The 144179-nt window shown below is 41.2% G+C and overlaps 2 protein-coding genes and 1 pseudogene across 7 annotated transcripts; 1 reads left to right on the plus strand and 2 right to left on the minus strand.

Moving 5' to 3' along the window:
- Positions 1–5703: 5703 nt before the first annotated feature.
- On the minus strand, positions 5704–6056 carry LOC101606964 (annotated as a pseudogene).
- Positions 6057–10962: 4906 nt separating this feature from the next.
- On the plus strand, positions 10963–79107 carry Edem3 (ER degradation enhancing alpha-mannosidase like protein 3). 6 transcript variants are annotated; one of them, XM_045141586.1, is made up of 21 exons: positions 10963–11144; positions 16246–16291; positions 37985–38085; positions 38817–38856; positions 40911–41023; positions 42300–42453; positions 45342–45476; positions 47404–47509; positions 50395–50492; positions 52910–53035; positions 53221–53304; positions 55391–55474; positions 55962–56086; positions 58202–58367; positions 58983–59137; positions 59973–60129; positions 62175–62366; positions 63787–63952; positions 67511–67696; positions 68985–69032; positions 75286–79107. In XM_045141586.1, the coding sequence occupies exons 1-21, from the start codon at positions 10978–10980 to the stop codon at positions 75693–75695; spliced, it is 2859 nt and encodes a 952-aa protein (XP_044997521.1). In that variant the 5' UTR covers positions 10963–10977; the 3' UTR covers positions 75696–79107. The 6 variants fall into 6 exon arrangements, with proteins under 6 accessions (XP_044997521.1, XP_044997522.1, XP_004658770.2 ...); XM_045141587.1 differs by having other exon boundaries at positions 68985–68999; XM_004658713.2 differs by having other exon boundaries at positions 59976–60129.
- Positions 75183–80646, minus strand: Dhrsx (dehydrogenase/reductase X-linked). Its single transcript, XM_045141590.1, has one exon. It carries the CDS (start codon positions 80614–80616, stop codon positions 79621–79623), a length of 996 nt encoding a protein of 331 aa, XP_044997525.1. The 5' UTR covers positions 80617–80646; the 3' UTR covers positions 75183–79620.
- Between the last annotated feature and the right edge of the window lie 63533 nt (positions 80647–144179).

A 144179-nucleotide genomic window follows, 5' to 3' on the forward strand; every position in this document is an offset into this window, starting at 1 on the left:
TCTAATAGTGTTTGTTTGACGAATTTGGGAGCCCCCATGTTAGGTGCATATATGTTTAGGATTGTAATGTCCTCCTGTTGGAGTGTGCCCTTAATCAATATAAAGTGACCTTCCTTATCTTTCTTGACTAACGTCGGACTAAAGTCTACCCTGTCTGATATTAGGATAGCAACCCCTGCTTGTTTTCTAGGCCCATTTGCTTGAAACACCGTCTTCCAACCTTTCACCCTAAGATAATGTCTATCCTTTGTAGAAAGGTGAGTTTCTTGGAGACAACAAATTGTAGGATCCTGCTTGTTAACCCAGTCTGCAAATCTATGTCTTTTCGTTGGGGCATTGAGACCATTGATATTAAGAGATATTATTGAAAGGTGTGTATTTATGTTTGCCATTTGTGTGTGTGTGTGTGTGTTACTTGTTCTACCTGTGCTCTCTTCTGTTAACTGGTATTTGAGTATAGCTGGTTTTTTCTAGGTTCCTTATATGTGTGCTTTTCCTTTTGTTCAGCATGGAGGATTCTATCAAGTATTTTCTGTAGAGCTGGTTTTGTCTTCAAATACTCCTTTAACCTGCTTTTGTCATGGAATGTCTTTATTTCTCCATCTATTTGAATGGATAACTTTGCAGGATAAAGTAACCTTGGTTGACAGTTGTTATCTTTCAGAACTTGGAATATATCACTCCAAGCCCTTCTGGCTTTAAAAGTTTGTGTTGAATAATCTGCTGTAATCCTGATGGGCTTGCTTTTGTAGGTAACTTGATTTTTCTCTCTAACTACTTTCAATATTTTTTCTTTGGTTTGTGTGTTTGGAAGTTTGAGTATAATGTGGCGAGGAGAGGTTCTTTCTGGGTTTTGTCTGGCTGGGGTTCTAAAGGCTTCCTGTATCTGTATTGGCACCTGTTTCCCAATTTGGGGGAAATTTTCCTCTATGATTTTGTTGAAGATGCCTACTATGCCTCTGGATGGAGTTCTTCTCCTTCTACTATGCCCTGAATTCTTATATTGGATCTTTTCATAGTGTTCCGAATATCTTGAAATTCCCACTCATACTTTTCTATAAGTTTGTCTTTCTCTTTGTTGGACTGCATTAGGTCTGCCACCTGATCTTCTAGCTTAGATATTCTGTCCTCTCCCTCATCCATCCTACTGGTGAGATTTTCTACAGAGTTTTTTATTTCATTAACTGTGTTCTTCATTGCTAGTAATTCTGACTGGTTTTTCTTTATTATTTCTATTTCCCTATTTATGTCTTGTATTGCCTTCTTTATTTCATTATATTGGTGTCCTGCCTCTTCTTTAATTCCTTTGATTTCCTCTTTGATTTCCTCTTTGATTTCTTCTTTGATTGTTTTCATGTGTTCTTTGACCTCTTTGAACATATTTATAATTATTCTTTTGAACTCTTTCTCAGGCATTTCCTCTAACTCTTTCCCACTGGAGGACATTTCTGATGCATTAATACTTTTAGGTGGATTTATATCATCTTGCTTTTTAGTGTTTCTTGTGTTATAATGTATATATTTTTGCATCTTGGATTAAGTTAATGCTTGGATTTTCTAGCTAGCTGTGTATTCTTAGCTGTATCAATTGTTTTGATGTAATATATTTTCAGGGTAGGACCTTAAGGTATTAGGTGTGGCTCTTAAGACTCTCAGAGTATCTACAAAGATGATCTTAGGGGTTGAGTTTCCCTGCTATAGGAGTATTCAAGCAGGCTGAGTGGAATAAAATACTGGTAGATTCTAAAATTTAACTAAACACTGTACACATTCAATCAAAAACAGCCCCAAGTATGTATGCAAGAGTAGTTATTATAATGACCAGATCCTCTATCAACAAAGAGGTTTAGATTTCTGGTCTGTTGAGGTATCCAAGTCAGCTTGTGACCAAGTGAGACCCTTCCCTGGTGCAATCCCAGTTACCTTGGGTGATTGTGGTCTCAGTTAAGTTGCTGCCTGGGTCGTCGGGCTGCTGTTCTGATTTCTGGAGCTGGGCACTTGCTTTTCCTACGGGGCAAACTGAGCCGCTGCTGCTGCCTCTGCTGCTGTTGTAGCTGCCACCACCGGAGCCACCACCGCTGCTGAAGCTGCCGCTGCCGTGTCCACCGCCGCTGCTCACCCCGAAGCCGCTGCTGCGGGATCTGCCGCCGCTGCCGCTCCTGGGTCCGCTGCTGCTGGGGCCGCTGGTACCGGTGCTGGAGCCGCTGAAGTTGCTGCCGAACTCTGCTCCTGCTTGGGTCCTGCTGTCAGTACAAGTTGGGGTGGCCGGTCCCGGGCCGCTGTTGTGTTCGCTGGATCTGGGTTCAGGCGGTGGGGGAGGGGTGGGAGCCGCGGCTGCTCTGGTTGTATCGCTGTTCCACGTGTGCTTCTACCTCGCGGTCTGCTCTTCCCTCCGTTGCTCGCTGCCGCTCTCCCCTCACGTTTCCCGAGTTGCGGAGAGCGCGGGGTGAGGGGAAAATCCCGCACCTGGCTTGTCCTGCGGCTCGAGCCGAGAGTCCAGCAGCTTTCTGCCGCGCCGCGGCTGCGGCGGTTGGCCGAGCCGCCCCGGAGCCGCTGTTTCTGCCTGTGCAGGCTCTGGATGCTCTATAACTCTTCTACTTCTCCGCTGCCGCCTCAATTTCCTATACACCTCACTTTTTAGTAAAAGTGTATATTTTGCTGATTTTTTTTGGTCTTTTTCCCCCCTAAGCTGCTTTGGCGTGGTACCTACGCCGCCATCTTAACCGGAAGTCCCCTTTTACTTATTTTAAAATATTTTTATTTGTATGTAAGCAGAGATAGATAGATAGATAGATAGATAGATAGATAGATAGATAGATAGATAGACAGACAGACAGGCAGGCAGACAGACAGATTGAGAGCACAGGTATGCCAGGGCCTCTTGCCATTGCATCTGAACTCCAATGCTTGTGGCGCTTCATGCATCCACTTTATGTGGGGACTGGGGAATTGAACCCAGGTTGTCAGGTTTTGTAAGCAAGCACCTTTAACCTCTGAGCCATCTCCCTAGCCCAAGCACCTTTATTCAAAGGAGAAGAAAGTATCTTACATCTGTATGAACCTTTACAAGGTCCTCATGGAGACATTCAGTGGTTTTCTGAGTCAAGTGCAGGTCCAGAGGGGTTATAGTTTTGGAAAGGGAGACTAAAGTGGCAGCATGAAGTCAGCAGAAAAAGGAAGTAGACAAGATTCATGGTGGAAATTAGAAGTGGGGCTGCTGGCAGCTGCCCCCCACCCTTTATTCCTGCCCTCAACCATGGCAACTTTGCCTTTCTATGTCATAATAATGATAAATATAAAACTAGTCTTTATGAGCACTTTGGAAATTTTCTAAATATTTTGCCTACATTTAGTTCATTTTCTTCACAAAGGTTCTAGAAGAAAGGTATGACTAACAATCATTTAAATATGATGTAGGCTATGAATAGGCCTCATCTTACAAATGAGGAAGCTAAGACACAATTTTTTTTAAGTATAGGTCAACATTTATAGCAGTTCAATGATTTTAAAATACACTATAATAGGCCTAACAGCAAAACTGTCTTCCAAAAGTCAGAATGATTGTTACCTAATATCCTCTCTCTTGCAAAATAAACAGACATGTTCCAATGCTGCTGGTTTTGGTAGATGGTGTGTCAGAATTTTTAGTAAATGGAATTGGGATGGAGTAGAGAAAATGGAATGACTAAAATTAAAAAAAAAGGCTTCATACCAAAAAAATGTGAAAGATAATATAGATAATTTCTCATTCTAAAACTTTTATTCATCAAGAAGGTCTTGGAGCTGGAGAGATGGCTCAGAGTTAAGGCTTCTGCCTGCAAGGCCTAATGATGCAGGTATGATGCTCCAGTACCCATGTGAGCCAGAGGAAATAAGAGGCACATGCGTCTGGAGTTTGTTTGCAGTGGCAGGAAGCCCTGGAGCACCTATATTCATTCTTCATTCTCTCGGTTGGTCTCTTTCACTCTCTGATGAATGATGAATAAAAGTTAAACAAAAGTTTAGAAAACACCTGAGACTATGGGAAATTAAAGGTGTGTGCCACCTTGCCTGGCCTCTTAAAAAATTAAAAGAAAAAGGAGGTCTTAATATTGGATTTCTCAGATTTGTTATTAAACAGCAAGTTAATACAGTCTTAGTTATGAAATCTGTAACTCAACAGACCTGACAAACAAAACTAAAATCTCTTACTTTGAAAAAAAAATTATGTATTTGTTTTCAAGATAGGATCTTACTCTAGCCTGGGCTGACATGGCACTCACTCGCTGGTCCCAGGCTGGCCTCTAACTCAAGTCAATCCTTCTACCTCTGCCTCAAGTACTGGGATTTAAGGCATGTGTCACCATGCCCAGCTCTAATTTCTTATTTTTAAGAGGAAGTATTTAATATTGCACTTTTGACTGAACTGGTCTTGATAATATTATTAGTCTTTATTAGCTGTGAGTTCACAGACATTTCACCCTATAAAGCCCAAATCATTTCCTGTAAAAAAAAATTCCTCTTCACATGTAGAAAAATTCCAATGACTCAGGAAGCCATGGAGAAAATACAATATTTATCTATGTGTCCACTACCCTGATTTAACAAGTGTTTAATGACATTATCACCTAGGCTTCAGATCTTTTATGAAAATTATACTTAAAAATGAAGTATTCTTATTTCACTTCCACATCATCTCCTTTATCTTCAGCTCTAGATGATCATTTTTATTTCTCTTTTCTTCCCTTCCCTTTCTCTTTATTTCTTTCTTCTTCTCTTCTCTCTCTCTCTCTTTCTTTTTTTCGTTCTTTCTTTCTTTTGAGGTTTGGTCTTGCTCTAACTCAGGATGACCTGGAATTCACTATGTAGTCTCAGGCTGTCCTCAAACTCTCAACAGTCCTCCCATCTCTGCCTCCAGAGCACTGGGATCAATGGCATGTGCCACCACACCTGGTTAGATGATCATTTTTCTAAAGAAATTATGTACCCTTTCCATTCCATATTTTTATACTTTTACCATATATTTGTTTATATTGCTATATTTTTAAAATTACACAAATTATCCCCATTTTATCATTTTGTAATTTCTATCTTTTACTCAACAAAATATGAAATCTAGGTATGCTGACTTTTCTAAACTGCTTCTAAAAACATACTATTTGCTCTTGACGGATGTTTTAAGTTGCTTGTAATCAATACAGCATAAATACCTATTATGTGCATAAATACATATATGTAGATATTGTATTTCTATGTTGTTTCCATTAGACTTTGTGAACCCAGTAAGGTGGATTCACAACTAAACACAAACTAAACACAAAAAAGGCAGAAAAAATAAAAAAGCTATTTTCAATCTGGATCTTTCGTGTCTTACTATCTACTTCTGCTAAACTTTTGTTTCTTTGTTAATCATTTACATGTGAGTTAAATGCTTACACTATAGATCACTAAGAAACATAGAGACCTGAATTTTATTTTAAACAGAAATAATTCTTCCATGTAGGAGGATGGATGTCATGTTTGCATATATAGAACGTCTGTTTAGAATTCCAGTGGTGGATCACCTCAGGAAAATAAAATGAGGAAGAGGTATTGTGGATTGGCATGTAAATGCTGATTTCTGCAGAAGCAATGATAGAGCTTAAAAGCATCTTGCCTATCTTCTGTCCATGTCTTGCTTACTCACACTGTGATAGCACAGCAAGTTCTATAAGTCTGTGGAACCTAATTTTCTTCAGAGAAGAAACCTGAAGCAAAGTCTACCTTTGAGTGTTTATCTCTTGATGTTCCTGGTTTCAAAACTGTATCATGTAGTTGATCAAGAGTCAAATTCTTCCTTGTTTCACTGTCTTCGAGCAAGGGAATACAGCCATAACTGTTATCTCGGCTGGACTTGACAAGAAGTAACTGATTGTAACTTGTTAATGAGAGTTTGTTGAAGTAAGTTGCTCACGTATTCTCTGCTCATAATTCTCAGTCTTTTGCTGTAGCTCTTTTACTGCAGAATCTTTATCCATGCCTGCCTGTTGGAAGGCTTCATATGCTTTATTAAGCTGCTCACTGATATTTGTATCCATTCCTCTTTGTCCTGTAGCATCACTATAAAGGATGGACTAAGTGTCAGGTAGTTCAGGGTTTCTGGCACACTCTCTCACCACAGGTCGCCGGCTCCCAGCTGAATGACTGCAACCAGCACACAAATTATTAATAATTACCTGAAGTGAACATGGCTCATAGATATTAGAGCTGGCTCAGAGCCGGTTATCTGGGCTCTGTGGTACCTGCCTGGGATGCTTAACATCTGTGACCACACTGAACAATGCATACAACTATGATGGTGGTGAACATGAAGATTTAAGAGGCCCAGAAAAAGAGTCATGAAGACTGGGGTTTACTTCTGACACAGGAAGTAAATGGAAAATGGCTACTAAGTGAGAGGCCCAGCATAAGAAAGTTTAACTTCGCAACACAGCACTTGGGTCTCTTGCTTGAGAGCTGGTGTTGGTGTTGATGAGATAAATGAGATAATAACTTGAAGCTAAAGTGTTTTTAAGATCTCAAATTATGACAGAATACATTGGCTGGATTCTTCATTCTCTTTCTTGGAATTTGGATAAGTCATTCAGCCAGCCAGGCAGGGATTCAGTTCACAATACTTACTGTGCTTTTTTTTTTTTTTTCATGAAATACTCCTTCAAAGACCTTAAGGTCTTTAGTTGTCAATATAGAATAATTATTGTCTTGATTTTGTGGTTGCAGGAATGGGTTCACATGCAGAAAAATGTTCTGTAAACTCTATACTCTCAATTAAAGGGAAAAGCCATTTGAAGAATTACAAAATCGCCACTCCCAAATTCCATGCTAGAGTTTTAGGAGTAATTAGATCTGTAGTATTAAAGAAGTCATTTAGGGGCAACTGTTATTGCGTGGCCAGTCTTCTGCAGCTGGTATCAGTCTCCTAGGACTCTTTCTGAGCCATAATACTAAAGTGAAACTTCTCCCTTAGGTTTGTGAATCCATATGCTTCTACTCACAGCTGCTATTCTTAACTTTTGACACATGCATGCAGGAAAGTGAACATACATATTTACTTAAAGATACAAGGCTATGCAAACAAACTGCTAACTGGTTAAAGTGCACCACTTTATAAATGCTCTTCTTTCTTATTATTTAAAATGGATTTTACATGTCTAAAATTGTTTCACATTCTTCAAAAATCCTTATTCTCCTTAAATGTATTCCACTAGCCCTGTACATCCAGCTCTCTCAATACCATATCCTTTAATTTTTTAAATTTTTAATTAATTTATTTATTAGAGAGAGAGAATGGGCATGCCAGGGCCTCAAGCCACTGCACACCAACTCCAGATGCATGTGCCACCATGGGCATCTGGCTTATATGGGTACTAGGGAATTGAACCTGGGTCCTTAGACTTTGCAGGCAAGCACCTTAACTGCCAAGCCATCTCTCAAGCCCTGTATCCTTTTTCAAATCACCAATGTACAGGTTTTAAAAATAATGACTGTACATTTTTCCTGGAGTGTATAAACTGCCAATTAGATAATAATTTCTATTTCCATTAAGGGGCTGAAGTGGGTTCTATCAGTAAATGTACTTTGAGCTGGGTGTGGTGGCATATGCCTTTAATCCCAGCACTTGGGAGGCAGAGGTAGGAGGATCACCTTGAGCTCAAGGTCATGCTGAGACTACATAGCATTCAGGTGAGTCTGTACTAGAGTGAGACCCTACCTCTAAAAACAAAACAAAAAGAAGAAAGGAAGGAAGGAAGGAAGGAAGGGAGGAAGGAAGGAAGGGAGGGAGGAAGGAAGGAAGGAAGGGAGGGAGGAAGGAAGGAAGGGAGGAAGGAAAAAAGAAAAAGGACAAAAGGGAAAAAAGAAAATGTGCTTGGTGAAGGTTTTCTTCTGTTATGAATATGGGCTCCACCTTAGATATGGTAAATTCCAATATTTTTAAGACCACACCCGCTTTCCTACTTATGATTTTTCAGAGGTCAGTGAAAAAAAAAATGGCTCAGCTATTGGCTAGAAATTAAATTCCAGAACAAGGAGAGGAAGATGCTAATTATTCAGCAAGTCAACAAAGAATACACTCTGGCTTTTCATTATACCATTTCCAGATGCACTGTTCCCTTGAAAACAAGAATGCAGGAAATGCTCAACATACTTCTTCTGCAGTATGCTGTTTGTTAATGATAGGTAAGAGTCAATGTGGCTGTTATATAAAGGCTTGGTACACCAGGAAGGTAATGAAAACTGGGTTATTGTCAATAATCCACACTAAATAACTGCCTTGAGTTAAACATAACCGAGTCACTGACAATTTTTCTATTTTCCTTGTTCTTAGCTTTCAAATTCTGGATGACTGGTGTTAGTTGACCTTTCACTTGTCATATTTGTTATGCCTCAGCCAAGACCAACTCACAAGTGTTTGTTTATTAAGCTAACTTCATCATTAAGGTTGCCAAAAAGGATCTAGGGTGGCAGCAGCGTGGGATGGCAGGTTTGTAACAGGGATAAGCTCACTGTTCAGACATAACTTCATGTGTTTTCATAGTGTCTGTGTAAGCACAAAAAAGGATCACAGTAATTCCGTTTTGAAAATAAGGAAACTGAAGGAATAAGAAAACAAGTATCCACAGCATTTATTGAGCACCTATGAGTGGCACAGTGCGTTCAGTTTTAGAATAAACATAGAAACAAGCTGGTCAATACCCTTCAAGTGTTCATGTGACAAAATGGAAAAGCGCAATCATAATGAAACAGAATACAGTTTTAGGATGGTTTTGTGGGTGTGGAATGTGAGGCAAGCTTTAATGGGATGTAGGCGTTGGTCAGACAAGATGGCTTGGTAGCAGAGGTACATGAACAAAGACAGAAAGAATACAAGGTGAGAATTTACTTATTACATGGGAATTGGGAGAAGGGAATGACATAAAGCATAGGGAAAGTGTTCTGAGGGTTTGCAGGTGTCCTTAAATGCCAACACTGTCGCACCATAGAAGGAGTATCAGACCATTGCAGTGGTTCAGGAAAGAAGCCATGCAGGCTGGAACTGCGCAACCCTGGGAGTGGAAGAAAGGTAATGACCTGAAGGCTAGCAGAGATAGAATCTATGTATCCAGCAAATGGACACCAGTTATAAAGGTTGGACATGTTTTTGATACATTCATTTTTTTTTACATATGAGCTTCCATTGAACCAGACATGGAATATTTGGTGGAAATGTAGTTCTAAGAATCAGGACAGAAAGTGATCTAGAAATCAACAACAGAGATAGGGTGGTTAAGTCAATACAACCAATCGACAAAGAATGAAGTATAAAGAGAAAAAGGCAAAAAGAAAGCCTTAAGGACACGAATGCATTTTGAGAAAGAGCAGAGAGGGGAAGTGAAGGAAAAAGGCTATTGATGTTGGTAAAGTGACCTAAGTGGTAAAGTGATCGAAGTTCAGAAGTTTCCAGAGTGGGATAGTGCTGAGTTGATAAGAGAGCAATTTTCTGTGGTCACAGAGGTGACATCCAAGTTCCTCATCTCTGCATCTATTTGCTGAATTATCACAAAAGTAGCGACGTTTTTGAGCAAGAAGGACCTACTTTGTCATCTTACCAATGTTAGCTTGGGAACTCATTGCAGTTCCAATTTTCAGTAAACTTGAAAAAATATTTTTGCCACCCATACTATTTTCCTTTCACTGAACTTTCAAGATTTTTCTTTAAATATTTTATTTATTTGAAAGAGAGAAAGGAAGCAGATAGATAAATAGATAGAAAAAATGGGCACCCCAGGGCCTCTAGCCACTGCAAAAGAACTCCAGACGCCATGTACCACCTTGTGCATCTGGCTTACGTGGGTCCTGGGGAATGCAACCGGGGTCCTTAGGGTTGTCAGGCAAACACCTTAACCGCTACGTCACCTCTCCAACCCTTAAGATTGTTATTAAATATCTCCAATGCTTTACATACCATCCATCATCTCTGTGGTGTGCTAAGTGGCTATTGCTAGGACTTCCGAATTGGTCCCAGTAGTGTGACAAGGGTTTTTTAACCTAACGTCTCTAAGCCTAGGTGTCCTCGTGAGCTTTCAAGGATGGTGACACTCTCTTATAAGAGTTGAGAAGCGCTTACAAGCTGACGAAAAGGAAACCCTCAGCACAATGCCACCCAAGGTTCGATTCATTTTGCTGTTTTTGTGTTTTGTCATTTCTCTAAGGGCAGAAGACGATTCCCTAAAGTATTCAGCATCCACGTGGGGACAAGCGCGCCTTATCTCGTCAACTCCTCAGGGAAAGATCTGCAAGAAGAGTGGTAAACAGCTGATTGGCCCCGCGGGACTCGGAAAGCCCGTGGAGAAGGGAGGGCTGGCTGCAGGTCACTGCGAAAGCCGAACGTCGCCGACCTGCGTGGCCCAAACAGAACCTCAAGTCCCAGCGGGCGGCGCGCCACCCAGGGCAGAAATGTTAGCAAGGAGACTGCGCAGTGGGGCTGTCGACGAGCCGGAGGAAGCGGTGCACGCTGGGACTTGTAGTCCCCCAGGTGGCCACCCCCGGGGGTTGGGAGGCGGGTTCGAAGGGGTGGGCTCCCTCCGCAGTCCCGCCTTTTGTCCACGTCTCCCTTCTGCCCGCAAATGCCGCGTCGTGTTGCCGGAGCCACCCCTTCACCGACGCCGTCCCCATTGGTGCCGACGCTCAGCCTCTCGGGCTCTACCCGGAAGTAGCGTTGGGGAGGCGGTTTCCTAGACTACGACACCGGAAAGCCGGGGGAGGCGCTCTGGGCGGCGGAGGGAGGGCGGTGGCAGCGCTGGCGCCGGGGACCCGGTGCTCGGTGGCTTGGGCAAACAGTTTGGCGCCGGGCGTCCGCCCGCCTCGCCCCACATCCGGCCCTCGACACGGCTCGCAGCCTCGTCGCCTCGGCCGTCGTCCCGCAATGTGTGCCACCGGCCGGGTGTAGCAGCGGCTGCGCGTGCGCGGGACCGCGGGGCCATGAGCGAAGCCGGCGAAGGCGGCGGCCGGGTCGCTGGGTCCCCACTCCCCCGGCGAGCTCCATGGAGCCTGGTGGCCGCGACAGCCACGCTCTGCCTGGTGTCGGCCACGTCCGTGTGGACGGCGGGGGCCGCGCCCATGAGTAGGGAGGAGAAGCAGAAGCTCGGGTAAGGGTGCGTGGCAGCCTGCGGTGGCGGTCTGAGCACGCGGGCGAGGTGCCTGTCATCGCGGACCTGCGGGGGACGCGGGCGACGCTCCCCGCGACGTGACCTCCGCGGCCGCAGACGTGTCACCGCGGATGCCGGCTCCCGGCTCCCGGCTCCCGGGCTGGGCTCGTCCATCCGCCCTGCCCGCCCGGCGGGGTGACAGCGCGCGAGTCCCGGGGACGCTTCGCGCGGAGGGTGGGGTTCGCGCTTCCGAGCCTGCAGCGGGGGGGAAAGGTTGCGGATTTCGTGTCAGTTAATGAGATGGGGGTTACACCTGTTAGGGAAAAGAGGCGTTCATTCGGAACTTAAAACTTTACAATTATGTAGTCATGTCCCCCCCCCTCGCCCCCGGCAGTGCATTTCAGAATGGAGCAGGCCCCTGATTAAGAGTACCTTCTTAGAGTCGTTTTGTCAGACTTCAAGCATGAAGCTATCAGTTAAATTTACCTTGATTGAGTCATACTGATATGTGCAAGGTGGCCCAAATAAGTTAAGGAAGCCGTGAATCAATTAAAAAAAAAATGACAAACACAGGAACAGCCAAGTCGAAGGGGAAGTGTCCGAGAAGGTCAGTAAGTTAGGCTCATCAGTGTGAGGATGGCTGTTAAAACAATGAGGTTGGTGAGGTTTTGCCCATCAAGATTAGCAACCACAAAACATCAGAGTGCAAAACTAGCTGAAGTGCGAGGGGGCGGGGGCACTTGATGGAATGTAAATTAGTGTAACTTACTGACATGCTCCTAAAATATAAATTGTCTACTGTTTTTGACATCGGTGCTGTTTCTGTCCTACAGAAACAACACTTCGAGATAAGTGTACAAGGATGTGCATTTGGAAGGAACAGAGAGCTGTTCTTCCGCGGGAGATTGATCGAACATGACATATCCGTATTATGTTCCTACTTTAGGAGAGAGTTGTGCAGTTAGATGGCTATGCAGGATATATTCCCAAGACAAAAAAAAAAAGAAAGTTGTAGAATGTTATATTAATACCACTGTAACATTTTTTAACGGAAATATAATATCTGAAAAAAGTTTGTCTCACAGTGTTAGGATGAAGAGGAGGTGGAACCATCAGGTTGACTATACTTTTTTTTAGGTAGGGGCTCTATCCCAGACTGATCTGGAACTCACTGTGTTTGTTTGTTTTAAATATTTTATTTTTGAGAGAGACAGAAGCAGAGAGGGGGCGAGGGGAGAATGAGAATGGGCACACCAGGGCCTCTAGCCACTGCAAACGAACTCCATATGCATGTGCCACCTTGGGCATCTGGCTTATATGGGTACTGGGGAATCGAACCTATGTCCTTAGGCTTCACAGGCAAGCGCCTTAACTGCTAAGTCATCTCTCCAGCCCTAAACAAAAGCAATGTTATTTTTTTTTAATTTAAATCTCTGCAAGAATCTTGTACTAATTTTTAAATAAAAGTAACCCAGTTTGGTGGGCGGGGAGACTAACAACTGAAAATATCAGTGAACTCTAGAACACATTTGACATTTTCTCTTTGTGAATTTAATACAACACTTAATGACTTTTATTGAATATTTACTCTGTTGGCACTTTGTCTTATTTATCTCTAATTCTTTCTATTTCACTATGAGGAGGAAGGAATCTCCATTTTTACAAAACAGAGATTCAAGGTGCGCTTGTTCCGAGCTTGTAACAGAGGAGCAGGTGTTCAAGCCCATGCTCTGCACTTTCTTAAGACTTGGAAAAGAAGTATTAGGTCTGTTACAGAGAAGTATTTTATTGGACTTTCTTTTTCTTAAAAAATTATGTGAAGACAGGTGATTGAGTAAATCATTTTAACCAGATTTAATTTTAACTGGCAAACTTGGAGATTATTTGCAAAAGTGAGATTGCAATAATTTAGGCTGCTTAGTTAGATTGCCCTACTCCAGAGTCAGGGGAGAGGGAGAGAGTCTCAAGCTATAAACCACAAATCCACGATGTCATGACTGCAGAATTTTCAGGAACCTAAACTCTGATTCATTAGGCTTACCTTTAAAATGATTTTTAAGAATTTAAATAATGGTTTACGAAAAACCCCTTCCCTATATTCCCAAATCAAGTGGATAGTAAGAATTGGAATTATAATGAACTGGAAGCAGTTGCTCAGTCACTTGCAGTCCTTTACTGATTATGTAGTCTTCTTTTTCATGAGACACATGACTTGTTTTTAGGGCAGGAGATTTGGTTATTTCTTTTTGTTAGAATCCAGTTACTGTAGATGTTCGGAGGCAATGTCACTTTAGAAGAAGCTGACTTATAGCAATTTAAATTTAATTTGAAGACAATTTTAAATGGGTGGGCTGATTTCCAATACAATTTTATACAGTTATTGAATAGATATAAAGCCTTATGGAAACTTTTAATCTGTTTAATATAGTAATTTTACCTTTCTGTTTTTAAATATGAGTGTCAGGGGCTGGAGAGATAGCTTAGTTGGTAAAGTAATTACTTTAAAAGCATGGAGACCTGATGATGATCCCCAGTACCCACCAGGCATGGTGGTGTATGTCTGTAATCCCAGTGCTGGGGAAATGAAGACATTGGGGAATTGTGACTTCAGGCTAGTGGGAGAGACCCTGTCTATTAAAACGTGATCAGAGTTCCTGAGGATGACCACTGAGGTTGTCCTCTGGTCTTCACATGCTTACACGTGCACATGCACAGACACAAAGATGCACCCCCATATATATGCAAAATAGAAATGTGGCTGTCTGAATTTATTTGTATAAATGTAAGAGCATCTGGATATTAAATATGTCTGTGCTGTAAAGTTTGCTGATTATGTGTTGTAGAAATGCAAGGAGTAGAATGGTGTATCTTTTTTTGCTAAACATTTTTTATGAAAGAGAGAAAGAATTGGTGCTCTAGGGCCTCCAGCCACTGCAGTTGAACTCCAGATGCATGTGTCATATTGTGTGCATGTGCAGCCTTGCACCCTTGCGTCACCTGGTGCATCTTGCTTATGTGGGACCTGGGGAGACGAACATGGGTCCTTAGGCTTTGTAGGCAACTGCTTTAAACGCTTTTAATATAATCATGATTACTCATTATTTTGAAAACCTTGTGCTTGTAAAGGTGAGTTAGCAAGTTAAAGCACCTGCCTGTGATACACTTCTGGGCACTAGCATTACTGGTTTCTGGAATTTTTCCTTCATGATATTAATTGTAGTCCATTTCTGGGACAAAAAGGAAGACTTTCCATATTTTGTTAATTGTATCAATGCTGAAAAGGGTCATTTAAAACACCTTGGTGCATTTTGTATTTTCAGTATATGCTGCTACTTTGAGAGAGCTTTATCATCTGCAATTGAATGTCTAGACTAGAGGGGTTCTTTAAGGTGTTGCTCTGTTTCTGAGATCTCTTGATCTGTATTTGAAAGAATTAATATCTTAGTTGGGAATGTGTCTCAGTGGTAGGGTGCCGGCCTAGCTTGGAGCATGGAGCTAGCATGGAGCTGTGAATTGGATCCCCAACATTAACTGGGCATGGGAGTCCACACCTGTAATCCCAGCACTCGGGAAGTAGAGGCAGGAGGATAGGAGTTCAAGGTCATTCTCAGCTAATTACCCGAGAACCTGTCCCAGAAAAAGAAAAAGTATTTTAGCAAAGTGATCTGAGATCTTGTTGGTAGTGGTTAGTTGCTTTAGTTAATGAATTATTTACAAAAAGTTGGCAGAACTTAATTTATTAAGATGACAAGTTTGAGTGTAATTGATTTTGCTGGTCATTACAGTGAGAGTCTGGAAATTAGGTCTCTTCTGTCTGCTAGCGTTATTATTAGTAGCATTTCATATTCCATTGTGAAAATTCTAAAAATGACAACCATAATATAAAAGGAAGTAAAATAAAAAGTTAACTAGTCATTTTCTTTAACACTTCAATTCTTGGCTTTAGTAATTGGAACTTTGAGAAGATAAAAGTTAGTTGGTTTTTTCCTTCTCTAATTATTGAGACATTTGTTCTTCTCTTGTTCTAACATTGTCTTCTGTAGTTTTCCTATAGCATTCAAGCCCCGATCATGAAATATTTCATTGGAGACTCATCCTTAGTCTCTACCCTGCTGGACTTGGTTTAGTAAATCCCGAAGTCTTCATTTTAAAGGTTTAGAGAAACAAATTAAAAACTCACAAATTAGTCTCAGTCTCTCCCTCTCTTTCCCTCCCTCTGTCTTTCCCCTTCTTCCTCTTCCTTCTCTCTTTGCCTCTGCTCAGGGAGATCTTAGCCTTGTGATAATCTGCCTCCTGAGTGTTAGGAAAATATTCTAGTTGACCTTTAGAGTTCATATTTTTGATGTGGATATGCTTTTTGAGAGATTTTTGAGGGGGCAGAATGCATCATAAAATATATCCTTTGACAAATCTTATACATCAATACTTATTAAGCTAGGCATTAGTTTTATTCAGCTTATTGGGAAGGGTAGAGTCTTTATAAATAGTATTTCATATTAGTATATACGTCTTTTTTTTTAGTGGAATATATAGCCTGAACACTAAATGGAAACAATAATACTCAGCTTTAAGGCACATAGGTTGAATAATGTTAGTAGTGTGATCTTGTTCTCCAGCACCTGCTAAGACAGGTTGAATAATGATGTTGATGGTGTTCCTCAGCATCAGTCTGCCTTTTCTGCCTCATGACATTCAGTAGTTTTCTCCAGAAAAACATTGGGATTTAATGTACATTATAGTAATATTAAAAGTTTGAGCCGGGTGTGGTGGCACGCCTTTAATCCCAGCACTTGGGAGGCAGACGTAGGAGGATCGCCATGAGTTCGAGGCCACTCCGAGACTACATAGTGAATTCCAGGTTAGGCTGGACCAGAATGAGACCCTGCCTCAAAAAACCAAAAAAAAAAAAAAAAAAAAAAAAAAAAAAAAAGTTTGGTATACCTTTTTATGATGGGGTAATGAAAATTTGTGTAGTACTCTGTTTATATCCTAAAATTTCCTTTTATTATTTTAGTGGTGTATCTTTATCAAGAGAATTAACTTTTCAAAGAATAATAAATAGGAGACATTTAACCTTTCGTTTTTTATTTTTCAAAAATAGCAATCAAGTCCTGGAAATGTTTGATCATGCATATGGTAACTATATGGTAAGTACATTGCATACTTATAAATTTATATAAGCTGAATGTGTATGTGGTTAACTTAACACTTTAAAAAAGATATTTTATGTATTTATTTGAGAGAGGTGGAGGTCAGGAGAGGGAGGGAGAGAATGGGCACACCAGGGGCCTCTAGCCATTGCAAACAAACTCAAGACACATGTGCCACCTTGTGCATATGAATTTATTTAGGGAATGGAACCTGCATCCTTTGGCTTTGCAGGCAGGTACCTTAACTGCTAAGCCATTGTTCTAGCCCTGCACTTTTTGTTCTTGTTGTTTTCCAAGGTAGGGTCTCATTCTAGCCTAGGCTGACCTGGTACACTGTAGTCCCAGGCTGGCCTCGAACTCATAGTGATCCTCCTACTTTTGCCTACCAAGTGTTGGGATTAAAGGTGTGTGTCACTATGCCCAGCCCAAGTTATACTTTTGAAACCTGAAATTCCTAGCATGTTTTAAGGAAAGTTTTTAAAAAGCAGGGCAAATGTAAGCTAATAGAGTATTCCTGTGAGTATTCTTACAGAATCAGTTTATCGAACAGGTAAGAATAAATTGACAATAGATTACTTGGGCGTGATAAATAGGATTCATTGAATACTTTATAACTACATATTATGCACATAAAAATGAAAAAGATGCATGGTTGACTTTAAGAGGAATTCTCTTAAGAAGAGCTATTTGCAGTTATTACTTTCTCTGTAAAGCACAGCATTTTTTCAAAGACAGACTGTAACCTAGTCACACCTTTCCAGATTACATCCTTGTGGACTCTGAAGTAAATATATTTTGCTTTCTACCTTGCTGATCCAGATTGGGTTGAAATGTTTCAGAGCTTGTCTAAGATAAGACCACATAGTAGCTTTCACTTGACAGAATGAACAGTTCTGCAAGTCTGTTGCATAGCAAGTAGGTAAAATCTCCAAGTTCAGAGTCAAAGGAAGTTTTGCATATAAATTTGTATAATTTTGAAAAGAGTTGAATCACATTATCCTGAGATTTCTTCTCATAGCCTTGTTTTTACATTTTAAGAATAGCAGCAGATTTTCTTTGATGATTATATTCTATAAAATTTATTTAGTAAAAGTTTGGCAGAGAACTAACTTTAATCTTAACCTACATAGTCAATTAATTCTGTGAATCCATTTCACTTACATTGGCCAAATACTTCATATATAAATATAATTTTCTGTGAATATACGTGTGTGTGTGTATGTGATATTTTTTTGTATTTTTAAGCACATTTTATACTTTTTATTTCTTGTTCCCTTTTATGTTATATATTTGGTAAGGACATATTTTGGCTTTTCAATAAATGTAGGATTTGATGGTTGGTGATGTTTTGGATATAAAGGTTTTGAAAACAACCTCTGCTGTACTCTTAATATTTCTGTAAATCATCTCTCTCTGGTTAATTCTGTTTTGGGAAATCCTAATTTAATGAATCTAGATTAATGGTCTAGAGATAGTTGGACTCATGCATGACACTCAAAATACAACCAATTCACTCACCATTGAGTAAAACAGTACACAACTAGTTCAATTTACTGTATCTTGCTGTGAACAGGAGAGGGAGGGACATGCATGCATACAGAGAGAGAGAGAAGATGGAAGTAGCAGGGCCCCCTGCTGTTGCAAATGAACTGCAGAGCTGTGTGCCACTTTATGCATCTGGCTTTATATGGGTACTGAGAAATTGAACCTGGGTTGTCAGGCTTTGCAATCAAGCACTTTAAACTGCCGGGCCTTCTCTCCAGCTTTAAATGTTTTTGGAAGAAGTAAATTGTAGTGAAAATGGAATTAGATTTTGTTGTTGTTTTGAGGTAGGGTCTTGCTCTAGTATGTGCATATGCACATGTTGTGTGTGCATGTGTGTGGAGGACAGAGGAGAACATCAGGTGTCCTGTATCACTCACCCGCTTTATTTCCTTGGGACAGAGTCTCTTCCTGAACCTAGCTAGAGCTCACCATTTTTGAGTTCGACTGGCAACCACCAAATCCCAGCGATCCTTTTGTCTCCACCTCACTCAACACTGGGGTTACAGGTTGTTTGGCCATGCTCAACTTTTCATGTGGGCTTTGGGGATTAGACTAAGGTCCTCATACTTCTGGTCTTACCCACTGAGCCATCTCCTAAGCTTCAGATGGTTGGCATTTAGTGCTTGTCTTCCTTTCCCAAGACTTGTTTCTAAAAGTTAGTCTACAGCAAGAACAGTTGTTGGTTCCCAGGGAAACGTCATATTTTCCAAAGGTAGGCTGTATAATTTAATTATGAGCAAGGAATCTGGACTTGGAGCAGGGTACCTTGTAGTGACTCTGCCACCCACCAGCTGGGTTACAATGGGAGTTACCAAATAGCCTTTAATCTGTTTGGTCATCACTGTAAAACGGAGACAGTGGTTTGCTGCTTCACAGGGTTGTCTGTAACTAGCAGTCTGGAAGTAGGAAACGTGTGTGAGTGAGCCACTTCACTTCTGCATTGTATGTGTTCTCTGTCGGAAGTTTAATTTCTCCCCTAAATAAAGCGTGGTGCTGCACACCTCTAATCCTAGCACTCAGAAGCAGAGGCAGAAGGATTGCTCCAAATGCCTTGTCTATGTAGCAAATTGCAGGTCTGCCAAAACGACAGAGCAAGACCCTATCTCGAAAACAAACAACCAAACAAACAAAACCAAAAACAAAAAAACTCAAAAAGCAAGCTAGCAAACTATTTTCCTTGTAAAACTCATTTCAACTGGAGTCAGAACTCGCTCCCAGGTTGAGCAGAGAGCTTTTAAAGCACACACATTCTTCCTTCTACTGGGCATTTGTCCTTTGAGCTGAGGTATTTATTTTATTTATTTATTTATTTATTTACTAATGAAATAAAAGATTCCCATTGTTATTTCTTAACTTGCCAGTTCTAGGTAGATTAGCACATCTCTATAATTCCTGGAGTTAAATTTAAAAACTCTTGATTTTTATCAGTTAACAGGCATAACATTTTAACAACTGTTGGACATGTCTCTAGCCCCTCACACTGCACTTACTCATTGTAATTGCACAGATTTCTCTCTTTTCCAAATCATTCTGGGATTCTAGTAACATGTTTTGAATATGTCTACTGAATTGAGATCGCAAATTAGTAAGATATCAAAACGATAGGCATTTAGGCACCCAAATGCAGAACTTTTTGGCATTTAAGCTCCATGATTTTTGTCTCCCAGTTTATTTTTTTAAACAATTTTTTAAAATTTATTAGAGACAGAGGGATGGGGGGGAAAGAGATAATAAATATATGGGTATACTAGGGCTATACTATCCACTGCAGACAGACAAACTCCAGACGCATGTGCCACCTTGTGCATCTGGCTTATGTGGGACCTGTAGAATTGAACCTGGGTCCTTGGGCTTTGCAGGCAAGCTCCTTAACCACTAAGCCATCTCTCCAGCCCCCAGTTTGTTCTTTTTCCATGACTACTCTAGACAGTTTAATTTCATTGTCATTAGCAAAAAGTTTATTTATGTAGAGCTCCAAGCATTACACAGGCTTGGAAGAGTTGATAAGTACAATTCCCTTAACTAGTAGAAGTCCTCTAAGACTGCAATCTCTTTTTAAGTTTAACTTCTTCAAAGAAATATAAACTAGTCCTTTTTTGTTGTTTGAGACAAGGTCTCAATACCCAGGGTGGTCTTCAGTGTGCCCTATAGTCCAGATTGGCCTCTTAACTTGTAACTCTGCCTCAGCCTCCTAAGTGCTGGGGTTATAGTCATGTACCACCATGCTCATTAGTCCTTTTTTTTTTTTTTTTTTTTTGGGAATGTCTTATTTCTTTTTCTTTTTTTTTTTTTTAAATTTTTATTAACATTTTCCATGATTATAAAATATATCCCATGGTAATTCCCTCCCTCCCCACCCCCACACTTTCCCGTTTGAAATTCCATTCTCAATCATATTACCTCCCCATTACAATCATTGTAATTACATATATACAATATCAACCTATTAAGTATCCTCCTCCCTTCCTTTCTCCACCCTTTATGTCTCCTTTTCAACTTACTGGCCTCTGCTACTAAGTATTTTCATTCTCACACAGAAGCCCAGTCATCTGTAGCTAGGATCCCCATATGAGGGAGAACATGTGGCGCTTGGCTTTCTGGGCCTGGGTTACCTCACTTAGTATAATACTTTCCAGGTCCATCCATTTTTCTGCAAATTTCATAACCTCATTTTTCTTTACCGCTGAGTAGAACTCCATTGTATAAATGTACCACATCTTCATTATCCACTCATCTGTTGAGGGACATCTAGGCTGGTTCCATTTCCCAGCTATTATAAATTGAGCAGCAATAAACATGGTTGAGCATGTACTTCTAAGGAAATGAGATGAGTCCTTTGGATATATGCCTAGGAGTGCTATAGCTGGGTCATATGGTATCTCTAGCTGCTTTAGGAACCTCCACACTGTTTTCCACAATGGCTGGACCAGATTGCATTCCCACCAGCAGTGCAGAAGGGTTCCTTTTTTTCCACATCCCCGCCAACATTTATGATCATTTGTTTTCATGATGGTGGCCAATCTGACAGGAGTGAGATGGAATCTCAATGTAGTTTTAATCTGCATTTCCCTGATGACTAGTGACGTAGAACATTTTTTTAGGTGCTTATATGCCATTCGTATTTCTTCCTTTGAGAACTCTCTATTTAGCTCCTTAGCCCATTTTTTGATTGGCCTGTTTGATTCCTTATTAGTTAACTTTTTGAGTTCTTTGTATATCCTAGATATTAATCCTCTATCAGATATATAGCTGGCGAAGATTTTTTCCCATTCTGTAGGTTGCCTCTTTGCTTTTTTCACTGTGTCCTTTGCGGTGCAAAATCTTTGTAATTTCATTAGGTCCCAGTGGTTAATCTGTGGTTTTATTGCCTGAGCAATTGGGGTTGTATTCAGAAAGTCTTTGCCAAGACCAATATGTTGAAGGGTTTCCCCTACTTTTTCCTCTAGCAGTTTCAAAGTTTCCGGTCTGATGTTAAGGTCTTTAATCCATTTGGACTTAATTCTTGTGCATGGTGAGAGAGAAGAATCTATTTTCATCCTTCTGCAGATATTTATCCAGTTTTCAAAACACCATTTGCTGAAGAGGCTGTCTCTTCTCCAATGAGTATTTTTGGCATTTTTATCGAATATCAGGTGGCTATAGCTACTTGGGCTTACATCTGGGTCCTCTATTCTGTTCCACTGATCTACATGTCTGTTTTTGTGCCAATACCATGCTGTTTTTGTTACTATGGCTCTGTAGTATAGGTTAAAATCAGGTATGGTGATACCACCAGCCTCTTTTTTGTTGCTCAGTATTATTTTAGATATTCGAGGTTTTTTATGATTCCAAATGAATTTTTGGATTGTTTTTTCTATTTCCATGAAGAAAGCCTTTGGAATTTTGATAGGGATTGCATTAAATGTGTAGATTGCTTTAGGTAAGATTGCCATTTTCACGATATTGATTCTTCCAAGCCAGGAACAAGGGATGTTTCTCCACTTTCTAGTGTCTTCTGCAATTTCTCGCTTGAGTGTCTTAAAGTTCTCATTGTATAGATTCTTTACTTCCTTAGTTAGGTTTATTCCAAGGTATTTTATTTTTTTTGATGCAATTGTGAATGGGAGTGATTCTCTGATTTCTTCCTCTGTGTGTTTGTTGTTAGCATATACGAAGGCTACTGATTTCTGTGTATTTATTTTGTATCCTGCTACATTGCTGTAGGTTTTGATCAGCTCTAACAGCTTGCTAGTAGAGTCTTTAGGGTCCTTTATGTATAGAATCATGTCATCTGCAAATAATGATAACTTGATTTCTTCCTTTCCAATTTGTATCCCTTTTATGTGTGTCTCTTGCCTTATTGCTATGGCTAAGACTTCCAAAACTATATTAAATAGAAGTGGAGACAGTGGACACCCTTGTCTTGTTCCTGATTTTAGTGGAAAAGCTTCCAGTTTTTCCCCATTTAGTAATATGTTGGCTGTAGGCTTGTCATAAATAGCCTTTATTATATTGAGATATGTTCCTTCTATTCCCAGTCTCTGTAGGACTTTTATCATGAAGGGATGTTGGATTTTGTCAAATGCTTTCTCTGCATCTAATGAGATGATCATGTGATTTTTGTCCTTCAACCCATTTATGTAATGTATTACATTTATAGATTTGCGTATGTTGAACCATCCCTGCATCTCTGGCTTAAAGCCTACTTGGTCAGGGTGAATGATCTTTTTGATATACTCTTGTATTCTGTTTGCCAATATTTTGTTGAGAATTTTTGCTTCTATGTTCATGAGGGAGATTGGTCTTTTTTTGTTCTATCTTTGCCTGGTTTTGGTATCAGGGTGATGCTGGCCTCATAGAAGGAGTTTGGTAGGATTCCTTCTTTTTCTATTTCCTGGAAAAGCTTAAGAAGCAATGGTGTTAGCTCTTTAAAAGTCTGGTAAAATTCAGCAGTGAATTCATCCGGGCCTGGGCTTTTTTTAGTTGGGAGATTATTGATAACTGCTCGGATCTCCATGTTTGTTATAGGTCTATTTAAGTGATTAATCTCATTTTGATTTAATTTAGGTAGGTCATATAGATCAAGGAAATCATCCATTTCTTTCAGATTTTCATACTTTGTAGAGTATATGCTTTTATAGTATGTCCCTATAATTTTTTGAATTTCTCTGGAATCTGTTGTGATGTTACCTTGTTCATCTCTGATTTTATTAATTTGTGTCTCTTCTCTCTTTCTTTTGGTCAGATTTGCTAAGGGTTTATCAATCTTGTTTATCCTTTCAAAGAACCAACTCTTTGTTTCATTAATTCTTTGGATTGTTCTTTTTGTTTCTATTTCATTAATTTCTGCCCTAATCTTTATTATTTCTTCCCGTCTACTACTTTTTGGTTTGCCTTGTTCTTCTTTTTCCAAGGCTTTAAGGTGAAGCATTAGGTCGTTTACTTGCGACCTTTCTAATTTCTTAATATAGGCACTTAAGGCTATAAATTTACCTCTTAGAACTGCCTGCATTGTGTCCCAGAGATTTTGGTATGTTGTGTTCTCATTATCATTTGACTCTATAAATTTTTTGATTTCCTTTTTGATTTCTTCATTGACCCACTCATCATTTAGTGTTGTATTGTTTAGTTTCCATGATTTTGTGTATGCTCTATAGCCTTTCTTGCTACTGATTTGTAGTTTAATTCCATTGTGGTCAGATAGAATGCAAGGAATTATTTCAATTTTCCTGAATTTGTTAAGATTTGCTTTGTGTCCTAATATATGGTCTATTTTAGAGAATGTTCCATGTGCTGCTGAAAAGAATGTATATTCTGCAGCCTTTGGATGAAATGTCCTGTATATATCTGTTAGGTCCATTCCTTCTATGACCTCATTTAGTCCAGATGCCTCTCTGTTTATTCTTTCCCTGGATGACCTGTCAATTGATGAGAGTGGGGTGTTAAAGTCACCCACCACCACCGTGTTTGGTGTTATCTGTGACCTTAGTTCTAATAGTGTTTGTTTGACGAATTTGGGAGCCCCCATGTTAGGTGCATATATGTTTAGGATTGTAATGTCCTCCTGTTGTAGTGTGCCCTTAATCAATATAAAGTGACCTTCCTTATCTTTTTTGACTAACTTCGGACTAAAGTCCACCCTGTCTGATATTAGGATAGCAACCCCTGCTTGTTTTCTAGGCCCATTTGCTTGAAACACCGTCTTCCAACCTTTCACCCTAAGATAATGTCTGTCCTTTGTAGAAAGGTGAGTTTCTTGAAGACAACAAATTGTAGGATCCTGCTTTTTAACCCAGTCTGCAAATCTATGTCTTTTTTGGGGCATTGAGACCGTTGATATTAAGAGATATTATTGAAAGGTGTGTATTTATGTTTGCCATTTGTGTGTGTGTGTGTGTGTGTTACTTGTTCTACCTGTGCTCTCTTCTGTTAACTGGTATTTGAGTATGGCTGGTTTTTTCTAGGTTCCTTATATGTGTGCTTTTCCTTTTGTTCAGCATGGAGGATTCTATCAAGTATTTTCTGTAGAGCTGGTTTTGTCTTCAGATATTCCTTTAACCTGCTTTTGTCATGGAATGTCTTTATTTCTCCATCTATTTGGATGGATAACTTTGCAGGATAAAGTAACCTTGGTTGACAGTTGTTATCTTTCAGAACTTGGAATATATCACTCCAGGCCCTTCTGGCTTTAAAAGTTTGTGTTGAGTAATCTGCTGTAATCCTGATGGGCTTGCTTTTGTAGGTAACTTGATTTTTCTCTCTAACTGCTTTCAATACTTTTTCTTTGGTTTGTGTGTTTGGAAGTTTGAGTATAATGTGGCGAGGAGAGTTTCTTTCTGGGTTTTGTCTGGCTGGGGTTCTAAAGGCTTCCTGTATCTGTATTGGCACCTCTTTCCCAATTTGGGGGAAATTTTCCTTTATGATTTTGTTGAAGATGCCTACTATGCCTCTGGAGTGGAATTCTTCTCCTTCTACTATGCTCTGAATTCTTATATTGGATCTTTTCATAGTGTCCCGAATATCTTGAAATTCCCACTCATACTTTTCTATAAGTTTGTCTTTCTCTTTGTTGGACTGCATTAGGTCTGCCACCTGATCTTCTAGCTTAGATATTCTGTCCTCTCCCACATCCATCCTACTGGTGAGATTTTCTACAGAGTTTTTTATTTCATTAACTGTGTTCTTCATTGCTAGTAATTCTGACTGGTTTTTCTTTATTATTTCTATTTCTCTATTTATGTCTTGTATTGCCTTCTTTATTTCATTAAATTGGTGTCCTGCCTCTTTGATTCCTTTGATTTCCTCTTTGATTTCCTCTTTGATTTCTTTTTTGTTTGTTTTCATGTGTTCTTTGACCTCTTTGAACATATTTATAATTATTCTTTTGAACTCTTTCTCAGGCATTTCCTCTAACTCTTTCTCACTGGAGGACATTTCTGATGCATTAATACTTTTAAGTGGATTTATATCGTCTTGCTTTTTAGTGTTTCTTGTGTTATAATGTATATATTTTTGCATCTTGGATTAAGTTAATGCTTGGATTTTCTAGCTAGCTGTGTATTCTTAGCTGTATCAATTGATTTGATGTAATATATTTTCAGGGTAGGACCTTAAGGTATTAGGTGTGGCTCTTAAGACTCTCAGAGTATCTACCAAGATGTTCTTAGGGGTTGAGTTTCCCTGCTGTAGGAGTATTCAAGCAGGCTGAGTGGAATAATATACTGGTAGATTCTAAAATTTAACTAAACACTGTACCCATTCCATCAAAAACAGCCCCGAGTATGTATGCAAGAGTAGTTATTATAATGACCAGATCCTCTATCAACAAAGAGGTTTAGATTTCTGGTCTGTTGAGGTATCCAAGTCAGCTTGTGACCAAGTGAGACCCTTCCCTGGTGCAATCCCAGTTACCTTGGGTGATTGTGGTCTCAGTCAAGTTGCTGCCTGGGTCGTCGGGCTGCTGTTCTGATTTCTGGAGCTGGGCACTTGCTTTTCCTATGGGGCAAACTGAGCCGCTGCTGCCGCCTCTGCAGCTGTTGTAGCTTGCACCCCCGGAGCCCCCACCGCTGCTGAAGCTGCCGTTGCCGTGTCCACCGCTGCTGCTCACCCCGAAGCCGCTGCTGCGGGATCTGCCGCCGCTGCTGCTCCTGGGTCCACTGCTGCTGGGGCCACTGGTACCGGTGCTGGAGCCGCTGAAGCTGCTGCCGAATTCTGCTCCTGCTTGGGTCCTGCCGTCAGCCCAAGTTGGCGTGGCCGGGTCCCGGGCCGCTGCTGTGTTCGCTGGAGCTGGGTTCAGGCGGCGGGTGAGGGGAGGGAGCCGCGGCTGCTCTGGTTGTATCGCTTCTCCACGTGTGCTTTTACCTCGCGGTCTGCTCCTCCCTCCGTTGCTCGCTGCCGCTCTCCCCTCACGTTTCCCCAGTTGCGGAGAGCGCGGTGTGAGGGGAAAATCCCGCACCTGGCTTGTCCTGCGGCTCGAGCCGAGAGTCCGGCGGTTTTCTGCTGCTCCGCAGTTGCGGCGGGTAGCCGAGCCGCCCCGGAGCCGCTGTTCCCGCTTGTGCAGGCTCTGGATGCTCTATAACTCTTCCACTTCTCCGCTGCCGCCTCAACTTCCTATACACCTCACTTTTTAGTAAAAGTGTGTGTTTTGCTGAGTTTTTTTTTTGGTCTTTCCCCCCCCTAGGCTGCTTTGGCGTGGTACCTACGCTGCCATCTTAACCGGAAGTCAGTCCTTTTTTTTTTAAAGCCATAGAAACTATTTAAAAATACTATTTCCTTAGAATATCCAGAATCATGTGCATCTAAAAAATATTTTTTATATTATTTGAGAGAGAGAGAAAGAATGGGCATGTCAGGGTCTGCAGCCACTACAAATGAACACCAGATGCATGTGCCACTCGGTGCATTTGGTTTATATGGGTACTGGGGAATTGAACCAGGGTTCTTCAGCCTTGCAGGCAAGCACCTTAACTGCTAAGCCATCTCTCTCTCTAGCCTCCATGTGCATTTTCTTAGTAATGTTTCCTTTTCCTCCTTTAAATTCTTCCCTTATTTGGCCGCATGTGTATGATACACAGCTGACCAGTTTTGTCATGTGAAGTATACCATTATGTGGCAGTAAGAGTTTACTCACATTGTACCTCTGGAGAAGCTCATCCCCCACATCTGAAAGTGTATTTGATTTTTCTTTCTAATCATTCATTCATTTATCAAAAAGAGTAATCTACAGACAGCATTTTAGAATTGGTTCTAACGAGTAGATTTAAATCGTAGGTCATGTGGTAAGTTATAACTGCCAAACTTTTCTAAAGTGGTTGTAAGAGTGTGATCCCCACCACCTGTGTCTGAGTTTCAGTTTCCACACATGCTCTGAAACACTTGGTATTTTCAAATCTTTAATTTTAGCCATGCTAGTGGGTGTGTAGTGGAATCTCATTCTGACTTTAATTTGATTTTTCCTGATGACTAATGATGTTGAAAGTCTGCATCTGTTCAAGTCTGTTTTTCATTTTAAAGTCACTTTTCTTGTTACTAAGAGTTGTAAAAATCAGTATATAGTCTAGATATATGTACTTTAGCATGTTTTGTAGACATATTCTTCCAGTCTTTGACTTTCAGTTTTCAATAGTGACTTTTGAGGCACAAATGTTTTAAATTGTGATCAAGTCCAATTTATCACTTTTTATAATTCATGTTTTTGTATCTTGCACAAAATATTTGCTAGTCTTAGCTTACAAAGCTTTCTTTCTTCTTCTTGAGGCCTTGAAGTCATAGCTTGTTCCCTTAAATTTATGATTCATTTTGACTTAATCCTTGAATATATGATGAAAAAATTGATATTAATTTTACCCCCTATAAATGCCCAGTTATTCTAGCCACACTTGTTGAAATGAATGTCCTTTCCCTAGTCAGTTACTTTGGCAGTTGACCATATATAGAGGTGCGTCTCTTTCTAGGCTTGAGTGATCCTTACATCAGTATCGCGTTGTCCTGGTATTGTCACTTTGTGCATTCTCAACTCAAGCGGTGTTAATCTGTCACTTCAAAAACATTTCTTTTCACAAATTTTTGGGGTATTTTAGATCTTTTGTATTACCATGTAAATTTTTAAAATCACATCAATAATTTGTTTCAAAAGTCTACTGAGTTTTCATTTAGAATTGTACTGCACCTATAGATTCATTTGGAGTGAATTAACTTTTTATATTGAGCCTCCAATTTATGAATATTGTGTGTCTGCCCATTTATTTAGGCTGTACTTAATGTTGTGGCAAAGTTTTGTAGTTTTTAGTATGTTGTTCATTTTTTTGTTAAATTTCTCTGTATATTTTCCATTTTTACAGGTGTGCAAATTATAATTTTTCTCCTTTTAATTTATACTTATCCATTGATGTTAAAATAACCTTTTGTCTAATGACTCTGTGTCCTGTATCCTTGCTAAAATCATTTCTCTTTCTAGCATCCTTTTTATTTTAGATTCATTAGGGGTTTCCATATTGGCTATCATGTCCTCTGCATCCAAAGTGACTTTCACTTCTTCCTTTGAAACTCATGTGTCCTCCTCTTGCCTGATGGTAGGGCCTACTGTTACTGATGGTGAGGTTGGTATTTCGTAGATATGCTTGTCAGTCTGCATTCCTGCTTTGCTGAGGACTTTTGTCATGAAGGTGTATTGAATTTTACCACTTGTTTTTTTTTAATGTATTTCTTTTTTTTATTTTTATTTTTATTTACTTATTTGAGAGCGACAAACAGGGAAAGAGGCAGATAGAGAATGGGCGCGCCAGGGCATCCAGCCACTGCAAACGAACTCCAGATGTGTGCGCCCCCTTGTGCATCTGGCTAACTTGGGTCCTGGGGAATTGAGCCTCGAGCTGGGGTCCTTAGGCTTCACAGGCAAGTGCTTAACTGCTAACCCATCTCTCCAGCCCTTTAATGTATTTCTTAATCTTTGTAATTAAAAATCTTTTAGAGCAAGACTTTGTTAAATATCCCCTAATATCATCATCATTTTATCATTTCACATGACATTATTTTTCAGCTTCATTTATTTTGACCAAAAAACAAATTGAGTAAGAGATAGTGAAAATTTTGAAAACTTTTGTTCTCAGCAAATGTTGAAGACAAACTTAAAATACACTAACACTTTACTCTGTAGGGATTAATTTATAATCATGTGAGACAACTTATTTTTGGTACTTGGTTCTCAGTGCTGAGAAACCGTTTATAGAATATGGTTCTTTGTTTTGTTTTGTTTTTATTTTTATTTATCTATTTGAGAGTGACAGAGAAAGAGGCAGAGAGAGAGAGTGAGAGAGAGAGAGTGGGGGGGAGAATGGGCGCACCAGGGCCTCCACGCACTCAAACAAACTCCAGACGCGTGTGCCCCCTTGTGCATCTGGCTAACGTGGATCCTGGGGAATTGAGCCTCGAACCAGGGTCCTTAGGCTTCACAGGCAAGCACTTAACCACTAAGCCATTTCTCCAGCCCAAGAATATGGTTCTTAAAAGAATAATGTGGCTTCAGTGGAAGGTATAAGAGTGTAACCACTTACTAGTTTATATAAGTGGACTCAATATGTAAAACTAGATAATGTGAGTATAAGTAATGAATAACAGAGAGTAGGAAAATGGGGTATGGGAGAATAGACAGCTGGTGAATTGTACAGGTGAAGCTGGCAGCCAGTATTCTCATTAAATACCACTTAGTCTGTTTTGTGAAGGAATGTCTTAATAGTGAGGAAATGGAATAAAACATGAAAATGACAGATTGTTTTGAATTGTTAAAATTAACTTGAAAATTAAGTGTATTTTATATTTTTAATAATACAATTAATGATTTAAAAATTATTCTTAGTAGAATAACTTTTATTCCCTTTACCTAGTGGCAGAGTCAGTTGTACTAAAGAGTGCAGTTTTGCTTCTGTTTGAACTTGACAGTTTTAGAGCCAAGCTGGTTACTTCTGAGCTCCAGTATATTCAGTCTGTTGTGTAGATTTACTGTTGTCTTAGGCACAGGCTTTACTTCATGTATGTTATTCTTAGTAGAATAACTTTTATTCCTTTACCTAGTGGGCTTTTTTTTATCACCTGACTTTTCATTTTGAGTGTAACTATGAGATGTGCTGTGACTCTCAGTTGTAGAGTGCTTGTTTCCTTGTTCAGGCAACACATTGTGAAGCGATACTCTGAACTTCAAACAGCCCACAGGCTTTATGCCTGGCTGGGCTGTTTTCTTTGCCACGTATGCACTGCTCTGACCTTATGCAAACCTTCTGTAGTTTGCTTTGTGGTTAACCCAAAGAGAGACTGTGGTTTTATTTTTATCCTTAATCTTGAAACAAAGCACTTAAAGTACTTTTTACACCTGCTCAAAGCCACTTTGATTGTTCGGCATAGTAATTGCTATTAAAACTCATAATTATCTATATAAGCTCAGGATTTGAATTTTCATATCTAATTTGGAGTTTGAATTCATATTTAATTTCAGATAAAAGTAGTGAGTGTCTGTTTCACAAAATAGTAGGATGCGGTTTCTAAGCAGTGGTTTAAAGTAGTAAGGAACTTTTTATAGCCAAATTAACATTTTTAAATTAAAATTTTACATTATTTATTTATGTCTAAGCAAGGAGAGAAATTGTGAGATTGGATGTGCCAGGGCCTCTAGCTGCTGCAAACTCCAGATGTATGCACTAATTTGTGCATCTGGCTTTATGTGGGCACTGGGGAATTGAACCTGGGTTATTAGGGCTTCTCAGGCAAACCCCTTAATTGCTGAGCCATCTCTCTAGCCCCTAAGTTAACATTTGAGTGATCTTTTTACAAAGCACCTTCCAAAGAACATTGGTAGCTCTGAACATTTTTTTTTAATTTTTGTTTATTTTTATTTATTTATTTGAGAGCGACAGAGATTGAGAGAGAGAGAGAGAGAGAGAATGGGCGCGCCAGGGCTTCCAGCCACTGCAAACGAACTCCAGATGCGTGCGCCCCCTTGTGCATCTGGCTAACGTGGGACCTGGGGAACCGAGCCTCGAACCGGGGTCCTTAGGCTTCACAGGCAAGCGCTTAACTGCTAAGCCATCTCTCCAGCCAAGCTCTGAACATTTTTACTTTTATTGATATCTACATTTTTATGTGTCAATAAGAAAACATAAAAAACAATGTTTACTCTGGAAAATTAGTTCTATTGAGATTAAAAATGTAGTAATTATGAATTTGTTGAGTGAAGATGCATATGAAAGTAATTAGAAATTATGCTGAAATGTATAAATTAAAGTGATAAAGTATAGTAGCAAATTTTAAGTTTGTATATGTGAGAAGGAATAGGCAGTTAGGGTGATTGGGCCCCTGAAAGTTTAAAAAAAAAAAAACAGCAAGAAAGGCTGCACTTGCTAGAAATCAAAGATGATCTGAGTTCTTCTCTCTTGCCCTAGGTCCCTAGACCATTTTTCCACAAACAACCTGGACTCCTCCTGGGAAGGAGGTCTTTTGTAGGATTTAAACATTGTGGTTGGTCAGGTTCAGCTCCCTGAACTTAATGTCAGAGATTAAACTTTTCCTGAGACAGCTTTTAGCCCTAACCAACCAGCTGTCCTGGTTCACCTGAGCCCGAAGACAAGGCCCACCACTGTAAGGTTATAAATACCTTTGCAAGGGGAGGACCCACTCTCTGAGCTGCCTGACTGCTTGGGAACTTCCATCTGTGGGTGAGATTTCCCTCGGCTAGACCTGGGAAGTGGGCATGTGTTGCAGTCTGGGTTCGCATTGCTGGTAGAAATCACCCAACCAAGAGTAGCTTCTGGGAAAAAGATATTTATTTTGGCTTACAGGCTCGAGGGGAAGCTCCACGATGGCAGGGGAAAATGATGGCATGAGCAGAGGGTGGACATCACCCCCTGGCCAACATAAGGTGGACCACAGCAACAGGAGGATGTGCCAAACACTGGCAAGGGGAAACTGGCTTTAATACCCATAAGCCAGCCCCCAATAATACACTCCCTCCAGGAGGCATTAATTCCCAAATCTCCATCAGCTGGGAACCTAGCATTCGGAACACCTAAGTTTATGGGGGACACCTGAATCAAACCACCACAGCATGCCAGGCTAGGCCAGCTGTGGGGAGAGCCCTCCAGCCCTTACTCTCCACATATGCTGGTAATCTCCTCCAGCTCCCCACATGACAGGAGCTCCTTAAACTTTTTTCTCTCTTCTTTCCACAGTTTTCCCAGGCCTCCTTCCATGTGGGATCTTTAGCCACATAAGTGCCTTTCCTTGGCTCTGTACTTCCCTCAGTAAATATAATACTTTAATAATTACCTTTCTCATTCTTTTTATTCAATTTTTTGATTAAAATTAGAAATAAACCTAGGGTTTGGGGGTTCAAGGACTTTGCTGAACCCTGAGCACCTCATTACAGATTCTATTTGTGTCAGCATACTTGTCACCCAGCATCTCCTCAGTGACCAGTCACAACGGTGCATCTCTGTTCCTTTTACTCGTATGGTCGAACCCTCAATGCTGCTTTCTTTTTTCCTTTCCTTTTCTGTTGACAATGTGTTTAGTAGTCTTCTGCTTACACACTGTGAGTGTGGAGTCTAGATCATTGCGTTGAATGAGGCAATAGAACGTTATCTAGAGGTAATGAAGACAGAGCTAGTTTTGGAAACTTTCTTGTAATAGTACCCAGAGAGTGTAAAAAGGTGGCCAACGTGCCTTCAAGCTTAGGAAGGAAAGAATGTTTCCCTGAAGCTTTTAGATTGTTAGGTCAAGTATGAAAAAGGGAAGAGGCAAGCTAACCCAGACACCATGCAAACATAATACCTGCAGTGCTTTCCAAAAGAAGTAAGAAATTACCTGAGAAAATCCGGCAGCAGGGAGAAGAGTCAGTACAAAAACTCAGGCATGGGAAACTGAGGAAGTAGCATATGAACTTAGGAAAGTAGAAGAAAGAAAGGAACTGGCCGTTTCTTGTACAGCGTTCTTATACCAGCACCTCTGGGACTTGTGCTTCCAGCCTTTCAAAAGCCATTACAGTTCTCTGACGGGGGCTGGAGCGATGGCTTAGCGGTTAAGGCACTTTCCTTCAAAGCCAAAGGACTCAGTTTCAAGTGTCCAGGACCCACGTAAACGAGATGCACAAGGTGGCACATGTGTCAGGAGTTCATTTTCAGTGGCTGGAGGCCCTCCCTGGCGTTCCCATTATTTCTTTCTATCTGCCTCTCTCTCAAATAAATAAATATAAAACAATTCCTTGATGGGTATAAATACAGAGAAAGATAGCAAAACTAGCAGTTAATATAGTATAACTCAAAATAGTAAAATATTGAATAATGTGTTTTTTCTTTAAAAGTCTTTTGTTGCTGCTGTTTTCCAAGGTAGGGCCTCACTCTCTAGCCCAGGCTGAACTGGAATTCACTGTGTAGTCTCAGGCTGGATTTGAACTCACAGCAATCCTCCTACCTCTGCCTCCTGAGTGCTGGGATTAAAGGTGTGGGCCACCATACCCCACCTGAAAATATTTTGAACAGTGCTGCTTTCCTTGCTTGCAAACTTTGCATATCACTCAGGTTATGGAGTGTTTCCTGTGCTTGGTAAATTGTCATTTTCCTTTTTAAGTTTGGATTAGTATCAAAGGTTTTATATTGTGCTCTTTTCGTGTCATGAACTCTGTCTAGAATTTTCTTCTCAGGGTCATTTCCTCTGTGATGTCGTCCTCCTTTATGGCATAACCACTTCCTTAAGTTGTATCAGTAATTTTGCCCTCACCGTCTGCAAGCCTACATTAGAGTGATGGCAGTATTAACATCCCAGTTCAAATTTCACTTGAAACACTTGTAGTTTTCTCCCCCCCCCTTTTTGTCTCCTTTCCTCCTATAACCTTTCATCTTTGTTGTCTGATTCCCTGATTATCCATTTTGTGACCATTCAGGTAGGGTGATGATCACTGGTGACAAGCAAGGCAGCATAGCTTGTTTCTGTGTGTGGCCTTCTGAAGAACATGTGCATAAACACTCATAGCAGTCATTCAGGGAAGTACTGTGATTGATTGATCTCCATCATGACAAGTATGGTGTTTCTGTAGTGATTTGTGCACTGAAAACCTAGCATCAAAGCTGCTGCTTATGAATAACTTATGATTATATGCCCTAGTGACTGATACTTGAACCATGTTATTGAGTGTTTATTTAAATGAGCTATAGTTTTGAAACTTGTGCATAGTGAAACCATTCTCAAGATTATAAAAATGAACGTTAAAAATCTTAAATTGTGGGCTGAAGAGATGGTCTAGTGGTTAAGCTCTTTCCTGTGAAGTCTAAGGACCCAGGTTTGATTCCCCCCAGTACCCACATAAGCCAGATGCAAGAGGTGGCACATGAGTCCGGAGTTCATTTGCAGTGGCTGAAGGCCCTCGCACACCCATTCTCTCACTCTCTTTCTTTGCCTCTTACTCTCTCAAATAAGTAGATAAATAAATAAAATATTTTTAAAAATCTTAGATTGTGCACAGAAAAATAGGAGTAAGTTAATCCTGCTACAATACTTGTAGGGAGGAAGGCACAGAAGGTCTTTCTTTTGTTTTTGTTGTTGTTGTTGTTCTTGTAGTAAATCTTAATTAAGATTGAAATGTAGTTTAAGGCTGGATGCTTCTCATAATCATGTTTTGTTGATCTTGGAGGAATCCATCAAGAACTTTCCCTTGCTGAAGCAAATTTAATGTTCAACAAGTTTTTCTTCTAGTTCTCTTTTTGTCTTAAGATTCAAGCTGGAATGTGGGAAGATTATAGAGCAGTTTTACAGAAGCAACTCTACAATTTAAAGAGCCCAGTCTTGGTCATGTTTTCAGGGCCAACAGCCTCGACCCCCATACCCTTTGACTGTTACCACAGCCCCCACCAAGCCTGCACTGGGCCCATATCCGTGTTGTGGTCTGCGCAGTTTTTCTATACTCCACACCACAAACATGAAAATATGCTAATTCTGAAGCTCAGCTGTGTGTTAAAATTATTTGTAGAAAATTGATTCAGGGGCTGAAGGGATGGCTTAGCAGTTAAGGCATTTGCCTGCAAAGCCAAAGGACCCAAGTTCAATTCCCCAGGACCCACATTAGCCAGATGCACAAGGGGTGCACACCTCTTCATTTGCAGTGGCTGGAGGCCTTGGTGTGCCCATTCTCTCTCTCCCCCTTTCTCTGTCAAATAAATAAATAAATAAAAATTGATTCAAGGGTACTGGGAAAATGGCTCCGTCAGTAAAGTGCTTGCTTGCATGAGAACTTGAGTTTGGTTCTCTAGCACCCGTGTAAAAACTGGGCGTGGTGATGTGCACCTCAGTTCCCGGGAGGTAGAGAAGGGAAGATTCCAAGAGCTTGCTGGGTAGCCGAATAAGTAAAATCCAGGTTCAGTGAAATTCCCTGTTTCAAAAGAAGGGTGGAGAGCTGATAAGTTAGAAACTTGATGTCAGCCTCTAGCTTGCACAGACAGACAGACAGAAAGACAGACACACACACACACACACACACACACACACACACACACACACACGGAAAATTTTCAGCATTTCATTGTATTTACAGAGTATGCAAAGGTTTTTCCTGTACTTTGTTATTACTGAGGATGAAAATGAACTGTCCTGGTCATTGTTTAAAAAACAAAAACAAAATCCAAGTCTTCCAAATGATGAAATACCTATCTATGAATGTGAAACCTGTGAGAAGAAACTGAATTCATCAACGAAGTGCCTTCACCACTGCACCATGTCTTCAGCTTGAACAAGATTTGAATTCATATAGCAACAGTGTACTGTGTCTGTAGATGGGAAGAGTCACTGTAAAGTTAGCAGTTCTTCTCAAATTAGGTTTTTCCAATTAAAACTTAAGCAATGTTTGGGGGAACTTTTAAAGTTGTCTAAAGTAAATGTGAGAAAGCATGTTACAAAGATATAATAACTGAGGTAATGACTTTGAAGTAGGGCAAGTACACATGTGTGGAATAGAGACTACAGAACTGTGTTTTTATGGACAATTTTGAGCAAAGAAAGCCATGATTTCAAGCAATTGGAGAAGAACAGGTTCTTTACACAGTCACCCTCTTTGAGGGTATAATTATACCCCTATTTCACATTAGAAACAAAAATAAATTCCAGATAGAGTAAATACCTAGTTGTAAAATAAATAAAATGATAAGAGCAGTGTTTTCTGAGGTCTGACAGTCTTGTCCAGCAGGTTTGAGATCCAAAAACCAGCAAGGAGAGATGGGTGAACTTAGCCACATCCTTCATGCATTTAGTGAAAGCACTGCAAACAGAAACTCAAAGCCAGGCAAAGGATAAAAATATCATTTCATAATGATGTCTGATGCATTTCTTTGGGCTATACAACTAACCATTAGAAAAATGGACAAAAGGCATAAACATGCATTCTTCAAAAGTATGAAGATGCCTATCCTTGCTAATACTGGAAGTTGAGATACTATTTTCTTAAATTCAGGGATTGGCAAAATGTAAAAGCACTGACCGTGTTGTATGTGCAAGTGGAATAAATTGTAATGAATCCCCTCAGTTGGGTTGTAGTTATCAAAAATTCGTTGTTTGTCATCTTGACCCAGGATGTCTATTTTTAAGTTATCTGCATGATAGCATATGCGTGAAAAGTATATGTGAACAGGGGTATTTACTGGAGCAATGTTACATGATGAAAAAGTTAAGACCTGTATGTTCCTCAATGCAGGAATAAGCAATATGTGTAACCCTACTGCAGAGCCCTGCGTCAAGTTGTTGGGTGACTTTGAACTCTGGATTTATCATTTATTAGCTATATGGCCTAGGCTTAATTGGTGTCTCTGGGCCCCAATTTTCTCGTCTGTGAAATGAAGATAATTGAATCTCCTCTGAAGAGGGGTTGAAGAATATATAGAATAGTGTTGAGAAGACAATAAATATTAGTATTGTCTTTACTATTGCTAATGGCACTTTGCTATTATTAGAAAAAAAGTATTTTTAAACATTCTAACATGGGGGGGAAATCTGTGTGATGAGTAAAACAATATTCTGAAACTGTGTGCATATGGCATAAGTGCCTGGTTATAAATGGAATTTCAACATTAGGGCTGGGGTAGGAGGTCAGAGGTCAGTGGCAAAATGCTTGCCTAACTTGCCTGAGGCCTTGGGTTTATACACAAAAATATATATACGTATGAGAAATTGGGCCGTCTTTACCATTATCCATCACCAGGAGGAAGGGTTCTGCTAAAGAAGGCTCACTAAACTGACCTGGCTTTTGTTCAGGTCTTAGCACTAAGCTGGGCATGATGATACATGCCTGTAATCCCAGCACTCAGGAGGCTCAAGCAGGAGGGTTGTGGGTTCCAGGCTGGCTTGGGCTGTGTAGTTGAGTTCCATACCAGCTTGTATTATGTAACAAGATTCTGTCTGAAAAACATTTTAAATTATATATGTGCATGCATTTGAATGTATGTGGATAAATCTGGAAGGATAAATGTTAGTCTTAATAATAACTTCTGGAGAGTGAGATAAGAGGTGCAAATAGATCAGTTTTTAAAAGAAATAATCATGTTATTTGACTTTGTAAAGCATGTATTATATTCTTAATTAAAATTTTTAATTTTCTTTATTTGAGAGAGAGAAAGAGGCAGAGAGGGAAAGGGAGAGGAAGGGAGAGAGAGGGAGGAAGAGAATGGATGCACTAGGATCTTCAGCCACTGTAAACAAACTCCAGACGCATATACCACCTTGTGCATCTGGCTTACGTGAGTCCTGGGGAATCAAACCTAGGTCCTTAGGCTTCATAGGCAAATGCCTTAACCACTAAGCCATCTCTCTGGCCCAAATTTTAAAATTTTCTTGAAATTTAATAAAATTTCGAGATTGTATAAATAGTTCACTTTTTCCCTGGCCTTTTTTCTCCCTAAACTGTGAGAGGTTGTATTTTTGTTTTGTTTTTGTTTTTTTGAGGTAGGGTCTCACTCTAGCCCAGGCTGACTTGGAATTCACTATATAGTGTCAGGGTGGCCTTGAACTCATGGTGATCCTCCTACCTCTGCCTCCTGAGTGCTAGGATTAGGGTGTGCCACCATGCCTGGCAAGCGGTTGCATTTCTAACGCTACATATTTTCTCTTATTTTCCTTCGTGACTTACTAAGGTTTTCCTTGCAGGAACATGCTTACCCAGCTGATGAGCTCATGCCTTTAACCTGCAGAGGTCGTGTCAGAGGCCAGGAGCCAAGTCGGGGAGACGTTGATGACGCCTTGGGAAAGTAAGTATAAGTGTTTCAGAGTGCCCACATCTTAAATGCCTAGAGGCAGTTTGCAATCATATTGCTCAGAATTGACCAAATTTTAAAGACTACTTTAAGTACTACATTAAGGTCCTTTATTCCTTTTTATCATTTTTTAAAAATAATTAATCTTTAGATCCACAAAAAGTTAGCTTGTTAAGCTGGCTGTAACTTTTAACATGAAATTTAGGTATTACTTATTTGCATGTATGTTTATGGGCACAGCAGGGCCTCTTCCTGCTGTAAACAAACACCAGATGTTTGCATCACTTTTTTTGCTTCTGGCTGGTGTGAATGGCTTGGAAATTGAACCCAGGGTGGCAGGCTTTACAAGCATGTGCCTTTAACTCTTGAGCCATCTTCTCAGCCCCTAAACATACTTTTTTTGAAAGTGTATATAAAATCACTAACACAGTCTAAGGTGTTGCTGCACATACATGTTTATATGTGAATATGTTTATTTGTGGTGCCTGGCATTGAACCCATGGTGTTGTGCTTTATATTTTATATTCATTTTAAAGAGAGCTAATGAATTGCACATCATCAGGCTTTTTAGGCTTTTTCATTGCTATGTAGGTCACAGTGTTCTGTAAACACAGGATACTAAGTAGAAGCACCAGTCAGTGGGATGTAGATCATTCTCCTTATATATTTATGGGTGGAATACTTCAAGTTCTCATGTTTTATATTTTATTATACTTATTTCTTAGGTTTTCCCTGACACTGATCGATTCTTTGGACACTCTTGTGGTATGTTGTACTTTTCTTGGAATTATTTTATAAATTTCCTAATATCCACACTCAAATATTATAATTGTAATCAACAACAAAGCTGTGGAATAGAAGTCTCAAGAATACAAGATGTTCAGATCTTTGCTTCTGAAAAACCTTTGAACATTTTTAGTTTGATGGTATTGAATGAATGTAAGTAGAGTTATGTAGAGTAATGGAGATATTCAATTTATGGAGATGCCACTTTATGTAATGACATCTTAGGAAGGCGTTCCCCTTGCCTTGGAGAAGCAAAGATTTGAGCATCCCTACATTTGAAGGAATGTTATTGTGAACATTTTGTGAAGTGTTTCAATGCAAGAACTGGTATTTATTTTGGGGGGCCATGATCTCATATAGCCCAGGCTGGCCTTGAACTCCTTCCTTGTGTAGCCGAGGATGACCTTGAACTCCCTAATCCTCCTCCCTGTATCTCCTGATTGCTGCGATTATGGGTATGCTCACCACACCTGATTTGTGCTGTGCTAGAGCTCAAACCTAGGACTTCTTGCATATAAGGCAAGCACTCTGCCAACTGAGGTACCTCCCAGGCAAAACAAGAAACAAGTATTAGTAGTTCTAATCAACTTTACCTTTAAATCATGATTATTTTTTCATACCTAAGTTAGGATTTTTAAAGTATCTATTCTCTCATTCAAACATTTTAAGTATTTAATATTTAATTGTTCAGTGATATATATCTGAATACATGTGTGATATATCCATATGTTATGACCTAGAGCTACATGAAGTGTGTTTTACTGGCATCTGGTTTCCAAGTTAGAACAAAACAACCAACCATCCTACTCAACAAGCACAATCTTAAAAGTTGCTTCCTCACTGAAGAAAGTACTCTAACTGACTGGCCTGTCACTTTCACACCACGGATGTTCCATTCCCAAAGAGGGGAGTAATATGGTTAAGAACAGGTCCAGATTTGAGTTCTTTCTATTTGTGTGATTCAAGTCAACGTATTTTCATTTCTGAGCATGTTTATTCATCTTCAAAGGAACAAATACCTATTCTGTGGATTCTTTTCTTAAATGAGACCATGTACATGTTCTTTTAGCAGTGTCTGACTTAAGTGCTTCATAGCAGGGTTTAATATCATTACTATTGTTACCATACAGGTCCAGAATTATTTTTAAAATGTTTACTTATGTTTGTGTGTGTGTGCATGTGTGTGTATACATGCCAAGGCCTCTTGGTACAACAAACGCCAGACTTGCACCATTTTTGAGTCTGGCTTATATGGGTGGTTTGGGAATTGAACTCCAGACCAGCAGATTTTGCAAGCAAGTGCCTTTAACCACTGAGCAATCTTCCCAGTTCTTAAAGTCCAAAATCTTAATTACCTCAGTGGGTTCTCACAGTGAGCTTCATGAAAAGAGGTCTTGGTTATTTGAAGGATACTTTTGATTTTTCTAAATTAAGGCCACATGATTATGTTATTAAGAGAAGCTTATCTTTGACTTCTTAATTTTTGTGCTTGGCAATACTTTATAGTACTTTTTAAAACCTGATCTGATAGAATATGAGAATCTCATCTGAATTGCTTGGAGCTAGAAGTATTAATTTTGTGTTTTTTAATGTTTTGGAATATTGTCATAAAATTTACAGGTTGAGCAATCTTCATCCAGAAAGATGGGATCTGAAATACTTAAAAAGTTTGTAACATTTTGAATGGTGTCAGCACATCCAACATTTAAAACAATTGGATTTTGAAGCAATTTGGATTTCAGATTTTTGGTTGAGGAATGCTTAACCTGTATTAAGAAACCATATGTATTCTAAAGTCCTAATGAATAATAAATACTTGAGGGTGTCTAAAAAGGGCATGTATAAGGGTAGTACATCATTAGTGACTTAATTTTTAAAAATTTTAGACATTATCATATTTTTGTAGTTCACTTATGGGAAACATTTTGTGTTACTTTTGAGTGTTAAAGTTTGCAAAATTACTTTTAGAAGCTCAATTTGAGAATATTTTTCCTTTGCTTTGTAGACTTCATTTTGTGATTTTCTTCTCCTAGGTATTAAATAAAACTAAAGAATTTGAAGATGCAGTGAGAAAAGTTTTAAGAGATGTTAATTTAGATAATGATGTAGTTGTGTCAGTCTTTGAAACAAACATCAGAGTTCTTGGGTAAGTATGTAAGACAATAAAATTATAATGTCAGTAACAGAAGTTTGGGGCTGTTTATTTCTTGAAGGTTGTGAGGCTGGAGAGATGGTTTAGCAGTTAAGGTGCTTGTCTTCAAAGCCTAAGTACACAGGTTCCATTCCCTAGTACCCATGTAAACCAGATGCACAAGGTGGCACATGCGTCTGGAGTTCATTTGTAATGGCTAGAGGCCCTGACATACCCATTCTCTCTCTCTCATAGGTAAATAAGAATAAAATATTTTTTAAAAACTTGAAACAAAAAGAAGTTTGTTATACTTAAGAGATAAAATTTGGGGTTTTATGAAGCATAGAGGCTGTGGTGAGAACCTTGCATTATATATCACTCAGCCTATGGAAAATAGTTGTTGACGCAAAGGTCATTCCTGTGTAAAAGGAATTACAGGTTGAACATTTGTTATATGACTTAGATACATGTTTTTACTTGTCCACATAGTTTGTAAGATGAAACTGAATTTATAGGATTGCTTCTCAATTTCAAGGACTTTTGGGATGTTTGAAATATGAAATTATAAGATTTGTTAATACATTTCAATATTAGGACATTTCATGTTTAAAGATAACATTTGTATATTAGAACTTATTTTGTCAAAGTTGAGTCTATCTTTAATTAAATATAAGAAGTAGTTACGTAGCTTTACAGAGTTTATTGAAATCTATTACATCTAACAGAAAAGGTGTGTGTCTTTTAATGTTATACTAAGCTGATGACTTCATGGTAATATAATTTTTTTTGTTCATTTTAATTTATTTATTTGAGAGCGACAGATAAACAGGCAGATAGAGAATGGGTGTGCCAGGGCCTCTAGCCACTGCAGACGAACTCAAGACATGTGTGCCCCTTTTGTATCTGGCTAACATGGGTCCTGGGGAATCGAGCCTTGAACTGGGGTCTTTAGGCTTCCCAAGCAAGCACTTAACCGCTAAGCCATCTCTCCAGCCCGGTAATATAATTTTTTAACATCACCTTATCATCTTTGTTAAGCATGATGTCTAAAATGTTCTTTGTTTTAAGAAAATTTAAGATGCACCAAGCTCTTTATGACAACATAGAGAAACTGATGTGTTGGTTATGTAATTAGTGTACCATACAGTGAGTAGCCAGTAAAAAAGAATTAAGTACTTAAGTAGCCTTTTTTCAGGTATGTTAAGTCATTGATGACAGAATGGCCCCACCCTTTATGAAGTGTCTTTGAAGTACCTGTAAGCTGTAGGTAATGTTTCTTGTCTGATTGTAGGGGTCTTTTGGGGGGACACTCGCTCGCAATCATGCTGAGAGAAAAGGGGGAATATATGCAGTGGTACAATGATGAACTTCTCCAAATGGCAAAGCAGTTGGGCTACAAACTTCTACCAGCTTTCAATACTACCAGTGGCCTTCCATATCCAAGAGTAAGTCATGTTGAAAAAGTATGACAGTCCTTATTCTTCCTTTGATGCTTTATGAAATGAATCTTTGTCATCAGAGCCAGTGTTCCTCACTTGCTTGGGGCTGGAGAAAAGATGCTTCAAAGGTGAGGCCAAGTGTACATTGACACTTCCATAAACTTGGGTTTCAGTGACATGAGAACTAGATTAGCTCAAGCTTCACCGTCTCTATGTAACAGCTTAGATTATGCCACAAAGGGAAGAGACAGATGCTAGACAACAGTGTGGGCCAGAGTTTGTTGGTGCTGAAGTTGCAGTTTGAAGCCTTGGGATTGGGTAGATGTTACTCTCCTAGGAGAGAGAAAATGAGTACCAGGAAGGAAGGGATTAGAGCTAGTGAAGAGGAGTGTTCAGAGGGATTCAGGAGGTGAACCATGTTGTTGTGGATAGTATTATGAAGTCCAAAATAAAGTAGCTTCAAAAGGGAAAAGTCTACAACAGTCGAGAATTTTTTCCCCAATTGTTTATTCCTCAAGGAGTATTTTATATTGAAAGAGGAAAGGAAGCTTCATTTTCCCCCTTGGTTTATTAAAATTAGAAGCAAAGTTAATTTTAAGCAATGTATGCACATTTACTTAATTGGATTTCTCACTCTCACGCTAGCTCAGGCTGGAATTTACTATGTAGTCTCAGGGTGGCCTCAAACTCATGGCGATCCTCCTGCCTCTGCCTCCCAAATGCTGGGATTAAAGGCGTGTGCCAACACGCATGGCTAATTGGATTTCTTTTTAGTTTTTCTTTTAAGAAGAGGTGTTGGAGCTTGAGGAATCTAGCATTATTTTCTGGGACACCTCAAATGTATCTAGAAGCAGTAAGTTTCAAAACAAGAAGCTACATACAGTGATCAAGTCCTTGTGTTTCACATTTCGCGTGGGTTTGGTTTGCTACTGAGTGGATATTTGGTTAGACATGTGTAGGGTATTGGCTGTATACTATTAAGGTAATAGTCAAACTCAGTGACAAACTGAAATCTAAATTTATCTGAGCTTCTTTTTATAAAGTTTGATTAATAAGTGACTCAGGAATGTATATATCACATTTTATGCTTGATTTAAATTTTTTATTATGTTAAGTCCTTGGCACATGCTTTTTGTGGCTTATTTTGATTGCTTAAAAACATTCTAGAGTTTAATCAATTTCTGATCAGTTTGGTTTTATTTAATCTGCATTCATGCTATAGTGTTATTTGGTTGTTTTTGTATTATAAAAGAAATGCCTCTTTGAAAAAAATCTTGGATTGTAAGATTGCAAGCAAAGCATTATGCTTTATATTCTACAACTTTTGAAAACTATACATGAAAATTTTATTCTCTTCCAAATATATGCTAATACAATCATATTTTTCTCTATGGATTAGAACTATTTAAGAGTACTCTTTGTTTTCTACAAATTCTCATTTAAACCTAATTTCTCTTTTTTTTTTTTTTTTTTTTGGTTTTTCGAGGTAGGGTCTCACTCTAGCCCAGGCTGACCTGGAATTCACTATGGAGTCTCAGGGTGGCCTCGAACTCACAGCGATCCTCCTACCTCTGCCTCCCGAGTACTGGGATTAAAGGCGTGCGCCACCACGCCCAGCTTCCTAATTTCTTTTTAAATATTTATTTATTTATTTATTTATTTGAGAGAGAGAATGAGGGAGGGAGAGAGCGAGAGAGAGAATGGGAGTGCCAGGGCCTCCAGCCACTGCAAACTCCAGACGCATGTGCCACCTTGTGCATCTGGCTTATGTGGGTCCTGGGGAATCAAACCAAGGTCACAGGCAAGCACCTTAACCACTAAGCCATCTTGCCAGTCCCTAATTTCTTTTTATATTAATTTAAAAATAATTATAGCAGTTCTCTTTTATCGCCTTGTCCCAGTTCCCCATACCTTGGACACCCTCTTCAGTGGTGTTACGGTATTCACTGTTGCTGTTATGAAGGTCTCAGTCAGTCCCTGTAGGGTATGGGGAGACCATGCCTTGGGGTATTCCTATCCACTCTGTGGCTTTTACAATCTTTCTGCCCCTTCTTTTACAATGTTCTCTGAGCCATAGCAGGACTGGCAGTCTGATTTAGTGTTGAGTTCTCTATAGCCTCTGAATTTCAGTTTTGATAGGGTTTTTTGTTTGATTTGTTTTTTCCAGTGCTAAGGACTGAACCCATGGCCTTGCACTTAATACAAGGCAAGCACTCATTGATTGAGCTAAATCCCCAAACCCCTTTGATAGGTTTTGATTGATCACTCTGTCACCATCAACCTGGGGATGGTTGTCAGGCTAGCAGTAAGAGCAGTGTTTTAACCTAATTTCTTGTAAGGCTGATTCACTTTTGTATTCTTGTGCTAATTAGTTTAACCACTTATGTAGTCACAGTGATGTTGCATTTTGATATTATCACGGAAGAAATTAAAGGAAAACTTAACTTACCCCATCCATATATTTTTGTATGTTTAGTCTATATTTCCATAGATGTTTATTGGAAAGTCACAAAGATCATTAGAGTGAATCTTTTTTTTTTTTTTTTTTTTTAATTTTTTTTTTGTTTTTATTTTCATTTATTTGAAAGTGACAGAGAGACAAAGAGGCAGAGAGAGAGAGAGAGAGAGAGAATGGGCGCGCCAGGGCTTCCAGCCTCTGCAAACGAACTCCAGACGCGTGCGCCCCCTTGTGCATCTGGCTAACGTGGGACCTGGGGAACCGAGCCTCGAACCGGGGTCCTTAGGCTTCACAGGCAAGCGCTTAACCGCTAAGCCATCTCTCCAGCCCATTAGAGTGAATCTTAATGTTAGGTTATTTCATGATTTGTTCAAGTTTGATTGTAAATAATTTACCTTTTAATAGTTGTTAATGCTAATCATTTGGTTGTATTCAGATCAATTTAAAGTTTGGCATCAGAAAACCAGAAGCCCGGACAGGAACTGAGACAGATACCTGTACAGCTTGTGCAGGTACCTTGATCCTTGAGTTTGCTGCTTTAAGTCGATTCACAGGAGCAACAATATTTGAGGTTTGCTTTTCATGGTCTTTGATCTCCTGGGTATGGGAATAGCTACCTTAATGTTTGTTTTCCCTTGGTTAAATATTACAGTTATACATGAGAGGATTACTGTTATTTTCATGAACTTTTAATCTGAATTTTCTAGTTTTGTCAGAAGTATTGAAGTCATTGTGAGGCAGCAATGTTAAATAAAATTTGCAGTTTCTTCCCAAACTGTAAAGTAACATTTTAGCTTTCTTCTTAGAAGATTATTTAACTATGTTATGTTATATAAATTTGATGACTTCTTGGTATCATAGATGTCTTGTAGGAAGTACTATTTCTGTGTTTTACTTGTTAGACAGCCAGATGGTCAGTTGTATTTCTGAAAGCTTCCCTAATCTAAGTTACAATGAAAATTTTGTAACTAAGCCTTGACTGAGAGTTTAGTGAAAATTGATGTACTGCAAAGGAAATGTTATTCACTATCCAAAACACTTATATCCTTCACATAGTTTATTGGGGTCTAACTGTATTTCACATTGAAAAAAATCAACTCTATGTAAGCATGTCATTGGATGCAAGTATTCAGCAACTTAGGTGACTTTTAAAAAATTCATCAAATGATACATATAGACAGCAGAAATAGGGGATATATCCCCTATGTATAGTATCATGACAGACACTTGATGTGATAAATAAAACAAGGGAGGTGGTTTAGTGATATGCAAACCTTTCTCTGTATGGATACCTTTATGTTCGAATGAAAGACGAACAGATTTATCATTTATCATGATTGGTTATTTTGCACTGAAAGTTTTGTTCTGTGCTTATTGGCTGGTATTTTCCCTTCATTAAAAATATGGTGCTTTGATATACTTTTTAACATAAGCTGTAAACTGTCTCAGATATTGTAGCCTTTATAGGGAAGAAAAGCGAGTCTCCGAGTAAGAAGGTTGTAGAGTCACGTGAGTGACTGGGTAGCGTTGGATTTTGAACTCTGTCTTTCTATCAAGGAATGTAAAATAGTTTTAATTCTTAACTCAACCAATTTATGTCAACCTTTTATTTTTGGTTAGGTTTTTTCAAAGTAGGGTTTCACAGTAGTCCAGGTTGACCTGGAATTCACTATGTAGTCTCAGGGTGGCCTTGAACTCATGGTGATCCTCCTGCCTTTGCCTCCTGAGTGCTGTGATAAAAGGCGTGTGCTGCTACTCCTGGCTTCCACCATGCCTGGCTTTATGTCAACCATTTTTAAATGAAGAAGATTATAACTTCAATTCAGTGGTAGGATTTCAGATCTGGAAAGTGTGGGTCAGCTTGTACTTACTTCCCTATTATTATTTTTTTGAGATAGGGTCTCCCTGTGTAGCACAGGCTGACCTGGAATTCATTATGCAATCTCAGGTTAGCCTCGAACTCATAGCGGTCCTCCTACCTTGGCCTCCTGAGTACTGGGATTAAAGGCGTGTGCTAGTATGTCTTGTCCCCCATTCTTACTTTACAGCTAAGAAAAATAAGATCAGATCCAGTGAAACTAAAATGTAAGCAAAGGTTAAACCTGAATCAATTATAGGACAGCTAATGCTATCCCAGATCTTTTTATGTACATAAATTGACTGAGTCAAGTTTTAAAACTATTTTATACTCGTTGTCAAACTTACAAAGTGAAAATTTGGGGTAATGATTTGTTTATTTTGTAGTAATAGTTCTGTAATGCTAAATAGGTTCTGAAATTAATTTTGAAACTCACCTATACAAGTCCTTTTCTTTCATATCTGTGTTATCTTTCTATCCAAAGCAGCTATAAATGTAGTAAAATATTTAAATTTAACATTTAGTTGATTTTTTTCTTTTTGCTAATGATAAATTTTTTCTTTTTAACTATAGGAATATATAAGAAAAGTTCTTGGTTTTCTTTTTGTTTATAGGAATATATACTTCTTTTTAATTATAGGAATATGCAAGAAAAGCTCTTGATTTTCTTTGGGAAAAAAGACAGAGAAGTAGTAATTTAGTAGGTGTGACCATCAATATTCATACTGGAGATTGGGTGCGCAAAGGTATGTAAATTAACTTTTAAAATTAAAACTTCATGTCTGAAGAATGGCTTGTAAATATAAGATTTTTACTTTATAAAATAACCTTTGGAAATGCATCAAAGAACTAAAATTAATTCCTTTGACAACTAGAAAATCAGAATACTTGATCCCTCTCATGCCAAGGTATAGTTTAATAAGGTAAATTTAGTCATGAAATCACAGTCCTTGGGTGTATGTGTGTGTGGTTTTTTGTATATTTGTTTTTTCTACATCCAGAAATAAAGTATGACATAGTAGCTAAGTAACATAGGTTCTAGAAACATCTTGCTGGAATTTAAGCTGTGTGGTGTGGGAAAAATTGCTTAACTTTTGTGTGCCTCTTTATCTGACTCTGTAAAATGAAGTTACTAACAGTGCTTCACAGAGTTCCTACGAGTTTTGATGAGGTAGTGTAAAGCACTTAGAATGTTGCCTGTCAGTAGCACGCGCAGTACTGGGAAGTGAGTGCTCACTCATGCAGTGCTGGTCCCTTGGAGTCATTCTTACTTCACTATGGAGGGCTGTAGTGCTGGCCCATTGGAGTCATTCTTACTTCACTATGGAGGGCTGCAGTGCTGGCCCATTGGAGTCATTCTTACTTCACTATGGAGGGCTGCAGTGCTGGCCCATTGGAGTCATTCTTACTTCACTATGGAGGGCTGCAGTGCTGGCCCATTGGAGTCATTCTTACTTCACTATGGAGGGCTGCAATGCTGGTCCCTTGGAGTCATTCTTACTTCACTATGGAGGGCTGCAATGCTGGTCTCTTGGAGTCATTCTTTACTTTGGGCAGTCTAATACTATGAGGTACTGCAATGCTAGCCCCTTGGAGTCATTCTTTACTTCTGGTGGGAGTGTAGCATGAGAAAATAATATAAAGTGCAGAAAAATTGTGTTGCCAAAGGTGGTCGTCACATGTTTATTTGTAATTCTGGGAAACAGTATTTAAAAATACTATTATTTATATTATTTATAATATATTAAAACATAGCTCAGAAAATTATTTTGTATCAGTATTGTAATACTGAAATTATTAAAATTACAATTAGAGAAAGAAGCAAGTTACAATGTTCATGAACAAATAGCATATATAAAGACTAAAAAGAAAAATATTTAAAAATTTTGTTGAAATAGTTCTTGTGAGAACACTGACTTAAGAATTCTACAGTTTTTCTTTCTTTTCAACCTACTTTGGAGTAGAAAAAATATAGTACTAATAATTATTATTATTATTATTTTGGTTTTTCAAGGTAGGGTCTCATTCTAGCTCAGGCTGACCTGGGATTCACTATGGATGGAGTCTCAGGGTGGCCTTGAACTTGTAATCCTCCTACCTCTGCCTCCCAAGTGCTGGGATTAAATGTGTGCACCACCACACCCGCCTTTTTTTTTTTAATTTAATTTTGAATTAATGATCACTCTTAATAAATTTTGGTCATCAGTCCATACTTGGCCTATTTTGCTTAGTCATGTTTAATAATAACCTTGTAAATAGTGCCACAACAAATGTGAATATGTGGCCATTTCTATAGTGTGCTTACTTTGGTTTCTTCAGATAAATACCCAGGAGTAGCATAGGTTAATCATTTGGTAGTTCTAATTTTAATTTTTTAATCTGTACTGATTTCTTCAGCCTCTCCAACCTCTTTTTTTCTTTTTTTTTCAATTCTGGGATTTGAACCTAGGGCCTTACATTTCTCTTGTAATTATTCCCTAGACAATACAGCATAATAACCACTTGTATAGCACTTACATTATTCACAGTATTATAATGAGTTTGGAGATGATTTTAACTTTGAGAGGCTGTGCATGGGTTATAATATGCAAATGCTGCATCATTTATCTAAGACACTTGAGCATCTTGGATTTTGGTGTCCTCAGGGAAGCCAGACACCCATGTGCTTCATCCTGAACTGTTTCTGGCAGTTAGTGGCAGCTCACATGCTGGATATGCCAGGCAGATTTAGTGTGCCTTCATACTTGAGGAATAATTCAGTTGTGTATAATTCTTGGTTTAAATTGTTGTTTTTTTTCCTCAAGTTTTTGGAAACATAACTGTTACTATTTTCTGTTATTTCCTCTTAAAATATGTGAAACCCTTCATTTTCCTATGCCCTAGTACATGATCTGTTCTTTTTTTTTTTTTCTGGAAGATTGTAAATGTTAAAAAGAAACTTCTAAAAATGCTGTTCTAATTTTAGGTGTATATTTTTCTTTGTATTCTCCTTTTGGTATTTTTGTACCCTTTCAATTTAAAGTGTTTTCTTTTAATTACTAAAATTTGGTCTTTTAAAAAGATAGTTTTTTTTTAAAATATATACTTAACCTTAGTGGCTTATTTATTTTTACTTGTTTATTTGAAAGTGATGGGCAGAGAGAGAGAGAAAGAGGTAGAGAGAGAGAGAGAGAGAGAGATTGGGTGTGCTGGGGCCTCCAGCCACTGCAAATGAACTCCAGACACGTGTGCCCCCTTGTACATCTGGCTAATGTGGGTCCTGGAGAATCAAGCCTCAAACCAGGGTTCTTGGGCTTCATAGGCAAGCACTTAGCCTCTAAGCCATCTCTCCAGCCCTAAAAGATACATGTTTTTTCATGTTTATCTCTTTACAACTCCCACTATTTTGGACTTGCTTACCTGTCCTGCTTCTTAGTTTTGCAAAGTAACTTAAGAAAATAAGCAAACTTTTATATGCAAGGGAACAATTACTCATGTAGGATTAATATTTCTATAAATGAGTGTTTTTTCCTTTAAACAGTTTCATGGTAAGGTTTAATTTTCTATTCTGGTTACTAGTGCCTTCATGGGTACTCTGTAGAATCTCCAAGTGTATTGAATGAATCATTGTATTTATGTGTGTTTTCTGTAGATAGTGGTGTTGGAGCAGGGATTGATTCATATTATGAGTATCTGCTGAAAGCCTACGTCTTGCTTGGAGATGACAGTTTTCTGGAAAGATTTAACACAGTAAGCATATCCAATTTTCTATTAATTTTATAACATATTTGAGTCCAGGTTGTAATAGAAACTCAACTACCTGAATGGTACTGTAATACTAATTTGTCTTTAAATATGCCCCTGTCTTTTTGTCAATATTCCCTGGTACTACTGGACATTTTAAAAATTGGTTACAGAATAATTTTGGTTTCATCTTTTATCAGAAATTTCCTAAGTTTGCCAATATATGAAAAAATATTTAGATTGAAGTTTTTACCCAGTCTTTTGTATGAGTTAAGATAATCCTGAAAGAAGTTAGAGTTAGCTTTTGGATTCCAAGTCTATTTGAAATCTTCAAAGTCTGACCTAGTCCTTGAATCCTACCACACATCATGTAGGTTTTGGAGACATGAGGAGACATACCTACTGAGCATTCACTTCAAAAGCAGTCTGTGACTCTTCTAAGAGGATCAGAACCACATGCATACATGTGGCAAGGGAGATTGCTAACCCATACGAATTGCCTTCTAAGTGAATAAGCAGATTCATTTAGTAAACTCATCAATTATATCACTAGATTCATTTAAACATAATTTTTATTTATTTATTTATTTATTTTGACCACCCATCAGTTCACCCACATTACATATGTGAAGTTTCATGATATTGTAGTTAACATTGGGAAGGTACCATTTTTAGTTTGAATCGTGTCTGTGCGGTATTGATTTTGTGGCATTGGGTATGTGACTAATTCTGTGTTTATTTCCCATCTACAAAAGAGAAATACGAGTGCTTTTTGCAGCCTTATCAGGAAGGCTACATAAATTATCTACAAAATGGCTAGAATCATGCCTGAGCATATGGCAGATTCTCAGTAATAGCTATCAGTAGACGAACTACCAAAATCAAAATCGATGCAGACCTAGCCATAGTAAAATTGAATACTTTACAACTACTATCTACGTGCATTATTTGATTATAGTAAGATTTTTTAAAGATACATTTATTTATTAGAGAGGGGTGTGTGTGTGTGTGTGCGTGCGTGCGTGCGTGCGTGTATGTGTAAAAGAGGTAGAGAAAGGGAGAGAGAAAGCATGGGGAATCCAAGGTCTCTATCCACTGCATATGAGTTCCAGATGCATATACTACCTTGCACATCTGGCTATGTGTGTACTGGGAAATTAAACCTAGGTCCCTGGGCTTCATGGGCAAGCGCCTTAACTGCTACACCATCTCTTTAGCCCATAGCAAGGTATTTTTATATGAGTTAAGAAAGATAACTACTTGTTAAGATATTTTTGTTTAGTATTAGAGAGAATATGTGTGCATGTATGGGTGATACAAGGTCCAGATGCATGTGCCACTTTGTGTATTTGTCTTTACCTGGGTACTAGGGACTCAAACCTGGGCTGGCAGGCTTTGTAAGCAACAACTTTAACCACTGAGCAATCTCCCCGGCCTCTGGATAACTTGTTAACATAACTTGCCCTGTTTTCAAAGCTGAGACGTACAAAGAAGTATATAAAGGAAGGAGTTTTTCAGGACATAACAAGCACAGATAGGAGACTATAGTGTAATAAAAATGATTTTATGTATTAGTGAATACAAGAATGCTATGTTGGCAGAGAAGGGACCAATAGGGAAGCTTGTGATTATAGTCCAAGGAGGCCTGAAAGTATTACTGAGCCACAGAGGCACGACAACCGCAGTAACTCCCAGTGTCTTGGACTGTAAGCACCTGCAGCTGCGCTTAGCCTCAGGGATCCTTTTGAACTAGTTTAACATCTTAGTTGTTCCTTCTTTGTTTGAGCAGTGATTTTATCCTTTGTATGTTTGTGCCAGGTTTGAATCCAGGGCCATAGGCATACTAGGCAAGTGTTCTATCACTGAGCTATACCTCCGTCGTCTACATCTAGTTCAGAACCTATAAAGGCAATATACACATTTTAGAAAGAGGTCCTGAGGAGATGGCTCAGTGAATAATGCCTAGTCATGCAAATGTAAGGACTGGAGAGTTTTGTTCTCCAACACCCATGCCAGTCTGGGTGTGGTGGCCTGCTTGTAATTCCAGTGCTTGGGAGGCAGAGACAGGAGACCTCTGGGTCAAGCTGGTTAGTTAGAATAGCCAAATCGTTGAACCCTGGATTGAAATGAGAGATGATACCTCAGTAAACAAGGCATAGCAGGATCAAGGAAGACACCGAAATTCAAGCTGTGACCCTCACATGCACACACATGCATGTGCATGCACGCACGCGCGTGCGCGCGCGCACACACACACGCACACACACACAAAGAGAAAGATTTCTTGCCAACTAACAATTTATGTAGTCAATTGGCAAATAGTGAATTTGTTTGTAAAGGTGTCTGTTTCTTCATGGTGCCTAGCGGTGTGTTTAGTGCAGCTTTCTCATTCCTCTTGTGAACACATTACTGTGATCTTGTAGCACTATGACGCCATAATGAGGTACATCAGCCAGCCGCCTCTTCTTCTTGACGTCCACATCCACAAGCCAATGCTGAATGCTCGGACTTGGATGGATGCTCTGCTTGCCTTTTTTCCAGGTTTGCAGGTACAAAGCCATCTGTTTACATAATATTAAGATAAGATGATTTTAATTAGGTGCACTCATGATCTTAAAATCAAATGACAAAATATAGCCACAGTTCTAGGTTGTATTAATATACACTTTTTTTATATACTGTTCATAGATAAAATTAACTCCTATTTTATTATCATTTTGTTGTTGGCTTTCAGGTTTTAAAGGGTGATATTAGGCCTGCTATTGAAACTCATGAAATGTTATATCAGGTGATTAAAAAACACAATTTTCTACCAGAGGTAAGCAAATAATCTTTGAAATTCTCATTTGCATGTATACTATAAATTGCTAATTTAAAGGTAGAAAGACACCTTGAAAGCATGTTTATTCCTTTATATTTATTTTTCCTGCTAATATATTCTTTATACAGTATTATATCATTGCTTTTCTTTAGTTATTAAGAGAAGTCTATTTTAGGATAATGCTGAATGTTACTAATTTTGTGCTAAACAAAAAGATCCAACTTAAATGTTTCTCAACCTTTTCTAACTCATACCATTATAATATTTTATTTTTTCTCTCTCTCTCCTTCCCCTTCCTCTTCCTCTTTCTTACATGTGTGGTGTTGGGGATCCATGGGCTTGTGCAAGTGCTCTACCACAGGGACACCCCAGCCCTAATACTGTCCCTTTCTAACTTTTATAAAAGCCACTAGCTAAGAGAACTTGTTAACATTTATTTGATGAAACTTGTTTGATGCAAAGATATGTGCATTAGATATAATTTTGCTGCCCACATGCTCTACCTGGAAACTTATTTGGGGAATATCTTCATGATGACTAGAATTACTCTTCCCTTTTTTAAAAAAAAAATGTTGTATTTATAATAAATATTTTTCTTAGATTGCTTTGGCAGTATGACATACACTGTGGCTTTCCAGAAATGAACCATTACAAATTTGCAAATGTGTTTATGGCCTTGTTCCATCTCTGGTTATTCAATTCTGTCTGTAAAATATCTAAGCATTGTATTAACTTAGAATGGTCACTAAGGTGTTAGCTCTAAAACGTATAGTTTGGTTGGCTTCCAGGCGAGTAGAACTTTGAGTGCAGAAAGTCCATAGTAATGAATAAAGTGAGCTTTTAACTAAAGACATATGAGTTTTTCTTTTTCTCTTCTTTTATGTTTATTTATTTGAAAGGAGTGATAGTGGGAAGAGAGAAGGTACGGGCTTGCCAGGAGCTTCTGCCACTGCATACTAACTCCAGATGTGTGTGCCACTCTGTGTATCTGGCTTTATGTGAGTGCTGGGCCATAAGGCATTGCAAACAAGCACTGTAACCGCTGAGCTATCTCTCTGGCCCCTTCTTTCTTTTAAAACCCAGTTGTCTGTTATTTAATAAACTGCCAAAGACAAAGTTTTAGGAAATTCCCTGTGTTGTTCCACAGAGGTTTTGAGGTGTTATAAAAGTAAACATTTTAAAATAGAAATACACATATCTATTTCAAAGTAGCAAAGAGAGTAATTTGTAGTGTTCTACAAAATTTGGTAAGTATGTTAGGTAAAGCATCATTGATTAGCTTGATTTAACCACTCCACAGTGTGTATACACACAGGAAGACATAAATACGGTTTTGTCATTTCAAGGAATATTAAAAAAATTTGAAACCAGTTGTGGTGCTGCACACCTTTAATCTCAGCACTCGGGAGGCAGAGGTAGGAGGATCACCGTGAGTTCGAGGCCACCCTGAGACTACATAGTGAATTCCAAGTCACCCTGGGCTAGAGTGAGACCGTATCTCGAACCCCCCCCCCAAAAAAAAATTAGGGAAATACTAATTAAGAAAGAAAAATGGATGAAGGAAAAAAAAAAACCATAATTACAAAGACCATTGGAATCTGTGTATTAGAATTACTAAATTTCCTTTCTGAGTTTTCCTGATAGCCCAGATTTAAAAAAAAAAAAAAAAAAAAAAAACCATCCATGGGCTGGAGCGGTAGCTTAATGGTTAAGATGCTTGCCTGTGAAGCCTAAGGATTCAGATTGAATTCTCAGTGTGCAAGTACGCTAGATGCACAAGGTGGCTTGAGGTCCAGGTGCCCATACTCTCTCTGTGTGCCTGCTTCTTTCTCTCTCAAATAAATAAATAAACACATAAAATACTTTAAAAAAATCATTAAGTTGGTAAAGCAGTAACCTTTGCACAAACACGACATGGCTGTAGCAGTGACAGCCAGTGTTTTACAGCGAGATTCTGTCGTGCTTGTGTGCGCCTCAGGTACGTCTGCGAGCCCGTGGTGGAATACATATTGCTGGGGCTTCTCAAAGCACGGATGCATTTTTAATCACGTTCTCATGCTCACTAACATGTTGTTTTGTATAGGCATTTACGACAGATTTCAGAGTCCACTGGGCTCAACATCCTTTAAGGCCAGAGTTTGCAGAAAGTACCTACTTCTTATATAAAGTAAGATAATTTCCTTTGTCCTTGCTTTTTAGTCCCCCACCCCCATTCTCTCTTGAATCCATCTTATTTAGAATGGAAATTGGTATTTAATGTATGTTGTTTGGGTATATTACAGTCTGCAGTCATTTAGTCCACAGAGTTATAGAATGATGCATGGTTTGACATTTAAATTTTATGCCTTTTAAAAAATATTTATGTAAGCATTTCTCAAAGAGAAATCTTACATCCCAGTGCTGCTTTTCCCTTTCTACCTTTTTGGGACATTTAGAAATATAACCTAAAGGCTGAGGTTTACAGTTTCAATTTTTATTTAAGACGTTTTGTAAAGCAGATCATGGCCTAGTTGCAAATCTAGGTCCTATGTCACATGCATCCTAATGCCTAAACAGTTGCCTGGCATCTAGTAGGCACTCATGAATGGCTGAGTAAATGAATAAGCATATTGTAATATGTAAGAAATGTATGTGTATATTCTCCTTTGTAATAGGCTACAGGAGATCCTTACTACCTTGAAGTAGGGAAAACACTCATTGAGAATTTAAATAAGTATGCTCGAGTGCCTTGTGGATTTGCTGCCATGAAGGACGTTCGCACTGGAAGTCACGAGGACAGGTAAGAGCGACTCTCACACCCCCTTTCCTCAGTAACTGCCATCGCACAAACATGAGGACTTGTTGGGATTCAGATGCAGTTTTCAAAGAGTGTCTGAGAATGCAAACCTTAGTTCGTTTTCTGCACTTAAATAGACTCATTTTAAATGTTCTGAAAATTTTTATTGTAGTGCTGAGTGAGTAATAGGTGCTCAAATGATTTGTAACTGTTGAATCTTATGTATCAGAACCTTGGTGTTAGGACTGTTTCCTGTGCTTTACTGACAGGTGTTTGATCCTGTGTAGGAGTTAAGTATCATCATGGCAGTGATATAGGTGTGGATTATGTTCTGTCAAGTCAGTAACATTGTTATGGCCAGTGTACTTTGACTCTGTTCTTCATGAGGAGGGTGGGAAGGTCAGTGGCAGCTCCCATCTCACTTGAGATGACAGGAAGTGCTCAAGTTATCAAAGCACTGATGTCCCTGTAATTCTAGGATTGCTTATTGATTATGGTATCACTAAATGAACTCCTTTGCTTAACAAGTGCCCAGTCCATAAATACTATCAAGGCCTCTGGTGTACCAGTGTTACTGGTACACTAGAATTTTAAGATTAGAGAGATATGAGAATGTCCTTTCTGTCATTGAATCAGTGAAGACAGACAGATGAACAGAATTTTAGGTAAGTGCCTTAACTGCTGAGCCATATCACCAGCCCTGAGCAGATATTTAAAATGTTGTTTCAGTGCTATGAGACATGAAAGCGATGTGGATTGCAAGTGAGGATGTGGTTAGTCACTGAAAGGTCCATGGAGATTACTGAGTCCTAAAGGAAGAACAAAAGAAGGGCGGGAGCGATGGCTCAGTTGGTAAAGCACTTTCTACATAAGTATGAGGGCCTCGGTTCAGATCCCTGGCACCCATGTAAGTGCTGGGCATGGTGTCATATACCTGTAATCCCAGTACTTGGGAGGCAGAGACAGATGGGTCATCAGGGGAGGGTGGCTACCTAGTCTTGTTGAATTGGTGAGCTCCAGGTTCAGCGGGAAATACACACACACACATACCCCTGCATACACATCCCACACATACACATGCCAAAAACAAAATAGAAGATGAGAAACACAGTGTTTTATCATGTCATAGGGGTTGTCCCTTAATCCATCACTCAGATGTTTGGGAATAGTTATACGTTGAGCTGCCGTCCCTGACTATAGCTGTATGAGAACTAGGGGAGTCTCTGGAAGTGGGCCTACAGACAACAACATGAAGGGAAAGCAAATCCCTTGTGTATTGGTCTGCACATCACTGTTTCCTGCACTCCAAGCATTTTATGTTAATACAATTCCACTGGAATCTTTTAAAGATGCAGAATCCTAGATTAGGAAACTTGTCCAAGGTCACAAGGCTGTCAGAATTCTAATCAAAACAAATTGTCTTTTGACAGTCATGTTAAATTGGTAATTTATTTGAAGGACAATAATTAACCTATTATATGTCAGATATTGCACTTAGCTATGAAGATAGATAAGTTATACTCAGTCCTTGTCCTCTCATGGCTTGTTAGTGAACAAGATAGTTATATAAAGAAAGAACTACAAGCATGATAGGTGTCATAGTACAAAAGGGTGCAGGGAAAGGAATTAAAGAAGAGTGTGACTTACTCTGTTTAGAGAGTTCCATTTTTCAGAACAACCTTCTTTTCTCAAGCCCCTACCAGACATTTGTTTTATGACCTTATTGCCAGACTTCTTGCCACTGCCCTTGTTAATTGATGAAGAGAGGCTGATAGATCCAATCAAGGACCACTGCTTTCTTTTTTGTTGTTGTTGGTTTATTTTTGTTTTTATTATTTATTTATTTGGGTTATTTCTCTATAGAAGAAGATCCATTTAAAATGTCTGCATTTGATAAGTTTTATGTATCTGTGTGGTAGGCACCTCCGCTGGTCTTCTGTGTCCATGGAATGTATCTGGGTGTCAAGGTCATTTTGACACAGGAGGATTGAAATGTTCTGTAGCTCATTGGACATATGAACTATATGTGACAGAGTTACCAACCTGGACTGTACTTTCAGATAGTTGATACGTGGCTGTCTTCATGTTCTTGTGTTTACTTGTGACTCTGCATTTTAGAATGGACTCTTTCTTCTTGGCCGAAATGTTTAAATATCTTTACCTGTTATTTGCTGATAAAGAAGACATTATTTTTGACATAGAAGATTACATCTTTACAACAGAAGCCCATCTGTTACCTCTTTGGCTCTCTACTACAAATCAAAACATATCTAAGAAGAACACAGTGAGTTTTTGAATTAAATGTTTTATTCTTTTTTTCACTTCTACATATTTTCTTTATTTTTCTAAGTAAAACATTCTGGGGCTAGGGAGATGGCTTAGTGGTTGAAGGCATTTGTTGCAAAGCCTGCAGGCCAGGGTTTGATTTACCAGTACCTGTGTAAAACCAGATAAACCATGTGGCACATGTATCTGGAATTCCTTGGGTGTGCCCATTCTCATTCTCTTTCTCTCAAATAAATAAATAGAATATTTAAGAAAAAGAAAATTCCTAATTAGAATTCAGTAAGTATATGTAAGGTAGGAGGAAAGTATCTGTAATGTTTTCTTATTTGCACATAAGTCATCCTCTATACACTCATTAAGTTTTTATTAAATGTTTCCATTAAGAGCAAATATTAGGTAAAACAATAATTATTTTTGACATGTGTGTATGTGTGGAGCTCATGGGTTTGCCAGGGCATCTTGACACTATAAACACCAGGTAGTTGGGCCACTCTTTGTGTCCCGCTTACATGTGTGGCCTGGGAATTACAAAAAGTGTCTTTAACTGCTGAGCCATCTTTCCAACTCCTAAAATACTTATTTTTGTTCACATAATTTTTGTTTTATATTGTAGACCTCAGAGTACACAGAACTGGATGACAGTAATTTTGATTGGACTTGTCCAAATACTCAAATTCTCTTCCCTAATGATCCATTGTATGCTCAGAGTATTCGTGAACCCTTGAAAAATGTGGTGGATAAAAGCTGTCCTAGAGGCATCATCAGAGTGTAAGATATATTATTGTATATTTGTTAATACAAAGTTAACTCATAGTAAATGACATAAAGTTTAAAAAGTTGTTACAGTAGTCAAAAAGACTTAGACCAAAGATATTGAGGTATGTAGTTAGTATTGAGTAAGGTTTTTTGTTTGTTTTTTTATCAAAGTTGGACAAGAAAGCTTGATTTTCAGTAATGTGCTTATTACTATAGGAAATTTCAAAATTCTTTAGTTTTGTCTTTTTTGAGGTAGGGTCTCACTTTAGCCCAAGCTGACCTGGAACTTACTCTGTAGTTTTAGGCTGTCCTCGAACCCACAGCAATCTTCCTACCTCTGCCTCCCAAGTGCTAGAATTAAAGGTGTGTACCACCATGCCCAGCCTTAATGTATTTTTGTTGAATGAACTAAGTAATAATAGTACCCTATTATGGTAGGTAGACCATTGCAAGGAAATTAAAAAAAAAAAACAAAACTTGTGTGAGCATTATTATCCACTGATAAAGTTAGTGTTTTGCTTCTAAAATATTAAGAGAAAAGTCTGTACTTTTAGAGGAAGATAACTAGTAACAAAATCCCTAGGCAGACTTATCCTGTATCTTCCAGTAGCTATAATACTATTGAGTAGTACTGCTGTGGGAAGATAATATATATGCTTCCATAGCTAGAAAACATATTTGAAAATGGTTCAATTTTTTAATCCACAAAATTCTATGTAGGTAAATAACTTTCTAGTTGTTCTCATGAGTTCTAAAATTAGCAGTTTTATCTGACATTTTTATTTGATTTTTATTTTTCACTAGGTGTAACTTGTAGTTTTTAAGCCTTGCTTATAATTACTTTTAGCAGAGAGGAGAGTTTCCGAAGTGGAGCTAAGCCTCCTCTGAGAGCCCGAGATTTCATGGCCACTAACCCTGAGCATTTAGAAATCCTGAAGAAGATGGGGGTGAGTTTGATTCACCTCAAAGATGGGAGAGTCCAGTTGGTCCAACATGCAATCCAAGTAAGACATTGCTATACCAAATAGATATTGTTTCTTCTTTGCTCTTTGTGGTCTCCTCAGCCTTAACTAAGATGATGATATTTGGCATAATAAGTAATGGTGTGTATGTGTAACTTTAGAGACTCCAAATCTTAGCACTTGGAAGGCTCTTGGAAAGCCACTTGAATCACTTAAATTCACTTGAATCAGGTTGGCTAATTTGCTTGTGTTGATGTAGTGAGATGTGAACTGTCTCTTAGTTCATTCTCTTTCCACTGTTATTATTGTTTTAGAGCATAACTTTAAAAGTTCTTAGTTTTGTTTTTTCGATATTTATTTTTGTTTTTATTTATTAGAGAGAATGGGTATGCCAGTGGCTAGACACTGCAGACAAACTCCAGATACACATGTCACCATGCGCATCTGGTTTACGTGGGTTCTGGGGAATTGAACTTGGGTCCTTAGGCTTCTCAGGCAAGCGCCTTAACTGCTAAGCCATCTCTCCAGCCCAGAAGGTCTTAGTTTTAATAGTTATATATTAATATGTTACATTATTTTTGTTTCCAAAGAGCTATTGAACCTGAGTTCTTTAGTTATCATAGAAATGAAAATTTGCAAGTATATATACTAAGGCAAGATAACATACATCTCAGGAAAATTTTTACTGATTTTTTTTTTCTGTATTGTATGCATTTTATAACATTAGACTTAAATTATTAGCACATTAGGTCTAAAGAAACAACACAGTTTGCTGAATAATTTCAACATGAAACAATAGTCAACAGGCCTTTCATCTCAACTTCATCCTTCCCACAGCTCATCTTACTCTTGTTTTTTCTCTATTTTTATTATGGCATGCCATCTTTCATTAGAGTCCTTGCTTCCTCATGGGGCATTTGCCGTCTCTAGTACAGCTTTCACTTAGGCCACCAGGTGGCCTTCTAATTTTAAGTATGACTGACCCCTTCTTAAAACATTTTCCTTTTGTGGCTTCCAAGGCATTCCAACAATATAGTTCTTTTTCACTTCTGTGTCTAGTGCCTGGAAGATTCCTTTGGGACACTTTTCTTAATACACCACTCAATGTAGGCACTACCTAAGAATTGGGGTGATGTCCTTCTCTCTCTGTATTATTCTTTAGCAGTCCTTCCAAACCCCATAAGCTCAGCTACTAACTTTGTATGGGCAACTTTGTTAACATGTGCATGCCAAGATTCCTAACTTGCATCCTGACCCAGCTTTAATCTAGCTGCATGTGTGTCTGCATGTCAGCCTTCCTCTGCCCAAACTTGAGTGATCTCTTCCTTCTTTACTGTCTTCTATCCTCACTTTACCTGCTCTTCCTGTTCATGTGAATAAACCTGTTGTCATTCTGTAAGATCTCAGCAGTACCAGAAGTGTCAGGATAGGCTTGAACTTTGTGCCTCCTGGCTTTTTTCTGTCCGCTTCCTAAATCCAACCTTACTAACTTTTCATAGATTGTAGTTAAAATCCATTTTTCTTTTTCACTGACATTTTTCAGTTTTTCCTGGTTTAAGACTCAAGTCTCACAAGCAAAGTAAATTCTTTACATATACTTTCTCACTTCAGGATTTTATGATAGTTCACTTTTTGCCTCTACTAGAAGTAAACTTAGAAGACTGTCTTCCCAGTCTAAGCAAATACTGGGGTAGAATCGATGCTTAACACATAGTTGGAATCTAATTAATTGTGCTTATGAGTTCAGAGTTTGAAGGAAGGGAGATGTGGGTCAGGCAGGATTTTTCCTTCGCAGGGGAAACCAGTGGAGGAAAACAAGGGAAGGGAACATTTGAGCATTTGATAGAAGTCCAGGTTCCAACCTGCATCAAAAGTAGTTTGTGGTGAAAGAAAATGATAAAAATTATTTGTAAGTTATTTTTAGAAAATACAATTTCTGGACAAATTAGGCCATAAATATTTAGCAGGATCCTGAACTTCAAAAAGAAATTCCAAGTAGAAGTCTATAGTGTAATGTGTTTAGGAAATCAGAAAGATAGGGCAAGTTTCCAGAGAGGCAGGATAAATGCAATCTGTTTCTTCTGCAGGCTGCTAGTTCAATTGATGCTGAAGATGGACTGAGGTTCATGCAAGAGATGATTGAACTGTCGAGTCAGCAACAAAAAGAGCAGCAGCTTCCCCCACGAGCTGTACAAATTGTTTCCCACCCGTTTTTTGGCAGGGTAGTCTTGACTGCTGGGCCAGCTCAGTTTGGGTTGGATCTATCTAAACATAAAGAGGTATGGCACTAAGTAAGCTCATTGCAGTTGAGTTTCAAAAACTGACTATTGTCTAATTTCTTTGACTTTAATTAGTAGCATTAGTTTATTTTAAAAACTTAGAGGCTGTGCTTGTAACTCAGCAGTAGAACATATTTATATACTCAGCATGTGTGGGGCTCTATTTCAAGCCACAATAAAACAAAAACAAACCAAAAAATCTCACCTAAGCATTCAGGCTCCTCCATTTAAAGCAAAAGTATCTTCAGTTATATACAACAGGCTTATAGACTTCTATTTCAAATGCTGTTCTGGACAGATGGAATGCACCTCATGGCAGACAGAGTACATGCTTAGCATGCGTGAGGCCTTGGGTTCCTTTGCCAGTATGCTAAAACTATAAAATAAAATGCTTTTCACTTTTTAAGCAGTTTCTTGTTCTCTTCTCTAGTTTAGTACTATTAGTTCATCTAAAAATGATTTCAGACTTTTTAATAAAAACTAGAATCTTTCTTTGCATGAAAACATAACTCAGGAGCTTAGTGTAAGAAAGAGGCAACTGCCAGGATGCTCTGGCTCAGGTGGCTGAGAAGAGCATGGGTCCCTGAGAGCTGCTGTAAGCTAGTCTGGGCTCTTGTGACACAGGAAACAAATATCAGCCCTGGCAAGCAATTCACAAGCAATTCTCTCATGATCTCAAAGCTGGGTCCAGAGCCCCAGGCTCCCGTTGGCTCTGTTATCTTAGTTGAAACATTGTCCTTTATTAAAACTGTATTGAAGATTTTGTAGATTGATTCCTTCATTTAACAGCTTTTTATTGAGTGCCTGCTGTATCTTTGATACTGCTTATGGTAGACATAAGTATATGTAATCAATGAAGACTCATTCCAGCATGGAGTTTACATTGAAGAATAATAAATATCAAAACATCTTTGTATATTCAGTCTTCTGGTGGGTTTATTTTTTCTAGAAGGAACTGTTTACAGACTTTTATAAACTAAATCCATCTTTTTTTTGCTCTTTTAAATCTATTCTCTAGCCATCAGTGATGCTTTAAAAATTGCCCCAGCTGTTGTGACTGTGGGTCTAATATGTAGTGAATTTGCCAACCCATTCTAGAGTTACCACATGCTAACAGTGTGATTTTTGAACAAATAAGGTAACTCAGGTTCCCCATCTATCAATTGGAAATACTGCTTATGTTTCACAAAGTCCTTAGAAAGAGGTCTTGTAATTTATGTAAATATATTACAAAATACAATGCAAAATGGAATTATTGGGTTCTATGGTGTGTAAAATGTCCAAAGCAAGCATTTATGCCAAATATAATTGATAGGTTATTATTAGAAAAGATCCCTTTTTGTTACCTTACAGCTCTAGATACTGAGGCTTCATGGCTATTGAGAAGAGAAAAGACTAAGGTTCTTTTTGTTTCTGACAGACCAGGGGCTTTGTTGCGAGCAGCAAACCATACAATGGTTGTTCGGAGCTCACTAACCCCGAGGCAGTGATGGGGAAGATTGCCTTGATCCAAAGAGGACAGTGCATGTTCGCAGAAAAGGCCCGCAACATCCAGAATGCTGGAGCCATTGGTGGCATTGTTATTGGTAAGTCATCCTCTGTCTCACTGTATACACTAGGAGGTCTTTGTCAGGATTTTTCCTTTTATTTTATAAAATTTTATCAGTTTATCATGTTAGTTTTATTTTGACAATATAAAGGATAAATATTTCAATAATGGAAAATTCCTGTGAATCTGATATCTTTCTTGAAAACCTAGATATGGGTTTGTGTGTATTCACTCCAGTGAAAATATTTGAGGTGAGGTGTGAGGGGAGTTGGATGTTGTGAAAATGCCCCAGCCTGTGAAGAAGAAAGTATGTCCAGGAGACCCCAAACCTTCTTGTGGCAAGAGTACCTTGTCCATTTGCAGTGATAGTCACTGGAACTTTCCATTCCCCAGCACTAGAGACCTACGGGCACAGTTCCTCTTTCTGCCCCAGAACTGCAGTGTAACCTTGGCCCCGCTTCACTTACTGTATCTTTTTATTCTGAAGAATACTTTTTGAGCTCCATTGAAAATGGAAATAAATATCTTTGAGATAGTTTTAGGGTTTAAAAGGATATGTGTCAAGTTTTGAAACGTAGTGGGCATACGCATAAAACTAGTTGTTGGAAAACTTTATTCCCTTTGATTTCTTTACACTGAAATTACAAGTTACCAGCTTTAAGTCATTTTACTGACATATTACAGCCTGTGAGTTTTGCTTTTCTCTCTCTCTTTTTTTTTAATGTCATGACAAGGAGGCCATGACTATCAGGGGAAATATAAATTTTTTGATGTCTAAAGTAAATAGTTCACATTTAGAAAGAGCTTTAAGACATGGATCACAGTGTGAGTTCTTCTGTATGTAACCCCACACCATTAAAAACAAGATGCTTAAGATGAAATGTTAGGGTATTTGAGCAAAAAAAATTACTTACTGATCTTTTTGCCTATTCTGTGTGGGTATTCCAATGTTCATTTAATGAATGAAGAAATTCTATTACTTAAAAAAGTGGTAGGAGAAACTGGGTTTAATAACTTAAATTGGCCTTTGGCCAACCACAGACTTCCAGCCACATCCAGCTCAAGCCTGTTTGTATGACTGAAGGGACTCGAGACGCTCAGACCTGCTGTGTATATTGCCCATGACTGCTTTAAGGTGCAGTGTCGAGTGATTGTAAAAGAAAACTCCAAAGTCTAAAGTTTTTACTTACTGTTTTAGTCAGTTCAAGGAAATACTTGCCAACTCTGCACTTAAATCACCTTTGTATCTTTGGTCATTTTTGCAAGTGAGCTCATTTTCATAGAAGAACTTAACTAGCTCCAGTCACTACTGTTTTGAATATTTTTTACTTACATCTTAGAAATATCAGATATGAAAATAAGTATGGGACATACACATCAATTCTTTTAAAAACATCTTTGGCCGGTCGTGGTGGCGCACACCTTTAATCCCAGCACTTGGGAGGCAGAGGCAGGAGGATGGCCATGAGTTCAAGGCCAGCCTGAGACTACATAGTGAATTCCACATCAGCCTGAGCTAGAGTGAGACCCTACTTGAAAAATAAAAAAATCTTTGGGATTTTAGATTTTCCTACTTTCTGGGAAATTTAGTTCTCACGGTGTTCTGTAATAAGTGGATTGTCAGATCCAGTGTTTTCTTTATAGTTACTAGTCACAGGATCCAATAGTAGGTCCTATGTTTAAAATTTCTATTATATAAGTCTTACTTCTTTAGTTAGGGATATCCTTAGCTATTTAATTTTTGTGGCCGTTATAAATTGAACTGTTCTATGATTTCTTTCTCAGTATGCCTTTGTATAATTGTATAACAAAGCTATTGATTATGTGTATTAATTTAATATTCTGCCACTTTGCTCAAAGAGAGGTTATCAGCTATAGGAGTTTTTTTGCTGGGGCCTTAGGGTCTTTTAAGTACAGAATATCATTTGCAAAAAAGCTAGTTTGACTTCTTCCATTCCAATTTGAATCCCTTGCATTTCCTTCTCTTAATAGTTCTAGCTAAGACCAAGTACTTTGTTAAATATTGGCGAGGAAAGGGGACACCCTAGTCTTATTCCAGATCTTATTGGAATGTTTCAAGCTTTTCCCATTTAGTGTGATACTGGCTGTTGGTTTATTGTACCCTTTATTATGTTGAGAGATGATCCCTCTAACTCACCTCTCCAGTGTTTTTCTCATGAAAGGGATGTTGTATTTTATTAAAGCCCTTTCATCTGTTGATTGTCATGTGATTTCTGTCCTTAAGTTTATATTATATATTATATGTTTATTGATTTCTGTATGTTGAACCATCCCTGCTTGATTAAGGTGGATAATATTTTTAAAATGTTTTTGAAATTGATTTGCAAGAATTGTATTGAGAATATGTCTAAGTTCATCAGGGATAATATTGGTCTATAGGTTTATTTTGTTGTTGTATCTGTCTAGTTTTGCTAGTAGCGTAATGCTAGCTTCATCAAAGGAGTCAGGAAACCTTCCCTCTTTTCCAGTTTATGAACTACCTTGAGAAGCAGTGTAAATGTCTGGTAGAATGTAGCAGTGAACCTATCTGGGCCTGAGCTTGGTTAGCAGAGTTTTAATTCAGCTTCAATTTCATTACTTTTTTATAACTCTGTTTAACTTATTTAACTCCTTTGGATTCAACTTTGGCAGATCACATGTATTGAGGAATTCATCCATTCCAAATTTTCTTTCTTTTTTTTTAATTTTGAGAGTGATAGACAGAGGGGGAAAGAGGCAGAGAGAGAGAGACAGAGAGAGAATGGGCATGCCTCTAGCCACTGCAAACGAACTCCAGACGTGTGCACCCCCTTGTGCATCTGGCTAACGTGGGTCCTGGGGAATTGAGCCTCGAACGGGGGCCCTTAGCCTTCACAGGCAAGCACTTAATCACTAAGCCATCTCTCCAGCCCCTAGACTGATTTTTTTTTTTTTTTAGTGAGAGAATTGGTGTGCCAGAGCCTCCAGCCACTTAATCAAACTCCAGATACGTGTACCACATTGTGCGCATGGATGACCTTGCCCATGTGTCACCTTATGTGTCTGGGGATCATGGTAATCGAGTATGGGTCCTTGGGCTTTACAGACAAGCACTTTTATTGGAGTCTGATGTAATATCTTCATTTTCATCTCTGATTATATTTATAATAATGGTTTGTGGTTGTGAACAGTTATAAATAGCACTCCTAGGCTGATATGGCTTAGCAGTTAAGGCACTTGCCTTCAAAGCCAAAGCACTCAGGTTCAATGCCCTAGGACCCACATAAGCCAGATGCACAAGGTGGTACATGTGTCTGGAGTTTGTTTGCAGTGGCTGGAGGCCCTGATGCACCCATTCTCTCTCTATGTCTCTTTGTCTCTCTCTACATCTCTCTCAAATAAACAAACATGTAAAAAGTAAATAAATTAATAGCACTCCATACTTCTTTGGTATAGAGTTTTTTGTTTCTTTTTAATCATTTCTTACGACAAATCCTAATGTTAGTTGGCCCAGAAAATTTTTTGTTGTTGTTGTTGTATACAATTAAATCTATCATCTGGTTAAAAGCAGTAACAGTAACTAAATCTTTGTTTGCTTCATCCATTGTCTGGCTAGATGACAATGAGGGGAGCAGTAGTGATACTGCCCCTCTGTTCCAGATGGCAGGTGATGGCAAGGACACGGACGACATCAAGATTCCCATGCTGTTCTTATTCAGCAAAGAGGGGAGCATCATACTAGATGCCATCCGGGAGCATGAGGAGGTGGAAGTTCTCCTTTCTGACAAAGCCAGAGATCGAGGTAAGCCTCAGGAAATGGCTTTGGTTTGCCCTGCATATTTTTTAAATCACCTTAGCATTAATTCCTCTAGTTTGCTAATAAAAATGGGTACAAAAAGTGGAATTTTTTGTTTGGTTCACTGGTAAAGTAAAAATTTCAGAAGGTTTTAAAATTTTCCTACTGAAAATAAGAGTAGTAAAATATTTATTTGCTCTGTTGGCTGTATTAGGATATCTTAAAAATTAAATTGTTACATATAATTTATCATGTTGCCTTGTTGTCTAGTTGATAAAATGTACCATCAAGACAGCTATGCTAGCATCTGACCTGTCCACAATTCAGTTTCATGATATTGTACCCTGCATTTCTTTTATAAGGGATAAGATGTTGTTAGAATGGTGTATGCAGGAGCTGGAGAGATGGCTCAGTGATTAAGGCATTACGGACCCGATTTCGATTCCCCAGTATCCACGTAAAGTTAGATGCACAAGGTGGCACATGTGTCTAGAGTTCATTTGCAGTGCCTAGAGACCCTGGCATACCCACTTTCTCTCTCTTTTTCTCTCTCTCAAATAAATAAATAAATATTTTTAAAAAGAATGGTGTATACAGATACTAGCTCTCTCACCAGCAGCCTGTAATCACATGACCACTGTCTTGATGGAAGCAGTAAAAATGTAGTTCCTTCTCCTGGCTTAGATCTAAGTTTATCAAATAGGTGTTTATGTTACAGATGGCTTTGTTGAGGCTGAAATGTTTGTTAGCAATTTGAAAGCTCTTTGAAACTCTATGATGTAAAGGCAGGTATTCTTCCCAGGGGTAGGGAGACGGGAAGAGAGCCACCAGACATAGGTTATGTTCTTGTTTCTGGTAGCATTTCTTGTCTTTTTTTTTTTTTTTTAATTTCTGGAGGCACCTATAGAAAGGTATACTCTCCCATCCATCTTTAATGAATGGAGTTGAGTAAGTTACATTTAAATTATATTTAATTATCCTAATTGGTATTTGTCTTCTTGCTGCTTTGTTCTTGAGATTCCTTGTATTGTCATCTATTTTAAGACTGGTGGAGTGAGTGGGTAGGATGTTTGAATGTGAGGATGTACAGATAGAAAAGGAACATGCAGGTGTTTCAGGTCTTCTTAATCCTATATGGACTTACTTTCTCTTTCTCCTGAGCCCTTTCTCCAAATCTGTACCTTCCTTTCTACTGTGGAATGAGGCACATCAAACACGGGCAAATTAATATTACTCTGTGTAACTCTTTAATGCTTTTGCTTTCTCCTATTTTGTGCTACCATTGGAATTTCAGCAGCAATATTAAAAGGTAAAATGACTCCAAGCTACATTATTAATAGTAGTAAGTATCTTGCACTGGTAAGCATTAAATTATATGTGTATATATGTGTGTGCATACATGCATACATATAATTACATTTCAGTGCTTACCATGATAATGTGTGGTTTAATATAATCAAATAATTTTCATGTCTACTCAGTTGTCCCATAATTTTTATTTATCCTATTAGTTATGCATTTCACACTAGATGGTTTCCTACTCCAGAGTCACCATAGCAACAGCATTGTTAAGCATTCATTCCTTTGGATCTTTTTTTTAATACAATGTAAATATTTAAAATTTTGTTGTCTTATGTAAGCTCATATGCAGGTGAGGTGACATGTGGGATGAAGGATACAAGATTATGGTAAAGAATGTGCTTCCTATACTAGAGAAAAGTGTATGAAAATCAGTTGTACTAAAAAAGTGGTTGGGAATATTACTTCCTTAAGGACCTTTCAGTAAAAAGGTGTTATTTAAAAGATATTTTAAAACATTTTGATAGTTTATAAATGTGTTGAGTTAATCTACTAGACTGTCTCTTTGTAAAAGGTTGTGAAAATCTCATTTGTATATAATAGTTATGTTAAATCAATCAGAAGCAAGTTAAGAAATATTTGTCACTATAACAAAAATTACTGGTAAGAGTTCAATGACATCAACTAATTTTAATTAGGATAATATACCAATAGGTTAAAGTTTATAGTTAACATTAGTTTGTTCCATACCATTACCAGAGGCACATCAGAGTTAGCTTATGCATTTGTTGGAAGAGGAAGCTCCTGCAACTTTCTCCATGGGGCCGAGTAAGACTCTGGAGGCAGAGAAGCAGAACTCAGTGTGGTCACGCGTCCCAGGTGATGCTCCTGTAGTAAGACTCTGGAGGCAGGGAAGCAGGACTCAGTGTGGTCATGCGCCCCAGGTGATGCACCTGTAGTAAGACTCTGGAGGCAGGGAAGCAGAACTCAGTGTGCTCACGCGACCCAGGTGATGCTCCTGTAGTAAGACTCTGGAGGCAGGGAAGCAGAACTCAGTGTGCTCACGCGACCCAGGTGATGCTCCTGTAGTAAGACTCTGGAGGCAGGGAAGCAGAACTCAGTGTGGTCACATGTCCCAGGTGATGCTCCTGTAGTAAGACTCTGGAGGCAGGGAAGCAGGACTCAGTGTGGTCACATGTCCCAGGTGATGCTCCTGTAGTGGACTCTGGAGGCAGGGAAGCAGAACTCAGTGTGGTCACATGTCCCAGGTGAAGCTCCTGTAGTAAGACTCTGGAGGCAGGGAAGCAGTGTGGTCATGCGTCCCAGGTGATGCTCCTGTAGTAGGACTCTGGCGGGAGGGAAGCAGGACTCAGTGTGGTCACGCGTCCCAGGTGATGCTCCTGTAGTAGGACTCTGGAGGCAGGGAAGCAGGACTCAGTGTGGTCATGCGCCCCAGGTGATGCTCCTGTAGTAAGACTCTGGAGGCAGGGAAGCAGGACTCAGTGTGGTCACGCGTCCCAGGTGATGCTCTTGTAGCTGTTTTTTGTTGGGTGGGTTTTAGTGGTAGAGTCTCACTCTAGCCCTAGGTTGATAGGGAATTCACTCCGTATTCTCATGGTGGCTTTGAACTTACAACGATTCTCCTACCTCTGCCTCCCAAGGGCTGGGATTAAAGGCATGTGCCACCACACCTGGCAAATTGTAGCTGTTCTTACCTGCACTGTGACAGACATTGATGGAAACCCAGAAGACCTTTTTATGTTCCTGGCCTTCTGGTGCCATTTTGGCTTCTAGTTATGGTTCTCTAAGTAGTGAAGGGTAATAGCATCTAAATAATCAAATGTCTTCTGATTTTCCATTCCAAAAGAAATGCCATTTCACAATTACTTGTTTTTCATAAGAAAGTAACACTGTTGATTGAGCAGTTCTTACCATTTATTATACAGGAAGTGGACACCCCCAAAGAAGTTTTCACTCCTACTCCCACCTCTTGCCTTGATTCCATCCAGTAGCACACACTCAGACCTGAGGCAGTCCCACTTGCTAGAAATAATTATCAAGTGTCTTTTAAATACTTCTCTTCAGATGTTAATATGTTAATTTATCAAGAGGAATTGTTGTTTAAACATCTTAAACCAGTGACACATCTAAAAGTTAAGTTGTCCATGGTGTTGTTGAACAGACTGGTAATGTTTTTAATGCTGTGCTTCATCTTTCCAGAATTTGAGTTTATGAAGCCACAAATAAAAGACACCTTTAGATTTTCATTGAAGCAGTTGACATTTCAGAATCCATGTCTTGTTCTCCATAGTATTATTGAAAGGAAAAAAGTCAATACTTCAAACTTCCAGCACATCATTATGTTTGCAGCCTACTACAGTACAGGCCTCCAGTACCCTGAAAGTTAAAGGCAAATGTTGTTAACAGTGCAAGGGTACCCATACATTTGTATCTGTCTGGTAAAAACGCAGACAGAAGTGGGGAGAGATGGCTTAGCCCTTAAGGTGTTTGCTGGTGAAGCCAGGTTTGATTCCCCAGATCCCACGTAAGCCATATACACAAGGCGTTGCATTCATCTGGAGTTTGTTTGCAGTGAGTGGCTAGAGGCCCTAACATACCCATCCTCCCTCCCTCCTTCTTTCCCTCCCTTTCTCGCTCTCCCCCTAGCTTCCTCTTCTCTCCTTCTCAAATAATTTTTTTAAAAAGGCAGACAGGGGATGGAGTGATGGCTTAGCGGTTAAGGCACTTGCCTGTGAAGCCTAAAAAGAAAAATGCTCCCATCCTGTGAACTATTCTAAATTGAAGCCAAGTAGTATCACTTTTGTAAGATAATCCTCATCTAAAGATGGCTGTGATGCATCTGTCCTGGAGATGAACTAGAGAATGTAGATTGCTGCTGAAGAGGATTTGATGCCAGTGAGGAAAGCCTCATGCACAGGCAGAGGGCAGAGTAGTATTGTCAGCCTAGCTGAGACTTGCCATCCTCCCTGGTTTTGCATTTGCACCTCTCTTCCCTCTTTCTAGAAATGCAGTATCAGCCCCTGTTCCACTCCATGGTTCTTTTCCTCTTTGAGAATGGTCAGCCCTCCTAAAATACACAATTACAATGGCACTTGATTTTATGATGTTGTATCATACAGGCCTTTACACTACGTAGCTCTCCTCTGCATTCTTTGCTGTCAGTAATACTGAATGTGCTGATGAATGAATGATCATAGAATATTTTATCTCATTAAGTCTGCCAAAATTCCCTCCCATTTTATAGTAAAATTTACTGATTTTCTTTTCTTTTGTCGGGAAGGTTTTTTTTAATCTTTCTTTGTTTCCTGTGTTTCTAATACTCTTTTTCCTGAATTTAATATTTCAGTCATTATGTTCTTAAGACTTAGACCTCACATGCTTGGGAAAATTGACACATTAGGATGAAGATCTAATATGGCTGCCTTCATTGCTTTACATCTTATTATACTTCTCTGACTACCATTTTTACTTCACTCTTTGTTGCCCTTGGTCTGTAGGCCCATAAGCTTTACAACCCAAATAGTAAGATAAGCATTTCTGTCCTACTAACCTATTTGTTTATTCCTGTGCCAGTAATAAAAAGTAATGTTTCCAATAAGGTTTAATCTGATAGGAAAGCTCTCCTCTGCTCTTTTTAGAAGTTCTTGACTTTCCATTGATCTATATTCTTTCATAAGAACTTAAGAATAATTTGGCATAGCTCAAAAAGAAATAGAATTGGGATTCATTTGGTATTATGTGTTTACATTAGGAAAACTTTAATTAGGAAATCAAGAAATTGTTTAGGGATTAGGAAATGCTAAGGAACACACCTGTAGTCAGGTCTTGTCTTGGGTTATGTTTTAATGATTTTATAATAAGTAGTATGAGTCATAATGAATTCTGTTTTGTAGCTTGTATTTTTTGTTATGAAAAGTATGTATGATTTGATATTTAGCCAGTTAGTATTATTACAAAGGCATTAATGGTATTTGTAGTTAATTTTAATAGTGCTTTTAAAAATCAGCATTGCTTAACAAGGTCTAGATGATGAACTAAGATGGGCTGAAGAAAAAAGTCACTGGAGAAATTTTGAGATGGAGGGCAGTCTGTGCTGGTTTAGGATTGTGAAAAAGGTTATTGGGGCTAAAGTTGTTCAAATTTGCTGCTGTTATTTAAGAACCTTGGTCAAATAATGTTTAAAAATATTACTGGTTTGTAGAAAATCTTTAAATTATAAAATTAATATTTACTTAGTATACTAACTTAAAACATGAGATTATATACAAACAGTGCTTTATGTAGAAGAAAAAAATAATGGGCTGGAGAGATGGCTTAGCGATTAAGTGGCTTGCCTACAAAGCCAAAGGACCCAGGTTTGATACCCTAGTACTCACGTAAAGCCAAATGCTCAAGGCAGCGCATGCATCTGAAGTTCATTTGCAGTGTTTAGAGGCCCTGGTGCACTCATTCTCTTTCTTAAGTAAATAAATAAAAATATTTTTAAAAAGTCAAAAGAAATAAAATAAATCAGCATTGCTTAGAGTTTTAGTATACATACTAATTCAAAACTATAGGTAACTTTAATTTTTTTATATTTACATTGGCTATTATATTGTCTTACCCTATTGCATTAGCTGGATACCCAAAATAATATTGTATCTTATGTAACCTTAGGAGGGTTTTCAGTCACAAGCACGGCCTTTATTACCAGACAAAATAACTCTACGTCTTTTCCTATCCTTTTGTAATGAAGTTTTTCTTTTTGTGTTCTTTGGAAGTTGTGGTAACCTAGCATAAATGAGTTCTAAGGAACCAGCTCTCTGTTTTCTATGTCCCTCCTTGGTTCCTTACTGTCTAACTAAAGACTACCTTTCACAGCTCAGAAGAAAGATGTTTGAAGGCTCCCTCCCTACTCCCCACCCCCCCCCAAAATGAAACTATAACCTAGGGCTGGAGGGATGGCTTAGCAGTTAAGGCATTTGCCTGCAAAGCCAAAGGACTCAGGTTCAATTCCCCAGAACCCACGTTAGCCAGATGCACAAGGAGGTGCACACGTCTGGAGTTCCTTTGCAGTGACTGGAGCCCTGGTCCTCCCATCCTCTCTCTCTCTCTCTCTCCCCCTCCCTCTTCCTCTGTCAAATAAAAAAAATATTTTAAAAATAAAGAACTGTACCATCAGAATATTCCCACATGTAGTTTCCTGCATGCCCACATTTCCTTCAGGGTTATTTTGGATTTATAGTAGGTCCATCTTCTCTCCTCTCCCTGACTAGTGGACTCTACTTATCCTTTTAAGTCTCAGCTCAAGTGGTACTTTTAGAAGGAACCCATCAAATTTCCATGTTGTAAGCTTTCCTCCCAACATGTCTGTCTCCCTTACAAAATGCACATGGAACTTTCCATTTATTTTGTAAATACTCTTCATTATTTGTGAGCGCTAAGAACAGGTATGGTATTTGGCTTTGCTCCTCGGTTACCTCTAGCGCCGCCTGGTGGACACATGGAAATGTCTGCAGCTCACCTCAGAAGCAGAGAACTGCGGGATGTGCATGTGAATACCAAGGCCATTTAAACTTTGTTATAGGAACTGTAAATAAAATGCCTCTAGTGGATTTACGTTATATTCATTACAATAGATTCAGCCTCCCTTCAGCCTCCTGGTGGATTTTAGAATGATTATGTTTTACAGTTCAGAGTAATACAATAATAGTTTTATAAATGATCTCAGCTCTTGTATTTATGAAAATACTTTATTTGATGAGTCCTATTAATACCTGTAACTACCCAAAATCTTATTTGAGTCTTCATGAATTATTGAGTGGCAATTTCACTTTTCTAAGAAATAATATTTTAAAATTTAGTAATTATATATGCCATTTATGATTTAAGATGTTTTTTGTATAAGCTTTCCTAAACTTTGATATTTTAGTTGCAAATTTATATGTGGTTTAACTATTGTTCAGTGTCTTTTTTCACACTAACTAATATCCATCAAAGTCAGTATTATAAAAGTTATTAGTCATTCCTTTCAATTTGAAGCAATATTTGTTTTGAATACTGCCCAATTTTGTACACATTTTATAGGAACATATGATTATATTATGACAGTCTTCCTCAGTGCCAGTGCTTACCATTCTGTGTTAATATGTTTCTCTGATCGTAGTCAAAAGACCAAGAGGAGATCTCTGAATGTGGTTCTATATTTCTTAATTTTACTGCAGAAGCTACTGTAAGTGTAATACTACATGTTTTGGGAGGAAAAGTAACATGAAGTTCGCTTGTTTCTTACACAGATGCTGAAATGGAAAGTGAAGAACAGACATCTTCTGAAAATGACTCTCAGAATCAAAGTGCAGAACAGGTTATATCACTTTCTCAGACATTTGATTTGGTTGATCAAGAGTCTCCTGATGAAAGTTCTGTACACTCTCACTTAGAGCCAACCTCTCCAGCAGAGACCCCTGATGCCACAAGCATTTCCCCTTCTGGAGAGACCTCTAACCCTACAGAAAGCCATGAGACCACAAGTCTTGATGGTGAATGTACAGATATAGATAACCAACTTGAAGAACAGTCAGAAACTGAGGAAGATTCCAGTCCTAATGTTAGCTGGGGTAAAAAGGTCCAACCTATAGACTCCATATTAGCAGACTGGAATGAAGATATAGAAGCATTTGAAATGATGGAGAAGGATGAACTATGACTCTATAAAGAATCTGGTGGTAGGTATTTTAAAAGAAAAGGTAAACTGTGGTTATAGATAACCTAATACCCAGCAGGCTCTCCAGTGGGAGGCTCTGAGCATGGTGATCCGCAACACGTTCTGACTGGGATCGTAGTTATCATAGGAACCTGGAGCATGCTGTGTTAGAATTGACCGTATTTAAACCGTTCTACCAAAAGTGGAAACTCACAATTCCCCCTCACATGAGAGCATTGCACACACCCTGCAGCATATCAGGCCAGGGAAAGATTACTGGGCATTCCTGGGAACTATATTTCCACTTTCTGGAGAGACCAGAAACATGAAACAAACCAAGCTAATATGGAATGAGCAACAGGCGTTTGTACAACTAACTGAAGGAAGCTCCATGGCCTTGGACTTGGGGCCCGGGGCCTTTTTAGGAAGACTCAAATGAATCTTGTGACATTTTGGCTTTGCTGCCTTCACCAGGACACTCTAAGTCACCTAAGTGGTCAGAAAGCAAATACACTCAGTTTCTGCTTGTCACTCATCACTGTCACTTGCTTTGTTCAGTGACAAATGATGAGGATAACTTGATTTTTTTCCCCTCCTATAGCAATGTCCTTTTCACTTAAAGGTGAAGCCAGTGAGTTTTATACAGGAAAAAGGTCATTTAGAATGTGAAAGTGATGATTTAATACATGGGGTAAATAGAGCAAAGGAGAAACTTGAATGTTCCAATATGCTACCCGTAGGCCTTCTATGGGGGTAGTTATGAATACCTTAAAGTGGAATTTAGCATACTATCCTTGTGGTAGATTATAATTCTTTTCCAGTTTATTTTTCTCAAAGGTGGTTCCGGGAGCCGTCAGCCTTACTCCATCCCATGTTTAGTATGCCATTTGAGCCAAAAGGCCCACATTGCCAACAGCTGTTCCACCTCATCTTACAGAGCCATGATAAAACTGTGGAGGTGATCTAAATTTCGTGGAGTAACTACTGTTTTTCTCCTTTGAAACTGATCTCTAATGTTAAATCTAAGGAGTCTGTCACATTTTCTGTTGAATCATGAATTTTATGTTGGTTTTGTTTTAACAAATACTCCTTCTGATATGGACTTGAAAATTAGTTTATGGTGACCTGTGTAAAAATAGTTACACAGTTTCAACTATATATATAGCTTAAAGACAAAAGGTTTTCCTCTTTTTGTTTGTTTGTTTGTTTGTGGCAGTCTGGTGCTGACCACATTTTTTTTTTTAATTTATCGATAGCTTGTTATTGAAATCATGGCTTTATTCATTTTATTTATTTTTAAACAATTAATTCTAAAGGAATATTTGAGAGACTGAATTACATTCTCTTCACCCTGATATTACACGGTGCCCATTCCCCGAAACATGGCTTTGAGGTACTCGGTAGCTTCGACTGTAGTGGAGCTCTAGAGGACAGCAGTGACGAGCTGTAGGTGTGCCTATTCATGCAGTGTCCTAGATCCCAGGCAAACACACTCTTGTAAGGACAGAAACACCTGCCTTTCAAAAAACTCCAGCTGAACATAATTGGGTCAGTAAGCAATAAATTAGAGAATTCACTTAGGGAGGGAGTAGGGAGAAAAAGTAGCATAAGACCTTTATTGATTCTTATTTAAACCTGCCACCGAAATGGGTATTTTTAGTCTTTCTGCATGTGAAATTTGGTGCAAGAAGATAGAACTATAATACATAGAGTATGCAGAAGGATAGATGTAGTGCTTTGTTCATGTTAATTGCAAAACTGCCAAAATAGCTGAAGCTTAATTACTTGACTTACCCTGATTTATAGGACTGGGGCTTGGAGAGGAGGAGCAGATGTTCGTCTAAGACTTTGATTACAGAAGCCTTATATATGTTGATTTGATTTTACATTTGTAGCTCAAAGCCATTGTTTAAATCTTACCCTGAACTAAGTTATCAAAGCAGTTTATTTCCCCCACCCCCCAGGAGAACTTAATGGCACCCACTAGGAAAAGCTAGCTTATTGCTGCTCTCCCAAGCCCTGGATTCTTTGGCCGCTAGGGGGAGGTGTTGACTTTCACTGAGATTAGAAGTGACTCATTTGTTTAGAAAAAAAATAACCTTTAAGAAGAGAAAGGAAGAAAAAAATATTTAAGAAGTTATACTTAACACCTGGAAGGAATTATTCTTGTTTTTTCCCCCTAGTTAAGAAAGAAGACACATTTTTAGCTTCAAAACATCAATATTATAGTTCATCCCACATTCATGTTCTTGACATACTGCCACCAAGTAGTTTTTAAGGTCATTAAAAAAATTCCAACAGCATAGATTAAAAAAAAAAGTTTGCTTAAAACTTTCATAGATATATTTACTTGCTGAAAATTCAGGGGATTATATTGGACCCTGAGTTTAGAAACATCTGGTCTACCTCAGTTAAATGTTGACTGCTTAGAAATAGAGCTGAAATGATCACCACAGCCATAAAATTGTTTGACTAAGAAGGATTTATATGATGTTTACAAACCTGGAATCAAGTATGGATTTTACCTGAACATTAGACATTAGATATTAGAGCAAGTATTTAATTCAGGTATTTTCAAGTTTCTCACTTGTTTACCTACTAAAAAAATAGATACAGGCTGTTTTTTGCACATTAAAGTCCATTGAACTGATGCGCTGTACTTTGCAGTACTTACCCATAAAGCTTAAGTGTGAAGGAATTGTAATTTGCTACATACATTTTGGGTGGGATATTTTGTTGAGTAGTTTTTTTTTAATTTGTAATAAGCTTCTTTTGAAAAGTGTAATTGCATCAGAACAAATTATTTCATGACATTTTATTTTTCCTTTTTCTTCACATTATTAGCTTTTAAAATGAAAAATTATAGACTTTGACTTTCATTTCTTAATGCAATTATTCTCTAGAGAATTCTTTTAGATTTAAATTACCACCACATGACCTTTTTATAGCAAAGCCAGCATTTGTTCTCTCACCAAACCCCATGCCAAATTCATCAGAAAGAAAGCTCAGCATAATACAAATAGTGCTTATAATTTAGAGGGGGTGGGTAGAATTTAGTAAATATTCCAACCGGTCATTTTATGCACAAGGCTACAGTCAGAACATAGAAAAAAAACATTCTGTGAATGAAACATTGTATGTTAAGATTTTATAAAAGACATTTTTAAAAGCCCAATTTACAGCCGTATATTTTCTTATGATGTAATTTATGAAAAAGATGTCTGTACTAACAGGTGCTGTAACACTACTGTTGTTGGGTTTTATCGTTTGGTGATAAATGTATACAATATTTCTAATGGAAACTATGTACTGTGATGTAAAAGTCTGGGCAAAATGTATATAATCCTTGTATATAATTGTGTATTTGATTATAATTACTGATTGTAAAGATTTAATAAAACATGTAAATATTCTAGTCTAGTTTTAAATTTTTGAGAATTAAAAAATATATAGTTTTATATGTATATATGTGCAAATTATGTAAGAAACATTAAAAACACACAAGGACAGAGTTCAAATGCTACGCCCCTTCCAGGCCCCGCCCACGACAGCCCCTAGTGGAGGCAGAGTGGTTCCCCTCATCAGTGATTGACAGGAAGCAGAGACAGAAAGGGGTAGGTCCTCCACGTCCTTAAGCGACGTCACTTTCTCCGCCTGGCCCCGCCCACTGCACCCCTAGTGGCGGCAGAGCTGCTCCCCTCATGATTACCAAGTAGCAGACCACGAGAGGGCGGGGTCTCTACGCCCTCCAGCGACATCACTCGCTCCCTCCCAGCCCTGTGCCCTCCTGTCTGTGGACCGATGTTTGACACGTGAACAGATAACTGACAGACATGTGCGTGATTGATTTGTGGCAGCCATCACGGACCCGAGGGTCATGAATGGCGAGAGCGAAGTAACGAGGGCGTCCCACAGGACGTGTGCGTCGCTACGCAGCCATGACCTCGGGGGTGACGTCGGGGACGCCCACCAAGCGGCAGCTGCGCGCCCACAGCCGCGCCTGCAGCCCGCGGTCGTAGGAGACGCGCAGGGACGCGGCGTCCTCGCCGTCGCGCAGGTAGCGCCCGCCGACGCCCTCCAGCGCGGGGGACACCGCCGCCATCACCGACGTCCACGCGCCCTCGTCGGGCGTCTTGAAGGCCATCCAGGCCAGGAGCCTCTTGAGGACGCCGCGGCCCCAGAAGACGTGTCTGTAGAGGTCGGTGTCCACCACGCCGGGGTCGACGGCGTTGGCGGTGACGCGGCCACCCCGGGCGTCCAGCAGGTGCTGCAGGTGGTAGGTGAACAGCACCAGCGCCAGCTTGCTCTGTGCGTACGCGCCGTGCGCGGAGTACCCGGCCCTCCCCTGCAGGTCGTCCATGTTGACCTCCCCGACGTAATGGGTGGCGGAGGACACGGTGACGACCCTGGCGCGCCGGCCCGGGGCCGCCGAGGCCGTCAGGGTGTCCAGCAGGAGGTTGGTGAGCAGGAAGTGGGCCAGGTAGTTGAGGCCGAAATGCTCCTCGAAGCCATCTTGGGTCCTGCGCTCGGGGACCATCATGACGCCGGCGTTGTTGACGAGCACGTGGAGAGGGACGCCCTTCGCCTTGAACGCGTCCGCGAACGCGCGCACGGACCGCAGCGAAGCCAGGTCGCAGTACAGGAACTCCACCTGGTCGTTGCAGGTCTCCTTGCGGATCTCCCTGACGGCCGCCTGCGCTCTGCTCGCGTTGTTTCCCGCCACGATCACGTGCATCCCGAGCCCGGCCAGGCGCTTGGCGGTGGCCAAGCCAATGCCGTCTGTGCCCCCCGTCACGATGGCCACGCGGCCTGGTTGAGGGGAAAACACTGGCTCAGGGAAGCCCCCGCGGAGACGCCGCAGCAGCTGCGCCAGCACCACGGTCGCCCCCGCCCAGTACACACGCAGCACCGCCAGCCACGACATGCCCCACGCACAGCTCGGCGCCACTCAGGCACTCGGGCTCGCTCCGCCCTCGCTCGGATCCTTTCGACTCCACTCGGATACCTCCGTCGGCGCTCGGGTTTCTCCGCTGGGAGGTCTCCGCTTCCGCTCGGCTGCGCTCGGCTCTCTCCGCCCACACGCTCGGATTCGTTCGGCTCCACTCGGATCTCTCCTTTGACGTTCGGGTTTCTCAACTTTGAGGTCTCGGCTTCCGCTCGGCTTTTCCCGCTTCCGCTCGGCTGCCTCCGCTTCTTCTCGGCTCGCTCGCTCGCTCGCGCTCTCTGCTTTTGCTCGGCTCTGCTCGGCTATTTCCGCTCACGTTCGGTTGCGCTCGGGTCTCTCACCACCTGCTTGAATTCCAGTGGGTGGAGTGGGGCCCTTAGGGTTTCTATCTAGTTTTAAGGTTTGGACGTACGGAATTATTGCCCAAATATCTGGAGTTTGAAATCAAATTTTTTCATCACTGTTTTCCTTTTCACTTCAGGACAGTGAATTTTGGGGACATCTTTGGTTGTAACACCCAGGCATATATACATTGAACAGTTTTACCATTCAAATAGTGTCACAGATCCTCAAATTAGGGTTAGAAAACTACTACTACTAAGTGTTAATGTTGGTGACAGGTTTATGTCTTGAATTTACTTATATGTAATGGAATCACCTGACCTCTCAATATTATCGTAGCACTAACCCTTCCCTAATACATTATTTTCAGTAACTGAGTTTTTCATCTGTACCATTCATTCCAGGGTGTCTGAGCACATTATCTTTTTTTTTTAAAAAAAAAAGATTATTCCTTTATTTATTTATCAGAGACAGAGAAAGAAAGAATGAGAATGGGTGCACCAGGGCCTCTAGCCACTGCAAACGAACTCCAGATGCCTGTACCACCATGTGCATTTGTCTTACATGGGTACTGGAGAATCGAACCTGGGTCCTTAGGCTTTGCAGGCATGTACCTTAACTGCTAAGCCATCTCTCCAGCCCTGAGCACATTATCGTGGCAGGCTCTGTAATAATCATTATTATCTGTAAGACCTGAACAAGCTGTAGGCATCTCACTCGAAGTGCCCCATTTAGTGAAAGGGTAGGGGAGAGAAGTGCTGGTTTAATTCCAGAGGCCACCCTGGGCTCTTTTCAGGAGACACTTCACTCCCTTCCTCCATCTTCCTCCCTTCAGTTACTGCTCACCTTTTGCTCTGCCACTCCCTTCTCTCTTAGCCTTTCCTCTCTCTCTGGAGCTTGAAGTTTAGAATGATTGCAGCTGGTCTCCAGCAATGATTTCAGTCCCAGCACATCCCCTTTCCTCAAGGATAATGAATACAGCACTAGATGTAGCACTAAAGGACCTGGCACTGCCCCTTGAAAGATTTCAAAGGAGAAGTTGATTTTCTCTAGATGAAGCATGCTTCAGAGGAGCTAGTTCTTTAAGGGTTAGTGGAGGAAGTAATGGGGTGCTCAGGGTTCAGGAAAGTCCTTGAACCCTAAGCCCTAGGATTGTGCCTATTTTTAATCCAAGAATTGAATAAAGTAAGGCTGAGAAGGATTATTATATCTATAGAGGGAAGTACAGAGCCAAGGAAAGGCACCCACATGGCTAGAGAGCCTATGTGAGAAGGGCCTGGGAAAACTGTGGAAAGAAAAGAGGAAAAAGAAAGTTCAAAGAGCTCCATGTGGGGAGCTGGAGGGGATAAAGAGCCCAAGTGGAGAGTAAGGGCTAGGGGGCTGTCCCCTGGGCTCAACAGCTGGAAGTTCCCAAGTGATCAGACAGCTCAGACAGCATGTCCTCTCCCTGAAAATATATTTATGACCTTATAGTGTTGGGCCCTCCCTCCCAGCTCAGGTGAACCAGCGGGTCAGTGGGAAAGACCTCCCTCCCAAGAGGGGCCCAGGTTGTGGCAAAACAGCTCTAGAGAACTAGGCAAGAGATGAGAAGTCAGATCAGCTTTGATTTTTAGCAAGTGCACTTTCCTGCATTTTGACTTTTAGGGGCTCTGTTGCCCTAACTGCCTATTCCCTCTGCCTTCTAACTAGCTGGTCTTGTTGAACTGAGATAGTTAACCATCTACCCTCTTTGAATTTACACACACAGTGCCACTGATGGACCCCTTGAGGACTCTCAACCCAGAAAGAATGCATTTCTGTCTGGTGATGGTGTGAGGATGAGTTTAAGAGTCCTGTGGAACTTGTGTGCTACAAGACGCCCCACACCATCAGTTCAGTCTCACTGATCCTAAGAGCAACAGGGAATGTTGTGATGTAGGATGAGACTTCGCAAAAAGTTTCAAAACCTCCCCACAGGTTGAAAAGGGAATCAAAATCCCTGAATAGATCACATTGACAGGAATTGCACCCTGGATGACTGCACTGGCCCTGGAGGCTCACAGTGACACAGCGTAGCTGACTACACAGTCACCATCATCTTTGCTGATCCCATCACGGGCTACTCTTGTCTTTATACTCACGCTTCATTCTCAGGCTCCGTGTGTTAGGCAGGTGCTCTACTGGGTCTCAGATAACTGCTGTTGCTACAACGCCAAGCTGTTCATTCAGCCAACCCCTGCCCCCGCCCCCCTTAGAACCGTTAAGCCAAAAACCCTATTCTAACCTTACCATCGTTTTGTTAATGGCCACAGGGATAGGCAATTTCAAGGCTAGATTCCTCAACACCCATTGGGAAGTGTTCTGAGTTGCAGAGGGGGTTCAGCAGTTAAGTGTACTTCCAGTGCAAGCACCAGGGCAGAACCCACCTAAACTGCTGGGCATGGCCACACATGTATGTAGCCCCAGTCCTGTGGGAACCTGGCACCAGACTAGGGTGTCCAAATGGCAAGTTCTGGAATCAGAAAAGAAACTACAAAGCAAGGGGGGGGGGGGGAGATGGATGAGTGATGGAGGGAGACACCTAGTGGGCTCTGGCTGCCACAGTTGAGCTCAAGGTGTGCCATAGCACATGGGATTGCTTACTGATTTAGCCTATGGTTTCTGAGCCAACTATTTATCAGACCCTTCAGAATGGCAGGCAGGGGAGGTAGGTTTCCTTGTTTCCAAGGCAACTGCCAGTTTGTCTATCTTTGGCCCAAACCTTTTAACATTTCCAGTTTACATGGGTGGACCTAAGAGACATAAACCACACACAAAGACCACTCGCAGTGCATTTCCTAAGTAATCACCAGGATGGGAAAAGTGCTCTTCACTCTCCTCATCTACACCAGTACCTAGCTCAAGAAAGGCATTCATAAGGCACTTGGGTGGGTCGAATGAAATGCCTGATTTAGAATGTGGGAATGTTTCACCAGGCCTCTGGATCACATTTGTCCTGAAAGACCTAGGATTTGCCATCACTGGGAAACGTTAAAGAAATGATGTGCTACACTGAAGAGATGGCTTAGTAAAGTGACCTGAGTTTGGATCATCAACACTCAAGCCAACCTGAAATTCCAGTCTTAGGGGTCGGACACAGGAATCTCAGAGCTACCTGGCTAGCTAAGCTAGCCTAATCGGCAAGCTCTGGGTTCAGGTAAGAGCCCCTTTGAATACAGAAGATGGAAAGTGCTTGCGGAAGACACCTGATGTCAGTCTCTGGCCTCTGTATGTACATGCGCATGTGTGCCTGCACACCTACGTGTTTACATGTATATAATACCGCTGGAGTACCTCTGAAATATCAGTGCTCCACTGAGCAGTCAAAATGACTGCCTTATTGTGCATTAGTAAACTTTATAGCATATTGGGCAATAAATAAATACAAAGTCTTTTTTTTTTTTTTTTTTTTTTTAAATTTTTTATTTATTTATTTGAGAGTGACAGAGAGAGAGAAAGAGAGAGAGAATGGGCGCGCCAGGGCTTCCAGCCTCTGCAAACGAACTCCAGACGCGTGCGCCCCCTTGTGCATCTGGCTAACGTGGGACCTGGGGAACCGAGCTTCGAACCGGGGTCCTTAGGCTTCACAGGCAAGCACTTAACCGCTAAGCCATCTTTCCAGCCCACAAAGTCTTTTAATTCCCTAAAAACTAGATCTTCTCATTGGTAGTATCTGTTCTTCTTTCCCTGAAAAATAAACACATTAATGAAAGAATACAGGCTGTACTTCTCTATGCTGTCCATCTGTATGAGCCCGTGTGGGCAGAGCTCAGAGGTGAGAATGAGATGCAGAGCCTCGGCTGGATGGAACTCAATTCCAGGGGCGTCCAAGATTGGCGTGATGGCAGGAATGGTTCTCATCAGACTCAAATCACTGAATCTAGTAGTTCTAGATGTGAGTTTTTGACATAGCTGCAGGAGAGACAGAATAATTCGCTTCTCCCCCTCTGTTTCTGTCCCCTCCCCTCTGCTCTCCTCCTCTCTTTCTTTTCTCTTCTTTCCTTTCTCCTTTCCTCTTCATTCCTCTCCTCTCCTGGGCATAGATAGAATCCAAGGCTTGGTGTACTCCATCACTGAGCGCCATCCCAACAACCCTCCAACATGTAGATATTGGTAAGACAAGAATGGAAAAATAAATTATAGATTAATGAAGCCAGAGATTTTGTTTGTTTTTGTTTTTTAAGGTAAGGTCTCACTGTAACCCAGGCTAATCTGGAATTCACTGTGTAGTCTCAGGGTAGCCTCGAACTCATGGTGATCCTCCTACCTCTGCCTTCTGAGTGCTGGGATTAAAGGTGTGCACCACCACACCTGGCTGAGACATCTCATTTTTAAGTCAGTACTCTGAAATCTCTGTGACACTCTGTAATACCATGTAACAATGATACTCATTTTTTGGGTTGTGTGAGACATGCATCTTTGTTATTTCCATTTTACTAATGAGGGAAATGGAAACTTAATAGTTGGGCTCCCTAATGACAAGCGCAGAAACTTTGGCTAAATTAAGCTGGGTGAAGGGATAGTAGAACGAGAACAAAGGCTCTTCGAGTGGTCACACCAAGGGGACTGGGAAGGGCCACTGGGATTTTCTCCATCTTTTTTGCTTTTTCGAGGTAGGATCTTGCTCTAGCCCAAGCTGGCCTGGAATTCACTATGTAGTCACAGTGATCCTCCTACCTCTGCCTCCCAAGTGCTGGGGCTAAAGGCGTGTACTCCATCTTTATTCTGTACAAAAGTATACATTAAGAGTCCAGCCCAGGAGCCAGACTGCTGAGGTTAGAATCCTGGCTTAACCTCTTACTCCACGTGATGACCTTGAACCGGGTCTCTCAGGTACCTTACCTATGAAGTGGGCATAATAACTCAAAGTATGATTGTTTTCAAGTTACAAGGCGCATTGCCTAACTATGAGAACCCAGGACAGTTGCTCCACTGGCTACTGTTCAGTGCTGAATACAAATGTGTCTTCAAGTCCCCTCCGTACCACCTTCCACCAGACCATTGTTCCTGCACTTTACCTGTCAATGACCACTGTACAGCTCAGTCCTGTGTCATCACCAGTGACATTTTGATTGAGTGATGCATCCTTTGACTTCTGGCGGGTCCAGCTAGAGGTGCAGAAAGGAAATTCCATCCTCAGAAACATGCCTCACTATCTCAGTCTCCCACAAAGCAACAGAAAAAGATCCTTTCAAGTGATCAGGGCTTTCACAAGCCAGGTGTTAGGAGAGAGAAAAAATAAACACATAACAAGTGACCTGGATTGTTTAGACAGCTCTTATACAACTAGAGGCTGCAGTAGTAAATCAAAGCTCGCTGTGAAATGAAGGACACACTAAGGCAGGTGCATTCTGAGGACAGAGATCTGTATTCTCCAGTGTGACTGTCATCCTGAGAGTCCCCAGCAGTCACTCAGCCAAGCAGGGACGCTAGCCAGCTCTTCAGGACAGTACCTATGGCAGCCTCCTCACCGCAGAGAGGAGTAAGGCCACTCTGCCCAGGCATAGTCTGATTCCCTGTCAAATATGTGCTGGTTTCAGTGTGTTGAAACCATGCCTGAGGGTGAGACTGCAAAGTGCCCATTTCTTCCAAATACACAGAAAGAACTCAGAACTGGCAAAGGCTTATAGGCACAAAGATGGAGAGGGTGGGGTTGCAGTCAGGTTTGCATTGCTGCCAGAAAACACTTGACTAAGAGCAACTTGTGGGAAAAGGGTTTATTTTGGCTTATAGGCTCAAGCTCCACGATGGCATGAGCAGAGGGTGGGCATCACCCCCTGGCCAAAATAAGTGGACAACAGGAACAGGAGAGTGTGCCAAACACTGGCAAGGGGACACTGGCTATAACACCCACAGGCCCGCCCCCAACAATACACTCTCTCCAGGAGGTGTTAATTCCCAAATCTCCATCAGCTGAGAACCTAGCATCCCGAACACCTAAGTTTATGGGGGACACCTGAGTCAAACCACCACAGGTGGTGAAGGTAATTATGTTGATAAAGCACTGGCTCGTCCTACAGGTTCTCTTCGTCAAAAAGTGGACCCTGTATCTTTAGGAAAAGGCTTAGAAATCATCTGTGGCCTTCGACCATACAAAGCCTTGGTGATTCACAGTGGGACACTGTGTTTCTTTGAGTATTATGTAGGCATCTTCTTGTTCGTTTTTTGGTACTTTTTAAAAATTTTTTTTGTTCATTTTTTATTTGAAAGTGACAGAGAGAGGGAGAGAAAGAGACAGATAGAGAGGGAATGGGCGCGCCAGGGCTTCCAGCCACTGCAAATGAACTCCAGATGCGTGCGCCCCCTTGTGCATCTGGCTAATGTGGGTCCTGGGGAAACGGGCCTCAAACCGGGATCCTTAGGCTTCACAGGCAAGCGCTTAACCCCTAAGCCATCTCTCCAGCCCTTTTGGTACTTTTTTCACCATTCAATTTTCTTTCACATCTGAAACAAAATTTTTTTTAATATTATATTTTATTTATTTATTCATTTGATAAAGAAAGAGGGAGAGAGAGAGTGAGAAGTGGAGAGGGAGAGAGAATGGGCACACCAGGGCCTCCAGCCACTGCAAACTAGCTCCAGATGCGTGTGCCCCCTTGTGCATCTGGCTTACGTGGGTCCTGGGGAATCGAACCTGAGCCCTTTGACTTTGCAGGCAAATGCCTTAACTACTAAGCCATCCCTCCAGCCCCATGAGACAAAATTCTTAATGCTCCCAAACGTTTCCAGAAATTGTAAAAGAAAAATCCCTTGCTTTGCTGCATGACCCTAGCAAGTTTTTTAACTTTTCTGAGATTGGGTTTTCTCATAGCCTACTAAGTATTTCAGCCCAGCATACTTTCCCCATTTCCTATTAGGAATGCCCCTGTAGAGATGAGGGCCATTCCTTGGTGGCAGTGCCGGGAGATCTATATGCTGTGTGTGTGTAAAGCATTTGTTTCCTGTCCCCATGGGAACTTGTGATATTTAGTTGTCACTCCATCCATCAGCTAGTTATCTGATTGGTCAAGTGGGACCCAACCTCCCTGTCTGTGGAGAATACACTTCCTGATTTACTTCCCACAACCTACTGAATGAAGTCCCAGCCTGTGGTGGGGCTGGGAAATGTGTGCACTGGGAGAAGCCTGTGTGTTCCCGTTTACAGGGGTGGATCGTCCTAATTCTACAATGATGTGTCAGTGCTTTTTTTTTCTTTTGTTAATGTAAGAGGTCAGAGGACAACTCTGGTCTTTGGTCTTTGCCTTCCACCTTACCTGAGGCAGGGTTGCTTGTTGCTCACCACTGTTTGCCTCAGACCAGCTAGAGCCATCTTGGGGAGATGGAGAAGCTTCTCAGCCCATCTTTTGGTGCTCACGTGAGGGTTGGGTTTAAACAGAGGGAGAATTGTGACGGGTGAAAAGGATGCATACTCACACAGTGTTGGTCAAACTGTGGTCTAGTTGTCTCAATTTTAGTTCTGCAAGGTGTCTCTGGAGGCTATTTTCAGAAAAAATGATGGCTTACATGTTGGTGAGATTGAAGACAATAGGGGATCTTTATGCATTGCTAGTGTGAATGCAAAGTATACAGTCGTTATGAAAAACAGTATGGAACTTCCTAAAAAAAAACTTGAAAATACAACTGTCATGATCTAGCAACACTATTACTAAGATGCATCCAAAGGATTTGAAATCAGGAGGTTGAAGAGATATCTGCACTCAGATGTGGAATCAACATCAGTGTCCCTTGACAGATATATGAGTAAAATAATATATGTATGTATGTATATGATGTAGATGTATATATGAATACTGTTTAGCCTTTTAAAAGAAGACATGTTGACACTTATCACAACATAAGTAAAACCCGGAGGACATTATGCTAAGGCAAATAACTCAGGTACAGAAAAGCAAATACTGCATAATCCCACTCATTTGTGAGATCTAAAACAAACTTGTAGAGACAGAGAGTAAAATGATGATACCAGAAGCTAGAGACAGGGGACAATGGGAAGGAGATCAGGTAGACAGCAGGAGTAAGACCCTTGAGGTCCGAAACATAACATATTGACTATAGTCAACAGCAATGTGTTGTTAATTGAAAATCAAGATTAGGTTTTAAGTGTCCTTACCATGAAAAATATTTGGGTAGTGGATATGCTAGTTTTCCTGATTGAACCAATTCCCCTTATATAAATGTGTTGAACATTACATTCTGCAATATAATTTATACAATTATAACTTGTCAATGAACAAGATTTTTATTTTTAGTTTTTCAAGGTAGGGTTTTACTCTAGCCTAGGGATTCACTGTGTAGACTCAGGGTAGCCTCGAATTCATGGCAATCCTCCTGCCTCTGCCTCCCCAGTGCTGGGATTAAAGGTATGCACCACCACGCCCAGCATGAACAAGATATTTAAAAGATAGTATCAAATCGATTTTCCAAAATTGCTGCATCACTCAATATTTAGTCATGCCAGCGGTGTGGAAGAGATTCTGGGTTGTGACAAATGAAATACCTTTACCAGCAATCAATTTTGCCAGATGCATCATTTTTATAGTCAGGGAAGAATGTTTCTAAAAACAAACCAACAAACCTGACTTTCCATTTTTTCCCCCTAAGGGCAAGGAAGCTTTGGTAACAACAGGTGATGTTAGTTGAAACTTAAGAGTCTTTTAGAACTTTCCAGTTCTAGAAGTCTCTCCTAGCAATGAGGTAGCAACAATGAGGAGGGTGTGAGGAGGATGGGAACTACAGGGGTTTGTGGCCTGGGGGACTTTTTCCGGCAGATGGGAAAATGGCTCTCTCTGTCTCTCTCTGTCACTTTCTGTCTGTCTCTCTCTCTCTCTGTTACACACACACACACACATACACACACACACACACACACACACACACACACACACACACACACACCTTCTTTGTAATTATCTAAGCTCTCACCTGCTTACAAATACTGCAAAGAACAAGAAACGAATTAGATGGTAAATTCAGTAGCCACACCCAGCTTGCCTATCCTTTCAAAACTGAATCCTAATTCCTGTCACTTTGCAGGAGCCTGGGATGTGATATGGAACACCAGATGGACAGGAGGATGTGTGATTTTTTTCCCCATCCATTCTGAGCAAGGAAGGCAACCCACTTAAAAATACACAGAAAACCAACAGCAAAGATGATCCTCTTGGGGACCAGATCCCACTTTCAGCTCAGCCCGGTTTTGTCAGTCAGCCTGGGGGAGGGGGTGCCCAGGGATGGAGCTGCAGGCCAGCTTCAGTGTCAGATCAGCCTGCCACGAGATGGTTGTCTACACAGGTAACTGAACTCTCTCAAAGCTCTGGACAAAGGAAGAGTCAGGGAGGCAGTTAGCATTCTGCCTTATTTTAGGTAGAAATGCAGAGTAACTTCAAATATTCTGTTTGGCTTATTTGGTTTCCAAATTAGATATTTCTTAAAAACTAAGACCTTTGTTTAAAAAAAAAAAGAACAAAGAAGAAGAAGGAAAAGAAGAGGAAATAGTACTTGGGTGGGTGGGAGAAGAGTGACCGATCTGCGACCTTGGGGACAGCATAGTAATATGGTGTGAGGTTAAACGAGGTTAGAAGTTGCCAGGAGCCAGGCCCACACAATTTTAGAACCAACTATATGGGAAGCAGACTTGCATCCACTAATAAATATTTTTGCTCCAATATGATAAGAGTAAAGAGGATGGGGCTGGAGAGATGGCTTAGCGATTAAGTGCTTGCCTGTGAAGCCTAAGGACCCGGGTTCAAGGCTCAGTTCCCCAGGTCCCACGTTAGCCAGAGGCACAAGGGGGCGCATGCGTCTGGAGTTCGTTTGCAGAGGTTGGAAGCCCTGGCGCACCCATTCTCTCTCTCTCCCTCTATCTGTCTTTCTCTCTGTGTCTGTCACTCTCAAATAAATAAATAAATAATTTAAAAAAAAAAGAGTAAAGAGGATGCTAGGATTTGGATATGGTTTCATGTCTGCCCTGGAGGCCCATGTGATTTTGTATCAGGAGATCAGAGATTTGGAGAGGTCATCAAGATCAATACATAAAAGGAGATAAGGATCACCAGAAGACTAGAACCCTTCCCAATGCTGGCTACATGCAATAATAAGAGTATGCCTGAGAAAGCCCACCCATAATACACAAAGGCAGGAGAGATGGGTGCTATGTAAGTGATATATGCTGAGCCATGAGGCTTGAGTCCTAGGGTTCTTGGAGGTGTATTTCTTTCTAAGCTCACTAGCTCGCTCCCATTCTCAGAAATACCTTTCTCTTGATAACCTGTTCCTATTACTATTACTTTACTATGCTATGACACAGGAATCTGGACACTTAGGCAGGCAGCAGGTGCCCTCCCAACTTGGTCCCTTTGCTGCTATCAGTGTGAGGCCTGGTTTCATGGATGCAGTATTGGGAAGTGGTAAAACTTTTAGGAGATGAGGTCTAGTGGGAGGTTCTTAAGCCATTGGGTGTGTGGCCCCCTAGGTCTATATCATGAGAGAGTTATTCTAATAGGAGCCAGCCTGGCCCCTCCTGGGCCCCTGCTTTCTGTCTGTCTGACTTGAATCTAATCTTTCTCCCGCATGCATTCCTGCCATTAATATGTATCCCTATATGCACGAGAATGAAATTCTCTAGTTTTCCATCAGCAAACCCAACACAGAAAAATTGAGAATAACAGCTAGCAAACATTTACCTTATCCACAGAAAATTGCTAACAACACACCTGTCATACACCTCATTGCATTTTCTTGAACCCTCAGTGAAATTGGTGTGAAACAAGCTAGGAATAACTCATCTGTGGTCTACAGGTATAAGCATTACAAATTCACTTTGAGGAACCCTCACCTAAAATGTAATGAGCAAAGCTGGGAGAGAGGACAGACTGAAGTCCACTCTTGGCCACTGTCACCTGAGATCATTATGGCCCAGGACAGCATGCCCGTTCTCCTAGCAGGAAGGGCTGGGTAGATTTGCAAAGATCACATCATTACCACATATTTTATTTTAAAATTATTTATTTATGAGAGAGTGAGAGAGCATGAGTGTGTCATGGCCTTTTGCAAATGAACTCCAGACATATGCGCCACAGTGTATTTGGCTTTATATAGGCACTGGGGAATTGAACCTTGGCCAGTAGACTTTGCTAGCAAATGCCTTTTAACCATGAAGCCATCTCCCCAGCCCCCTGAGCATACATTTTTTAGCCAAGGGCAGAAGGTATACTCCATTTGGTATGACTCATTGAAAAATAAAGTGCTTTTCAGAAAACTGTATGTACCTAACTCCAGCTCTGAAGGCAGTATAAATGCTGGTTCATTGTATGGATCAGTTATTGGCTGGGCTTCTGGGCACAATCAGCCAAATTCAAAATTCATTTTAGTGCCCAGGATGCACTTGGGGAAAGCAGGTAAACTTGCTTGTATGGATGACTTGCTGCATGAGTGGATAAACATGCCATGGGCTGAATCCTCCCGGAGGTCTGAGGCAGAGCAGCCCTGGAAACCTTGAGGGGTCCTCACCAGAAGGGAGTGAGCACAGCAGTTTGGTATTGTGCTTTGTTCATTGCTCAAGCAATTATTGCTACAGAAGTGGCCCACACTCCCTGTGTGTTCCAATGGATGTGGAGGAGCTACCAGCTAGACAACAAATTCTTCCTCAGAGAAGTTTTTATTTTAATTTATTTGAGAGAAAAAGAGAGAGAAAGAGAATGAGTATGTCAGGGCCTCTAGTCACTGCAAATGAACTCCAGATGCATGCGCCACATTGTACATCTGGCTTACATGGGCCCTGGGGAATTGAAACTTGGTCCTTAGGCTTTGTAGGCAAGCACCTTAGCTGCTAAGCCATCTCTTCAGCCTGAGAAGAAGTTTTTATTTGCTGACCGAATTTTGTAGGTGTGTGTATCTAAGCTCTAGGAAAAACATGACCAGAAATCTTATTGGGAGCACATACTGCACACAGTCTAAGACATTCACAGAGTTGAACTGATAAAAGAATGTCAGCCTAGATTGGAGCTTCATGCTCACGGGCAGCTCGTTTGTAGCTGTTGATGGCGTCCCAAACCTTACCTCACTTAGAGCTGTAACTGTGAAACCCTGACCCCACAAAAGGATTTGCCTTTGGATATGGCAAATAATTCGTATGCAATCTGAAGCTGATAAATCCTAAAGTGACTGCATCTAAATTCAATTCCTCTATGGCCTAAGCAGTTTGGTCAACATTTTTGTTATTACCTCCCTGTCTCAGCAAACCAGGAACATGTATGGACAGCGAACGTTTGCCCAAACAGGAACCAAGAGAACTCATTCACTCTCCATGCATTAGGATCTGAGCTGGTGCCAGGTACTTTTTTTTTTTTTTTTTTTAGGTCCTGACGAAAAGGAGTAAAAGCCTGGCCCCTAGGGTGCTCCTTATTTTAATCAACAGTTCATGGGTAGAGGCAAGAAAAAAAGCTGAATATCTATCTCCCAACGGACAAGATATGCTGAGTTTAAAGACTTTACCCAGTAGAAAGTCACCCAAAATATTACTCTTCTTTTTAGTCTCAACTACCTCATCCTATTAATTATAATTTTTATTTATTCATTCATTCACTTATTTGCAAGCAGAGAGAGAGAGAGAGACACAGACAGAGAGAATGGGTGTGCCAGGGCCTCTAGCTGCTGCAAACGATCTTGGATGCATGCACCACTTTGTGCATCTGGATTCATGTGGGTATGGAGAATTGAATTTGAGTTGTTAGACTTTACAGGCAAACACCTTAACCACTAAGCATCTCTCCGGCCCCATCCTATTCGTCTAACCGTGGACATAAAAAGGTCCCAGCACAGCTGTAACAGGCTTAAGGGGAAGAAGATCTTATTTATCTGACCCCAAATTTTCATCTTTCAGGTGGATTAATTACCACACAATGTTGACAGCAATAGTAGTGATAAAATTTCCCCCATAATGCACTCATGTTCAGGGCCATTTTATTAATGGAGGGATTTTAAACTGTGAAAAGTTGAAAACAGGCCAAGGCATTTCCCAGGGTGTGTTTCAGAGCAGAAGTGGTGTAAACATGAATCTTAAGAATAGAAATAGTGGGCTCAAGAAATGTTTTAACACTTCAGGGCGCTTTGTTTGTAAAGCCTGACAGCCTGGGTTCAATTCCCCCAGTACCCATGCAAAGCAGGATGCACAAAGTGACAGGCATCTGGAGTTCATTTGCAATGACAAGTGACCTGGTGTACCCATGTTCGTTCTCATTCTTTCTCTCTCCCTCTCTGCCTCTCATTGCGAACAAATAACTATTTTATAAAAGAATACCAGTAGGAACTGATGGGCAGATGCATAAATCACAGCCGCTACCTGGGATGTGGAGGTAAACCAGTAAAGAGGTTATGTTTCAGAGAGGTTTCCAACTAGCATCTAGCACGCAAGTGGACTAGAGAGGTCTTAGAAACTAAAACAGAGGCTGTGTTTATTGGGCTTTGGCCACCAAGAGATCATATGTGATGAAGGAATGAATGGTTTCAGCCAAAAGGTGGAGGGAAAGGGTTGTGAAGGATGCAATACAGACCATCATGGTGAAGTGAGAGTAAGGGCAATGACAGTCCCTGCGCATGACCTAGCAGCGTTGTCACCCGTACAAGAGAGGACAACTGTCCTGGCACTCCAGACAGTCCTAGCCCAACCTGTGCTATAGTTATTTCCAGAGCTGTCAGTCTTTGCCACTGGATGATCTCATGATAGACATTGTCCCTTAAGGGCATGCCACCATTTCTTACTTGAAATTTCACATCACCCATGTCGCCTGTTATGGTCCTTGTGATGCCTCATATTTATTGTCAACTTGAATGGACCAGGAATCAAGTAAGAGATGTCTTTTGGGCAGGTCTGTGAAGATATTTCTAGAAAGGATTCACTGAGAGGAGAAGACCTTCCTCCAGAGTGGGCAACTCTTGCGGCGGCAGCAAAAACAGGCTTATTTTTTTTTTTTTTTCAAGGTAGGGTCTCACTCTAACCCAGGCTGAACTGGAACTCTGTATGTAGTTTCAGGGTGGCTTCAAACTCACGGTGATCCTTCCACCTCTCCCTCCTGAGTGGAAGGCGTGCGCCACCACGCCCGGCACGTGCCTTTTTTATGAACATCAGAACCCAGCTTCAGCAGCCTTCCAATGTGGCCTGAAGACCAGTGGCTCTCCAGGAATCATCCGGGTCTTCAGCATGAGATTGAACTTGTGGAGACAGCCTTAGGAATTGAGCAGCTACTATGTTCTCAGTCTCTCACGTCTGCAGACAAGACAGCCCATATTGTGTAAGGCAAGCTAAGAAATTGCTTTTGCTATATATACATATTCATTCCACTGGTTCTATTTCTCTATAGAACCCTGAATAATGAAGTCTTCAACTCTTGTGGGTGAATGAATGGAAAAATAAGCAAGGGATGGAATGGATATACTATAGCAATGCTGTCTGTCTTTGTAATAATGGATTTCTATATCCCCTAACGAAAGCTGATGATAATCCATAATTCTAGTCTGTGAACTCTCCCAGAGATCAAAAGACTCTTCTGTATAAGAGATTCTCTATGTAAGAATTCTCTTACTGGGTGTGACAATACAGGCCTATAATCCCAGCGGTTGGGAGGCTGAGGCAGGAAGATAGTGAGTTCCAGACTAGCCTGGGCTACACGGTGAGACCCTGTCGTAATCTCTCCCCTCCCCCACAATGATTCTCTCTTATCTCTGTGCCCTGTTGCTACTTAGTCATTGTCAAAGTGCTTTAGTTCCCTTGATGTTTCCTTAATTCAACTAGGCCAGTTCCAAGAACGGGACTAGCTCTCATGCCCTAAGTGATCTGGCAGACAGGTGTGCCAAGAAGGACTACTGTGGAGTGCCACGTGCACCCAGTCTCCCGCCGACCTCACTCCTGCACAGAGCATCGGGACAATAATAGGCTTTGCTTCGTGATTCCTTGGGTGGCACATTTATTTATTTTAGCTCTTCTGGCAGAGCTGGAGACTCGCCTTACTGATTCACTATGACGTTGTTTTCTAATTAGGTGTCTGCACTCAGCAGGCATCCCAGTCTTGAACATTTCTTTTCTGTCTTTAATGTCCCAGCAAGCTGCCTGCCTTTGAGCTGTCTGATCTTTCAGAAATGTTACCTGCCTTGTAAAATGAACTAACACCCGGAAGGCACATAGCCTGGCTCCTGGCACCTCCCAGCCCCTTGAGAAGTGTTGTCTTCCTGCCCTATCTTCCTGCCTTCTCACCATTTGGTGTTTTTTTAGTTAACCTTAGAAATAAAATATTACCATCGTATGGCTTCATTTTTCTTCATCGCATAAGAGAGTCCATAAGATTCCAGACATCCATACTGCATAGATTTGGCATTTCATTTCCAACCCTCACAAGGTTCACTTTATTAAGTCGATTTAAAAAAAAAAAAACAAAAAAACAAAAAAAAAACCTTCCCTGCTTTTTAGAGGACGAAGCCTTAAGTGGAAAATCTGGTAACTGAGGTTACAGAGAGTAAGGGAGATGGGACGTTGCCTCTTTCTAAAAACTTTTATCCTCCACCATCACCCTCCAGGGCTCCAAGCAGCTGCTTCTCAGAGCACTAAACACTAAGCAGGGCACACGGCGTGGGGGTGAGGGTGGGGGCGTGGGGCACAGCCCTTTCCTGAGTGCACTTGCCAGAGAACAGAAATGTCACTGACCCAGGTGTCGGTTCCAGTCCTCGGAACCTGGCAAGATCACACCACTGAGCCTGGCGACCTGCCCCCTGTGGGCGGCCCCCACTGTGACCCAGCTGCAGGTGTGTGGGAGAAGGATTTCCTGCACGGGTGCAGCTGGACAGCCCCACCCCACTCCCGGCCCACGGGCCGCCCAGCGGGAGGGCACCCTCGCCCTCCCTCAGTTTCCCCGGGGGGGTCTGGCTACACCCCAGTCCTGCCTGCCTCGCCTGGGTCCCGGGACCTGTGGGCAGAGCGCAGCCCACTAGGTGTGGGGGGCTGTGTCCCCAGCGGGAGTGCTGACATTTTCTGCAACCTGGGCGAAGCCGCCTGCTGGGCAGTGGAACGGGTAAAAATCAGGTCTTTTAAAGCTGTCTGCTCTGGGGGAAACCAGCTGCTTTCTAATTGGACTGGAGGCCGGCTCTATGAGAGGGAATACGAACCTCCTACTGAAAACCTAATCAAAAGCCTACAGCAAGGGAGGTCATATGCCTGAGGGGTATAAAGCCTACTCTTGGGGCTGGAGAGATGGCTTAGCCGGTAAGGCATTTGCCTGCAAAGCCTAAGGATCCCCGTTCAATTCTCCAGGACCCACGTAAGCCACATGCACAAGGGGGCTCACGAATCTGGAGTTAGTTTGCAGTGGCTGGAGGCCCTGGCGTGCACATTCTCTCTCTCTCTCTCTCTCTCTCTCTCTCTCTCTCTCTCTCTCTCTCTGCCTCTTTCTGTCTCTCAAATAAATAAGTAAAAATTTAAAAGCCTGTTCTTGTCTGGCTAAATATGTATATTATTCTCACCAAACTGCCCTGAAAGCACTACACTTAATGTTCATATTTATATATTAATGCTACTCTCACTTTTGGTTAGAAAAGCTTCTCTTTTCAGATGGCAGTGACCACTGGGATGACCCAAAAGGCAACATAGTGCTGAGAAGAAGGGACAGAGGAGTGCTCAGCACTATCACAACCTTCAAGGCTCAGGGTCCATCGCGGAAGAGGTAGCGAAAAGAATGTAAGAGACAAAGGAAGGTCACCTCTCCTTACAATGCAACTTCCCAGACAGAAATTGGCCTCGATATTCATGACCTAGCAGTGCCTAACAATATCTTCACAAGACCCTCATAATAGGAGGCAAAGATGATATTAAAATAAAAGGGAGACTAATGGAGAAAGGGAGAGGATATGATGGAGAACAGAGCTGTGAAGGGGAAAATGGGGAAGGGGAGGAAGATATCATGGTTTGTTGTCTGTAAGTATAGAAGTTGCCAATAAAAAAAAATTTTTTTTTAAAAGGTGGCTGAGACAATCCCCTGGCAAATTCTACACTGAAATCCAGCTACTCAAGACTCAGAGAGCAAGGAGGAGCCTCACCCTGGGGTGAGAGGAGGGACCCTGAGGGACAAAGCCAAGGTGGTCCTCAACACCACTAGCCAGGCAGAAGACACACAGATTCCCAGGAGGCCAGCAGAGGCTCCTGGAGAGACAGAGTGTCCAACCATGCCAGCTGGGGCCGCGGGGCTCCAGCTGGAGGCCTTGGGTCCTGGATGTGGGCAAGGAAAGATGGGTTGCACATAGGAGCCCTGGAGACAAGCAGCCTTGGGCATTGTGGGGATCATGCATAGCACGTGTATTTTGGAAGCACCTGAATCTGTGTTCAATATTCAGCTTTGCTCCCAGGTTTGGAGAAGTTTTACCCTATAGTGTGCTAAAGTTTTTCCCCTACCACATCTTTTATTTTTTTTAACTTCTATTTATTTGCTACTGACAGAGAAAGAGGCAGAGAGAGAATGGGTGCACCAGGTCCCCCAGCCACTGCAAACGAACTCCAAATGCATATGCCACCTGTGCATCTGGCTTAGGTAGGTACTGGGGAATTGAGCCTCGAAGAGTCTCGATCCAGGGTTCTTAGGCTTCACAGGCAAGCATTTAATTGCTAAGCCATCTCTCCAGCCCCACTACCACATCTTTTAATGTGCACAGCAACCCTTTAAGGAAATGAGGTTGGCCCTTCCATGGCAAGAAATGGAATCTAAGGGGGTTGGAGAGATGTCTTAGCAGTTAAAGGCGCTTGCTTGCAAAGCCTGGGTCTGGGGTTTGATTACCCACTATCCATGTAAAGCCAGATGCACAAATGGCACATGTGTCTGGAGTTCATTTACATTGGAGTTCATTTACAGCGTCAGGAGGCTCTGGTGGGGCCCATTCTCTCTTTCCCTCTCCTACCCTCTCTCTCGGCCTCTTTCTCTCTCTACAATAAATAAATAATATTTTTAAAAAAGAAATGGAAACTAAATTGAACTCCTTGCTTCTATAGACACACTCAGAGAGTTACAGAGCCTGGCCTAGAACTTCCTTCTAAGCAAAAGCCATGATTTTAGCCGTTAGATAAAAATAAAAAGATGCTGACGTGAAATAAGGCATAGTGCTTGTCCTCAACATTATTTCCTTAGTCCCACCATTTCTGAAGTGGGATTGGCAGTGTGCTGCCAGTTTCAGAGCTTTTGAAAAGACCAGAGATAATGTTCATAGGAGAGGTGCCACAAAGCATGGGAAGGAACCCTAGGAGACGGGGGGTAACCCTGACTCAGGGAAGGTAGCAATGCTCATTGCCCATGCCCACTGCTGCTGCTTCTTCCAACTTCAATCCCCCTCACCGGCATGCGTGAGTAGCATTAGTAGATGTTGTTGAGATGGTGTCCACATGAGCTGGCAACCTGGTCCAGTTGCTCTTGCTGTGGCTGGAAGGAGGACTGGGGAAGCAGAAGCTTTGGGGAGCCTGTGGAAAGGATAAACCAGGGGACTTTGGGGTTATGTTCCTAAAACAAAAATAGTTATAGGAGAGAATGAGACTGCAAGAGACAAGGGCTAGAGAGACCAGGACCAGCTATTATAAATGAATAGGAAACTCAGGGCTGGAGAGTCATTCCTACCCCAGAGAAAGTGGCCTGAAAGATCTGGACAATGGACTCACATCAACGGCACCTTTTCCAATGTGACCACAGAACGAGGCGGCTGGGATAGAGTGACGGGCTTGGTATGCTAGGGGAGTCCACAGGGCCTCGGTCCACCCTCTCCTTCTGACCATGCCAGTTCTTTCTGAGACCCTTCCATGCCTCGGGTGCCCAGGAGAAGGGTCAGGTTGCTATTCCTCCTCTCCCACTTCTGTGGCATATGCATCTGGAGTTCGTTTGCAGTGGCTGGGGGACCTGGTGCACCCATTCTCTCTCTGCCTCTTTCTCTGTCAGTAGCAAATAAATAGAAGTTAAAAAAAATAAAAGATGTGGTAGGGGAAAAACTTTAGCACACTGTAGGGTAAAACTTCTCCAAACCTGGGAGCAAAGCTGGATATTGAACACAGATTCAGGTGCTTCCAAAATACACGTGCCAGCACACCGCGACTTTTGCCATCTACCTGGCACAAAGGCTGGGGAGGCGGCTCTGCTGGTAAGGTGCTCGCTCACACAAGTAGAAGGATCTGAGTTTGCGTCCTCAGAACCACATAAGAAGCCTGGCGTGGCGGCATGTGCCTGCAATCCCAGTTCCGAGGAGGGAGAATTCCTGGGGCTCGCTGGCCAGCTAGTCTAGCCCAATGGGTGAGCTCCAGGTGTACTGTGAGACCCTGCCTCAAAAAACAAGGTGGAGGAAGACACTCACTTTCAACCTCTGGTCTCTGCTCCCGTCACACACACGAGCACACAGGCACATAGACATACCAAGATTCTGCAAAGGCAGCACCTAAAGCCCATCTCCATGGGCTTCCACTCTTTATTAGACGGGAATGGAGTCAGACCCTGAAAGAACCTCAACACCAACTCAATAAAGCCTGTGGCAACCTGATGGAGAATTGTAGAGGACAGGGTTACCTTCCAACTGTCCTCTGTCACTTGAGCCAGGATTCCAGAACCTGTTTAACTCGGCCCCACATGAGAGCTCCCTAGGAAGGGACGGAGGCCCTTTGAACTGAGGAAAACCCTGGAGGAGCCCACAGCTGGAGACCTGGCCACCTAAATGCTCACAGCTGGCTACCCTGGGGGAACTGGCCAGGAGGCCGCAGGTCCCCAACTTGTCTCTAGTGGAGGAACAACGTTCATAATTCCCCTCAGCCGGGCTGCTCTTAGGAGGAACTTTCTGAAGGGCTCAGGGCATCAAAAGGGTAGAAGGTCACAGTAGAGAAGTGTCAGAAGTGTGAGGTGCCACCATGTTCACAGCACCAATTCCCAGGGTTTTGTCTTGCGCTGGCTCTCTAAGAGGGCCTAAGAGCTGGCTTCACCAGCTAGGGCTGCTCACCCCTGTTCATGCCTGCACTCCAGGTCCATTGTTCAAGGCTGGGGGAAGAAAGGATTCTGCTTCTGCCCAGCACATGGCCAGCCCTCCCAGACTCCTTTTCTCATCCTGGGATCTCCCCATTTCCAGTAACATTTGAAGTAGAATGAGCACCCCCCTCCTGGGGAGGCCATTTTAAACCACAGAGTGGGGTTTGGGGGGATAGGGACCCACATCCCACTGCTTTCCTTTCAAAAGGCTTGTTTAGCCTTATGAAATATTTCGTTTCAGCAGCTGTCCTGAGCTGGGTTTTTTTTTTTGTTTGTTTGTTTGTTTTTGTTTTAACTGGGTCCTACTTGTGATTTGATTTTTCAACATCTCTCCCTCCCAGTCTCTAGCCTGGGTGATTCTTTGCAAATCCCTGTCTGCCTGTGTTAGAGTGCATTCCGAATTCATTGAAAAAAGGGAAACATTTTCCCATTTTTTCATCTTCCTATTTTCCACATCACAAAACAAACATAACATTCCCCAGCAGAAGGAAACCTAACCAAGTCTACAGAAATCTGGGCTCTAGCGCGGGCAGCTGCACATTTGCCTCAGTCTGCCGAACACTGCACTTTGCACGCCAAAATATTTCCTTTTGGAATAGAGATGATTTGATGACTTTCTTTGAATGAACTTTATGACAACAAGAGGCTCATTCATGGGCTGGAGAGATGGCTTAGCGGTTAAGCGCTTGCCTGTGAAGCTTAAGGACCCTGGTTCAAGGCTCTATTCCCCAGGACCCAAGTTAGCCAGATGCACAAGGGGGTGCATGCATCTGGAGTTTGTCTGCAGTGGCTGGAGGCCCTGATATGCCCATTCTCTTTCTCACTTTGCCTCTTTCTTTGCCTGTTACTCTCAAATAAATAAATAAAAATAAACAAAAAAAATTTTTAAAGGGCTCATTCATGTTTTCCCAGAACAAAAGGGTAGTCTACCAGAAGTGAATTTAAATGGATGTCTTTTCAAGAAAATGTGGCTTTCGATATAAAAGTAGCTCTTCCCTCAGTTTTTATCCAACCAAATAACCCCAATACTAGCAATAATAGCAATGAATATTTTGCAAACATGCTGAATTGAAAATGAGCTAGTGGAACAATGAAGCAGAGGAGTGATAATGTTTGACTAAGGTGGTGCATTCTAGTGGTTTGGCATCAATAAATCTATCCATGGGATATCCTGTCAATGCATTGAAACATTGTTAATAAATGAGAATGTCTAAGTACAAATATAAGAGTAAGGAAAGTTATGTATATGCAATAAATATCCAGAGCAACATCATAATAAATAATGAAATGGAAATCTTACTTTTATGGAGATCACAAATGGAAAAGGCATGTATAATCACCACCATAAGCCAGTATTATTTTGCATTTCTCATAAATGCAAGAAAACAAGAAGTGGAAAATTTGCTATAAATATTAGGAAAAAGGGGTGACATGTAGGAAGCTTTAGTATTATAACTTTATGCCTGGAAAATTTAAGAAATATCATAATACTATTAGAACTAATAAAACATTTGTAGGATATTAGTACAGACAGAAAAGTCACAGGAGCCATATGAAGTAATCTTTCATTAAAAGATCTGAAGTAGGATCAGAAAGTGATCAAAAGATTAAGTGTGAGAGGTCTGGAGAAATGGCTTAGTGTTTAAGCACTTGCCTGTGAAGCTTAAGGACCCTGGTTCAAGGCTCGATTCCCCAGGACCCATGTTAGCCAGATGCACAAGGGGGTGCACGTATCTGGAGTTCTTGTGTAGTGGCTGGAGGCCCTGGAGTGCTCATTCTCTCTCTCTCTCTCCCTCTCTCTCTTTGCCTCTTTCTCTCTTTGTTGCTCTTAAATAAATTAAAAAAATATTTTTTAAAAAGATGAAGTGTGAGGAAAACCATATCACAGAATACAATTTTCCTTACTAACATGCACAACTAATGGAATTCTAATTGGAATCTAATGAGGTCAGAGGACAACTTTCAGAAATTGGTCCTTGTCTGTTTTCTTGGTTCCTTGTTGTGGCTGGTTTTTGCAGCACTCCTTGCAAGCTCCCCAGCTTGCAGAAATGCCTCTGTCTTCATCTCCCCTCCTGCCCATCAGCATTGTGCTGAGATTTTAGAAGACAGCCACAGGTTCCCAGCCTTTTACACAGAGTCTGGGGGTTGAAGCATGAGTGTTTTGTCCAGAGTCACCTCCTCAGCCCTAAGTGAGTTTTTAACTGTGATTTAAGATTCATGTGAAAGGTTGTATGCCTGAGAATAACCATAAAATGATGAGAATAGGTAAATATTTTTCTAGAAGAAAATAAATATGTGCTAATGTTATTTTAATGTAAATTTAATGTACATTGTGGTAGAGGACCTTTTGAAAAATCAATGATATCCTTGAAACAACATACAGTATCAAATACAGATCTTAATATAATATAATAAACTATACATAAAGGATAATATTTTAACAGTTGATACACTGCACTCAGTGGTACTAGCATCATGTGCTATCCATATAAAGACATTAGAATTGGATCCCTACCTCATACCATATTAATTCTGACTATTTTAGACATTAAAATAATGAGAAGAAATTTAGATCTATACATATATACACACTTACATATAAATATACATAACCATACAGCTTCATGTGAAGAACATTGCTACCAATACAGAAAAACCAGAAGATGTGTGTGGAGATAGACCAATATGATGAGCATATAAAATCTATTACATGGAGACTAAGGAAATGGCTTAGTGGTTACAGCATTTGCCTGCGAAGCCTAAGGACCCAGATTCTATTCCCTAGGACCCACATAAGCCAGATGCACAAGGGGGCACATGTGTTTGGAGTTAGTATGCACTGGCTAGAGGCCCTGGTGTGCCCATCCTCTCTTTCTCTCTATCTGTCTTTTTCTCTTTCATAAATAAATAAATAAAATATTTTAAAAATCTATCACATGATTAAAATATCATAAAACCAAGGAACAATGATCTTAGGGAAAACATCTCCAAGGAGATTATAGGTGCAAAATGTTTATAGCCAATGTCTAACATATCAAAGGGCTCTTCAGCTTGAGGATCACAGGGCAATCAAATGGAAGATGAGTAAAATAGACAAATAAGGAATTGTCTGGCAGCACTCCAAAACATCCATAAACACATGAAAATGTTGAGCCTGGAGGCTGGTGTAGTGATTGGAGGATTTGAGCTGTACAGAGAGCCTGCTGGCATGACCTTGCCAATGACTGAACATGATTATTTTCGTCATCATGTAAGTGGCTGTGATCATCATATTGTCTCTCTGGACTGCTGTAAGGATAGGATATGTAAAGTGCTCCATCTGGAGCCTGGGCACACAGCAAAGAACTGTGTGAGTGTCTGCTAATGCTATGAATCACAGAAATGCAAATGAGAACAACAGTGTAAGAGTGCCTCAACCACCAGGCTTGCCTACAATGCAATTCCTGGGAAAGAATTCATTGCTAGTGGAAACACACAGTGTCACAGTCGTTTCGTCGGTGTGTTCTGGCACTTTACAATATCTTTGGACTTGTCACATCAACTCTTTTTTAAAAAAATTTTTGTTTATTTTTATTTATTTATTTGAGAGCGACAGACAGAGAGAAAGAGGCAGAGAGAGAGAGAGAGAGAGAGAGAGAGAGAGAATGGGCGCGCCAGGGCCTCCAACCACTGCAAACGAACTCCAGACGCGTGCGCCCCCTTGTTCATCTGGCTAACGTGGGTGCTGGGGAATCAAGCCTTGAACCAGGGTCCTTAGGCTGCACAGGCAAGTGCTTAACCGCTAAGCCATCTCTCCAGCCCTCATCACGTCAACTCTTAAAAGTCTGTTCTACAGAAATAAAGCTACTAGTGTAAGGATATTCACTGAAAACATCAGGAAACAAAATTAATAATGTATGGGAAGGGGAATGAATAAAATTAAGGCATATTCCCAATTCATAATATTATGCCATCTTTAAAGAGAGTTTTACAGTTGACTTGGAGAGTTATTCATAATGTTTTAGGTGATAAAAGCAAAATTCAGCACATTTTTGCAAAATAAAGATTAACAACTCCCATATACATATGCACATGCCTTTGAATATTATTGTATGAAACATACAAATGGAAGAAAGACTACATATGGGCTGTTATTGATTACCTGCCTTTGTTATATCCTGATTATATATGTGTAATAAATCCACACATGAGAAAGTCTAAGGAAGAAAAATGAAATGATCTGAAGTCCAATTGCCTGGAGACAATCTCCATTAATGTTTTAGAGTTCATCTTTCATGTGCATATTCACAAAGTTTTGTAGAAGGAGTAAATGCTACTTTTTTTTTTAGTATGCATTCCTTTATATATAAAGAAAATACAACAAACTTAGTACCAATTGGGTGAAAATATCAACAAGAGCTCACAGTGAGGGTTCACTGTGTGAGTGAATTTCTGGACTAAAAGGCTGAGAAGTGCTGAGAAGTGATGGCCAGTAAATTAGCAAAGTGAATGTGAGCAAGCCACTTTAAGACTTTGGGCTCCAATTCCTTCCATAAAGCAGACGTTAGGTAAATGTTCTCCAAGCTTCCTGTCTGCCCTCAAATTTCATGTTCCTATGATGTTCCTTGGGACGAAGTCAGAATGATAAATTAAAAGAAGACACAAGTTGTAGAATTGGGCAACAGTGAAGTTGAAGACCAAGTTTGTTGTTACTGTACATCCCTGAGTGAGAGAATTCATGTTTGAGAAGTGGAGAAATCAAAATGATAGTAAAGGGAGCTGGAGAGATGGTTCAGCATTTAATGCACTTGCCTGAAAGCCTAAGGACCCAGGTTTGATTCCCCAATCCTCATGTAAAGCCAGATGCACAAGGTGGCACATGCATCTGGAGCTTGTTTGCATTGACTAGAGGCCCTGGTATGCCCTTTCTTTCTATCTACGTCTATCTTTTCAAATAAATAAATTTAAAAAATATATAAATATAGTAAAGAACTGTAAGGATTTACTAGAATATATATATATATATGTATAAATACATATCAATGTGTACATATATTTATAGGTTTAAGCATATTTACATGCTTTTGTATTTACATGTATAGTATATAAGTATATTACATTGTATACTACAATATACAATGTTTATATACTACATGCATAGCTTATATTTTATGTACATAGGTAGATTATACATATGTAAATGTGTGTTGAAGCCCTATTTTTCCAATCAATAGAAAAACTATTTTATTTAAAATATTTTATTTATTTATTTACTTATTTAAGAGAGAGAAAGAGGTAGAGAAAGAGAGAGAGAGAATGGACACCCTAGGGCCTCCAGCCACTGCAAACGAACTCCAGATGCATGCACCCCCTTGTGCATCTGGTTTATGTGGGTCCTGGGGAATTGAGCCAGGGTCCTTTGGCTTTGCAGGCAAATGCCTTAGTGGCTAAGCCATCTCTCCAGCCCAGAAAAACTATTTAAAATTCACAACATACTGATTTTGATATAGTCTTAAAAGGATGGCATTGTCACCTTAAGATAAAACAATTTAAAACTAGGACAGCCAGTCAGAGAGGGAAACAAGCAAGCGTTGAACTGGGGGAAGAGTTGTAGCCTTCTCGGCGCTCATGTCTGAGGCCTGCCATTCCCTGAGCAGCTTTCTGACGAAGCAGCCCTATTTTGGAGATGCCTGTGTACGTCCGTTCAAACAGAGGCTGCTAAATAAAGCCTTCTGGGTTTAAGCAAAACGAAGAGAGGATATGTTTTTCCCTGTGCTAATGCTTTACATTTCCCATAAATCTGAAAGAAAATAAAAGATGTGAGTAGAATTTCATTAACAGGGACATTTTGGAAATGCAGAATTTGGACTTTTGATCCTATACCAAAGATGGAAGAAAATTCAGGTTTCTGTATAATATATAGTTATATATTTCTACAATAGAATATATTACTCTAATGAAATGCACTTATATGCTATACATATAAATACATAAACATGTAAATATACTTAAGCCTATAAATATATGTATACATTTATACATATATGCATATATATGTATGTTCTGTGAGGTATACATATTTTCTAGAAAATTGAGATCTCTTGCAAATTATACTGCCATCACTTTGTACCTTTGGGACTACATCTTGCCCTGGGAAGAATACCTTCATCTCTCAAGTATTGTGACACTTCTTTTGAGGAATTCCAGTTGCTGCAGTGAACAAATGTGAGAGAGTCCTTCACCATTGTCAAAGATTCAGATTCCAGAATATTCTTACAGAAAGAACAGTAATTAGAAAGGTTCATTATGTGTGAGCACATACCAAATGGGCTTTTAGGGTGCAAGGCTGGGGTGAAAGAAGCAGGTTGTTGGAGGGTGTGTCTTGTTCCTGGTCCCTTCCGAGCTGCCTGAAAAGCTGACTAGACTCCCAGTTCCAAGAAAGTGAAGATTTGACCAAGCCAATCAGCACAACGTGCCCCTGACAACCATCATTGGTACAAGAGCAGGTATGTGACCCAAATTAGTGTAATCAGGTGAATATCAAGACTTTTGTTGGGGCTGGAGAGATGGCTTAGCAGTTAAGCGCTTGCATGTGAAGCCTAAGGACCCCGGTTCAAGATTTGATTCTCCAGGACCCACATTAGCCAGATGCACAAGAGGGCGCATGTGTCTGGAGTACGTTTGCAGTGGCTGGAGGCCCTGGTGTGCCCATTCTCTCTCTGTCTCTCTCTGCCTCTTTCTGTCTCTTGTCACTCTCAAATAAATAAATGAACAATAAAATTTTTTTAAAAAGGCTTTTGCTGGACACAGAACTTGGGAGAATGAGGAAAAAAGGATCACAAGTTCAAGATGAAACTGGGCTACATAATGAAACTCTATGTCAAAGGGGGAAAAAAAAAGGATTAAGGTGGGGTATAGTGGTAGAGTTCTTTCCTGGCATATCAAAGGCTCTGGGTTCAATCTCCAGCATCTTAAGTAAAAGTAATAATAATAATGATAGATTTATGCTCCATGTTTTTCTTGCTAAATAAGAATATTGTAGCACAGAATCCAGGAGCTACTACTGGTAGCCATCTTAGGAACTCAACTTATGATGGAGATCATGACAGAAAAGCAGAGCAGTGATAAACCGAGCTTCCGGTATAATTTCATTGGTTACCAGATCCAGTCCCATGGGAAGGGAGCTTGCATTGTGGTTTTTAAATTAAATAAACCCAAGAATATTCTGAGCAGTACACTGGAGCAACTCACGTCATCCTGATTAGTCATGTCCATTGTAGGTGACGAGGTGACAACACCCATGCAGCACCAGCCATTCAATAATTTATTTTTGATTTTTTGAGGTAGGGTCTCTAGCTCAGGCTGGCCTGGAATTCACTGTGTAGTCTCAGGGTGGCCTCGAACTCATGGCAATCCTCCTACCTCTGCCTCCTGAGTGCTGGGATTAAAGGTGTGCACCACCATGCCTGGCTCATTCAATAACTTTTATATCCTTATAGGTGCTAATAATTGACCCTTATTATTAGACTGGTTTGAGTAAGAGCTTTTTGTTTTATTATTTCTCATCTAAACATATTGGCTATCATGCCTCTACGATACTGATTGATTTTGGAAATATAAATGAAACTTCATCTCCAGTGCAGTGAGGACCACTCAACAATGAACTAATCAAAGCATTAAGTTAAATAATAATAGACAATATTTACTGATTAATTACCATATATCTAGGTTATAATACTGAGTTTTGTGTTACCACTCTGTTGCAGTCAGGTTTGCATTGCTGGCAGAAATCACCTGATCAAGAACAGCTTGTGGGAAAAAAGGTTTATTTTGACTTATAGGCTCTAGGGGGAAGCTCCATGATGGCAGGAGAAAATGATGGCATGAGCAGAGGGTGGACATCACCCCCTCACCAACATCAGGTGGACAACAGGAACAGGAGAATGTGCCAAACACCAGCAAGGGGAAACTGGCTATAATACCCATAAGCCCTCCTCCAACAACACACTGCCTCCAGGAATCTTTAATTTCCAAATTGCCATCAGCCAGGGAACTAGCATTCAAAACACTTAAGTTTATGGGGGACACCTGAATCATACCATCACATTCTGCCCCTGGCCCCCATAAAATGATAACCATCCATGATGTAAAATGCAATGCATTCAGTCCAACTTTAAAATCTCCATAGTTTTTAATCAATCCTAATGATGCTTAAACATCCCCATAATCCAAGGTTTTTTCCTATTGTCCCAATGCAGGTCTGATGTTAAGGTCTTTAATCCATTTGGAATCACAAAAAACCTTGAATATCTAAAATAATACTGAGCAACAAAAATAAGGCTGGTGGTATCACCATACCTGATTTTAACCTACACTACAGAGCCATAGTAACAAAAACAGCATGGTACTGGCACAAAAACAGACATGTAGATTAGTGGAACAGAATAGAGGACCCAGATGTAAGTCCAGGTAGCTATAGCCACCTGATATTCGATAAAAATGCCAAAAATACTCATTGGAGAAGAGACAGCCTCTTCAGCAAATGGTGTTGGGACAACTGGATATATATCTGCAGAAGGATGAAAATAGATTCTTCTCTCTCTCCGTGAATAAGAATTAAGTCCAAATGGATTAAAGACCTTAACATCAGACCTGAATCTCTGAACCTGCTATTGGAAAAATTAGGGGAAACCCTTGAACATATTGGTCTTGGCAAAGACTTTCTGAATACAACCCCAATTGCTCAGGTCATAAAACTATAGATTAATCACTGGGACCTCAAGAAATTATGAAGATTTTGCACTGCAAAGCACACAGTCAAAAAAGCAAAGCGGCAACCTACAGAATGGGAAAAATATCTTCGCCAGCTATATATCTGATACAGGATTAATATCTAGGATAGCGGACTTCCGGTTAAGATGGCGGCATAGGTACCACACCAAAGCAGCCTAGGGGGGAAAAGACCAAAAAACTCAGCAAAATACACACTTTTACTAAAAAGTGAGGTGTATAGGAAATTGACGCGGCAGCAGAGAAGTAGAAGAGTTCCAGAGCATCCAGAGCCTGCACAGGCGGGAAAAGCAGCTCCGGCAGCTTGGCCAACCGCCGCGGCCGCGGCGCACCAGAAAGCAGCCAGACTTGGCTCGAGCCGCAAGAAAAGCCAGGTGCAGGATTTTCCCCTCACACCGCGCTCTCCGCAACTCGGGAAACGTGAGGGGAGAGCGGCAGCAAGCAACGGAGGAGCAGACCGGGAGGTAGAAGAACACGTGGAGCAGTGAGAGAACCAGAGCAGCTGCGGCTCCCTCCCCTCCCCCACTGCCTGAACCCAACTCCGGCGAACAGAGCAGCGGCCCGGGACCCAGCCACGCCAACTTGGGCTGACAGCAGGACCCAAGCAGGAGCAGAGTTCGGCAGCAACATCAGCGGCTCCAGCACTGGTAACAGCGGCCCCAGCAGCAGCAGACCCAGGAGTAGCAGCAGCGGCAGACTCGGCAGCAGCAGCTTCAGGGGGAGCAGTGGCAGTGGACACAGCAGCAGCAGCTTCAGCAGCAGTGGTGGCTCCAGCAGTGGCAGCTACAGCAGCAGCAGAGGCAGCAGCAGCGGCTCAGTTTGCCCTGCAGGAAAAGCAAGTGCCCAGCTCCAGAAATCAGAACAGCAGCCCAACGACCCAGGCAGCAACTTGACTGAGACCAAAATCATCCAAGGTAACTGGGATTGCACCAGGGAAGGCTCTCACTTGGTCACAAGCTGACTTGGATCCCTCAACAGACCAGAAATCTTAACCTCTTTGTTGATAGAGGATCTGGTCTTTATAATAACTACTCTTGCATACATACTCGGGGCTGTTTTTGATTGAATGTGTACAGTGTTTAGTTAAATTTTAGAATCTACCTGTATTTTATTCCACTCAGCCTGCTTGAATACTCCTATAGCAGGGAAACTCAACCCCTCAGAACATCTTTGTAGATACTCTGAGAGTCTTAAGAGCCACACCTAACACCTTAAGGTCCTACCCTGAAAATATATTACATCAAATCAATTGATACAGCTAAGAATACACAGCTAGCTAGAAAATCCAAGCATTAACTTAATCCAAGATGCAAAAATATATACATTATAACACAAGAAACACTAAAAAGCAAGACGATATAAATCCACCTAAAAGTATTAATGCATCAGAAATGTCCTCCAGTGAGAAAGAGTTAGAGGAAATGCCTGAGAAAGAGTTCAAAAGAATAATTATAAATATGTTCAAAGAGGTCAAAGAACACATGAAAACAATCAAAGAAGAAATCAAAGAGGAAATCAAAGGAATCAAAGAAGAGGCAGGACACCAATTTAATGAAATAAAGAAGGCAATATAAGACATAAATAGGGAAATAGAAATAATAAAGAAAAACCAGTCAGAATTACTAGCAATGAAGAACACAGTTAATGAAATAAAATCTCTGTAGAAAATCTCACCAGTAGGATGGATGAGGGAGAGGACAGAATATCTAAGCTAGAAGACCAGGTGGCAGATCTAATGCAGTTCAACAAAGAGAAAGACAAACTTATAGAAAAGTATGAGTGGGAATTTCAAGATATTCGGGACACTATGAAAAGATCCAATATAAGAATTCAGGGCATAGTAGAAGGAGAAGAACTCCAGTCCAGAGGCATAGTAGGCGTCTTCAACAAAATCATAGAGGAAAATTTCCCCCAAATTGGGAAAGAGGTGCCAATACAGATACAGGAAGCCTTTAGAACCCCAGCCAGACAAAACCCAGAAGGAACCTCTCCTCGCCATATTATAATCAGACTTCCAAACACACACACCAAAAAGAAAATATTGAAAGCAGTTAGAGAGAAAAATCAAGTTACCTACAAAAGCAAGCCCATCAGGATTACAGCAGATTATTCAACACAAACTTTTAAAGCCAGAAGGGCTTGGAGTGATATATTCCAAGTTCTGAAAGATAACAACTGTCAAATATCTAGGATATACAAAGAACTCAAAAAGTTAAATAATAAGGAATCAAACAAGCCAATCAAAAAATGGGCTATGGAGCTAAATAGAGCATTCTCAAAGGAAGAAATACGAATGGCATATAAGCATCTAAAAAAATGTTCTATGTCACTAGTCATCAGGGAAATGCAGATTAAAACTACATTGAGATTCCATCTTACTCCTGTCAGAGTGGCCAAATGATCATAAATGTTGGCGGGGATGTGGAAAAAGAGGAACCCTTCTACACTGCTGGTGGGAATGCAATCTGGTCCAGCCATTGTGGAAATCAGTGTGGAGGTTCCTAAAACAGCTAAAGATTGATCTTCCATACGACCCAGCTACAGCACTCCTAGGCATATATCCTAAGGACTCATCTCATTTCCTTAGAAGTACATGCTCAACCATGTTTATTGCTGCTCAATTTATAATAGCTGGGAAATGGAACCAGCCTAGATGTCCCTCAAATGATGAGTGGATAATGAAGATGTGGCACATTTATACAATGGAGTTCTACTCAGCAGTAAAGAAAAATGAAGTTAGGAAATTTGCAGAAAAATGGATGGACCTGGAAAATATTATACTAAGTGAGGTAACCCAGGCCCAGAAAGCCAAGCGCCACATGTTCTCCCTCATATGTGGATCCTAGCTACAGATGATTGGGCTTCTGCGTGAGAAGGAAAATACTTAGTAGCAGAGGCCAGTAAGTTAAAAGGGAGATATAAAGGGAAGAGAAAGGAAGGTAGCAGGGTACTTAATAGGTTGGTATTGTATGTATGTAATTACAATGATTGAGATGGGGAGGTAATATGATGGAGAATGGAATTTCAAAGGGGAATGTGCGGGGGGGGGCGAGGGAGGATATTACCATGGGATATATTTTATAATCATTGAAAATGTTAATAAAATTGTGAAAAGATAAAAAATTAAATTAAATTAAGTTAAAAATGGCATTGGGCATAGTAACAGAATATTTAACCAATACAAGATTTAAACAGGGAAAACATCAAATTCTGTAGCTCTAAGTTCAACAACTCTAGTCAATGACAAGTCTCCTTGTCCGATAATCCTAACTAGCAACAATTCTCTGGAATCCCAATTCTGCCCCTCCAGCTAGGCTACTCACAGTCCTGGAAAATTTCATCCAGGCCAGTAGCTTTCTTTAGTAGCATTTGTGGTCCTGACATCTCTCCTGGGTCTCCCTTGCAACCTACGGTCCATCCTTTCAGCTCCATCGGGTCTCCATGTAGGCATCCATCAAACATGCTTCACACTTACCATGGCCATTTCCAAAACATAAGAGTGTTTTGCAAATTCAATAACCCTGTATTTCTTATACTCCACAATACCAGATGGGGTGCCAATTTGTTAATCCAGGGGGTGAATAAAGTAGACTTTGAAGAACAGGACACTCCCTCAGAATTCAGGCCCCTTCAAAAGATCTGCCTTTTTTTTTTTTTTTTCCTATTGTCCCAATGCAGGTCAGCTGGCCCAATCTCAAAGGTTGTAATCTCTCATATAATTGCAGCTGAACTGGCAACAGTTTTGGCCCCAAAATTTCATCTTCTGTGCCATATCCCTCTGCTCACACCAGTCCATTTCTATGCAGTGCAATCCTGCACAAATTCTTAGGACATAGGCATAACACCAAGCCTTCACACAATTGCCTCTAGCCCAGTCCAAGCAAAGCTCTTTCTCACCCTCAGAAGCCAAATCTCATAGTTCACAGTTGTTACTGCATCCAGATTTTCAACTGACCACAATAGTCCATCAAGCTGGACTTACAGCACTGCAAGGCATCTCTTAGGCCAAGGTTTCAAATTCATCTGCATCCGTCTTGAACATCAGCTCCAAAAGACCAAAGCCACATAGTCAGGTGTCTAGTAGCAAATGACCCCACTTCTGGTGCCAACTTTACTATTGTAGTCAGGTTCATATTGCTGGAAGAAATCACCTGACCAAGAGCAACTTGTGGGACAAAGGTTTATTTTGGCTTATAGGTGTGAGGGGAAGCTCTGTGATGTCAGGGGAAAAGGAGGGGAAAAGGATGGCATGAGCAGAGGCTGGACATCACCTTCTCACCAACATCAGGTGGGCAACAGGAACAGGGGAGTGTGCTAAACACCAGCAAGGGGAACTTGGCTATTATACCCATAAGCCCACCCCCAACAATACACTCCCTCCAGGAGGCTTTAATTTCAAATTGCCATCAGATGGTGACCTAGCAATCAAAACCTAAGTTTATGAAGGACACCTGAATCAAACCATCACACTCTCCCTTAAAACTATTACTATTCCCATTTAAACTCATCTGAAAGTACATAGTTAACAATGGTAATAACTGAGATTTGAAATTGGACAATTGCCTCCAAGAAATATTTTAAAAATTATTTTATTTGCCTGGTATGGTGGCACATGCCTTTAATCTCAGCACTTGGGAGGCAGAGTTAGGAGTATTGCCATAAGTTCAAGGCCACCCTGAGATTACATAGTGAATGCCAGGTCAGCCTGGGCTAGAGTAAGACCCTACCTCAGGAAAAAAAAAGAAAAGAAAAAGAACTTATTTATGTATTAGAGAGAGAAACAGGAAGAGAGAGAGAGATGGGAGAGAGAGAGAGAGAGAGAGAGAGAGAGAGAGAGAGAGAGAGAGAGGGAGGGAGGGAGGGAGAATGGGTGCACCAGGGCCACTAGCCACTACAAAAAACTCCAAACACATGTGCCACTTTGTGCATCTGGATTATGTGGGGAATCAAACCTGGGTCCTTAGGCAGTGCAGGCAAGCACCTTAACCTCTAAGTCATCTCTCCAGGATCTAGGAAAATACATATACATATATATATATATATATATATATATATATATATATATATATATACACACATATATATTAATATTTTAATATATTTGTTTATTTGACAGAGAGGGAGAGAGAGAGAATTATGGGCATGCCAGGGCCTCCAGCCACTGCAAACGAACTTCAGACATGTACGCCCCTTTGTGCATCTTGCTTATTTGTGTCCTGGGGAATAGAACCTAGGTCCTTTGGCTTTTGCAAGCAAGTTCCTTAACTGCTAAGCTATCCCTCCAGCCTCAGAATATATATTTTTTAAAATGTTTAATTTATTTATTTATTTGAGAGAGAAGCAGATTAGACACACACATACACAAAGGAGAGAGAGAGAGAACAGGTGCATCAGGGCCTCTAGCCACCTCAAATCAACTCCAGACACATGCACCACCTTGTGCATCTGATTTTATGTGGGTTCTGCAGAATGAAATGTGGGTTCACAGGCTCTGTATGCAAGTGCCTTAACTGCTGAGCAATCTCTCCAATGCTCTGTGAGATATTTTTGTAAGTTCTGCTTATGGATGAATACCTTAATAGTTTTTGTAGATATTTTTTTGGTTCAGTGGTACTTTATCATGATGCCTCCTTTTATGTCATTGATTTCAGTTTGGTAGTATTATGTTGAGGATTTCTTTGTCTCCATGCAAAAGTGGTTATGTTCTATAGTTTTGTTGTAATGACTCTGTATTTTGCCACATTAATACTGGCATAGAAATATAGAAATATGTTCTTTTTTAATTTTTTGAAAGTTTTTGTGAAGAATTTGAATTGATTCTTTAATAAAATTGACAGAAATGCCAAGAAAAAGTTTCTTTTTGCAGACTCAATAACATTATTATGTTATTAAAGACACATTTTTTAATTTCTGAAATACTTTAATATTTTGTTGATTATTATTATTATTGCAAAGGTGGTAGTCTTATATCCCTTTCCCCTGGTTCCACTTTCCTTGAGGCCTCCTCAGTGGGTTTGTTGGGATTCATTGTTGGAGAGTTAAGGTTTCTGTCAGTCTCTGATTGGTGGGGAGCTGTGCCTCAGGATATTTCTATCCATCTTGTGGATGTTACAATCTCCCTGCTCCTTCTTCCACATTGGTCCCTGAGCCTTGGCAGGTCTGTTGGCAGTCTGGTTTAGTGTTGAGTTCTCTGTAGCCTCAGGATTCTTATTCAGTGTGTTTTGGTCACCCAGTGTCTGTTGCTATTTCCCTGGAGCTTGTTGTCAGGCTAGCAATGGGAGCAGTATTCCTATCACCGTGTCCTCGGCAATTTCTCCTGGGCCCCAGCAGATGTGGAAGAGGTGGCACATTTCATGGTGGGTAGTTGGCTATCTTTTCTCATATTGCTGGATCTTGGATCAGTTTTCTCTGCAATCTGTAACATAAAACAGATTTTTCCAACCAGGACTGAGAGCAGCTTTGATTAAAAGGGATATGCATAGTTATTTGAGAGAGTTTTGCATAGTGATTTAAGAGTGTTTTTGGTGTGTAAACCCATGGTTCTCCAGAGAGCAGTGGTAGCTTCTCTCTGAAGCCCATGAATTTCTTGGTCATAGGATTCTGATTCGGTTTCCAGTACCAGATGAGTGGGTCTCATGCCCAATAGGAGAACCATTAGCTACCTGCAAAGGCTGGTACCGCTGTTGCTCAAGGGTGTACTTCTTGTCAGGATGATTGATTTTGCAGCTTGCAGGGTCTCCCGCTTATTCCTGCTCTTGTTGTCCACAGCCCCCCAGAAACTCTCCTAGTGCTTTCCAGCACTACGTGGGCTAGCCAGGGGGGAACTGGCTTCCCTCTTAGTTCCAGTGTGGAATATTGCTGTCCTGTGATTGCTGTGGAAAGACAATTTTTAAAAAATATATATATATACATATTTTTTTTAAATTTATTTATTTGAGAGCGTCAGACACAGAGAGAAAGACAGATAGAGGGAGAAAGAGAGAATGGGCACGCCAGGGCTTCCAGCCACTGCAAACGAACTCCAGACGCATGCGCCCTCTTGTGCATCTGGCTAACGTGGGACCTGGGGAACCGAGCCTCGAACAGGGGTCCATAGGCTTTACAGGCGAGCGCTTAACCGCTAAGCCATCTCTCCAGCCCTAAAAAATATATTTTATTTATTTACTTACTTGAGACAGAAAGAGAGAGATAGAGAGAGACAGAATGGGTGCACCAGAGCCTCTAGCTGTGGTGAACAAACTCTAAACACATGCATATGGCTTATGTGGATTCTGGGGAATTGAATCTGTATCCTTTGACTTTGCAGGCAAGTGCCTTAACTGCCAAGCCATCTCTCCAGCTCAGAAAAACACAACATTATGTTGTTGGTTTTTTAAAACTATGTAGCCCAGACTGGTCTAAAACTCCAGATCCTCTTTCCTTAGCCTCCTGAGTGCTAATGTTACAGGTGAGCACCACCATGCTTGAGAAGACACAATTCTTTGTGTGTACACGCATGTGTATATATGTGGGGGGTAATATGTGATGTGAGTACATGCATGTGTGCAGACAAGAGGTTGATGCTGGGTATCTACCTCAATTGCTTTTCACTTTGTTTTCTGAGGTGTCTTCCTGAATCCGGAACTTACTGACTTGGTTAGATTAGCTAGCAAGTCTGCTCCAGTGATCCTCCTGACCCTGCCTCCCTAGAATTGGGATTTAGGTGTGCAACATTGTATCTGGCTTTCATGTGAGTGTTGGGGATCTGAACTTCGCTCATTATGCTTGTGTGGCAAGTGATCTACCATTTCAGCTAGCTTGCAAGCCCGCCACTCATTAAAAATTGCAAAACAATTCCTTTGTATGCTAACCTAAAAATTAATTTAAAAATTGAAAACACTGTGTAAATGGAAATTATTTTGAACTGACCAAGGAGACCGAAGCTTGGGTAAAGACCAAGGAGGAAAACAAACAAATGAGGTGGAAGAATTTGGAGGGTGATTTTTCTTCATGACATAAATTTATATAATTTATTATGTGCATAAGACAGGAAAGTGTCATCTGGGCCAGAACGACTGTCTTGTCAGCTACCAGCATGAGTGTAACAGAAACATTCTACCAGGATGACAGCTGCTCTGGATGGGTTAGGAAAATTTCCTTGCTCTGAAGAATTGTGTTTGGGGACTGACAGTGTGGGTATGGCTGTGTTAGAATTCAGCTCCCTCCAGTGAGTTTCTTCTCCCTACATAAACAAATGGCTTCGTCCGCACAGCTGCCCTGAACTTAGAGCTTGCATTCAATGCCAAAGACTGACAGTCAAATAAAAGACAGTGCACAAGAGAAACTGTTTGTTCATCTCCCTTCACAACCCAAACACTCAGATGAAGTAACATTAAAGATGTCCACCTGGGGCTGGAGAAGATGGCTTAGTGGTTAAGGTGTTTGCCTGCAAAGCAAAGGACCTCTGTTTGATTCCCCAGGACCCACATTAGCCAGATGCACAAGGGGACACACACATCTGGAGTTCGTTTGCAGTGGCTGGAGGCCCTGGCACTCCCATTCTCTCTCACTCTCTCTCTACCTCTTTCTCTCTCTCTCTCAAATAAATAAATAAATAAAAATATTTAAAAATGTATCCATTTGAGGAGGAGGGAGAAGGAAGTCAAGGGATTTGTTCCATTTTGAAAATATGAATTCTTACTCCAAAGTATTAAGAGCAGGTAAGGGTGTGGGAACAAATTCCAGGCTGCTGATGCAAATGTCTTCAGGCCAAACTTTGTTTTAAATTCATAACTATGGCAGCTTCTATGTGTATGCTGAGTGATGAGTTACACATTTTTTTTTTAGCATACATTCATTACCTAGATGGATCCTCACAGCTGCACTATGGCACAGACGCTGTCCCTGTCTCATCTCACAAATAAGCAGACCAAGGCTCTAAGCCAGTAAGTGACTTGATGCAGGTTTTCCAGCCACTCAGAGGCAGAGCATGAAGCCAAGCTTAGGTCTTCTGACTTTAAATTGTTCCTACTATTGCCTTTTAAAAGAAGAATATAGAATAGAATTCTCAAACTGAAAGAAACTTTAGAGACCTTCTGGGACAGCATTTGCCTAGTTCTAAAGAATATTAACATGTTTCAACAAAGAAAACTTTGAAAATGCCAGATTAAGACATTATGCTCAGAGGCATTTCCTCCCCACCTCAAAATAACTGACTGCTGCTCCCACAATGCATAAACCAAAACCCCATAGGGAATACCTGCAACCCCACTGAGGAGGGTCCCCAGTGGAATGGGGGCAGGGATGAGGGAAAAGAGGCTACCAACACATGATGTATCTGTATAAAATACGTTGTAATAATAAGAAGATTAAATAAAAATTAAAATGATGTTAAGTGCATTTCTTGACCACAGAATGTTTTAAAGTCTTTATTATGTTAGTAAATCTTGGCTTCTTTTCTGATCCTATTTAGCTATAGATTTCTTTTAGAACATCTATCTCAAAAGCACACCCTTGGCTTACAAGTCTTTGTTGAGACTCCTCTAAGATCTCTTTCCTATGTGAGTCCCAATAGCAGAACTAGGCCAGTGTTCGGAGCCATAGAGCAAAAGCCTCTCTATTTTGCCTGGGCCTGCTCATAAGCTGACTCATTACTCAGAAAGCTGGTCCATCCAGCTTTCTGTTAGGTACTTCTGGAACCGATCAGAAGACTGCTTACAGAATCTTATCTTTTGCAAAAGGCTAGCTTATGGTCAGGATGTGAAGCCTGGTGCAGTCAGGATGTTAAGCCATTGAGGCAAGATTAGATGAACACCTAATTACATCCCCTCTAGGTTACCTGACAAGTCCTTGCCCTGGCCACGTTCCCTTCTCCCTACAAGTCCTTTCCCTGACCACGTCCCCTTCCCCCTACAACCCTATATAAACCTACATGTAAGAATAAACTCTTGAGGCCTTGACAAACATCTAGCATGGTCTCCTTCTTGTGTCTGTTTTGCCTTTTTTCATTCAGGTTAATTTTCCCCTTGTTTCCTTGTTCGACTCCCCACTGGCCGCACTGTAGCTTTTGAAAATAATTGAGGAATGATGGTTTCCTCTGGCTCTTGGGCCCTGTATCAGTAATTGTTACCTAGAGGAACAGAACTGATAGAACATAGGCATATATTATACCAGAGGATTGACTGGATCAGCTTACACAGTAGGAGCTGGGGAATCCAACGGTGGCCTCCTGGTCTTCACAGTAAAGATGCTGACTTCTGCTGTCAGTAGAAGTTGGCAGCAGCAGATAGATGCACTCACCAGCAAGGAGCAAGGACATCTGGGCAAAAGACCACCTTTACTTTTCCTGGAGCCTTTTTATATATAGGTTGCCACCAGAAGGGCTACCCACTATGGGGGAAAGTTTTCTCAAAGCAGTTAATCCTGAAAATGCCCTCACAGACCCACCCAGGAAGTCCTGATCCAATCAAGCTGACAATGGACATGAACTGTCACACATGCTGCCTCCCTCCCTCCAACTTCCTTTTTTCTGTCCATCAGTCCACGGGATGATATGACCCCCATTTAGCATGAGCCTTTCCCCTCCCAGTCACTGTCCCACATGGCACTCCTCCCTGAACCCCCTCACCCTCACCTCCAAAGCTAGAGGGGTGTGGTTCCAAAGTCCTTGATGTCTTTGAATCCAGTCAAGTTGACGCTCAAGACCAGCCATCATAGCCCTCCTCCTTGCTAATGCTGCTTGTCACCCTAGAGCTCCTCACCAGGCTCCACATGAGCTGATGTCATCATCCACTGCATGGAGGAACCTTCTGGAAGGCCTCATCCAGGCTTCCTCACCCATCCCCTTGCATCTCAGACCCCCAGACTCCAGACTCCACAGTGAAGGGTCATAAAGGACAGGCTCCAGCTTCCTTGGGCTTAGACTCTAGTGTTCTAGTTGCTATCTGCATGGATCATGGCCTCTGCATGTCAGTTTACCCATTTGCATAGTGAGATGAACAGTAGAATTGATTTCGTTGAGTGTTACACATACTAAGTTAAGACGTGTGGTGGTTTGATTCAGGTGTCCCCCATAAACTTAGGTGTTCTGAATGCTAGGTTCCCAGCTGATGGAGATTTGGGAATTAATGCCTCCTGGAGGGAGTGTATTGTTGGGGGCAGGCCTATGGGCTTTATAGCCAGTTTCCCCATGCCAGTGTTTGGCACACCCTCCTGTTGCTGTGGTCCACCTTCTATTGGCCTGGGGGTGATGTCCACCCTCTGCTCATGCCATCGTTTTCCCCTGCCATCGTGGAGCTTCCCCTCGAGCCTGTAAGCCAAAATAAATCTCTTTTTCCCAGAAGCTGCTCTTGGTTGGGTGATTTCTACCAGCACTGTGAACCGGACTGCAACAGTAAAGTGGTACCGAGAAGTGGGATTGCTGCTAGACACCTGACTGTGGCTTTGGCCTTTTGGAGCTGGTTTTCAAGAGGAATGTGGAAGGAGTTGAAACCTTGGCCTAAGAGATGCCTTGCAGTGCTGTAAGTACAGCTTGATGGACTGTTCTGGTCTGAGCTGCAGGACCTGAATGCAGTAAGAACTATGGACTGTGAGGTTTGGCTTATGAGGGTGAGAAAGAGCTTTTCCTGGACTGGCTAGCAGTTTGTGTGAGAATCTTGCTCTTGTGCCCATGTCCTGAGAAGTTGTACAGGGTTGCTTTGCGTAGAAATGAACTGGTGTGTGCAGAAGGATATGGCACAGAAAGAAAAATCTTTGGGTGAACTGTTGCCCATTCAGCTGCAACTGAGAGATTACAACCTATGAGACTGGGCTAGCTGACCTGCACTGGGGCAACAAGAAGAATGTAGACTCTTTTGAAGGGGCCTGAGTGCTCAATGAGTCCTGTTCTTCAAAGTCTGCTTTAATTCTCCCCTGGATTAACAAATTGGCACCCTACCTGGTATTGTTGAGTATAAGAAATGCTGGAAAGAGGGTCATTGAGTTTGCAACACGGTCTTGTGTTTTGAAAATGGCCATGGGCAGTGTGAAGCAGGTTTGCTGGTTGCCTGCATAGAGACCCCATGGGGCCATGAGGACGAACCGTGGCTTGCAGTGGAGACCCAGTGGAGATGCCGGGACCATGAGATGGCTGCCGAGGAGCTGCCAGCCCTGATGAAGTTTTCCAGGACTGTGAGTAGCCTAGCTGGAGGGGCGGAATTGGAATGCCAGAGACTTGTTGCTGGTTAGAATTAACAGACTTGAAGATTTGTCACTGGCTAGAGTTGCTGGACTTGAAGCTACAGAGTTTGATATTTGCCCTGGTTGTTTTAAATCTTGTAGTGGTTGAATGTTTCTTTGCTATGCCCAATGCCATCTATTGCAGTGTGAATATTTATTCTGTGCCATTTTGGGTTTTTTGAGGTTATTTTTTGGTATTATGGCTCAGTTAAAAGATCTTGGACTATGGGGATGTATGAACATCATTGAGATTGATAAAAACTATGGGGACTTTTAAAGTCAGACTGAATGCATTGTATTTTACATCATGTATGGATATCAGTTTATGGGGGCCAGGGGCAGAATGTGGTGGTTTGATTCGGGTGTCCCCCATAAACTTAGATGTTCTGAGTGCTAGGTTCCCAGCTGATGGAGATTTGGGAATTAATGCCTTCTGGAGGGAGTGTATTGTTGGGGGCAGGCTTATGGGCTTTATAGCCAGTTTCCCCATGCCAGTGTTTGGCACACCCTCCTGTTGCTGTGGTCCACCTTCTATTGGCCAGGGGGTGATGTCCACCCTCTGCTCATGCCATCATTTTCCCCTGCCATCGTGGAGCTTCCCCTGGAGCCTGTAAGCCAAAATAAATCTCTTTTTCCCAGAAGCTGCTCTTGGTTGGGTGATTTCTAACAGCAATGCAAACCGGACTGCAACAACATGTGTGGAAAGCATTCAGTTTCTTCTCTGATACTTGAAATATTCGAAACCCCCATGGTGTTGTTTTCACCATTTTAATTTGCATAGCGGATGAGTGTCTACCTACCATTCATCCTGCCACATACACCAAGCGGGCTTGACTCCTGCGTAATTACCACCAGTGCTGCCAGAGAGTTCCTGTGCTCCACTGAGATGGAAATTGCTATTAGCCAAGAAGCATCTCCCTTAGTAGCGACAGCCTTGAACTCTTACAGCGCCAGAGGCTTAACAGCTGGGTTTTCAAACCCGCAGGCTCATAGCTCTAGACCCCGAGTATCCAAGACTATGATTCCCAGCTTGCTGAGCCAGGATGTGCAGCTCTTTGTGCACAGGTCAGAGCAAGCTCTTGTTTCAGAACCAAAGGCTTATGGCTGCAGGTCCTGAGAACTAGAGCACCACTGCACCAGCCTTTCAAACCCGTTGCCTTACAGCCCTAGATGCTTGGGCCAGAGCCTTATTGCTCTGAGCTTTGAGTGTCAAAGAGCCAGCGCCCAACAGCTAGTGTCACACTCCCGAGCTTCAGGTCCCAGGACCCTTCCTTGTCTCTTAACCCTTGGTTAAGAAACATCTCCAGAAACTGGGGATTGTAGGTTTTGCTCTCTACCAGCTCTGTGCAGTTTTCTGATCCTGGCCAGCTTTTCTCTTGAGCTCTCTCTACAGCGGGCTTCTCACTGGGGTTGCTGAGCTGGACGACCCAGGATTTTGTCCTACTTTTCTTCAACCAGCTTAGCCCTTGTAGCAGACAGCTTCAGGTTCGCTGAGATGAACTTCCAGACCAGGCACTGTTATGGAGGAAAGGATTTTTATTACAGCTTACAGATCCAGGGGAAGTTCCATAAGTGGCAAAAGAAGCTGGCCTGCCTTCACAGGACCAAGCAGAGAGAGAGAAGCACATGCCAAAAAGTCAAAAGCCACAGCACACTTCAGGAACTCCTTCCAGACACACTTTGCATATCTTTAGATTGAATCCTAAAACCCACCACCACACCTTAAGATCACCCAGTGACATTGCCTCCAGCAGGTGGCTACAGATGCAAACTACAAACAAACAACTGAATATATTGGGGGCCACCTATCCTATTCAAACCACCACAGCCCTCTACCCTTAAAAAAACCACAAGCGGGGCGTGGTGGTGAACGCCTTTAATCCCAGCACTCGGGAGGCAGAGGTAGGAGGATTGCCATGAGTTCAAGGCCACCCCGAGACTCCATAGTGAATTCCAGGTCAGCCTGGGCTAGAGTGAGACCCTACCTCAAAAAAAAAAAAAAAAAAACAAAAAAACCCACAAACAAGCCAGGCGTGGTGGCACACACCTTTAATCCCAGCACTGGGGAGGCAGAGGTAAGAGGATTGCTGTGAGTTCAAGGCCACCCTGAGACTACATGGTGAATTCCAAGTCAGCCTGGGCTAAAGTGAGACCCTATCTCAAACAAACAAACAAACAAACAACAGACCACTCAGAAGAGAGTTTTATTGGAGTCTAATTTGGTAGCCAAGAGTCGTAGTACCGAGAAGGAAAACCTCTCAGATTGATCCAAAGACTGAGGAACAAGCTGCATAAAAACCAGAACAGTCATGTGGGAAGTCTGTGTCCATCTTCTAACCCTACTAGGCAAAGCTCCTCACAGGGCAGGCCTTCTAGTCCTACTGATCACATGTCTTGCATGTGCACCATTCACAAGCCTTCTGCCCTCACCAGGGGGGAAGGGAGGAGATGCTCCCTCCACCCTCATGAAAATAGCTACCAGCGAAGCTGAGTCATTGAGAGGTTGCAGAGGTTTGGCATTCCTGACGTGAAGTCTCTCAGAGCTGGTACAAGCTGTCTGGAGTAGTTATGACTGGAGCAAGACCTTCTGAAACAACACATGCTTGCAGTTGAATTTGAAGCTCAAGTGGAATTTCCTCAGAATGTCCCCGAAGTGTTCAGAGCAGCCAGCTACAAGGGACACGTCTGGTTGATAGTCGTATGTTAGTAGAGTGGCTGAGTCATGTCAGTTTCAATTCTTTAAAATGGAAAAACATCAAAGGGCGCTAAGGACCTATGATGTAATTAATATTCTGAGAAGGACCTAACAGTGCTTGATTCCTAGTTAAATAGTGATTTTTATTAAGGTTTGGATAGATTTTACTCGATTATAGATAGAACTTAAAGACCTTAAGAGAAGGAGAGTGGAGAGCATACAGAGAGCCCCTGCCCATTAGAAGGCAGGAGTGGGGTAGATCCCCTCTCCCCTCCCCGTCCCCCCCACCCCCAGCTTAACACTCCCAAGGAAAGTTGGGTCTCTGAGACCTGTCTTAGAATCACCTTATTGAAAGGTGATTTGAAGTCACCGTTCCACACATTCATGGGATCCAATAGGCTTTCTAAAACTAGTGACTATACCTCCCACAGAGATGACCTCAGTCTACCCTTAGCCCACTCGGTGATGATTTTCATTTGAGACATTCCTCTTGAATCAAGTTCTCAGAAAAGTGCTTAGTATTTCCTAATGACATCTGTTGCAGTCAGGTTCACATTGCTGGCAGAAATCACCCCACCAAGAGCAGCTTGCAGGGGAAAAAGTTTATTTTTGCTTACAGGCTCGACGGGGAAACTCCAAGATGGCAGGGGAAAACAATGGCATGAGCAGAGAGTGGACATCACCCCCTGGCCAATATAAGGTGGACAACAGCAACAGGAGAGTATGCCAAAGACTGGCAAGGGGACACTGGCTATAACACCCATAAGCCCACCCCCAACAACACACTGCCTCCAGGAGACTTCAATTCACAAATCTCCATTAGCTGAGAACCTAGCATGCAGAACACCTACATTTATGGGCGACACCTGAATCAAACCATGACAACATCTACCCATGGGTCTTTGCTCTTCTTGGTTTACAGCCAAATTTTGTCTCAGCTTATTATTTTCTTTTCATGTTGTACTCTTTTTTTCTCATTAGAACTGTGCTTTGCATATCTATAGACCTATGTTTACTTTTTGTGCATTCTAAAGTTTTGTTTTTAATGTCTTTAAGTTCTAATTGGTATGATTACAAACCATTTAAAATGTTTCTGGAGACCTAGAGACAGTGTTTCTTTCTCTCTTTCTCTCTCATGCACACACACCCATGAAGGACAAGCTGAAGATCAGAAAAAATCACGAGGCTGGTAAACATCTACTGCTATTCATGTAGTGTGTCTTAGATAAGCCTCTCTAAGGCAGTTATGCCTTTCTCCATATTGTACAGTACACTAATTTGCAAGTGCTTAAAACTGAGGCTTAAGAGGTGTCACTGTATAATTTGATAACACTTATCATTTCATGGACACTCACCATGAGCCCAGAAAAAGATGACATGCTTTTTCTCTATTTTCCACAGTCATTAGCAAAATGAGTATTAGTATTTCCTTCTTAAGGGAAATTCAAGCCCAGAGCAAGTGAAGTCCTTGTTGATAGAGTTCATCCAGTTGGTGAGTGATGGGCTTGAGCTGCGAGTCCTGCAAAGCCTATCTCTTTAGTCATCTGCTCAGTTTATCATGCAACCTTGTACACAGAACTTCCGTGGCTGGCAATGGCCCCAGAGACCACTTTCTTCACATTAGCCACATTAACTACTGTGGTGACTTTAAAAATACATCTACACATTTGTTGGCTTTTGTTTCTTTGAGAGCCAGAGCTTAACGCTCCACTGGATTATGATCTGAATGTGGCAACTCACTCCTAGCAAATAAAAATAGAGGAAAGAACAAAGCTTGACTTCTCGACTAGGTCATAAAGGCTTTGGTGTGTGTGTGTGTGTGTGTGTGTGTGTGTGTATGTGTGTGTACATGTCTGCATGTTTGTGGATGCACAAGTTTCTACAAATGCACGTGAAAACCAGCGCACAACATTAGCTGTCATTCTCAGGAAGCCTTCTACAACTTTTTAAGACAGGGTCATTCATTGGCATGGAGCTCACAAACTGGGCTAGACTGGCCGTTTAGAGAGCTCAGGGGTCCTCCTGTCTCTGCCTCCCCAGTGTTGGGATTACAGGTGTGTGCCACAAAACTCTACCTTTACATTGGTCTTGGTGATCATACTCAGTTTATAATGTTTGCCAGGTAATCACTTTACTGATTGTACTATCTCCCCCGCCCGTATGTGTGTATGTGTGTTATGTGCATGTATGTATGTGTGTGTGTGTGTGTGTGTGTGCTGCACAAGTGTGTGTAGTCTGTACATAAGTGCATGTTTGTATGTGAGTGGGTACAAATGAGGATGTGGGTATGGGTGTGGGTGTGGCTGTGGCTGCATGTGCATGTACAGACTTTCTTCTTGACTCTTTCTATGGGACCTGCTCAGAGGGATGTCACCTGGTCTCAAGCAGCTTCAGGAGAGGCTCTAGTGGGGAGAGCTAAGGTCTCCTATAGATGAAGTGTCAGCAGCCATGGTGTGGGCCACAGTACAAGTAGATTCCCCAGCCTTGGTCAAGCTTTCAACTGATATCTGCAACCTCATGAAACACCTTGCTTCAGAACCATCTAGATGAATCGGTGTTCAATTCCTAGCCCACCCAAACTATGAAATAATAAATATTTATCATTTAAGCTAGTATATGTTGGGGGTAATCTGTTATGTACAACAGAGAACTATTACTGAGCACAGAGCACTGGATGCTTCACCTCATGACATTGCGGAAGCTCTTGGCAGTGTTCAGACCTCTCTCTCAGTGCATGCACCAGCTCTTCCTGGAAGCTATTCTCCCTTCCCTCTTTCTGCTAGTTAGTTACTTTGTCTATGGCTCTTTAGTGTGACAGGTAATGGAAATGGAACGTTGTTTCCTTATCTATCTCTCCCTTTAGCAACCTTGAAGATAGTAGAGTATAGAAGGGGAGTCCACTTAAAAGTCTACCCTGAGTAAAGGAAGACTTGCCCCAGCTCCCTCAGGCCCTTTCTGCTCGAGACAAGTGGCAGACCCTGGACTTCTTCATGTGGTCATTTATAGATTCCCCACTGCCCACTGCCCGGGAATGAAACTGGAATCAAAGCACCCAGACCATCTCATACTCATCAGAGTCTTCATACCTAAATGAGCCTCCTTTCATGACAGTGCTTATGTGACCTTCAAAATCATGGCTGTGTCAGGCCTAGTGACACATACCTGTCATCCCTCCTACTTGGAGGGCTATGGAGAAAGCATTAGTTGTGTCCAGGTGTTCAAGACCAGCTTAAAAAGCATAGCAAGATCTTGAATTAAAAATAGGGCCGTGATTCACAATTCAGTTAATAATATTTAATACCTGCTTGGCACCAAGAGATAACCCAAGGCCTGAGGTAGCGATTCAGTGACTAGAGCAGACCAAAGCTCTACCCTCATCAATTTCAGTCTAGTGAAAGAGACGGACTACAGGCAAACTAGTTAAGGAGAAGCTCTGGCGGAAGGAAAGGAAGGACAAATGCAGTAGAGAAATATAAAGAAAGATGACAGGGTGTGGTTCTAGGAGGAAGGAAAGTGTGGAAAGAGGAGGCAGGAAACCTCCAGAGGGGTCCTTTGAGCTGAGAATCTCCATGGGACATTCTGGGAGATTCGAGAACAAGTGCTGTGAAGGGAGTTAGTGTGGCTGAGTTGAGGCAGTACAAAGGATTTCTATGTAAGGGTTCACATAAACCACTTGAGTCACAAAGTTTTTTTTTTTTTTTTTTTTTTTTTTGAGGTAGGGTCTCACTCTAACCCAGGCTGACCTAGAACTCACTATGTAGTATCAGGGTGGCCACAAACTCATGGTGATCCTCCTACCTCTGTCTCCCAAGTGTTGGGATTAAAGGCATGCACCACCATGCCCAGCAGAGTTACAAAGTTTTGGAAAAGCTGTCTCAACAGATACATTTGTGTGCTTTCTACTGAGAAAATATATTTTAAAAGAAGAAGATAAAGCTTACAATGTTTGACTTTTTGCCATTTCCAGAAGGCCAAATTTCAGAATCATCACCCACCCACTCTCCCTGCTCTGAGGGTGGCTATCAATCTATCTCAAGGGTTGGAAGCAAATGTCTACTTTATATCTTTCTAGAAATAAGTGAGAGAATGTGTTTCTAGTTGTCCCAGATCCTCTCCATGCATGTTGTATTTTCACTCCTGTGATACCTTGAATCAACTTAGAATGTGTGGAAGAACTCAATTTTCATTGTCATTCAATAGGGAAGTTGTGACAAGAACAGATGCCATTGCCTTGTTGGTCTATTGCAAATGGAGTGCCCAGAAAATTCCAGTTACTAGACAGAGACCTGTGTAAAAATATCTCGCCCTCATGTGTTCCTTACATTCTAAGACACAGCACAACTTTGCTAAATACAAATAATTACAGATGGGTGATATAAACTGGGACATGATGGGAACCCAAAGTCAGCAGCAGTTGGTCCTGGAAGAATTTTGATGGGGGAGGTGGAAGCGGGCCCATGGGGGACCCCTCTCATCTTCATGATAGAATAAAAGCCACTTTAGCGCCTGCACGTGGTCCATCAGAGGAGGATGGTGACTAGATACAGAACTAGCTCTCTGCTCCTCCCAGGATCAATCTCAGCCCCAGGAAAGCCAGAGGTTTCCTGACAGAAAGAAATAAAACAGATTAAAAACTGTCCCAGGCCCACACGTCCTATTTTTAATTGATTTGCACACGGTCTCTTCAATCAAGGTATTAATATTTAATTGTCCTGTCAGGTCAGATCCTTCCCAGTCTGACAGTTAAAAATGGCTTGGGACAGAGGAGGAAATAAGGTGGTGGAGCTGTGTGAAATGAAAAAAGTGAGGCCCTGCCCATTAATGTCTGAGGGAAAAAGAGGGGTGGTTGCTGGCACTGGGCTCCTGGGAGAGAGAGCATCTTGCTGTTTTCTGTTCCTGCCCCTTTCTTTCACACATGTGGAAGTACATGGTAGCTTTTCTAAAGCTATGACGTGAGCATGTTTAGGTACTATCAAGGCCTTCAGAGAAGATGAGGTATTTCTTCAATGAGACGCAAGGAAGCTAGGCTCTGGGGAAGAGTCCAGAGGACTAAGTGTGTGCCCTTTGCTTTCTAAGCTTGTGAATGGACCAGTGGGCTGATCCTAAATTCCTGCCCAGCCCATCCGTCCCAGTGGAACCTGATTTAAGAACCAATGTCCATCATATTGGCTACCTCAGTGTTACAGGAGCAAAGAGTAATGGCTCCTGAACTATTTTGGGTAAAATCACACTCAGAAACAGTGAATAAATGTTTCAATGTGACTCATTCAAGACTATTAATAGGCAAGAAATGAGAGTGCCAGAACTGAGTTTCATTCATATTTCCCTGGATGTTTATTCATTCCTTCTGTTTAAAAACACCAAAAGCAAAAGATAAAGGTTGTCTTGCAAGATTCAGCAGAGCAGAGGGGAGGGGCTCTGTCGACAGAGCGGCCATGCTCAGACCCTTCTGCCAAGTCCCAAAGGAGGACAAGTTCATCCTCCTGGGAAGATCACCGGAGTCCTTTCTGGTCATTGCTGAACAAAATTCTAGCTGAGAGTCCCAGCAAACATGGCCACTGCCTAAAGAAGCAGAACTGTGGCCACCAATGTGCTCCCCACTCTCTGAGCAGCTGCTTGCTTGGGGGTAGTGATGAGCTCCCCACGGGGGGAGTTTTGAGATGTGGGTGAATAGCTTGCTTTATCACTTGGGTTGGGAGGGTCGCGGCATTTAATGGGAAAAGAAGGCAATGCTGTACATTCTGCTGGGTTCTAGGTGGTGGCCCTTGTTGGAGAACTGCTCCTTCCCACACCATCACTGGGTGACCCACATGGATTCCTGACAGAAACGTGTCTCACGTGATGTGAGTCTAAAATCAAACTCCACTTTCCTATGCCCAGAGAGTCTGTGTGGCAGGTCTTAAGTGCACGAAGCTTTCCAAAATGCAGCTGCTGCAAAATCAGGGAAGGGCTGCCTTTTGGGTTGTTCAGGATATTACCATGAATTGTTCACCTTTTTTGGGGGGGAGGGCACATCTCAATGGCAACATTACCATGGTACTTGAGTTACCAAAGTCATGAACACCTGTACCAGTCTGAGTTGCAGCTGTTGGAGTCTCAGCGCTTCTATTTCCGCAAGCATCCAATTGCTTCCCACTGGCTCCTAATGTCATCAGGTGAAACCTTTACAAGATGAAACATATGGCGACTCATCTTAAGTTTATTTCTTTTCATATTAGGGCACTGTACCAAGTTTTACGATTTGTCTAGAGATGGATAATATCAGTTGCATTTCATGAATGTAAAAGAGGCATTGCAGAAGATTTGCTAAGGGGCACAGTGTTGGGTCTGCTCCAGCTCCAAAGCCAAGATTGAAATCACTGGGATAGATTCTAAGATGGCACCGATTTCCAAGAGATGAGGCATGTAGGAGGCTCAGCAGCAGCTGAGCCTTGTGCTGTTCAGAGTTGCAGATGCTAGAAATAAGATTTAAGACATTTTTGAAAATGCAATTCTCTGTACAAACCTAGCAGGTCCCAGACAAGAGGGAAGAATTAGAAAAGCAATTATGCTAGGGTAGTGGCAGTGTCTGTGGCTCTCAGATTTGTGGGACCCAAGGGACCTGTGGCAAACTGGAACTCAGAGCCTGCTGCCCTGCCTGTAGGATCTCACACACACAGCGATGCTGGGCTTCCATGTTGTTGGTGGATGCTGGAAAACTGGCAGCTATGTTAGTTGGGATAGGGCCAGGCTGTTCTGCCAACCGCACAATGGCTCACGCTCTGCATGTTTTGATCATAACATGAAAGGTCATGGTCAAGGCTGCATCATGACCTTGGTTGCATGTCAGCCTGTAAAGCAGTGAAAAAGGCAGCAAAGAGAAAAAAATGAAACATTCATGAAGGCACAGACTTAAAAGTGTTCCACCCCAGTGTCCCTGTGAGTGGTGACTATGTCCTATAAGTGAAGGGGAGAGGTTGTCTTGAGCTGACAGCCACTACCCAGCTACAGCTCTGACAGGCTGTGCTGGGGCATAATTCAAACATTTCAAATGCATCACATGGCCCAGTTCTGTGCAGATCACAGGGCTGGACTCAGTGCAACCACTGCCCATTCTGCTTTGCTGGGATTTGTGATTCAGTTGGAGACTGAAGTTCCCCAAATGGAAACATCATTCCGAGCAGAGGCATGGGGAGGAAGACTTCTGGGGTAGGGATGCAAATGGGAGATAGGAGTGATAAGCTCAGATGGCTTGCACGTACTCGGGGGGACTACAGCTCAGAGAAGAAGGAAAATATAGACCTCGAATACACACAGTGACTTTTTCTTTTATCCAGAAAACCTCCCGGACTGTTCAGTTGCTCCCATCACGTGTGCATGCTGTCACCACGGCTCAACTGCTGCTCCTACTGGTCCGTACTTGCCTTTCCACTAAGATTGCAGTCATATTTTTGCTCACTATTGTATCCCTACAGTTGTGTAGAGAATGTGGTATCCGGTAGGTGATCAAAAATACTTAATGAATAGACTGAAAGAATCCTCTGAACGGTGGAAAATGACTGCATGTTTTTGAGTCAATGTATGGCATGTGCTGTGAAAGTAACTTGGGCCTCATGTCCAGAAGGCAGAAGTATGCAGAAAAAGGACAGACCAGCTGTCTGCCATGTCCTCTTCAGTGAGGGAGGACGGGTGATGGGGAAGTGGTGGGCTCAGACAGTCTGATGAATTGAGGGTCTGGGGTAAGCACAGAATAAGAGGCTCTGAGCTTTCCCTAACAGAGTCAGGAAAGTACAAGTCACTAGGAGAAGGCTTGGGAGGGGACAACCAAGGGCAGTGAACCCTCCAGGATTCTGGGTGCTACTACTTACATGATAGAGAAATTCTAGGTGTTTGGGGTGATGGGGCATTTGTAATTGACATAGGAAATAGACATTCTAAAAAAAGCACATCAGTTTATTGATTCACAAGTAATGTAGTCAGAGTCCAATAATTTTTTTTTTTGCATTTATGGTGTGTGTGTGTTCAAATGCATGTGCATATGTGTGGAGGTCAGAGGCTGATGTCCAGTCTTTCTCAGTTGCTCTCCACCTTATCTTTTAAGACAGAGTCTCTTAACCTGGAACTCACTGATTAGGCTATACTAGCTGGCCAGCAAGCCCCAGGGATTATCTTGGGTTGGACTCAGACAGGCTGATGGATTGGAGAGCAAAGATTTTCTTTAGTTGGTAACAGGGTCACCTGGCAGCTGTCAAGGATCAATACCTCCTCAGTACTGGGATTATAGACACGTGTTGTTTTGCCCAGCTTTAACAGGCATGCTGGGATTCTGAATTCAGGTCCTCATGATTGCATGGTGAACCTTTTATCAACTGAGTCTTCTCCTTGGTCCCCCACGGGAAATATTTCTATGTGTGAGAGGATACGTGGAGAAATGGTTGGCTGCCTTTGCTTTGTACTGGACTTTTGGGGAAAATGGTAGGACATATGTGTCTTTTCTCAAGCTTGAAAGGTTTTGGTTGCTATGTCAGGCCTTGGCCTCTCAAGCCCTTCCAAGAAAGCTGTAATCTCTTGGGGAGTACAGGAAAGAGATTAGGTCAGCCCTTACATGAGTCAGTGTCTTTGGGATGTCAAGCAGGTGGCCCTCTTGTGGCCCAGGATCTCCTTGGCCCTGGGCCTTGTTGTTGACCCCATCCTGCAATGACTGTCTCAGACCCAGAGGCTGATAGGAATCACGGTAAAAGCTGCAGTGTTGAAAGACAGACATAGGTCTTCTGCTATGGGCTAAAGTGAGTGGTGCTGTGCGCATGAGCAACAAACAGAGAGAGTGGAAGTATGTGAGGAGATCAGCCTCGCCTGTGAAACAGAAGCTTGGCCATGTGAGACCCGCCCCTGCCCGCAGGGAGTGCATCTCATTTTTAGACCATGTTTAAGGAAAGGACTTCCTCTGTCAAGGTGCTCATGAAAGGCAAGAAAAGAGGCTCAGTGTGGCATTGGTCAAGGTCACTATGTTACCAATTATGTGGGAGCCGGGGGTGGGTGAGGGGGCTAGGCTTGGAGTTTAGGAGAAGAGGTAGGCAGAGGATAATTGTAAAGAATGGCTGAAAGTCAGAAGACTTGGTATTTCAGTATGAGTTTCACCAAACAGCTGTTCACCATGAGGAAGTTGTTTTCTCCCCTTGCTTCTTGGGAGTGTGGGGGCAGGCAGATTCCTGTGGAGAAGGCAGAGTCTCACACCGCTGTGAAGGGCTAATGCCTATGATTCTGATTCCCCTGTGACCCACATGCATACCAGTAAATATAACATAGCAAAAGTTTTAGGCTTAGAAAAATTCTGTACTACAACACTTTCTACTGCCAAGTATGGCTACACAAACCTATAATCCCAGCACTCAGGAGGTAGAAACAGGAGTTTAAAGCTAGCCTGGGCTACATGAGACCCTATCTTAAAACAAAAAAACATATATATATATATGTATATATATATATATGCCCCTCCCAAAACTCAAATAACATTGTCTCTACTAAAGCAAACTGGGTCCCAAAGAACCTTGAGGAATAATCATTTCTTTTTCTGCGATTCCCAGGAGCATTCAGAGAAAGAAGTTTTAGGTTTAGGAAATTAAAATTAGGGTGAGTCTAAATCTAAAAGACTTTATCCTGGATGTATCATTCTTCCCAAGTATGTTCTAGTAATGCCAATTCTGAATGAAACTGCAAAAGTCCTTTTTTTCTTTTTTTCTTTTTTGGTTTTTCGAGGCAGGGTCTCGCTCTAGCCCAGGCTGACCTGGAATTCACTATGTAGTCTCATGCTTCCTCTGCCTTCTGAGTGATGGGATTAGAGGCTGATGGAGTGCTTTAGACCGAACTATGAATAACAAAGATAAAATATCCAAAATTACCTCACGAATTACTTAGTCAAGGAAGCAGACATTTTTGTTATCTAGGAGGAGTTAGCAAGGCTTGAAATGCAAACATCTCAGAAGTACCAAAAAGTCATATTCGGAAGGGAATTTGAAGATGAATTTTTCAACATACTTTGTAGAAGAAACTGAGGCCCAAGGAAGAGGCAATAGTCAGAGGAGCAAAAGAACGCATAATCAAAGTCAACCTCTTTCTCTGCAGAGGTAGGTGGACGTGACTATGACGTGTTCAGATAGGACACCTGCTGCGTTGCAATGAGGTGGGCTGTGGTTTGGATATGAAGCGTCCTTCCCAAAGGCTCACATGTCAAAGACTCATTTCCCAGCTGGTGGTGCTAGGGAGAGGTCACTGGATAGGAAGGCATTCATTTTATATGCAAATTAATCCACTGATGAGCTTGTATCTGAATGAACTATTAGGAGGGAAGCAGGGACTAGTCACATCTGACTGAGTCTTTGAAGGGTTTATCTTGTCCTCAGACTTTTTGTCTCTACATCTCTGCTGGCTGCCATGAGGTGACCGCCATTCTTCTATCCCCTTTAGCCCTGATGTTTTCTGCCTTGCCATAGGCTTACAAGCAATAGAGCCAACTGACCATGGATCTATGAAACTGTGAGCCAAAATAAATCCTTCTTTCCTTAGGCTGATTTGCTCAGTTATTTTGTCATATTGACAAAAGTGACAAGCATAGGATCTGGTGTGCTTTTCTTTTGCCCATCATCTCCTTTAGGGAACACACCTGTCTTTGTTTAGATCTTTCCATAACAGTGCTGTCATGGGCAGACATATGACCCAGGCTGGCCAGTAGTCACAAGTATTGGTCTGAGTTTAATATGTAATCTTACTAGAACCAGCATCTCGTATAGGATGGGTTAGCAGTCCGTTTCCCCACATGCTACTGCTGAGGGCGCAGGGCTCAGTTTTCTCATCTGCATGGTAGGCATGGTTTACCAAGTGGATTCCACAATCCCTTCATCTTGAATTCCAAGGGCCAGGGCCATGTAAACCTGTTTTCTTGGCTGCAAAGCCACTTGTAGGAAGTAGGAGATAGATTGAAGATAAATACAAATGATCCATGACTAACAATAGTTTTCACTCACATTTTTTGAGTTTACTATAGTCCAAAGGTGAGAAGCACTCAGTGGAAACCATACTTTAGATATAATTTAGATGTTTGATCCTCAGACTGCAGATATGTGGAATGGCCCTCTGTCATCACCAGTAACAATGAGCTATGACCTCCAGCCGGCCACCTGAACATGAGGGTAAATGATGTGGCTAAACTAGAGTGTCTATGAGTTAGGTATGTTAAATACATTTTTGACTCATGATAGCTTCAATTTATAATGATGTATTAGTTATTGTCTTCTTGCTGAGACAAAATACCTGACAAAAATCCCTTTAAGGGAGGAAGTGTTTATTGTGCCTTACAGTTCAGGCATAGTACCAGGAGCTTGAGGCAGCTGCTCAAATTCAGTCCACAGGGAAGAAACAGAACAATGCGTGCTGGGGCTCAGCAGTAATCTTTATTTTTTTTCTATAAAATATTTTTAAAATTTTTATTTATTTTGTCAAGTCAGAGGGAGAGAGAGAGAGAGAGAGAGAGGGAGAGAGAGAGGGACGAAGGGAGGGAGAGAAGGGTGCGCCAAGGCCTCCAACTGCTGCAAATGAACTCTAAATGCATGTGCCACCTTGTGCATCTGGCTTACATGGGTCCTGAGGAATTGAACCTGGGTCCTTTGACTTTTCAGGCCAACACCTTAACTGATAAGCCATCTATCCAGCTCCACACTGAAATCTTTAGTGGTCTCAGTAAGCCTGGAAAATATGTATCTTGTGGACTGGAGGATTCTTTTATTTATTGATTAACTCTATTTTTAAAACCTTTTTATTGACTGCTTCCATAAGTATAGATAATAAATTGTGAGAATTCACTCCCACCACCTTTATTATTCCCCTCCCAAATCCACCCTCCATTGAATCTCTTCTCCCTTCACATTAGTCTCTCTTCTATTTTGATGTCATCATCTTTTCCTCCTATTATGATAGTCTTGTGTAGGTAGTGTCAGGTCCTGTGAGGTCATGGATATCCAGGCCACTTTGTGACCGGAAGAGTGTATGAAAGCAGTCCTACCCTTCCTTTGGCTCTTACGTTCCTTCTGCCACCTTTTCCACAATGGGCCCTGAGCCTTGGAGAATGGTAGAGATAGGTCACTTAGTGACAAACATTCAACTGTCACATATTCTTAGCTTTTGAGTCACCTCAGCAGTTATCACCATCTGAAAAGAGAAGCTTTTTTTTTTTTAACCAGAAATAAGAGTAGCGTCAATATGTTGGCATAAACAAACAAACATAAAAATGTACTTACATGGCAAGGCAGTTTGGTTGGCATAATATATGCATTTAGCAAGACAACAGTAGGCATTGCTCCCCTAGGGCTCATGACCTCCTCCACCATAGGCTTTTGACTAGGTTTTCAGTACCAGGCACGTGTTCCCTCTCCTGGAGTGGAGCTCTGGTCCAAACAGGGAACAGTTGTTTTCCCCCATAACAGATATGCCAGTATTGTACCAGTTGCTGCATTTGACCTGGCTGGCCAATCTTTTTTTAAATATATAACTTTACTATTGGTAACTTCTATCCTTCCAGACAATAAACCATGATAATTCCATCCCTTACCCCACTTTCTCCTTCACAACTCCAAACTCCATCATATCCTTCCCTTTCTCCATTATTCTCTCTTTTATTTTGATGTCATCATCTTTTTCTCCTAATATAAGGGTCTTGTGAAGGTATTGCTAAGCACTGTGAGGTTGTAGATATGGAGGCCAATTTTTGTCTGGCCAGTTGCCTTGTAAGGAGTCATACCCTTCCTTTGGATCTTATAGCAATAATCTTTTTTATACACTTCTGACACCCAGCCCATGAAATGGTGCCTTTCACAATTAAGGTGGGTCTTCCCATCTCAGTTTACCTCATCAGAATCAACCCTCATAGGCATGCTCACAGACTGACCTAATATAGATAATCTTTATAGTCAACTTTAGGTCCTGTCAAGTTGATAATCTATATAAACCATCATATGCAGGCTTTTTGGGATGTGACTCCACTGAAAATGGAGCTGTGCCTTCAGACACTTTCTTCAGAAAGGAAGGAAGAGGGAAAGGCAGGCCATACACACACACACACACACACACACACACACACACACACACACACATATTCATGTAAAGAACACTGATAGCAAGAGCCAGCTCCTATTTGATAAACATTTCTGTCTTTTGCAAACAAACTTGCACTTAGTATGGTGGAGACGTGAGAACACAGGGCTTCATTAGACAATGTAGATGGTCTTTTTCTACTTTACCATAACACTTTGAAATCATTTTCAGGCAAAATGTGGGTCATTTCCAAATAAGCTGCTGTCTTTATGCTTTTGCATATGTCCTTCTCTTTCCCCTTGGGATGTTCTGCATCTTTCTTTTTGTTTCTTGTCTGAATAATTACCATTCTCCCTTCAAGGCCCTGTTTCACTTCTGTGGCATTCATTCATTCTTCGAGAATTTATTGAGCCAAGTGCTGAGTTAGGAGCTGGGGAACATGCCACCCATCCATTCATTCAGCAGAGACTTCTCAAGTGCCTACTGTGTGCGTTATATGGAGGGGGGACCCCCACTGTTTGGTAAACAAGACAAAGTCCTTGTCCGTATGGAGCTAATTCTTACCTATGTTTTACTCTAGTCTCTGACAGATGCTGGGGATACACAACACCTACCAAAGCAGAGATCCAGACACTCCTAAGAGCTCATCACTGAGGTCGACTTAAAACTAGCCTACCATGCCTCAGGGAATTTTACAGAAGAGGGGACCGAAAGATTGTAAGAGCCACTGGTTGAGACATCATGCCCAGAGGCATTCCCTCCCCCTAGTCACCCCCTCTGCAAAAAATAACTGACTGCCCCCGCCCCCCACAAGGTTCAGGAGCCCATGTCAGCTTCACTGACTGTAACAGCCTTGCTGTGGATCCCACCACATAGTTTTAGCTTCTCTTCATAGTTCAGCTGTTTCCTGGGTCCAGGCTTATTTCTCATAAACAGCTGACGTCCAGATGACTGTACTTTGTACCTTCTTATTGTCTTCTTTGGAAATTCATTAACATCCTCTTCCCCTTCACTGCTGTAGAGAGACCAGCAGGCTTTGGGGAAGCCCATTGCCTCCCTCACAAGCATCCCCTCCTTCCTGAGTAGACAGATGGTACCTTCCATGCATAAGGGAGTGCCTGCCACTGGCTCTGAGTGGGGTAACATGTCCTTGGGCCTGAGTCATACATGGTGATAGAAAACGAAGGACACAGTCTTTCTCCCCATACTCTTTAGAGACTAGATGATGAGCTCTTCAGAGCGTCTGGATCTCTGCTTTGGTTGGTGTTGAGTATCCCCAGCGTCTGTCTCCTACAGCCTGGCGCTGATTACCAGGTTCAGCATGGAAGCAGTGCTCTTGCTCATCTCCCCAATTCCTCTGTGGTTTCAGCTGTGGCTTGGCTGAAGTGTAAGGGGTAGTTTATCTCCTTGGGTTTCTCCATCTTTTAGTAAGAAGAACAGATTCTCAACAGAGAATGAAGTCAGCATAGTTTAAATAGGATAAGCATTATTAATTTAGGGAGAATTTGATGTATGCAATCTCTCTTTTAGCCGAAGACTAGTGAGAGCTTGACACTGGAGACCACCTATGATTTTTTTAAAGAAAATATTTTATTTATTTATATTTTTACTTATTTGAGACAGAGAGAGAGAGAGAGAGAGAGAGAGAGAGAGAGAGAGAGAGAGAGGGAGAGAGGGAGAGAAAGAGAAAGAGAAAGAGAAAGAGAAAGAGAAAGAGAAAGAGAAAGAGAAAGAGAAAGAGAAAGAGAAAGAGAAAATGGGTGTGCTGGGGCCTCTAGCCACTGCAAATTAACTCCAGACACATATGTCACCTTGTGCACCTCTGGTTTTATGTGGGTATTGGGGAATTGAACTGGGGTCCTTAGGTTTTGCAGGCAAGCACCTTAACCACTGAGCCATCTCTCCCGCCCCATCTATCACTTTTTGAGACACATTCTCTTGTTGGCCTGGAGCTCACCAATTAGGCTAGTGAGCCCCAGGGATTTTACTGTCTCCATCTCCATTGTGCTGAGATTATAGCCATGTGCTACAAGCCCAGCATTTTACATGGGTACTGGAGATGGAATTCAGCTCTTCATACTTGCAATCACTTTACCAACTGAGCTAGCTCCCCAGCTGGCCTGCCTTCATTTTCTCAGGAGGAACTGGTTGTCTTTTTGCCTCAGAGGCAGGGATAAGGACAGTGGACAAAGGTCTAAGACAGTTGCTACCCAAGGAGCTGTGGGGTAGGAAGACATAACATATGGAGTTGCAGGTCAGTGTGGGAAGGCAGAGCACATATGAGCTCTCAGGGAACAGGGTCAGCTGGAGGAGGAAGCCTGTGTTGAGTTTGGAAGAATGAGAGGAAGAAAGGCATGTGGCAGGCTTCCACCATGAGCAACTGAGTCACTTGCTATTGAAGTTAGTCTAATAAAACCCACATTTACCAAAAAACTCCACTGTTTCTGAGCTGCCAGGAGTCAACGAGGAGTATGAGGCCAGTTTCTACCTTCCAGGAAACATAGGCCTTCATGGCCAAACTGCCAGACATGTTGTGGAACGAGTTACAAAACAAAACAATGAACAATAGAACCCTTTAATTATTTATTCCATTTTATCATCTGTTGTGTTTATTTGGGGCAGAAGTCATCATGATACAGTCTTATGTAGAGAAAAAGAAATTAAAGTTTTTATTGTTTTGTAATTCTTTTATGAGAGTGAAGAAAGAGAGAGAGAGAGAGAATTGGTATGCCAGGACTTCCAGCCACTGTAATCAAACTCCAGATGTATACACCATCCTGTGTGCATGTGTGACCTTGCGAGCTTACCTCACCTTGTGCATCTGGCTTACTTGGGACCTGAAGAGTAGAACATGGGTCCTTGGGCTTCCCAAGCAAGTGCCTCAATTGCTAAGCCATCTCTTCAGCCCAAAGATTTGATTTTATATGGTAGAACTACTGAGTAAGTATGTGTGGAAGAAATAAATTTCCAGGCCCACACAGAATTCATTGCTCAGGTCTAGAAACCCAGGGCATGATGGGTGGGTGAGACATCAATTATTGTGATCATACTCACTGTTTATCCAACGATGATGTCGCTCTCTTCTTTAAACAGCTCGCTAAAAGGAGGTCTATACCACATCCTGAAACCTATTACATATTCTGATCAGTTCAGCATTTACTGAGTGAGAACATGGCAGATTGTACAAGGTTAAGCAGACCCTAGCTCTGATCCCTCAGGAACATGGTAGGGCTTCCTGATGCAGCCTGGAGCTGGGCAGTGCCAGTCAGGCCTATATTTCTTCCTAGGTACTCCACCAGCCACTGGAGTCTGGGCAAGCCACCTGCCCTCCCAGCTCTGGAGCTTTTCTACTCTTGGCTCCGTCTTGGAGTATTGGGAGGATGGTATTGCTCTACAGGGCCACTGTAACAACATGCCACACAGTGGTGATTTCACAAGATAAAATTGGAAATTTTATTTGTTACTTTAATTTTTTTATCTGAGAGAGAGCGAGAGGGAGGGAGAGTGAGAGAGAAGGAGAGAATAGGCACAACAGGGCCTCCAGCCATTGCAAATGAACTCCAGATGCGTGTGCCTCCTTGTGCATCTGGCTTTACGTGGGTTACTGGGGAATTGAACCTGGGTCCTTTGGATTTTCAGGCTAAGACTGCTAAGCCATCTTTCCAGTCCCCAGGTTTGTTTTTTTGAGATAGGTTCTTCCTCTGAAGCCCGTATTGGCCTGTAATTTGTTCTGTAGCTCAGGCTTGCTTTGTACTACAGACAATCCTACAACCTCAGCCTCCCAAGTTCTAGGAATATAGGCATGAGGCATTATACCCTGCTTATTTAGAGTAAATGTAAAATTGTAAATTTTATCACTGAAGAGCATAATTATCATCAAATATTAATAAAACAATCCAAACATATGAGTTTCTTCATCTATGCTGGCTTGAGTATTCATTTGTTGTAAAGTAAGATTTACTAAGGGAAAAGTAATTACATATCATAAAATTCACCTTTTTAAAGTGTTTGATATATTGTCACTACAAAATGTGGCCTTGTGTCCATTGCAATTTCCACTTCAGGCCAAACCCTTTGCAATAGTGGTCTGTTTTCTGTCACTGTGATTTTGACTTTTCCATTTTGTCATGTAAGAATTTCTGTCATTGTAATTTTGACTTTTCCATTATGTCATGTAAGAATTTTTGTCATTGTAATTTTGACTTGTCCATTATGCTGTGGAAGAATTGCATGATATGCCATCAATTGGGATAGATTTGGCATAATTCTTTTGATACCATCCTTGTTGCAGCGTCCATCAATATTATCCCTTTTATCATGTTGGTTACATTATATAAATCTACCATGATTGCTATGCCTTTTGTCCTCTGATGGACATCTTAGTAGCTTCTATTTCTGAGGAACTATGAATACAGCTTCTAGGAACAGTAGTGTAGAAGCTGTTTTGTGGAGTCAGCTTTTCTCTCTCTTGGATAAATAAATACTACAATGTGGGATTTGGGGTGAAAGGCTAAGTGGATGCTTAACTTCTTTAATAAACTGCCAATTGTGTACTATTTTGGAACACTCCAGTAAAAAAAATAAATAAATAAATAAAAAAAGATGATGAAAGTTCCGGGAACTCCACACTTGGCATTTTCGTCTTTTTTGGGAAGGGCATTCTAATGAGAGTACTGTGGCATTGCATTGTGGTTTTAGCTTATATTGTTTTCCCATCCAAGTACTAACCAGGCTCAACCCTGCTTGGCTTCAAGATCAGATGAGCTTTGGCATATTCAGGATGGCATGGCAATAGAGTAGCTTGTATTTCTCTAATAATGTTGAGACCAACTTTCAAATACATACATATTAAGTGCATGTCTTATCAGGTATATGTCTTGTCTTTCTTTTTTTATAATATAAGCTTTCACTATTGTCTAGACTGGCCTGTACTCACTCTGTAGCTCAGGCTGGTCTCTCAATATATCAATCTTTCTGCCTCAACCTCCTGAATGCTAGGATTATAGGTATTAACCACTACGTATGAGCTTTTCCTTATTTATTATTATTTTTTTTGTTAGCAATGCCTTTTAAGAACATAAGATTTACATTTTTTATTTTTTTTAAAAAAATTATTTACTTATTTATTTGAGACAGAAAAAAAAGAGAGAGTTGGGGCAGATAGAGAGAGAATGGGCACTCAGGGCCTCCAGCTGCTGCAAATAAGTGAACTGCAGATGCCTGCACCACCTTGTGTATCTGACTTTGCATTGGTACTGGGGAATTGAATCTGGATCCTTTGGCTTTGTAGGCAAGCACCTTAACCACTAAGCCATCTCTCTAGACCTGAATATTTAATTTTATGTTTTTAGATTTTGGCATTCTAGTTAAAATCTTCATTTAATTCAAAGTCACAAAACTTTATCTTCTTTCCTCTAGCAATTTGATACTTTTTATTCTTTACATTATTTTTTGAATTACATTATCATTTATTTCACATTAGTTTGGTGTGTGGTTTGAGGTAAGGGTCAAGATTCATTTTATGCATATGAATGTTCCAGAATATTAGCAAAATTCTTTTGTTGTATATTTTAAGTTTTTTGTGTGTATTGTGTATGGTGTATGCATGTGTGTATGCCCCGTGTGTGTGCATGTGGAGGCCAGAGGAGGACATAGGGTGTCTTCCTTTATAGCTCATCTGCTTGTTTTCTTGAGGGGAAATCTCATGAGTCCAGAGCTGGCATTCTTTCCATATGACTGGCTGACCAGTGAGCCCTAGCGAGTCTCTGGTCTCCACTTCCCACAACACTGGGGTTACAGATGTGTGTAGCCATGCCTAGATATTTATGTGGGTGCTGGGGAACTGAACTCAGGGGGAATCAGGCCCTCATGCCTGTGTGGTATCCATTCATACATGCTGAGCCATCTCCCAAGCTCATTTTTTGTTTTTTGAGAAAGGTCTCATGTAGCCCAGGCTGTCCTCAAGCTGGTGGGAAGCCAAGCATGACTTTAATCTCTTTACCCTCCTACCTTCTTCCTCTTGAGTGCTGGGATTACAGGTGTGTGCCATCATGCCTGGCATCAGTACAATTTATTAAAAATACAGTCAGTGCTGGACACAGTGCTATGTTCTTGTAACCCTAGCACTCAGGAGGCTGAGGCAAGAGAATAATGAGGTAAGAGGACAAACTGGGCTACATAGTCAGTTCTCTGCTCACCTAAGAAACATAATTGCTACCCTGTCTTAAACAATAAACTTAACAAAAAGCAATGCTTTCCCTCAGTGAATTACCTTGACATCTTTGTGTAAAATCAGTTAATCATGTATGGGTAGGTATATTTCTGGACTTATTCTTTATATTTTATTATTATTATTTTTTTGTTTTGGTTTGTTGAGGTAGGGTCTCACTCCAGCCCAGGCTGACCTGGAATTCACTGTGTAGTCTCAGGGTGGCCTTGAA

This window comes from Jaculus jaculus, chromosome 1 (genome assembly GCF_020740685.1).
Source record: "Jaculus jaculus isolate mJacJac1 chromosome 1, mJacJac1.mat.Y.cur, whole genome shotgun sequence".
Lineage (NCBI taxonomy): Eukaryota > Metazoa > Chordata > Mammalia > Rodentia > Dipodidae > Jaculus > Jaculus jaculus.

Excerpts from the sequence above, each read along its gene's own strand:
- Edem3 (XM_045141586.1), top strand. The coding sequence starts at position 10,978 with ATGAGCGAAGCCGGCGAAGGCGGCGGCCGGGTCGCTGGGTCCCCACTC. Across the intron at positions 11,145-16,245 it reads GAGGAGAAGCAGAAGCTCGG|CAATCAAGTCCTGGAAATGT; the intron begins GTAAGGGTGCGT and ends TTTCAAAAATAG. Across the intron at positions 38,086-38,816 it reads GTTGATGACGCCTTGGGAAA|GTTTTCCCTGACACTGATCG; the intron begins GTAAGTATAAGT and ends CTTATTTCTTAG.
- Dhrsx (XM_045141590.1), bottom strand. The coding sequence starts at position 80,616 with ATGTCGTGGCTGGCGGTGCTGCGTGTGTACTGGGCGGGGGCGACCGTG.